This window comes from Microtus oregoni, unplaced genomic scaffold, assembly GCF_018167655.1.
Source record: "Microtus oregoni isolate MIOR12 unplaced genomic scaffold, Mior012 000004F_ref0000308, whole genome shotgun sequence".
Classification (NCBI taxonomy): Eukaryota; Metazoa; Chordata; class Mammalia; order Rodentia; family Cricetidae; genus Microtus; species Microtus oregoni.
In genome coordinates this window covers 45,852,716-45,982,510 of record NW_024543063.1, presented here as the reverse complement: position 1 = coordinate 45,982,510, position 129,795 = coordinate 45,852,716, and the positions used below count along the sequence as shown (strand labels likewise).

Genomic DNA, 129,795 nt, shown 5'->3' with positions numbered 1-129,795 from the left:
CCTTGATATAAAGTTACCTGGAATCATAAATGTTAAATGGGAGACAAAGTTCCAGGCTGGAGCACTAGCTATAGAAAAGCTCAGGGCAAAACAGTGCTCATGGCCTTCCCAGCTGGATGGTTATGTCAAGTCAATAGATATTCAGAAACTCATTTTTTCCCTCTGCATCTAGACGTCACTCTACTAAACTAGACATGAGGAGACCTGGATACCCACACTGCACCACAGTGCTCACCTATGGTCTACATCATTGAACAGCTCTCCTAAGACTTGTTACAGATGTACTCACGTTGAAAATGTGCTACTTGGAGTGCAGGGATCACAAACATGAAGTCTCCCATCATCTCCGTGTACTGTATTTGGAGGGTCTGTGGGTCCTCAGTGTCCCCCATGTACTCTTCCATTATCAGGTCGCCACACTCAGGAGGCAGCATCTACACCAAGAGATCAGGATGAATGAGGTTAGGCATGGTCTCGGTTAGTTGGGCAGCAGTCTTTGCTTTGGGGAGAATGGGACCTTGGCAGAGATAGAGTATAGGGGAAAAGGTTCATTCTCTGAGGTCACTCCACACAGAATCACACACATATGCTGACCTTCGTTAATAGGGATGCTATCTGAGAAGGGCTATTAGGGACGTCTCCATTTGGATAGGACCAGCAGTATCTCACCATTTGTGATGCTGTATTCTTCAAAACAGCCTGCAGGTTCTCCCTTGTTATTTCCTTTATTGTCTGAGCAGAGCCGAACATCTGGGTTGTAGAAAAACCTGTTAAGTGTGGGTTCTGATGGACTTTTTTTTTTCTTTTCTTTTTTCTTTTTTTGGATTTTCGGGACAGGATTTCTCTGTAGCTTTTGGTTCCTGTCCTGGAACTAGCTCTTGTAGACCAGGCTGGCCTCGAACTCACAAAGATCTGCCTGCCTCTGCCTCCCGAGTCCTGGGATTAAAGGCGTGCGCCACCACCACCAGGCTTTCTGATGGACTTCTTTAAAGATGCATTGTGTCCCCACTGTTTAGCATATGGCGCCACCACCACCAGGCTTTCTGATGGACTTCTTTAAAGATGCATTGTGTCCCCACTGTTTAGCATATGAATCACCAATCTCCCAAAGGATTAGAACTGAGACTCACCACGGGGATGACCCAACCATACTCATCATTGTTGACACCAATGATGCTGGGGACAGGACGAAAATCCACAGAAGCTAACAACTCTTGGGGATGCTTGGGTAGGAAAACCCCATCTACCACAGCAGGGATGATCTTGAAGACCTGAGGGGCATTAAAAGTCAATGCTGAAGGTCAATGAAATATGTATATTGATGCTCACTGAGTTACTTCCACCATTTTCATATTTCTTACCGGCCTCAGAGTTCTCAGCTCACTCTGGAAGAAAATCTACATTTAGATTAGCCTATCTTGGTGTTCATATTGTACACAGAACTAAAGAACACCAAGTCTGACAAGATATTCCAAGGCACACAATTCTACTTACCTTGTTAATGACCAGAATCTCTGCCTCACTCTTGCCTCTCAGACAGTGCACTAGGGTCTCTGAGTCCATGGTCTCACATCCAGACAGGCTGGCCACTGTCTGTGAAGGGGAACAAGTGGGGAGAAGAATATTTACAATTTCAATTCAATGCTATTGCCCTAGATACCATACTATAGTGTGTGTTGGGTGTGGATTGTTACAAATATAAATCATTCCCTTTGTCCTATTTTTCAAATTGACAGGCATCAAACAGTATCTTTTCTACCTCAGCATGTTTTGCTCTAGGGTAGTTTTGCTAACCCCAGCCGTTCTTCTGTATATCAGATGTGAGAAAAAGAGCAGGTCTGCCAGTGTTTATATGTGAGCATTAGAGAACCAGGTCTCCTTTCTTCACAGATGCCCCTTATTTGAGACAGGGTGTCCTCTTGTTTTCTGCTCCTAGTTTGAGCTACCCTCTGAACATCCAGGGAATCTCTTGTCTCTGTGTCCCCCACGTGAGCACAGGAACCTTGGAATTACAGACATCCTACTCTCTCCAGCCTTTTGAGGGTTCTGGTTGTTTGAAGTTAGGTCCTCAGGCTTGTACTCCAAACACTTAATAAAGCTACTGAGCTATCTTCCTGAGCATATGCATATTTATTTTTGTCGGTATTGGAAGCTACTTGGAGCAGTTTGCTGGTCAGATAACATGATCACCCAGTATGAAGTGGAGGCAAGTAGAAGCTAACCACTGAGTTTCTCAATAATTACTGGAAGAAATCTATTTTCCATAGCCATTATTTTCCCAATGAGACAGAAGACCAGAGTACCAGAATCTGAAGGCTGAGAAGGCAGACTCAGTCTATGATGGTTGAGAGCACTCACAGTGTAGACCCTCTCATGGGTGTCAGAGATAAGGTCAGAAAGGAGGGCCACTCCACTCTGCATGATGGCTCTGTGGAAGAGTCCTTTGGACATGGGGGACACAACAAGTGAAGACACACTTGCGCCACCTGCTGACTCGCCAAAAATGGTGACAAGGTCAGGGTTGCCTCCAAAGTGGGCGATGTTCTGCTGGACCCAGCGCAGGGCGGCCACTTGGTCCAGGTAGCCCCAGTTGCCTTTGGCATGCTGGTCTCCAGTGCTGAGAAGTGGAAGGACATGGATCATAGGCTTGTCTAGGTTCTTTCCAGCTGCCATTGTCCACCAAATCCTAGTCTTACCTGAAGAATCCTAGGACACCCAGGCGGTATTGGATAGTGACAACCACCACATCCTCAGTGGCTGCCAGCATGGATCCATCATTCATAGAAGCCATGCCTATAACCAGAGCACCACCATGGATCCACACCATCACCTGGAGAAGTCAAGAGAAATGCCATAAAGCCCATAACTATTCCAATTCTGCAAGACTGCTTATTAGAGCATCAACTGCTGGGCCTCTGTGCAGCTACACAAATACATGCAAATCCTCAGGACTTCAGGACCTTAGTCATAGGCAGGTCCTCTTGTAGCCCCATCAGTGTATTTCTAGTGCCCATCCCACCATGTGCCTCAGTTTGAACTAATGGGTCTTTGTGTAGAGCAATGTCGTCATTACTCAGACTCTGCATAGTGGAACAAAGAGGGGAGCCTCCACGGTTGTCTCTCCAGACTAAAAAAGGAAAAGATCAACTCTCACCAACACAACACATAATCCAAAAGTAGACATAGGTAAGCGCAATATTGAGGCTTGAGCACCTAAGTGGTTCTACAGAACTCAGGTTGTGGAATGAGTCCACTTTGATCAAAGAGCTGGAGCCTTTAGCCACTCAATGCTCCTGTTCTGTGTTCCATACCCAGGTTCAGCGGCTTAGTGTGGCTGAGAAGGCATCTTTGACCCAGTAGGTGGAGGCTTTTCAGCAGAGTCCCCACTACAGTGGAGCTCAGGATGCTTTTGTCCCTTCTAATCATCTTGAAAACCATGCCCTCCCCCAAGCTGACCATGTCCGGACACTCACAGGCAGGTTAGAGCCCTCATTGGCATGAGCTGGTGTGTAGATGTTGAGATACAGGCAGTCCTCAGACATAGAGAATGAGGGCAGGGGCAGGTTCATATCCTTAAGGCCCAGTGAATTCATCATTTCAAGGCTTTGCAGACAGCTGATGGAAACAGCAGAGAGATATCCCAAGAGACATATGGTGGTCAGAAGCATATGTGAGCCTGGATGTTTGTCCCCCACCTCCAGCTGCTGCTCTTTATGATGCCCTGATAACACATGTTCCCCCTCTGAGGTCCCTTCCACCAAGGTGATGGCCACATGCTCCAGGAAAGCTGGGGTGGGGTCCTCCAGTTTGGTTGGGTCTGTATGTTGTTTTATTTCTGAGTCTGGTATATAGAGACATCTCAGTGTCTGTATGGAAATGATTGACTGTGTGCAGTGACATTCACTGAAGTTATAAGAATAGAAAAGTGACCTAGACCTTAGCAATGCAAGGCATGCAAGCGTTTCCTCCTCTCTGTTCCTGGTTGTGGATGTGATGTGACCGGATCATGTAATTCAGTGTAACTTCCCCAATATGGTGGATTATACTGCAGAGCCTTTAATAGTAGCTTTCTCCCCTAAGTTGCTTTGTTGGCACTTTATTGCAGCAACAGAAAACAAACTAATATTGCAATACTGGAGTGTGGTACTCTACAGGTACTTGAGGAATCAATGGACAATACTGCCTAAAGGGCAGTAGAAGTCCTTCATCCCATGTTCAGACTCTCGGGGAACTTCTTTTTCCTATGCTGTCTTCAGAGCGAATTAGTTACATATAGTTCTTTGGTCAATGTTGCTTGGCTCTATAGGTTGTCACGGTGGCTCTAGGATTGGGTTAGCAAGTATCCATCATGCTGCACTTCTCAGGACCTGAAGTGTATTCTACTGGATTTGGGGTACTTTCTGCTTAATAGGTCACACAACTCATGCCTCAAGTTCCCTCCCATTGTGGCAGACAACACTGGGCTTTATTGAATCTGTGAACAATTTTATTTTAGTTCTTCTCTACAGTACCTGCATCTAACTCGTAGCTATATTCTGATGCAGGAACAGGTACAGTTGTTCTACTCAGCCTTAGCACATGTGTTAGTAAAATGCATGGCAGACTCCCCACAGTGAGAGAAAACTGCTGTGGACTGAGATGGAGGAAAGACTTCAGCATGGCTCAGGGCTCAGAGCAAATGTTCACCCCCGGGCCAGATGTCCTCTTGGTCCAGAACTTACATGGCTGGATAGGAGGTCCCATCTCTCACACCACTCCAAGGTTCAGGGGCTTCAGGAGGTGCAAAACGCAGCGGTCCTACAGGTGGCTTGGCAAAGGGGATTCTCAGGAATCTGTGGACACCAACTTTAGTGTCACTCACTCGGATGAGGCTGCCTCGGACCTGGCCTGTGTGTGTGCTTCTGATGGGGCTGGTCTCTGAGGAGTCCTGACCTGTGTGGAGAAATGCCATCTGGGTTAGTTGTGTGCAATCAGCTGCCAGCAGATTGTGGGAGTTCCCATCTCACTGTTACCAGGACACAAAAGAAAGGACCTCCTAGTTCAGCTGTGGGGTGTGAGTGTGGGAACTTCCCTATCCCTCAGAGCCAGGAACCTTTCCTATTGCCCTTTGCGCGGGGTCAGAGGATTTCTCTGGCCAAAGAGTTCACACACTCTGAGATATTTGGCCACATGAAATTATGATTATTGTCATTCTTATACAAAGGCCAGTTGTAGCTAAAGTAAGAGTCATACATTGAGGAGGGAAAATCCTTCATCTTGCTTTTCCTTGAACTGTCTATCATTCACCAGAGCTCCTTACACTGAACTGTCTCCTCACTATGGACAGATTTTAGACATCTCTGACCCTCCCTGTGTTAAGCGTTCACAAAATCAGTGTACTTTGGCTAGGGGATTGGGAGACACATGTTTCCCACACTTTAGGCTGTCCTTTCCATCACCCCTTACCCCTGAACCCCTGCTCCCTGGTCTTCCCTCCCTCCCACAAGCTCAACCTCTGATTTTAGTCATTTCCCACTAACGCTTATTAAGTCTCACCCTGTACATGGAGAAGGAAAAGCAGGAGCCCAAGGACCACAGCATTCAACCAGCTGTGAAGTTGAGTCAACGGCATGATCAGCTCTCAGGTCTGAGTCTGTGCTGCTATACAGAACAGCTATATTTCACAAACAGGAAGCAGAATGTGTGGGTCTTTCCTAGGTAAGAATTTAAATCAAAAGGATGTGGGCGGGGACCTTGGTGTGGTGGGGCAAAGTTTTCATTGTTGGAGAACTGATTAGTCAGAGTGACAGAAACAAAAGTCCAGGAGGCAGGGCAAAATCACCCTGCTCTTTCTGTTCCCTCCTTGGCCCTGGAAAGGCACAACATGGATTTTGAAGCTTTTCTGGGACACCAGGAGCCCTGTCCTCGCTCATGGACAGAAAACTGTAACAGGAGAGACAGCGGGTTCCGTGAGTAGGTCCACACTCAAGATGTCACAGAAGAGACAGGCAGATGCAGGAGCTCTGAGTGTGAGCTTCATCCTCAAGACTTTTCTGTGCTTAGAAGTCTCAGTTTACTGAGCCTGGATCCAAGCTCCCTGGTCTCTACAATATTCTTATTGTCTACATGGACACATTCCTGTTAGGTAAGAGTTGATTGATCAAAACACAGAACAGTTCTGGTGCTTTTAAAGTTCCCAGCCCCTATTCACTCCACCCTTGGGATGTGTTTCCTCTAGTGGCAAGCTCCTGCCAAGATCAACTTGGCCGTAACATACCCATTTCACAACTATTTGTAATTATTTGCATCTATTTATTTATTGTGCGTATGTACATATGTGTGTGCATGTGTATAGATTCTCCCAGGCCCTGTCTCACATATGGAGATGAAGGGACAATTTTTGTAAGTCCATACTCTAATCCCACCATATGAAGCCTAAAGTGGACCTAGGATCATAAGGATTGTAGGAATATTCTTTTACTACCTCCTGATCAATATCATGTATAGCCATGTGATAAGCATTTGATTGGGCCTTGCAGGCTCCAACACTGGAGCCAATCTGAGGTCTCATGAACTATGATGAACCTGAGATAAAGGTGTATAAATAGAAGTTTTAGAGTCCCCATGAAACACTAAGATGATATATCAAAGGATGCAGGATCAGGAGCCCATACACAGTCCAGACTGACTTCCTAGAGAAAGTGGCATGGGGGTCAGTGTCAGACAACCTTTAGTGCCACCTGAGAATTGGCTTTGGCTCCAAACTATCTTCATTATTATCTAAATAATAGTCTAGAGCCCCCATAACATGGTGCTGTGGGACTTCTTCCTTGGTGTCTCTGGCTGTTTTCCTGACATATCACAGCTCAGCCCCTGCCTCCTCTAATCAACAGGGCTCCCATGATTCACTGTCGCCCCTCCAATGCACTCTTGTCCTGACTGTGGTCCTAGCCTTTCTTGGCAGGTGTTTCTCCTCTGCAAGTTCACAACCAAAGGAAGAGTTGGATCACAAGGACTGAAAAGTCCCCAGTATCTCCAGTCTCTAGTTGAAGGAACTATATTCCTGATGGATCCTGGGCATCCCTGGGCTTTTAGATCCCAGACATTTTTGTAGCTCAGCTGGGGAAATCCCTGTGTGCTGCTACTCACTGCACCATCATCAGAGGCCCCGTGTTGATGATGACCATGGCCACAGGAAAGATGTGAAATAAAGAAGATGCTAAGACTCTGTTCTGTGGGGGAGGCAGAGAGTGAGTAAGAAGTGCATGAGAGATAGAAAAAAGAAATTAGATAGATAGATAGATAGATAGATAGATAGATAGATAGATAGATAGATGGAGAGAAGAAAGTAGAGGCTCAAGTTCATAAAATTCCTTCAATAAAATGCTACTATATCCCTGTTCAGTGTGACCAGGTTTAAGACACATAAAGCCAAGTGTTGACAAAGACATGGAGCCACTGGCACTATCATAGACGACTGGAGGAGATACAAAATGATGTAGTCATAATAGACGACACTCAGACACGGAGCCACTGGCACTATCATAGGCGACTGGAGGAGATCCATAGTGATGTAGTCATTATAGACAACAGTCAGATAGTCAAACATATTTATCCTGTGATTGAGTGATTCTATTCCCAGGTCTTTAGTTCAAGGAATTAAAACACCAATCACAAGAACTCATACTTCCAAACTTCATAAGAACTTGTTTAAAAGTAGTCAAAATCAGGTTACTCAGGAGTTGATCAACTAGGGATTGTGCAAAATGAGATGTTTGCACATATGGAGAGACACTGTTACCTAAATGAAGCACACTTGAATCTTTTTTTCCTTTTCAATTTTCCTTCTTTCTCTTTCTATATTTTATTTTATTTAAATAAGATTCTTTTTAATTATTTTACATTTCAACCACAGGTTCCCCTCCCTCTCTCCTCCTGCCAACACCCTCACCCCACTTCTGTTCCATTCCCCTTCCTCCTCCATCTCCACTCAGAAAGGGGAGGACAGGCCTCCCCTGGGCTTGTACAAAGCCTGGCACATCAAGTTGTGACAGGACCAAGCTCCTCCCTATGTGTCAAGTCTTGGCAAGATAATCTAGCATGGGAGATAGGTTCCCAAAAGTCAGTTAAACACCAGGGACAGGTCCTGATCTCACTGCAAGGAGCCTTACAAAGAGACCAAGCTACACAACTGTCACACACATATGCAGACACATAGGTCAGTTCCCTGGAGGTTCCCTAAATGTTGATCTAGAACCCTTGAGATCCCTTGAGTTCAGCTCACCTGTCTCTGGGGTTTCTCCTTCATGACCTCCAGGTTCCTAAATCCCCCCTCCTTTTCTTCAGCAAGACTCCCTGAGCTCAGCCCATTACTTGTCAGTAACACACTTGAATCTAAAAGATATTTAACTCAGTAACAGAACGTTTCACATAGGAATCCTTTCCTGAGATAGGATAACCCAGGACTCTGATGAATCTAAATTATATCCAGGATCTGAAATGTACCATCAGAAAGTGACTGCAGAGACCAGGCAATGATTGACAGAGAGGAGCTAAGGGAACCTTCCTCCAGTGAAATGAGACCTGTACTTCCGTGAAAGTAATTGCACACCTCATTTTTTTATGCAAAGTTTACACATCTATGCTGGTAAGAGGACAAATGTAATTGCTTAGAAACCATTTGACTTCAGAGATTTTTAAAAATGGCACAGCTACGGAAATCTAAAGGCCATTTGGTGAGGTGTCCTGTGTACGTCAGCAGAAATGGAGACTCCACAGATGCACATGTGCAGCAGGAGCTCACAAACGCCTCCAGTCCCCAGTGAGAGCACCAGGCAGAGGTCTTCTTGCACTCAGAGGAAGAGATCTTCTCTGCCCAGCTACTGAGCCAAAGCTGAGATAGTTTTGTCTCTCTTCTGCCCCCTGGTGTTTGCAATGTGGAACATACAAATCATCCCATCCATAAATGCTATAGATTTTAGTGTCTCCCCTCCCCACTCTCTGTGCTTTCAGGTCCTGTCTAAGCAGATGTTCTCTCTCTCTCCCTTTCTGGTGACCATCTGGGCTATGGGAGGTGAATGGTCCACATACCCTCTTCCAAGCTCAAAGACACGGAAGCTTCTTTATGTTCCTGGGACAGCCTGGTGAGTCCACTTAACCCTGGTTGGTTTTGTAGCATGACGTGGGGGAAGGTTCCCATGTACTCTGTCACCTAGTGCAGCATCATTTAAAGACCCTTCATGGATGAGGGTGGAGACCATCATAAACATGTAAAACAAGGAAGACTCTCAAATTCTGTGTGTGTGCTGGAAGGGGTGGATCTGGAACCTTTCATTTACAGACAAGAAGGGGGAGAGGGACTAAAGTCTACAGAATCCTCTTCATGGAGACACTACTGCATATGAACATACATACTCAGTGTTGGAAAATCATGGAGCCACTGGTATGCTCACACACACATGGCTGGAGGGGATGCAAAATGGTGTAGTCATATTGAAAGACGGGTTGACCTTTTCTGCAAAAGATAAAGACACCTGTTCTGGGACTCAGCAAATCTCCTACTGTTGCTAAAGCCTGCTTGAATTACCAGGTGTCCCTTCAAGCCTTTCCTTGTCTCTATCTGACCTTGTCCTTTGCTGCTGTGACATCTATTATCAGGTCACCTCAAACCTGCACTCTACAGTGAGAATATTGAGAGTTGGGCCACTAGGACACTCAGCTCATGAACATCATTATTAATCCCATCAGCCTAGTATAACCAAAAAAAAAACCAATCTTTGAATGAGAAAACTAGCCCTCAATGTATAGCACACCCAATGGTACCTTAACTTTGGAATTCATGGTCTCCAAAATTGTAGGCAAATTCCTATTGATTATAAGTCACATAGGTTATGATATATACAAACTCATATATGCATGTTACATGTATGTCTATGCATATATGCAATTGAGATGGAGTTTGTGTATATATTTCTAGATGACCTGAAAATATTGAACTCATAAAATCCACCTGCCTTGGACTTCCAAGTACTCAGGCCACGTGTGTCTGAGATAGACATGAGCTTGCTGTTTACGATGATTTTTGTTATGGACACATAAACTTTCTAAGACACCAGGGCTGTGCCAAGCCACATGTTTTATAAGTTACTTGTATAGACGAGAATACTTAGAGCTTGTTAGCAGATGGACATGGGAATTTGACATCCCATCACCTCTGGTGAGTCAGTTTCCCCAAACATCTGATATTGAATCCAGGATCTTATACATGTAAGGCAAGTGCTCTATCCCTAAACTGTATACCCAGAATGTATATTTTAATCTTTGATAATTTCATACACATACACAGTATATTTAAATCACACTTACTCCCTTACCTTAGGCAGTCTTGATTCTTTCCATGCACAAGGGTGCAGGGAGGTGTCCAGTGAAACCCCTTTTGCTCTTCTGGGTTGGTCATGTCCACAAGCTCCCATCTTTCTGGCAACTCACCTCACAGAGCACCATGTTTTTCCACTGTAGAGTTTGGCAGACCTAAGCTTCAAATCAGCCTCGTGTTTCTGAGATACCCTCTCTCTGATCCACATGGCAGACATCTTTTGTGGCAATTGGTGTGGATTAGGGCAGAGCAGCATCATATACAGATATCAATGGGTTTTGCCTATGTCTTCACAAGGTCAAAGGTTTATTTCCTGTCCTCAGTGTTTGCTGCCTACAAGGTGATGGAGGAAGGTCATTGGCTAATAAAGGAACTGCCTTGGCCCATTTTATTGGTTAGAGGATAGGTGGGAGGAGTAAACAGAACAGAATGCTGGGAGGAAGAGGAAGTGAGGTCAGTCTCGACAGCTCTCCTCTCGGGAGCAGACGCCTGAGAGAGACACCATGCCCCGCTCCCGGGATGAAGCTCCGACCCAGGATGGACATAGGCTAGAATCTTCCCGGTAAGCGCACCTTGGAGTGCTACACACAGATGATTAGAAATGGGCTAAATTAATATGTGAGAATTAGCCTAGAAGAGAATGGTCCAAGCAGTGATTAAATGAATACAGTATGTGTGTTGTTATTTCGGGCATAAGCTAGCCGAGAAGGCGGCTGGGGTGTTGGGGACGCAGCCCCGCCGCCCTTATTACTACAACAAGGAATACCTAGCTGCATGGCTTCTCTAACCATGATGCTCACTGAGTCCACCACTGATGACTAACATTGTTACAGCAACAGACAAAGCATGGTGAAGTGGTCCTACTTGGAGTTTGACACAACCATGATTCTTCATCCTCCAAGAGCAGCTTTCCCAAAAATGACATTTAGTGGAACAAAGTCCTTTCTGTCTGAAGGAAGATGAGCCCAGTCGAGGAAGATGTCAGATTGTGAATAATATGTGAAAACCAAATACATATACCACATTTATCCTCTTTTTGCTTAGAAATAAACTTTCTATGAAGCAGCTAGTTTTCTTTGCATTTTTTGGGTATCCAATGAGTTTATCAGGGTGTGGTGTCCGGGTGAGAGATTGCAAACAAGAGCCACCCCAATCTGAGTCTGACTCAGTCTGACTCAGGAGAGCTGCATCCATAGAGATCTATTGTGGTTTTCACACAGCTCAACAGATCGCAGAGTCTCCTCTCCTTAGGAGTCCACTTCTTTCAGAGTTGTCATTTGAAAGGACAGATGTTTGCATGTTTGAGCACAGAGTTAAAGAGAGGCCCCCAAGGAGAGGACAAGACACCCTCAAGCATGGGTGTTGACTGCTCAAGAGTGAGACATACAATGGATTTTGGAGGCTTCTGGAGTTACATGCTAAGAAACTCTTCTCTTTTGTTGAATAGGATCATGTATAGTTGCTGATGTGCACTGGACAGCAGCCAACCAGGGATGTGGAACTGCAAACAAGGTCTTTCTTGTGAGGTTCCCAGAGCCTTAGAGTATTACACCTGGCAGAGGAGTAAAAGCTGAGCGTGCTTAGGCCTGCAGCACAGTGAAAGCTCTTATAATACTCTACTCTGAAAACATCACTCTACAAAGGAATGTTGTCTTGATGTAGACAATCTTCACGGGCAAACTTATTGTGTTGGAGTTCTTTTTCTCTAGGTTTTCTCTTAGTATATACTGATGATATGAAATAATGGGTTTTATTATGACATTTTCCTACGTGTGAATGAGGAATTTGTTCCTTTCCATTCCCATATTACTCTCTCTTGTCCGATTCTCCTTTCTGCTGAAAACTCGTCTATCTTCTACTTTACTGGGTTTTTTTTAAATCATTATTGATCATCCAAAAATTTAAATTAGAGTAAGCAAGTGGGTGAGAGTTTATTTACAGGAGTATGGGTGGTTTGGGTAGCAATTCCACTGGAAAAAAAAATGTTTCTTCCCTCCCCAGTGTCCATCACTCACGTAGAAATGCTGAGGAAGGGATGGGCCCTCCTTACCCCACGTGTCTTTGTAGCACTTCATTGTGTCCAATATCTCATTGCTTTGATGTATGAACAGATTCTTACCAGAGTTCTGGATTTCATCTGGAGAGCCTCCAATTTCCTCAGCCTCCACAAGAGTGCTGGTTCCTCAGGCATGTGCCTCCACATCCTGCTCACACCTATCTTTTTAAGTAATCCTGGGGATTATGTAGAAGACACTGTCATCTTGATGTCCCTGTATATGAGGCAGCTCTGGGTGCCAGAGAGGTGAATGTGCTACAACTCTGTGCCTTCTTATAAAGTTGTCTGAGGTTCCAAATCCAGATACCCGAAGCAAGGCTGTTCAGAAGAACAGTCACGTATAAGCAGGAGAGACCTTCTTGCCTATAATGCTCAGTGCACATTAACTAGAACCCAGGAAACCGCAGACAAGGGTCTCAGGCTGAGAGAAGTATAGCATCCTTAGAGTGGCTGTGACTGGGGGAGTGGCACAATTGTCTCAGAGTTCACAGGAGAATGTATGGAGATAAGAGACATCAAGGTTTGCACACACACCCTGCCCTGGTACTCTCTTGGCTCAGCTTCTGTGAGGACCTGAAGACCATGTGGCAGGCCTAGACCACATGCTCCTTGCCCTAGAATCCACCTTGTACCTTTGCCCAAGGTCAGACACGTTGATGGATCCTGTCTTCTCATTTCAGCAGGGTGGTTTGAGGCTGGAGGGTTCTAGTTCTGTTTTGGTCCAGGATACTCTCCATAATCTTTCTGGGGCACCTGGGTAATTCTCTGACCTAAGTGGTGAGTCATATGATCCCAATGATGCCATTAATAGTTTCATTGCTACCCTAGGGTCCTCAGCAGCCACAGTCTAGACACAGACACACACAGCAAAGAGAAATGCCCTATCTGTCCCTCTGCTCCTGACCGTCTGCCTGGTCCTCTGAACTCCAGGCCCAGCCCTCATCAGAACCCCTCACACTGTTGTTCCTCGGTGCTGAGTGTCCTCGGGTGTCATTGACCCTGTGTGTGCTATAGGGCTACTGTGTTTGCTTTAGCAGAGGCATTGTCCCTCACTGCTGTCTGTCATTCTCCATAAGCTCCTCCCTCCCTGATCCCTTGCCTCCTCCTGCTGTCAGTCTCTGACTCTGCAAAGGTTGGCAGTTCTGACCCTGTTTCCATCTTCCTCTTTCAGAGTCTTACCCTGAACACACGGGGGGAGAAGCAGAAACCCACAGGCTGTGGTCTTCAGGAAGCCAGGAAGTTTATCCAGCAGCATAGTCAGGTTTGTCAGTGGTTCTCACTCTTCCTAATGCTGTGATTTCTTAAGACCGTTCCTTATGTTGTGGTGACCCCAACCATAAAAATTTTGTGTTGCTACTTCATAAGTGTAATTTCATTACAATTATGAACAATAATGTAAATATCTGATACATGGAACATGGGATATGTGACCCGTCAGAAAGGGTCACTTGACCCCACACACAAAGTGGTCGCTACTGGCAGGTGAGGACCACTCAGCTAGTTCCTGGGCCTGGGTTTGTGCTGCAATGGATGCACTGTGTTTCCCAACAGGAAGCAGTTGTGGGCCTCACCCAGGTAGGAATTTGAACTCAACAAGGTATAGGTGAGAACTCTTTGGGGCAGTGCAAGGCAATGTCCCAGGAGACTGGCACTGAACCCACAGAGGTGAAGAGAGTCTGTGCTTATCCGTCTATCAGGCTGGCAAGACACCTATCTGTTTTGTCTTTTTATTGCACCCCCTTCAGAAGGCACAGCATGGACTCTGAAGTCATTCTGAGTATCAGTGACCCTTATCCCTAACCCCACCCCAAATCAGGGTGACTTCCTTGTCACAGACCCAGCCTGGGGGACAGGTGGGGAGTAGGAAGCAAAAGGCTGCATGGGAGAGTCCGAATCTCTCAGCAGGTGTGTGCAGGGGATCCCACAGATGGAGAAACCACAGAGGGAGAAAGGCAAGGACATTTGCAGTTCATACCTAGGGACTTAGGCCTACAAACACCAACGCACCCCTCATGACTGCATATCTCCCATGGAATTTTTTATGTTGTCTTTTTTGTTTCATTTGTTTCTTTTCCATTTTATTTCATTTGTTGAATTTTAAGCTTCATTTTTTATTTTTTCAATGACATACTCATCATTCAAAAGCATATTGGTTAATCTCGATAAGACTCTGCATGCTCTATAGTTTCTTTTGTTGCGAGTGCAGAGTTTATTCCATTGTAATAAAATAGGAGAAATGTTTTCAGTTTTTCTATATTGGGCAAAATGTTCTTTCTGTCATATATATATGTATATATGTTTCTATCATATATATATATACATGCACACACATATGTGTGTGTGTATGAGTGTGTGTGTGTGAGAGAGAGATAACTTATAGAGTGTTCCAGAAGTGCTGGAAATAATGTGTATCATCTGTAGTGTTTGGATGGACTTTTATGTAGGTAGCTGTTAAGTCAATTTTCTCGCTGATACCATTTTCGTCGTGTTTCTCTGTTTACTTTTATGTGTTTTCCTTAATTGCCTGTCTCTTATTCATCATCTTCCATTCTGTACCCACACTATTGGCAAACTCCCACTGAGATCAAACTAGAGACATTTCTATCCACCTGACAAACATTTTTAGGCCCTGTTGTTTCCCACACTGGGACTCTCTAGGCTCCCAGAGCCTGTGATAAAATGAGATACTGGCCCATGAACAGGGGATTCAGAATCCCAGGGATCCTGCCAGGATACAAAGAGAGTACAGGACAAAGATTCTGCAATAGCTCAGTGTGAACTCCTGGACGAGGGGGTAAGCAACCTCAGACTTTAGGGACACCTAAGGACTGGCTAACCTTGGCTTTTCTGTCCAGCCAAGTCCAGTGCACTCACAGTCCAGAACAGTAGACTTTTCTCGTCAGTGGATTACAGTGTTCTCGTTGACCAGGTACAGAATTGACTTCACCTTCCTCCTCCAGTCATCCAATCAGTAAAGAATTCTATAGATTCAGAGTCTTCAGAGTCTCCATCCAATATGCTCCTACCAGGGAAAGATATTCTCTCTCTCTCTCTCTCTCTCTCTCTCTCTCTCTCTCTCTCTCTCTCCAAACCAAGGAATGGCTGGCCTATGAACAATGCCCAAGTTCAAATTAGTGGAAGTAGTTTCTCTGTGTTACCTGTCCAGCCTGGTGTATCCTCTGATCCCTATATGTAGTGTGACTTGTTGGAGGGTCCCTACATGCTCTGTCACAAGGGCCTTTCAGTGATGGTGGTGCAGACCATAGTGAACATGCTGTTTTGGCTTAGCAAAGTAAATCCAGGCAGTAATTCTGAACAGAGATAAGAAAGAGGTGGCGGAGTTGAAGGAGACATCGTGTAGCTGCTGAAGGAGGAAAATGCAAGAACCAGTAAGCCACAGCTTTGTGGCAATATATATATTTAATAAAAATGGGTTAATTTATATATATATTATATATAAGTATATTATATATATATATTTAATAAAAATGGTTTAATTTAAAATGTAAGCGCTAGTTAGGAATATGCCTAAGTCATTGGCCAGTGATGTAATTATTATAGTCTCTGTGTGATTATTTCAGTCTGGGCATCTGTGAAATGAAAGCACAGTCTCTGCTTACAGTGGACAGAATTGGTCTTATATGGGCCGTGTAAGAAATGTGGCACGAACCTGTTTCCCAGATATTTGGAAACTTTAATTCCTTGGTAAATTCATACATTGTTACAATGTGTTTTATGCAATCCTACATCCCAACACCCTCAAGACCCCCGAAACGTACACAATATTCTCCTTCCAACTTCATTATTTCTTCCTCTACTTTACCCTTCCTCCTCTTCCTTATCTTCCTCCCTTTCTTCTCCTCCACATCCATTTCCTTCTTTTCCTCTTTCTCCCCCTTTATTAACCCACTCACTGAAATTATATTTTTATAATTTTTTGAGTTTCTCTTGTGGAGAGAAAGCATAACTAATCTAGCCCTTCCAAGAGCTTGTTCTATAGCTCAGGCAGGTTTTAACTTGTGAAGAGGCCTAGTACCAGTGGAGTGTGAAAGGAGCTGAGCCTGCTTGGAAGGTTAACAATTCCTGTTGTTATGGAGCATTCATTGAGTGGGTCTAACAAAGATGACCCAGCAGGATAGAATCACAGGCAGAGGATTCATGATGAATGCAGAACAGACTAGTGCAGAGGTTATGTGAGTGTTAGGATCAACCCAGCTCACTCAATAAGTTTTGGGAACCTCAAGGTGACCCCATCGGCAGCCAATGCTACACACCATTCCTCACACAGGGCACTATAGCTCTTTGTGCATGTGCTGAGATTTCCTTAGCTCCTGGATCTTCTGGGGCAGAGTCTTGGTCCAGAACTGCAGTCTTCTGGCCTTCAGGGCTCGGCCCACAGCAGGCTGGATGTCCAGCTGCAAGTACTGCTCATCATGGTCCATCATGGGCCAGTAGGGTAGACCCTCGCTGTTGGGGTTCCTGTGGATATACCAACCAGGAGGGAAGGGTGAGGTCACTCTGATCCAAAGTCTGACCCCCTGATTTGGGTCAAGGCAGTGGAACATTAGGCCAGTGGTTAATGGGGCTGATGGGACAGGTGTCCTGATAAAGGGACACAAGTGTCACCCACTAGTTTCTGTTCCATGTGGGGGAAGACTCCTTGATATGTTTTATATCTAATCTAAGAGGCAAGAAATAAAGAACAGTACCAGAGCACTATGTCTCAGGAACCAGGTCACTGTGAGATGACCAGTAACTGACACCTACAAAGTAGCTATATATATGTGCTATCCAGGAGAGGAATCTATCGTGTGATGGAAGATTCAGGAAAACTAAAGAGACCATCACCCAAAAGGGAGACCTATACAGGGACCCATAAGGGAAGGTTGAGAGAAAGGTGTGTTCTCACCCATGTCTAGCAAAGTTGGCCCAGTACGTCATCATCCTTTCATTCAGTAGCTTCTCCTCCTCAGTGAGGACAACTGAAGTCATGAGAAAAATCTTGAAGTCCGTGAACCAAACATGTTTCCCACAGAATCCCATCTGCTGTCAGACCTAAACTATCAGCTTTCTTACCTCCCTTCTTCACTATACAATAGTCAACATCCATGCAATCCTCTAATGGAATCCCTGCCCAGTGTGCTGTCATCTCTGTCACAGGCTAGACTGGCATGGGTTCCGATTCTAATCCTGGTATCATTTTTTAGTCTACGGTATGATACACATTTGAATTTATTCTCTCCCAGAATCTAGTTTTTCTCAAATGGACAGAGAGCTCAGGAGTCCCTGGGATGTCATCTGTGCCCTCAATCAGCTGAAGGAGAATAAGGAAGACTCACGTTTTATACCAAAGATGAAGGACCCAAAGACAAAAGGAACCTCATCAGAATGGTCAGCCTTCACATAGGGTGGCTTGAAACTCTTGAGGTAGCTGGGTTGATGTTGGAATTCATAGAAGTAGACAGGAGCATGGGAACCTGGAGGTAAGGACAAACAGTGACTTGGCCCATCAACTGGATTATTTTGCTGATTCATATTTATTGACAAGGTACCTTGATATAAAGTTACCTGGAATCATAAATGTGAAAGGGGAGAGCAAGTTCCAGGCTGGAACTCTAGCTATGGAAAAGCTCATGGTAAAACACTGCTCCACAGTGCTCACCCATGGTCTACATCACTGAGCAGCTCTCCTAATCCTTGTTACAGATGTACTCACGTTGAAAATGTGCTACTTGGAGTGCAGGGATCACAAACATGAAGTCTGCCATCATCTCCGTGTACTGTATTTGGAGGGCTTGTGGGTCCTCAGTGTCCCCCATGTACTCTTCCATTATCAGGTCGCCACACTCAGGAGGCAACATCTACACCAAGAGATCAGGATGAATGAGGTTAGGCATGGTCTCAGTTAGTTTGGCAGCAGCATTTGGTATGGGGAGAATGCGGCCTGGTCAGAGAGAGATCATAGGTAAAGAGGTTCATGCTCTGAGGTCACCCCCACCCCACAGAATCACACACATATGCTGACCTTCGTTAATAGGGATGCTATCTGAGAAGGGCTATTAGGGATGTCTCCATTTGGATAGGACCAGCAGTATCTCACCATTTGTGATGCTGTATTCTTCAAAACAGCCTGCAGGTTCTCCCTTGTTATTTCCTTTATTGTCTGAGCAGAGCCGAACATCTGGGTTGTAGAAGACCCTGTTAAGTGTGGGTTCTGATGGACTTTTTTTTTTCTTTTTTCTTTTTTTGGATTTTCGGGACAGGATTTCTCTGTAGCTTTTGGTTCCTGTCCTGGAACTAGCTCTTGTAGACCAGGCTGGCCTCGAACTCACGAAGATCTGCCTGCCTCTGCCTCCCGAGTGCTGGGATTAAAGGCGTGCGCCACCACCACCCGGCTTTCTGATGGACTTCTTTAAAGATGCATTGTGTCCCCACTGTTTAGCATATGAATCACCAATCTCCCAAAGGATTAGAACTGAGACTCACCACGGGGATGACCCAACCATACTCATCATTGTTGACACCAATGATGCTGGGGACAGGACGAAAATCCACAGAAGCTAACAACTCTTGGGGATGCTTGGGTAGGAAAACCCCATCTACCACAGCAGGGATGATCTTGAAGACCTGAGGGGCATTAAAAGTCAATGCTGAAGGTCAATGAAATATGTATATTGATGCTCACTGAGTTACCTCCACCATTTTCATATTTCTTACTGGCCTCAGAGTTCTCAGCTCACTCTGGAAGAAAATCTACACTTGCCTATCTTGGTGTTCATATTGTACACAGAACTAAAGAACACAAAGTCTGACAAGATATTCCAAGGCACACAATTCTACTTACCTTGTTAATGACCAGAATCTCTGCCTCACTCTTGCCTCTCAGACAGTGCACCAGGGTCTCTGAGTCCATGGTCTCACATCCAGACAGGCTGGCCACTGTCTGTGAAGGGGAACAGGTGGGGAGAAGAATATTTACAATTTCAATTCAATGCTATTGCCCTAGATACCATACTATGGTGTGTGTTGGGTGTGGATTGTTACAAATATAAATCATTCCCTTTGTCCTATTCTTCAAAGGTGACAGGCTTCAGACTGTATCCTCTCTACCTCCTCATGTTTTCCCTAAGGGTAGTTTTGCTAACCTCAGCCGTCCTTCTGTATATCATATGTGAGAGAAGGAGTAAGTGTGCTAGTGTTTGTAGGCAAACATTAGAGGACCAGGTCCCCTTTCTTCACAGATGCCCCTTATTTGAGACAGGTTGTCCTCTTGTTTTCTGCTCCTAGTTTGAGCTACCCTCTGAACATCCAGGGAATCTCTTGTTTCTGTGTCCCCCACGTGAGCACAGGAACCTTGGAATTACAGACATCCTACTCTCTCCAGCCTTTTCAGGGTTCTGGTTGTTTGAACTTAGGTCCTCAGGCTTATACTCCAAGCACTTTAAAAATCCACTGAGCTATCTTCCTGAGCGTATGCATATTTATTTTTGTTGGTATTGGAAGCTACTTGGAGCAGTTTGCTGGTCAGATAACATGATCACCCAGTATGAAGTGGAGGCGAGTAGAAACTAACCCCTGAGTTTCTCAATAATTACTGGAATCTCTTTTCCATGGCCATTATTTTCCCCATGAGACAGAAGACCAGAGTACCATAATCTGAAGGCTGAGAAGGCAGTCTCAGTCATTGGTGGTTGAGGGCACTCACAGTGTAGACCCTCTCGTGGGTGTCAGAGATAAGGTCAGGCAGCAGGGCCACTCCACTCTGCATGATGGCTCTGTGGAAGAGTCCTTTGGACATGGGGGACACAACAAGTGAAGACACACTTGTGCCACCTGCTGACACACCAAAAATGGTGACAAGGTCAGGGTTGCCTCCAAAGTGGGCGATGTTCTGCTGGACCCAGTGCAGGGCGGCCACTTGGTCCAGGTAGCCCCAGTTGCCTCTGGCGTGCTGGTCTCCAGTGCTGAGAAGTGGAAGGACATGGATCATAGGCTTGTCTAGGTTCTTTCCAGCTGCCATTGTCCACCAAATCCTAGTCTTACCTGAAGAATCCTAGGACACCCAGGCGGTATTGGATAGTGACAACCACCACATCCTCAGTGGCTGCCAGTATGGATCCATCATTCATAGAAGCCATGCCTATAACCAGAGCACCACCATGGATCCACACCATCACCTGGAGAAGTCAAGAGAGATGCCATAAAGCTCATAACTATTCCAATTTTGCAAGACTGCTTATTAGAGCATCAACTGCTGGGCCTCTGTGCAGCTACACAAATACATGCAAATCCTCGGGACTTCAGGACCTTAGTCATAGGCAGGTCCTCTAGTAGCCCCATCAGTGTATTTCTAGTGCCCATCCCACCATGTGCCTCAGTTTGAACTAATGGGTCTTTGTGTAGAGCAATGTCGTCATTACTCAGACTCTGCATAGTGGAACAAAGAGGGGAGCCTCCACGGTTGTCTCTCCAGACTAAAAAAGGAAAAGATCAACTCTCACCAACACAACACATAATCCAAAAGTATATATAGGTAAGCGCAATATTGAGGCTTGAGCACCTAAGTAGTTCTACAGAACTCAGGTTGTGGAATGAGTCCGCTTTGATCAAAGAGCTGGAGCCTTTAGCCATTCAATGCTCCTGTTCTGTGTTCCATACCCAAGTTCGGCTGCTTAGTGTGGCTGAGAAGGCATCTTTGACCTGGTAGGTAGAGGCTTTTCAGCATAGTCCCCACTACAGTGGAGCTCAGGATGCTTTTATCCCTTCTAATCATCTTGAAAACCATGCCCTCCCCCGAGCTGACCATGTCCGGACACTCACAGGCAGGTTAGAGCCCTCATTGGCATGAGCTGGTGTGTAGATGTTGAGATACAGGCAGTCCTCAGACATAGAGAATGCAGGCAGGGGCAGTTTCATATCCATCAGGCCCTCTGAATTCATCATTTCAAGGTTTTGCAGACAGCTGATGGAAATAGCAGAGAGATATTCCAAGAGACATATGGTGGTCAGAAGCAAATGTGAGCCTGGATCTTTTTTCCCCACCTCCAGCTGCTGCTCTTTGTGATGTCCTAATAACACATGTTCCCCCTCTGAGGTCCCTTCCACCAAGGTGATGGCCACATGCTCCAGGAAAGCTGGGGTAGGGTCCTCCAGTTTGGTTGGGTCTGTATATTTTTTTCTGAGTCTGGTATATAGGGACATCTCAGTGTCTGTATGGAAATGATTGACTGTATGCAGTGACATTCACTGAAGTTATAAGAATAGAAAAGTGACCTAGACCTTAGCAATGCAAGGCATGCAAGTGTTTCCTCCTCTCTGTTCCTGGTTGTGGATGTGATGTGACCGGATCATGTAATTCAGTGTAACTTCCCCAATATGGTGGATTATACTCTAGAGCCTTTAATAGTAGCTATCTCCCCATAGTAGCTTTCTCCAATAAGTTGCTTTGTTGTCACTTTATTGCAGCAACAGAAAACAGACTTAGATGCAATATTGGAGTGTTGCGCTCCACAGGTATTAGAGTGTCGAGTCCATTGTTCCTAAAGGGCAGTGAGAAATCCTTCACCCATGTACAGACTCTCAGGGAACTTCATTTCCATATGCTGTCTTCAGAGGGAATTAGTTACATATATAGTTCCTTGGTCAACCTATAGGTTGTCACAGTGTCTGTGAGGACAGGGTTAGCAAGTATCCATCACACTGTACTGCTCAGAACCTGAAGTGTATTAGTGGATTCAGGGGTTCTCTCTGCTTAATAGGTCACCCAACTCATGCCTCAAGATTCCTCCCATTGTGGCAGAGAACACTGGGCTTAATTTGAAGTTGTAAACAATTTTACTTTTGTTCCTTTCTATAGTACCTGCATCTAACTCTCAATGGTGCCTAGCTCTGACCCAGGAGCTGGTACAGTTGTTCTACACAACCTTAGCACATGTGTTAGAAAAATGCATGGCAAAAAAAGAAAGAAAACTGCATGGTGGACTCCCCACAGTGAGAGAAAACTGCTGTGGACTGAGATGGAGGAAAGACTTCAGCATGACTCAGAGCTCAGAGCAACTGTTCACCCCAGGGCCAGACGTCCTCTGGGTCCAGAACTTACATGGCTGGATAGGAGGTCCCATCTCTCACACCACTCCAAGGTTCAGGGGCTTCAGGGGGTGCAAAACGCAGCGGTCCTACAGGTGGCTTGGCAAAGGGGATTCCCAGGAAGGTGTGGACACCAACTTTAGTGTCACTCACTCGGATGAGGCTGCCTCGGACCTGGCCCGTGTGTGTGTTTCTGATGGGGCTGGCCTCTGAGGAGTCCTGACCTGTTTAGAGAAATGCCATCTGGGTTAGTTGTGTGCAATCAGCTGCCAGCAGATTGTGGGAGTTCCCATCTCACTGCTACCAGGACATGAAAGAAAGGACCTCCTAGTTCAGCTGTGGGGTGTGAGTGTGGGAACTTCCCTATCCCTCAGAATCAGGAACCTTTCTTATTGCCCTTTTCAGGGGGTCAGAGCATTTCTCTGGCCAAAGAGTTCACACACTCTGAGATATTTGGCCACATGAAATTATGATTATTGTCATTCTTATCCAAAAGTCAGCAGTAGCTACAGTAAGAGCCATACTTTGAGGAAGAAAAAATTCCTTCCGCTTACTCTTCCTTGAATTGTCTAGCATTCTCCAGAGCTCCTTACACTGAACTGTCTCCTCACTATGGAGAGATTTTAGACATCTCTGACCCTCAATATCAGTGTGCTTTGGCTAGGACATTGGGAGGCACATGCTTCCCAAACTTTAGTCTCTTCTTTCCATCACCCTCCCCCCCCCCGCACCCCTGCTCATTGACCTTCCCTCCCACGAGCTCAGCCTCTGATTCTGCAGAATTTGGCAGCTCTGATTCTAGTCATTCCCATTGCCAGCTTAGTGAGCCTCACCCTGCACATGGAGGAGGAGAAGCAGGAGCCCAAAGACCGCAGCATTCAGCCAGCTATGAAGCTGGTTCAGTGGCATGATCAGCTCTCAGGCCTGAGTCTCTGCTGTTACAGAGGACGACTAAGTTTCACAAACAGGAAACAGAATCTGTTGGTCTTCCCTAGCTATGAATTTAAATCAAAAGGATATGGGCGGGGACCTTGGTGTGGTGGGGCAAAGTTCTCATTGTTGGAGAACTGATTAGTCAGAGTGACAGGAGCCAATGTCCAGGAGGCAGGGCAAAGTAACCCTGCTCTTTCTGTTCCCTCCTTGGCCCTGGAAAGGCACAGTATTGATTCTGAAGCTCTTCTGGGACTCCAGGAGCCCAGTCCTCACACATTAACAGAAAGATGTAATAGGAGAGACAGAGGGCTTTTGTGAGTAGGTGCACACTCAAGATGTCACAGACAGACAGAGGACTTCAGTGAGTAGGTACACACTCAAAATGTCACAGACAGACAGAGGGCTTCAGTGAGTAGGTACACACTCAAAATGTCACAGACAGACAGAGGGCTTCAGTGAGTAGGTACACACTCAAAATGTCACAGACAGACAGAGGGCTTCAGTGAGTAGGTACACACTCAAAATGTCACAGACAGACAGAGGGCTTCAGTGAGTAGGTACACACTCAAAATGTCACAGACAGACAGAGGGCTTCTTTGAGTAGGTACACACTCAAAATGTCACAGGCAGACAGAGGGCTTCAGTGAGTAGGTACACACTCAAAATGTCACAGACAGACAGAGGGCTTCAGTGAGTAGGTACACACTCAAAATGTCACAGATAGACAGAGGGCTTCTTTGAGTAGGTACACACTCAAGATGTCACAGGAGAGACAGAGGGCTTCTGTGAGTAGGGACACACTTGAGATGTCACAGGAGAGACAGGCAGATGCAGGAGCTCTGAGTGTGACCTTCATCCTCAAGACTCTTCTGTGCTTGGAAGTCTCAGTTTACTGAGCCTGGATCCAGGGTCCCTGATCTCTACAACATTCTTAGTGTCTACATGGACACCTCTCTGTTAGGTCACAGTTGTTTGATCAAAACAGAGTACAAAACTGTACTCTATTCACTCCACCCTTGGGATGTGTCTCCTCTAGTGGCCTGCTCCTGCCGAGATCAACCTCACAGTCATTTTTCCATTTAACAAATATTTTAAATGTGTGCATTTATTTATTTGTTGTGGTCATGTACGTTTGTGTGTGTGTGTGTGTGTGTGTGTGTGTGTGTGTGTGTGTAGATTATCCCAGGCCCTGGCTCGCATGTGGAGATGAAGGGACATTTGCATAAGCCATACTCTAATTCCACCATATGAAGTTCAAAGTGGGAGCTTGGGTTATCAGGATTGGAGTGAAGTTCTCTTACCACCTCCTGACCAATATCATATGTAACCATGTGATAAGCATTGGATTAGGCCTTGCATGTTCCAACACAGGGGTTCAATCTGAGGTCTCATGAGCTATGATGAACCTGAGATAAAAATGTATAAGTAGAAGTCTTAGACTCACAATAAAACACTGGCATGATATATCAAAGGATGCAGGATCAGGAGCCCATAGTCCAGACTGGCTTCCTAGACGAAATGCATGGGGGTCAGTGTCAGACAACCTTTAGTGCCACCTGAGAATTGGCTTTGGCTCCAAATTATCTTCATTATTATCTCTATAATAGTCTAGAGCCCCCATAGCATGGCGCTGTGTGACTTCTTCCTTGGTGTCTCTGTCTGTTTTCCTGTCACATCACAGCTCAGCTGCTGCCTCCTCTAGTCAACAGGGCTCCTTTGATTCACTGTCACCCCTCCAATGCACCCGTCCTGACTGTGCTCCTAGTATTTCTTGGCAGGTGTTCTCTCCACTTCAAGTTCACAACCTAAGGAAGAGCTGGACCATGAGGGCTGAGAAGTCTCCAGTTCCTCCAGTCTCTGGATGAAAGAACTAGATTACCAATGGATCCCGGGCATCCCTGGGCTTTGTGATTCCAGATATTTTTGTAGCTCAGCTGGGGAAATCCCCGTGTGCTCTGCCGCTCACTGCACCACTATTCAGAGGCCTGTGCTGATGATGGCCATGGCCACAGGAAAAATGTCAGATGAAGAAGATACTCAGTTCTATGGAGGGAGGCAGAGAGTGAGTAGGAAGAGCATGAGAGATAAAAAAGAAATAAAATAGATAGATAATAGATAGACAGATAGATAGAGAAGAACTTTAAGTCTCTGAAAAAAGAAATTGAAGAAAATACCAGAAAATGGAAAGATCTCTCATGATCTTGAGATAAAAGCCACAAGTAGCATAAAACTCAAGTCCAAGTGGATCAAAGACCTCAACATAAAGCCAGTCACACTGAACCTTATAGAAGAGAAAGTGGGAAGTACACTTGAATGCATTGGCACAGGAAACCACTAAATATAACCTCAGCAGCACAAACACTGAGAGAAACAATTAATAAATGGGACCTCTGAAACTGAAAATCATCTGTAAAGCAAAGGGCACAATCAACAAGACAAAACGACAGCCTACAGAATGGGAAAGATCTTCACCAACCCCACATTAAACAGAGGTATGATCTCAAAAAATATACAAAGAACTCAAAAAATTGGTCATCAAAAAAACAAATAATCCAATTAAAAAAAATGAAGTACAGACCTAAACAGAGAACTCCCAACAGAGGAATCTAAAATGGCTGAAAGACACTTAGGGAAATGCTCAGCATCCTTAGTCATCAGAGAAATGCAAATCAAAACAACTCTGAGATTTCATCTCATTTCAGAATGACCAAGATCAAAAACACTGATGACAACTTATACTGGAGAGGTTGTGGGGTAAAGGGAACACTTCTGCACTGCTGGTGGGAATGCAAGCTGGTACAACCCTTTTAGATGTCAGTGTGGCAATTTCTCAGAAAATTAGGAAACAACCTTCCTCAAGACCCAATAATACCACTTTTGGGTATATATCCAAAGGATGCTCAGTCATGCCACAAGGACATGTGCTCAGCTATGTTCATAGCAGCATTGTCATAGCCAGAACCTGGAAACAACCTAATTGCCCCTCAACTGAAGAATGGATAAGGAAAATGTGGTACATTTACACAATGGAGTACTACACAGCAGAAAAAATAACAACATCTTGAAATTTTCAGGCCAATGGATGGAGCTAGAAAACATCATTTTGAGCAAGGTAACCCAGACCCAGAAAGACAATTATCACATGTACTCACTCGAAGTGGTTTTTAAACATAAAGCAAAGAAAGCCAGCCTATACATCACAATCCCAGAGAACCTAGACAACAATGAGGACCCTAAGAGAGACATACATGGATCTAATATACATGGAAAGTAGAAAAGGCAAGATCTCCTGAGTAAATTGGGAGCATGGGGACCTTGGGAGAGGGTTGAGGGGAGGGGAGAGGCAGGGAGGGAAGCAGAGTAAAATGTTAAACTCAATACAAATCAATAAAAAAAAATATGACACAGCCATTGAAATTCTAAAGGCCATTTGGTGAGGTGTCCTGTGTACGTCAGCAGAAATGGAGACTCCACAGATGCACATGTGCAGCAGGAGCTCACAAACGCCTCCAGTCCCCAGTGAGAGCACCAGGCAGAGGTCTTCTTGCACTCAGAGGAAGAGATCTTCTCTGCCCAGCTACTGAGCCAAGGCTGAGACAGTCTTGTCTCTCTTCTGCCCCCTGGTGTTTGCAATGTGGAACATACAAATCATCCCATCCATAAATGCTATAGATTTAGTGTCTCCTGTACGCACTCTCTGTGCTTTCAGGCCCTGTCTAGGCTGATGTTCTCTCTCTCCCTTTCTGGAGAACATCTGGGCTGTGGGATCTGAAGGGTCCACCCACCCTCCTCCACTTCTTCCAAGCTCAAAGACATGAAACATGGAAGTAACTTCTTTGTGTTACCTGGACAATCTGGTGAGTCCACTTAACCCTGGTTGGTTTTGTAGCATAACGTGGGGGAAGGTTCCCATGTACTCTGTCACCCAGTGCAGCATCATTCAAAGGCCCTTCATGGATGATGGTGGAGACCGTCATAAACATGTAGAATGAGGAAGACTCTCAAATAATTCTGTGTGTGTGCTGGAAGGGGTGGATCTGGAACCTTTCATTTACAGACAAGAAGGGGGAGAGGGACTAAAGTCTACAGAATCCTCTTCATGGAGACACTACTGCATATGAACATACATACTCAGTGTTGGAAAATCATGGAGCCACTGGTATGCTCACACACACATGGCTGGAGGGGATGCAAAGTGGTGTAGTCATGTTGAAAGACAGGTTGACCTTTTCTGCAAAAGTTAAACACACCTGTGCTGTGACTCAGCAAATCTCCTACTGTTGCTAAAGCCTGCTTGAATTACCAGGTGTCCCTTCAAGCCTTTTCCTGTCTCTATCTGACCTTGTCCTTTGCCGCTGTGACATCTATTATCAGGTCACCTTAAACCTGCACTCTACAGTGAGAATATTGAGAGTTGGGCCACTAGGCGCTCAGGTCACGGGCATCATTATTTGTCCTATCAGCCCAGTGTGACCAAAAAGAGCAATCTTTGGTGAGAAAGCTAGTCGTCAATATATAGCACACCTGATGGTACCTTAACTTTGGAATTCATGGTCTCCAAACTTGGGAGCAAATTCCTATTGGCTATAAGTCACATAGGTTATGATATATACAAATTCATGTATGTATGTTACATGTATCAGTCTATGCATACATGCAATTGAGATGAAGTGTGTGTATCTGTTACCAGCTGACCTGAAACTCTTGAGCTCATAAAATCCACCTGCCTTGGCCTTCTAAGTACCCAGGCTACTTGTGTCTTCCATAGACTTCAGCTTGCTGCTTATGATGATTTTTGTTATGGACAAAAAAACATTTTTTTCATCCAAATATCCATCAGTTATATCTATAAGACACAGTGTGTGGGGGGGAATGGATTTGCTTCTAATTTAAGTTCAGCATCAGGCTTTGTTCTTTGAGACAGGGTCTCACTCTTCTACCCCGCGCTAGCCTTGAATATTGTGATCCCCCTGCCTTAGCTTTGTAAGAGTTGAGACTGCAGATCTGTGCGTCTAGGCTAAGCTTACCATTAGATATTAACAATAAAACCATCCTGTGAGCAGAAATTGCAATCACTTCATCCTATTAGAAAGCCTGCTACTGAGCTTTACTGTCATTTTGCAGTAATTTTCCTGTTTACTATACACAAACATGAAATCTGCCTCAACTGTCTAGTACTTTGCTATACTAAAGTGCCACAACACACACATGCAATTCAGTTTATCAAATAAGACAGAAATAGACAGGCTCCTGGGAGCTTAAAACACAGCTTATGAACTGAATCACATTTTAAGTATATTAGCGAATGTTGATATTTTAAGCAATTCTAGAAGGCCAACACCCTCAACAGCCCGAGAGAATAGAAGAGGGTTTTAGAGGTTAAAGTCTGTGATCACATTTAATTATGACCTTATACCTTGCAAACGGCAGCCTTGGTTATTTTTGAAGAATTACCTCAGAATCACCACCATCTACTTTTGAATCATCTAATTTTTTTTTAAAGAATTTTCTTTAAGTGTACAGTGTTCTGCCTGAGTGTACACCTGCAGGCCAGAAGAGGGCACCAGATCTCATTACATATGGTTGTGAGCCACCATATGGTTGCTGGGAATTAAACTTAGGACTTCTGGAAGAGCAGCCAGTGCTCTGAACCTCTGAGCCATCTCTCCGGCACTCATCTAAATTTTTTAATGTTATCTATAATTCTATAACTTCTTTTTATAACGTGCATGTGTGCATGTGTGTGTGTGCTTATGTGTACTTTTGACCTTAACATGCCCACACAGGGACACACGTGTGCACACACATATTCACAAATTAAATAAACGTAAAACAACACATTTAAAACAAAACTGATCCATTAATGCTTTACCCACAGTTTAACGCTGTTCCGTGAAAAGTAAAAACTCTGAATTTTATTTTATTTGTTTTATATATTGCATGTTGTTGCGCATGGCAGGGATCAATCATGCCCTACCTGGGTGGGGAAAATTCAAGTATAAGTCATTTAGTGAAAATCTGAAGAGGATCTTTTACTCCAGGGAAGTGTGAACCCAATGTGTGATCTCACTTTGTTCCATAGCTTTATTCTGTTTCATTGCTTCAACATTTTTGTTTTGCTTTTTCTTGTTCTTGTAAATTTTTAAGTATACTGTCATGCTAACTGGCTTAAATCTCGTGAAATGAGAGATAAAAGCAAAAGTTTGGCAGTTTACTCATGTAAAGCCAGGTTTTAATTTGTTTAAATTTTTTTGAATTTCTGTAATAAATTTAAAATATGGAAAGAAATGCATCTGCTTTGGTTACAACTCTGGACTCTTAGAGAGTTCACAGTTTTAGTAGGTGACGATTAGTTTACTGGAGAGATTTTCATGTGCGTATGCAGAAGTGATGGATACTTTTGGGAATAACTGTTGCAGCTGAATTAAAAAGGGGCATTTGTGTACATATGAGTTTATACTTTCTGTCGTGTTTCTTTAAATCTGTGTGAGTCCTGGGTGACTAGGCTTGTGATCCCTGTTCCTTCTTGGTGTCACCTACCACTCCTTGGCAGAGCCGAGATGTTGAGCATGTCAGGTTCTCTGTGCCAGTTAATGTCTGTTGCTGCTTGAGCTCAGCCCTGTTTCCATCCCCCTTTCTGTTGTCCTTGTCAACAGCTGCTGCCCAGGACCTACCTGGAGCAGACAGACTAGCAGGTGATCGTCCCAGGTCGCCCTGGCATCTGCACAAAGAAACTGCTCTGAGTGCCCACAGTATGCGAGCACTAGTACCTGCTGTGGGCTCAGCCTCGTGGAAGGGTCTATGATAGATATAGATACGATATGATAGAAAACCTTGCACATGTCGGTCCCTGCTCTGAGAAGCTATACCAGGCATGGCCACTCAGGGTCTCCAACATTGCTCATAGCATTGAACCCAGTGTGTAGGTTAGCCTTATTTTCAGATTACTTGGTCCTCGGGCCCCAAGATGTCCTTCAGGAGCTGTTCTGTATGAGACGCCCACTGCAGCCTCAGGATGAAGTGGGTCTTGTGTCTGGAATAGGGAGCAGGTCCAGGTTGGCTGGAGGTAGTCATAGCTGGAATATTTGAATATAGCTCAGTAAATGCCATCCTGTGAAATGATAGGGAGGCCACAGGACAAGAACCAAGCCTTTCATGGCATCAGCCCTTTGCCACCTGGCCATGGAGTGGGGGCTCCATTGCCATGGGTCTAGTACCCCAACACAGTGCTTACTCCACAGCTGAGGCAGGAAGAGAGAGAGTGCCTGGCCAGGCTGAACTCCACAGTGAGACTGACTGTAGACCACTGCTGAAGAAACAGAAAAACTCTGAGGAACAGCTCCTTGTCGGGAACTCTGCTGCCTGCCTGGGCTGTGGGCCCACGGGGTGAATGGGGCACAAGGCTGAGTGTAGGAAGATAGAACCCACCATCAGCAGTGAGGCGGGAAGGGCACACCCAAGCACGCAGACCTCAGCTTGGTCATGGCTCCACAGCCACTGCCACCATCTTTTGGGAATGCCCACTATCACTGTGGCTACAGTGACCAGGGCAGGGTTAGGGTGTATCCAGCCTGGTTGCTGGAGCAGGATCCCCTGAGTGCATGGCACCTGTGCCTTTTTGCACCCTCTTGTCAGCAGTCTGTGGCCCCAGGTGGGTTTTGGGGGTTTGGGAATTGTATCCCCAGGAGCAGCTGAGCAAGCCACCCAATTCATGTCATAAGCTGAGGCTGGGGATCACTTAAAGGCCCTGTATCTTTTGAGGTTGGTAGAGTTGAATCGTAACAAGGGAACCACCAAGCCGGCTGGAAACCTTTCTTTATTTTTTTATTTATTTTTGTTTTGTTTTGAATGCAGGTTCTCACTATGTAGCTCTGGCTGTTCTGGAACTCACCAGTTAGATCAGGCTGGACTCAGAGGTCCACCTGACTCTGCTTCCCTAGTGCTGGGATTAAAGGCATGTGTCACTACACTCGGCTGGAAACCCTTATTCTAAGTATGATTTTTTTAAAATGGTTTGATAGTGATGTTTATTCTGACTTTTCAGAGTGAATTGCTATAGGTACCAAGTCAGTATCCAGAAGATGAAACAGAAATATGAAGATGTCAAGGCTAGAAGAAGCCTTCCTGCCAGAGCAGCCAGTTCTGGTCAGAAGTTACAGTCTTGCAGGTAGAACCCCCTTTCTGATATGCTGTAGGAAAGAGACATGGGTTTCCAGGGAGGGACAGCTGGTCCTTTATATGAAGGAACGTTAGGTCAGTGTGCCGTCTGTCACTCAGATCCGTGTGCCAATGAACTGAGTGCTGCTGTTGTCGTGGGTCAGTTAGCACTGTAGAGCAAAGCACTCCCCAAGGGACTGTCCCGTTTCTCCAGAGCACTCAGCATTTGGTCACGAGGTCTGACCCAGTGTTCTGATCCCAGTGTGCTGTGGAAACCCAGGTAGCTGTCAGCACAGCGGTAGCCACAGTGGAGGGGTGGAGACAGCTGGAGCGTCTTTGAGCTTGACTATTGGTCTCAGGTGCCAGAGGCAGGACTCAAAGCACTGGGGCCTGTCCAGGATGAGGGAGATGGGGTGCCCCGCTCTGATGGAGGAGGCTCAGGCTGTAGGAGGACTCAGCCCTGTCTTTACCCTCTTTCTGCCCCCAAAGGTGGAGTGTGTCATGAGCGATTCCAGTACCCTGTGCTCCCACCTGGTGCTGGAACGAGGAGTTAACAGTATAGAACTTTCAGGCAGGGTGTTCTGTCGGGGATCCTGTTTCAGACTGGGAGGGACTACACCTGTGGCAGGGGGTCTTCGGGAATGGTTTGTAATGAAATGAGACGAGCTTCCTGTGGTTTCAAATGAGTTTAGAAGCAGAGACTTGTGAATACTACAAGCGACCTATTGGGACAGAAGGCCCTACCCTGGTCTTGTGGAGGAGAACATGACTCCACCGACTGCAGCCTCCAGAATCTCACACAGGACAGATTCTTGCTGCTGTGACTGCCGGGTCTGTGGCACTTTGTCACAGTGGCCATGAGGCGTTTTTAGCAGGATGAAGAGATTCTCAGAAAAGTCAGTGTGGCTGGAGCCATGGGGCATGGGAAGACCACAGGACCAGGCAGCTATGTCAGATGTCACAGCAAGGTCTAGTATCAACCTCACAAAGAACCAGCGCCACAGTAGGAGGCTCAAACACAGCCCCTTTCTCGGGCAAGTGAACCGCCTGAGCAAGCAGGGGCGCTGTGAGCTCCTTGCAAAAGGTACAGGTGGGTCTAAGGAAGGCCGAGGAACAAAGAACAAAGACAGCTCGCTGTGACGACAGCCTGTCACTGAAAGATACAGAGACCCTGTACATGCGTCCGCCCCTGGGAACAAGGGCCACAGGAGCTGAGGCTAGGATAATAAATGCCTGGATACCCCAGGCTGAGTCCACTGGCGTCAGCTTGGCCCCTGGGATGAGCATGCTGCCACACTAGCGACATGGTATATGTATGGCATGTGGTACAGGACTCCACTTGCCATCCTACAGAGTTTAGACACCTGCCGAGGTCACAGACAGCAGAGCCACTTAGCACTTCTGCAAGAAGATGGGGAAAGGGCATTTAGTGGGAAGGTCAGACTGGATTCAGGAGACACCATGATGTCACCAAATCCCAGGACAGGCCACTAAGATCCCATAGTGGCCCATCCCAGGGATCTTCTAAACAGCAACAGGCTCATTTAGGGAAAGGAGAGCGCTATGGGCTTGAGTCCCACAGATTCTTCACCTGCTCGGGACTGCAGGACTCAGGCCCAGTGAGCTGTGGACACAGCTCCTTCCACCTGCTCAGGACTGAAGGACTCGGGCCCAGAGCTGCATCTATCTCAACATCTGTCACGCAGGTTGATTTCAGGAATCTTGGGGGGGGCTGGTTAAAATGTACCTTATTCCCCACCCCCAACAATAACTATAATGTGGAACACCGAGTGACCCCGAATTGTATTTTGTTTTGAGAAAGGTTCTTTTTTGTGGTTTTTCGAGACAGGGTTTCTTTGTAGCTTTGGAGCCTGTCCTGGAACTAGTTCTTGAAGACCAGGCTGGCCTCGACCTCACAGAGATCCACCTGCCTCTGCCTCCCGAGTGCTGGGATTAAAGACGTGCGCCGCTAATGCGCAGCTAGAGAGAGGTTCTTATAGTCACAGCTGGCCTGGAACTAAAAGGGATTTCTCTTGCCTCAGCCTCCTAATTGCTGAGATTACAGGTGTTGTACCACCATGCCTATCTTGAGTGGATGTTGTTAAAGTGTAGACATATTCTTCAATATTATTTAGTGATGTGCAGCACACAATGCCTGTCTGTGCTCTATGCGCTACCATACAGTTCGCGAGCTTCGGGCAAGGGGCTCAAGATTGAAACACACAAAGACACACAAAGACACACAGAGACACACAGAGACATGGATTTTTAGACACTGGTAAGAAGCCCCTTATTCAATAGCTCCATGGAGGCTTATATACCCAACAGTCAGGTGGGCCAACAGGTGAAAACCTCATCCTCTGATCCTCAAGGCCAAAGCAACACGTGCTCGTGAAGCAGAGCTGGTAAACAGCTTTGACACAGTCTTTAGTAACTCAAATCAGAAGGAAAATAAAGATCTCTAGCAGGGAAGAGCAGCTGGATGCCAGGACTCCTAATGGTCCCAACAGTGAGGCCTTTCTTTCATTCAAGGCTTAGAATGATGCTACTCTTGAGAAATAAAATTCAATTCGTTGAATTTATGATCCTCATATTTCTACCACCCAAGTGCTGGGATTACAAGCACGCAGCACCAGGAAAGATTTGTATGGTGCTGGCGATGGATCCCAGGGAAAGGAATCTACCAACTGATTTACAGAACAGCTTCTGCAGTTTTTTCCAATACAAGTCCTCACCATGTAGCTGGCCTGGAACTATTTACACCAACCAGCCTGGCCAAAACTCACCATGATCCACCTGCCTCTGCCTCCTGAGTGTCGGGATTAAAGGTGCACTACCAAATTCCACCCCACCCCCACTTAAGAATTTTAAATATTTTACGTGTATGGTTACTTGCCAGTGCAGTGTCCGCAGAAGCCAGAAAAGTCAGGGATCCCCTTGAACTGGAGTTACAGACAGCTGTTACCTGTCATACAGATGCTGGGATTCTCTGGAAGAGCAGCCAGTGCTCTTAAATGCTGAGCCATTCTCAGCTTCTCTAAAATATCCTAGAAGATTATATTAGAATTTGATTCAATAATATTCCCTTTCTGGGGCGAAGGGGTTTCAAGACAGGGTTTCTCGGCGTAGAACTGGCTGTCCTGGAACTCATGTGTAGAACAGGCTGGCCTTGAACCCACAGAGATGCACCAGCCTCTGCCTTCTGAGTGCAGGAGTGCTATCACTGTCCAGCTATAACATTTCTTTCTCTTTCATTTCATTTAACTTATCCCTTTTTACTGCAAAGGAACTGAGCATCCGGTAGCCATAATAATACTGTAGCAGTAACAGAACATAATAGATGGAAGGGCTTTGAGAACTTACCCAATCACTGTGAATGAACAGTATGAGAATACAGGATGTTCTCCTATAGCTACCCCCGTGACAAAGTATCACGTACTGCAGATGCATCCAGAAGGGTGGAATAATATACTCTTATCACTGTGCCCTGTCCTGTAACAGTTGCACATTTTTGCTCTTCAAAGATGCACATATTCTCACTTACGTAACTATCTTAGCATCAACAATATTTGGGATGAATCCTCATCACAGCTAGCACAGTAAACAATGTAGGTTCTTGGGCCATATTGCCTGCATTTCTCTCAGACCTTTCCTTCTTGGGCAGAACCCAAAGCCTCAAAAAAATGTTATTCTAGCTCTGTAAAACCAGTAGATGACAACTTTACTAAGGTACTGACATCCTAAATGACATATCAAAAGCAGTAATTTTTAACCACTTCAGAGTTCTATCAGTAGAGTACACATTTAAAACAAATGCTATCATATAACCCTCTCAATTCCCATGTAAAAGTCACTACTGTGGTGAGAATTACATTCACGTCAGCATGCCATCCTCAGCAGGGGGTTAAGGCTGAGTTTACTACGTCCTCTGTTTGCCAGCTGCCAAAACATGTGATTGCCCCCAAGAACATTAGCTCTACAGTGCTTCAAGTAGAAAGGGGCATGCAGATTCAGACTCCTGTTGGGGGAAGGCGCTGGAAGCATGAGTGTCCAGAGAGCAGTAGATAGGGCTCTCAACATCTGCTGCACACACATCTGGTTCTTTTCCCTTGACTCTCAGTATTTCAACCAACTCCGCCACTCTTCACAGTTCTAATGCACATCTTCCCTTTGCTCCATCCAGAAGGACCACCTTTTCCTGGTTTATTAAATTTATGATGAAAACTTACCTAAACCATTTCCTGTATAAAATCTAAGGAAAGACTTGTTGATAAGACTGAAATACAAACCAGGTGTTCGTGGCACACGCCTTTAATAATCCCAGCACTCAGGAGGTAGATGGATCTCTGTGAGTTTGAAGCCAGCCTGGTTTACAAAGTGAATTCCAGAACTGCCAGGGCTACACAGAGAAATCCTGTCTCAAAAAAACGAAACAAAACTCAAACACAAAATTATATTTATTTTGAATAATAAAAGCAACACAAAGCGGAACAGTCCATTAAATTTTAAGTATACACAATTTTCAGCAGAAAACTTATGTTTGATAAAATTTAAAAACAACACATCAGAGTTAACAGTATCCCACCAGCAGCTCCTACATAGCTGAGGATAGCTACAAAAGGAGAACACAGAATTGTAAACTTAAGAGCATACAAATTTTTTGAGGGGTGTGTGTGTGTAACTTGATTTTTTTCCTTGATTCTTGACTATGAAGTTTGTATATGACACCTGTTATAAATGTGGGGACCGGACTCTCCCACAAGTCGGAGTTTATTGTACACAAAACTGAGTGGTAAGTAAGCAAATACTACTAGCGACTTGACTGAGACCAAAAAGCAACAGCCAGAAGAGGGGTGGGGTTTTCAATCACCATTAGGAAGCTGAATATGGGATTTTTCAACGAAGTAGAAATCAGAGCTCCCTGGGAGATGGGCTGGTTTGGAACAGTCCATGTTTTAAGCTTTGCCATTAAATCTTATTTCTAGACTCTTCATCTGAAACAACTTCTGCCAAAAGACGAGCTTACTTACTCACCAGGCCTGAAAAGACCTTTGATTTCTGTCACTAGGCTCCTGTCACCAACACAACAGGGGTTGCCTTCCAACAAAGGCTAATCTACTAATATACAGACCAACCTCCTGGTTTAGATTTCCCTATCATAACACAGAGATACTTGCCATGGACCACTCTAGATCCAGTTTCTTTTACTTTATCCTGCTACGTAACACTGCTTGGCTACAAAATCTGAGGCTCGCAGAGCAGCAGTACTGGTCAGTTTCAATGGACACAAGATATTTATATCATCATCCGCCGTTATCTTGTCCGTTATTTCTTTCGGAATTCAATCCTCCGAGCAACATTCTGAGCTCCAAATTTTTTGATCAATGCATTTCTAGTGTCCTCATCATCCTTCTGCAAATCTAAGTCATCTTGCCGGGACCAGATTGGATAACCGTCAGATCTCTGACCCGACTCTAAAAAGGAGGAAGTGGCCTCCAGCTCACCACTGTTTTTCAGGAAGGCCTGTGTAACTGTTGATAGATCCAACTTAAACTTTTCCATTAGTTGCCGGATAATTTTGATGGCAGCTCCCACTTCCTGTGTAGAAACTTTTGGCTCCTCTTCCTCCTCATCTGGCTGTGTTTCGGAATCTTCCTCAGGTGTGGGAGGATCATCATCACACATTGTTATATGTATTTCAAAGTCAGGGCTCTCCCCCACCTATGAAGAATGAGGAAGAAGACCAGGTCGTATTTTCGTAGCCTTGAACTCCTGCAATACGTGTCTTCCCAACCATTCCCTGGCTCCTCACACATCACACAAGCCCCTCCCTTCACTTCCTCCCATATCCTTTTAATCATGCTGACAAGCACACATACATAGACATGGACAATTTATGGAAAGAGGCAAGTTGTGTACAACTATACATACATATTTAACTGATTAAAATATGAAATGTATGCATGTATATGAGAAAGCACGTATAACCTGTATGACATGAGATCATTTTTTAAATGCCGGACTTTGCTTCCAGATGGGTGTGGTGATATATCCCTATAATAAGGATTCCTGGCAGAAGGGAAACCCATAAATTCAGGACAGCTTTGGCTATACAATAAGACAGTGTTCCATGCAGTCCAGGGGGCCCTGAATTTACTATGACCTTTAGCTTTTTCCCCACTCTACTTTTTGAATTAATTGTTAATTTTTTTTTAGGTTATTTTATGTGTATGAGTATTTTGTCTCCATGTATGTATGTGTACCACGTGCATGCTGGTGCCCACAGAAGTCAGAAAAAGGCAATAGATACCTGGGATTGGAGTTAGATGGTAATGAGCTGCAGTATGGGTGCTGGGAACCAAACCCGGGTCCTCTACACGAGCAACAGGTGCTCTTAACCTCTCAGCCAACTCTCCACTCCACCTTTAACTTCTGTCTCCCTCCTTTGGCTCCCAAGTGTTGTAATTATAGGCATGTCCCAGCAAGTTCATTGAGATAGGGTGTCTTTTTTTTTTCAATTTGAGACAAGGTAGCCCAGGGTAGCTTCAGAGATAACATAGCCAAGGGTGAATAATAACTACTTTCTTTTTTTGTTTGCTTGGTTGCTTTGCTTTTTTCCAAGACAGGATCTCACTATGTAGGTTGTCCTGGCACTCACTATATAGACCAGACTAGCCTGGAACTCACAGAGATTCACGCGCCACTATGCCTGGTTCCATAACCACTTTCTTTTGTGTTAATAAGCTAGATCAATTCAGGCCCAATAAGATACTGGGCTAAAGGTTAAAGCACCTGCCATTAAGCCTGACACCTGAGTTGTCTCTGAAAGCTAAATGGTAGAAGAGGGCAGGCTTTTTATCTAACAAATAAAATTGTAGATGGGCGGTGGTGGCGCTCGCCTTTAATCCCAGCACTCGGGAGGCAGAGGCAGGCGGATCTCTGTGAGTTCGAGGCCAGCCTGGTCTACAGAGCTAGTTCCAAGACAGCTAGGGCTGTTATACAGAGAAATTCTGTCTCAAAAATAAATAAATAAATAAAATTGTAATACATTTTTAAGTGTTTTTAAAAAGTTAACTCAAAAAAAATAAAAAAAATAAAATAAAAAGTTAACTCACAATATTTTTATTCTTAGAGATAAATTATATTTATCTAAATATAATTTGGATAAAAAAAATTAGTCGCCATAATTATTTTACAGCACCTGCCTTTCTCAAAAGCTATTATTGTGGGACTCCAATAGTGTATTCCAAGACAGACTGAGTATATAAAAGAACAGAAAATATCTCCAAAGAGTCAGGCAGTGTTAGCGTACACCTTTAATCCCAGGACTCGGGAGACAGAGGCAGGTGACTCTCTGAATTTGAGACCAGACTGGACTACAAAGTGAATTTCAGGACAGCCAGGGCTACACAGAGAAACCCTGTCTCGAAAAACAAAACAAAATTTAAAAAAAAATTTCCAAACCACACAGAAACCTAAATGGTTAAACAAAATTACCAGTTTTTTTGAAAGTTAGATTTATTCTCCTGAGAAGCATAAGAACATTCTAAAGCAGTCAAATAAACTGTCGTTAACTTTGAAAAGCACAGTGAAATCAAAGTGTTTAAAGCAGGTAGTTTACACTGCTAAGATACAACCATTCTTGGGCGGACATCTTTAATCTCAGAAGAGGCAAGCAGATCTCTGTCAGTTCAAGGTCAGCCTGGTCTACCTGGATTCCAAGCCTTCCACAGCTACATAGTGAGACCCCGTCTCAAAGCCAAACAAAAGAAAAAAATAATCATCCCTATTCTGTGCAATTTTTCCTCTGTCACTTACACTATCCTGCCAAACACTAAAAGCTTTGTGAAGCCTAAAGCCAGATCACATCTAGTTTCTCTCCTCTTTTATCTTGAACTTCTTTCTCTTACTTAGCCTCGGGTAAAGGGGGAGAAATGAGTAAACTGAGCTGACGTACCACAGCTTCTTCAAACTCCTGACTGGCGTCCTCATCATCATTCTCCTTGGTCTCTCCCTTCACACACTCCTCTTCAGGCAAGTCTGGCGTTCTCTTGTTCTGAGGCTCTAGGAAGGAATAGCAGATCAGCAGGGCTCATCTGTACAGACCACCTCTACCGGTTCTGTGCATGCAGGTCGGCAGGGCTCATCTGCACAGACCACCTCTACCGGTTCTGTGCATGCAGGTCGGCAGGGCTCGTCTGCACAGACCACCTCTACCGGTTCTGTGCATGCAGGTCGGCAGGGCTCGTCTGCACAGACCACCTCTACCGGTTCTGTGCATGCAGGTCGGCAGGGCTTGTCTGCACAGACCATCTCGACCAGTTTTGTGCATGCAGAGCGTTTTCCTTTAGAAAATACCTGGTTCTTATTTGGCACAAAGAGCATAAGATACGCATTTCCAATAATTCTCACACTTATTTCCAAAATAAACCCACAATCCCAACACTCAGAAGACTGATGCAGGAAGATTTGGGCTACCACTTGCACTATAAAAAGTGAGTTCTAAGCCAAATAAAATAATGAACGCTCTGTCTCCTTCTCCTCTCACGGCCTGGTTCAGTCTGGTCTCTTCCAGATGCCTCTGGACGTACTCTCCCTCGTATCTACAGTAAACCCTCTCCTTCATACCTGCAGTCATCATGTCCAGCAAAGAGAGAACCTGGGAGCCCAGAGGCCAAGAGGCTGGCATAGCTAAACCGGCTGGGTTACACAGGACTCAGAGAAGCTGGGGGAAGGGTAGCCCAGTGGGCTGGAGAGGCTGAGGGCAGGAGGCCGGGGCTAGGGAGGTTTTAAAATTGTCTGACATTTGTCTCATAATCCAGTAAATGGGGAAGAAGAGTGTAAGTGACAACAGTGACCACGAACTATAAACACACAACACAGTGAAACTGGATGATGAGCACGTGCAGTGTAGCTCATCAGACTACTCCACATGTATGAATGTTTGTATTTCTCTATAGCAAACTGTGTTTAACATGCACAAGGTCCTGACTGACGACAAGAAGAGAAAGACGGGAAACCCATGTTGCACTGACATACCGGAATAAAAAGCAACATCCAGTCAATGGAAAGAAAAAGTGAGTGAGACGAAAAATTAAAATCAGAGAGCAGGGCATAAGAGAAAATAGTCCACTTTCACCCGGACCTCAACAAAGAAGGGGTTGAGCTATGCCAGTGGCGCCAAAAACGGCCACTGATGGACAGGCTGCCCAGCCCCCAGATTCCCGGAGGTGAAAGCCTCACCACCGCTATCCGCGGCCTCGGGGTCCTGCTCCGCCTTCCGCTTGAGCTTCTGGGAGGATGGGCTGACGGGGGCGTCCCCCAGCAGGTACTTGTGCTCCTGGCCCCGCAGGTGCTTGAGGTAGCGGTCCTTGAGCGACTGCCAGGAGTGCTGCGTGAGCGCACTCTTTTCCATCGCTTTCCACAAGGCGTTGCCTGTGACCGAGTTGGGCGAGCGGGCATTTTCTTTCACGTAGGTCAGGATGGCCACGTCGTCCGCATGCGTGTAGGCGATGCGCCCGGTCAGAGGCTGAGGCTCCAGCTCCGCGGAGCCCTCGGTGGAAGCCCCGGGCTTTGTGTCTGGAGCCTGCTCGCTCAGTCCCAGCCTGTATGCCTCCAGCTCCAGTCTCTCGTTGCGCTCCACACAGTCTAGGATGTACTGCGTGGAGATGAAGTCGCCCGAGGCCTCGGCCAGCGCCTCCCCGGGCTGGGCCAGCAGCACGGCCCCGGGCTCCTGCACCCGGCACACGGTGCCGCCACCGTGCAGGATGAGCGTCGACAGCCGGCGCTTGGCCGGGCTGGGCCGCACGTAAAACGACATAGCGCTCCCGTCTCCCCTCACGAACAGAGTGGAGGAGTGAGTGGGCCCATTGGGGTCTTTACCAAGATCCATCGCCTCCGCCATACTTGTCTTCCCGTTATAAGAGAGCTAGGAGATTGACACTCCCGCGGCGGAGTCCACCATTGCGCCTGCGCCGCGACAGCCCAGCCGAGGGCCGGCCCTCTTCCCCGGAAGAGGCGGGGCTTCGGGTCTTGACCTGGAAGTTGCAGCTCTACGCTAGTCATTTCTTTTTTTTTTTTTCTTTAGGTCGGGCTGGTGGGAAGATGGCCACGCTGCAGGATAGTGAAGTAAAAGTGGATGGCGAGCCGAAACTAAGCAAGAAGTAAGTGTCGCTGAAAGTCGTTAGTGTCTCTGTCGCTGTGGTCCGATGGGAAGTACCTGGAGGCTTCCTCCCAAGGCGACTGAGCCAGGGGCCTCTCTGCCCTCTCCGGTAGGTGAGCACATGTTAGGATGGAGGTGCGGCGCCCTGGAAACTACAGCCCCCGGAACGCCCTGGGGTCGGCTGTCCTGGCTGGTGGGTTCCCTGGTCCTGACTGTAGGGACGACCGTGCGGAGGGGAAGCCAGCGCAGATACTGGGAGGTGACAAGAAAGAAAAGTGAAACTTATTTCCCCTGTCTTTTAAGAAATGCTTTTTTAAATTGAACCACTCCCCCAGTGAATAGATTGGAAAATGGCTAAATGTCTTAACTTTTCAGAGAAGAACCTGTTGGATCGGGTGTTCGGTTCACGCGGGTCCGTGGAGGAAGCGGGGTCAATCTAGGATGGTTTTTTATTTTTAGCCTTTGCGGCCCCAGAGAAGTCAGCTTCTAGTGAACTGACTGACTGTAACTTCTCAAAAAGGCTTTTTTATTGTTATACAATTACATGATAGCAACTCAGTTTCCGCATACCGAACGCTCTTATCTGAAGTTTCCCAGAGAGACAAACGCCAAAGCAATTCCCATTCCCGGGACATATGTTTTCCGTGCCCTCCCACAACCACGGTTTGCATATTTGAACCTTTTAGGAAGCACTCAGATGAGCTAACGTTCCGGAATCAAGCCAGCTGCTAAGCTCTGTGGGCTTTTCTGTTAACAAGAACCTTAAACTTTTTTCTTGGCTTATCCAAGGTCCTTCTGCATCTTATATGTAAAAGGGGGTTCATTCTCAAATTGTTGCGCACCTACCCATGTGTGCCACTCAAAGGATCTGAGACTAGTGAGCAAGTGGTCTTGTTCAGCGGGATGCACCAGGCTCCCCTTTGCGCTGCTGTTTGTGTCCTTGTAAACCACGCCAGATCTGAGTGTAGGTGGATATGAAAGTTAGATTAACCTCCCTTTAACTGGCTGTTATAGAGTCTAAAGACTATACTTGCTCTAATCCAGGGTTCCTTATATGAACCACAGAACATGAGCAACAACTTGACTCTTCATAGGACCTGGAAGAGCTACACAGTGCCCTCCAGAAATGTAGGAAATAGTAGTTTACATAGTTTGTGCACCAGCAATCAATCCTCTTGTTGAGCCCTAGGGAAATTCTAGAGATATTCTACATAAGAACTGATTTTTCCTTTTGTGTCTAGGCTTCTGCTTTGTGTATATTAGAAGGACTAGAAGGATTTTAAGAGTAATATTTAGCCGGGTGGTGGATGGTGGTGGTGGCGGCAGCAGAGCAGCCTTTAATCAATCCCAGCACTCCCTGCCATTAATCCCAGCCCCTCGGGTGGCGGAGATCTCAGTGAGTTCAAGGCCAGCCTGCTCTACAAGAGCTAGTTCCAGGACAGGCACCAAAAACTACAGAGAAATTCTGTCTCAAAAAAAATTTAAAAAAAAAGAGTAATGTTTAAATTTATGGGTTGCTAACTCCCTAATAGGTTGTCAAGAGTGAGTTGATGGATTCCTTAAAGGAAGCTGGGTGGAGTTTATTAAATCATAGTTGACATTTTGAGTAATCAATGAAAGTAGCTCAATTTTTGAGCAAATTAAGAAAGTCTCACAACTCTTTTTTTTTTAAACTTATAGACCAGGCTGGCCTCAAACTCACAAAGATCCGCCTGCCTCTACCTCCTGAGTGTTGGGATTAAAGGCGTGCGCCTCCACTGTCAGCCTCACAGGTCCTTTCAAATGACTTTCTTTGCTCTTTTGAGCACTTTGACCTGTTAAACACCATACTGGCACTATACAAACTGTCTAATCTCAGTATTAATCTTCCTAGAGAAATATTAATGTCCACTTTTCAGATTTACAAACTGTGGTCCTAGGTGATTTTTTTATGTAAAAATGTGTGCTATTAGGGGCTGGGAGGGTGACTTAATGGTAAGATGCTGGCTTCCATGCAGGCTCTAATAATAAAAGTATATGTTCCTCGTGTGCCTTCAAGCACTGGTCTGAAGTGACACCTATGTCAAGTCTGTGATCCTCAATTGTCTAGAATAAATCAGGTGGTTTTTGTTTGTTTTGGGGGGTTGTCTGTTTTGTTTTTTGAGACAGGTTTTTTTTTTTCCTGTATATCCCTGGGTATCCTAGAACTCACTGTGTAGAACAGGTTGGCCTCAAACACAGAGATCTGCCTGCCTCTGACACTACCACCTGGCAAAATAAACCAGTTTTGATGTATGTTCTTGGATTATCATGTGCTAAAATAAGTTTTTTTGTGATTAACATCCCCTTCTTTTTCCTTAATTGTTCTTGAAATTTCTTGGTCTGAAATCTTTACTGAGGACCATTTTATGCCTGATACTGTCCTCAAAGTTTAAAACTAATGGGCTATCTCAAATCACTCATTCTCAAATGAAATATTTCTCTCCAAATGATTTAAACAAGTAGCGTGTGGTCCAGGTAGATCTCATGCCATCTAGTATTAATGATACGTAAACGTGGTGTTGTCTGAGGACCTAGCCTTTCTTTCCTCTTTGTTCCTAAAACTCTACACTGGTCTCTTCTATGACTTGGAGATGCTTTTGTGCAGCTGGTGCTTTTGTGGTTGTTTTATTTTCTGGGATGGGCTTTCATCATATTAGCCAGGCTGTTCTCAACCTTAGGCTCAAATGATCCTTCTTGTCAACCTGCTGGGACTGTCTAAAATTAGATGTTTTCATCATCAACCAGTAGCCAGTATTCCACACTGAGAGGAGAAACCACACTTCAGACCCCCACCTTTGCTTTCTATACTTTAGGATGTTGTGAGCATTTTTGTATGTAAGCTATTGATTGGCTTGCATTTGAGTTCTTAATCCAAGATAGAAGCTTTTTGGTTTCCATAGTCAGGACTGAGAACGCTGCAGATGGTATTCAGGAGGGACTGAAGTTCAGAGGGACACTTGGACGTTAGTAGAAATCATGGCTCCCCTCCTCAGAAGTGCGGGTCGTGTGGCTGTGTACTGTTTGTCCCCTCTGACTACACATCTCTGTTTCCTGCTAGGTGGTGGTAATCATTAGTTCCAGGGTGCGCTACCATGTTGATGCAAGCTGCTGTCAGGCTTGTTAGGGGGTCCCTGCGCCAAACCTCATGGGCAGAATGGGGTCGGAGGGACCTTCGACTGGGTCAACTTGCTCCTTTCACAACGCTCCGCAAGGACAAGCCACTTTCTGATAAAAGAAGGTTGGTGCTGTTACCTTCTTTATTGCTCTGGGAGCAGAGCCTTTCCTTCAGTGTCTGTTAGCTATCTAAGTCTTGGACAGGTTAAGAAAGCAGATCTCTATTACCCAAGTCAAGAATCCCTCCTAACTTTATAAGTTCAGAGTCCTCTCCTTGCAGTCCTTTCTCTTTTCTTTTTCATTTTTACTACTTTGACTATTTTTTGTTTATTGAGCCATGGTTTTATTATACAGACCAGGCTGTCCTTAAACTCACTATAATGAAAGTTGGCCTTAAACTAAAGGTCTTCTTTCATTTCCCACTACAGGATTATAGGCATATGCTACTTTACCACCTGGCTCCAAGGTTGGTTTTTTTTGTTTTGGTTTTTGGTTTTTTTTTTTCCCCTGAGACAGGGATTCTCTGTAGCTTTGGGGACTGACATGGAACTACCCAGCAAGCTTTTTTGTTTGTTTGTTTTGTTTTGAATTCACTAAATTCATATTGAAAAATGATACCGCAGCAAAAAACAATGGTGCATATCTATGTAATCCCAGAACTCAGGAGGCCAAGGGAGGAGAGTTGTAGGTTCAAGTCCAGCCTGAACAATTTAGCAGTCCCATTTCAAAATAAAAAAGGAGCTTGGAGATGTACAGTATTAGACCTTTTGCCTAGCACACTTGGAGCACTGGGTTAAACCTCCAGTACTACAAAACAAACACAAGAAAGTGAAGGGTATATTTTAAAGCCAGAGGCTGGGCAGTGTTCTACACACCTTTAATCCCAGCACTTAGGAGGCAGAGGCAGGTGGATCTCTGAGTTCAAAACCAGCTGGTCTACAGAGTTCCAGGACAGCCAAAGCTGATACACAGAGAAACTGTGTCTAAAAAACAAAATAAAAGCCAGATAGTATGCTAGCATGATTGACATGAATGATCGATGAATTCTCTTTGACTAATGAAGATATTCTTGAGTATCCAAATAAGTTTATTTTTCCTGGATTTAGATAGCAAGTTCAGATCATAAGGGTTACAGAGTTTCCCCCATTGTTTTGGTTTTTGAGTTTTACATAACATGTATGAAGTTTGGGTAATGAGAGACTCAATCAGAAATACATCCAAATCTGTCTAGTTTCGGCCCTGGAGGCAGAATGTTGTGTAGTAAAAGATACCCCAAATTCACTTTTGAGTGCTACTAAACTCTGGGATTCGGTCGTTTCTTTTTAATATCTCAGTCCATACAACTGGTGGTCTTATTTCCATTTTCTACATGATGCGTCATTTGCCATTCAAGTGGTTTAGTGTTTTAGAATTTAGCGTGAGGCAGTTTGACTACAAACATGGTACAGCATTCACTGTATTATGCTGTGTGGTGTTCTACTCTGGTGTTAAAGTCGGAGCAGTTTTATTGTTTTGTTTTGAGCTGGGTCTCGGGCTGGCCTCAGATTCACTAGCTGCAGATGACTTGTGATCTCCTGCCTCCACCTTCCAATACTGGGGTTCCAGGTGTGCAGCATCACATCTGCCGTGCTAGGGATCAACCCAAGGCTTTGTGCAGGCTGCACAAGCACTTCTTCAACTGAGCCATATCCCAGCCTCCAGACCAGTCTGACAGCTTTTCTGAGGGAGACATCTGAGGACCAGCTCTCTCCACAGCCTAACTCCTCTGGGAGAGCCTGTCCTGACTGGGTTGTCACAGCCTTGTTTAGTGCTGTAGGTACTTCGTCTTCTTCCTGGGGAACCTCTGTTCCAGTACTAAACATAAGCTGGTACATGTGTCCTCTTCGCCCTTGTGCATCTTGGGTCTGCTGGGTTTCTGATGCCAAGCGGAGGCTAGAAATGACCTGTTACATCTTTGTTCAAAGCTTAAGTTTTCTTTTTTGTCTTGTTCACTAACAGGTTAGTGACTAACAGGTTACTGTTGGGGAGTGGGATTATTTAGGGGTGTGAAACCCAACAGGACCGTTTTCCACAGGCTCTTCATACTTTTGAAGGGTGGCAATGAGCTTCTTCTGGGGGAGGGTTTTTCAGGCAGGCAGCTTTCACATTGGGTGTCGTCATCTTCCCAACAGTGAACTAAAGAGACGCCTGAAAGCTGAGAAGAAAGTGGCAGAGAAAGAGGCCAAGCAGAAAGAACTCAGTGAGAAGCAGCTGAGCCAGGCTGCTGCCGCCACCAACCATACTGTTGACAATGGCGTGGGTGCTGAGGAGGAGACTGTGGATCCAAACGTGAGTTCCCCTGGGTCACTGCTATGAATGGACACAGGAAAACTTCTGAGAGGCCAAATGACTGACAAGACAAATAAGAACTAGAACCACTGCCAATGGATTGGGGAGGGCAGTGTCCACCTTTTTTAGTTAAAGGCATGGGCCCTGAATTTTTAAAATTAAGTCCAAATAATTTGGAGAGACCAATACTCCTGAGTAGCTACTTAATCTTCCTTGGAAGTAGCCGAGCCTGTAGCAACATCAGAGGAGGTATCTTCCCTCAAGATAGACTAGAGCTTATGTTGGCAAACACGTTCCACCTGCCACATCTACGCTCCGCTCTCCCACTTCATGCGCCCTTCCTGGTTTTGTGCATAACCACAGCCGTGCCCATTTGTAACACTCTAAGGCTAATTTTTTACTATTAACAGTAGAGTTAGGGGACTAGAGGGGTGGCTCAGTGGTTAAGAGCTCTGGCTACTCTTCCAGAGGACCTGAATTCAATTCCCAGCACTCACATGGAATTCACATCTGTCTGTAACTCCAGTAAATGAGCAGCTGGAGAGATGGCTCCTTGGTTTTGAGTGTACACTGCTGTCCCAGAGGACATAGTCGGGATGCTCACCACCATCTATTGTTCCATTCAACTACAGAGGATTCCACTTCCTCCTTTGCCTCCATGGGCAGTTGCATGCATATGCACATACCCCGACATAAACACACATACATAAACATGATTAAAAATAAATCTTGTAGGAGGCTGGAGAGATGGCTCAGCTGTTAAGAAAACTGGCATCTTCTTAAAAAAAAAAAAAAAAAGATTGCCAACCCTGTGGTAATCCATATCTGTACCATGCGATTCCCTGAGCCTGTCTGAGGGAAGAGTCTAACGTGTGGCCAGAAGAGTTAGTTAAGAGGCGACTCCACCATGCAAATGCAGTCCCTTTTATAGTTTAGACGAACTCCACTTTTTTTCATTCTGTTGAATCTTGTATTTTGAATTCTTTGTGTGGCTCTACATATTTTTCATACAAATATTGTTCTATAGGCAGTCCTGTTTCAAGTATGCAAAGGGCTCCGTTAGTGTTATGACTGTACCCCGTGCAGGCTCCTGTGTCCTCTTAGTCCTCAGATGGTGCTGCTGATTTAGGAGATGGAGCCTACTGGAGGAGGTGGTCACTGGTGATGGGTCTTAGTGGGTTATGGCTGAGCCCCATTCATCCCGGCCTGCTTGTCTGTCTTGCCTGATCTATCGAGATGAAGCTGTCTATAAGTCTTTGATGGTCTGAACAAGCTTCTCCAGCTGCCATGCCATCTCTGCCTAACAATATCCTCTTAAACTAGAATAGCTCTTCCTTCCTCCTCCAAGTTGTTCGGTAAGGTATCCTGCACAGGGACAAGAAAAGTCACAATACAGCGCTCTGCAAGAGACACCACAATCTGACGCGTTCTGTTTCTGAGGACTGGCTCTATTTTTTTTTTTAACAGCAATACTACAAGATCCGTAGTCAAGCAGTCCAGCAGCTGAAGGTCAGTGGGGAGGACCCGTACCCACACAAGTTCCATGTGGACATCTCCCTGACTCAGTTCATCCAAGAGTACAGTCACCTGCAGCCCGGGGACCACCTGACTGACACCACCTTAAAAGTAGCAGGTAGGAAGGTCCCCGACAGTTCCCTTGCTGTTCTCATCCCACGGCAGGCAGACTTCTTTGCCAATACAAAGGAGGTCTTGGTTTTGTTTTGTTTTATTTTTTGGGTTTGTTGTTGTTGTTGTTTTTATTGTCTTATTATGTATGCAGTATTCTTCTGTCTGCATTGAATTCAGGTCCTCATGCTTGTCATCTAAGCTTTCTGTCTCTTTAGCTTCTGATATTAAGTTTTGGTTTTTGAAACGGGGTCTCATGTAGCTCAGGCTAGTTTTGAACTCCTGACAAGTGTGGGGATTACAGGTGTCACCACCATACCCACCAAAGCTTTTTTTGATGTTATATGAATGTGCTTTTAGACAGGATTTTCAAATTGTTTAGTTTTTAGATTTATTTTATGGTTATGAATGTTTTGCCTGCATGTATGTGTGTGCACCGTGGTTAATTTACCTCATTGTGTGGTAACAATTATGTAAATAGGAGAACAGTTGAAGGATTTGATCAAGAGAATAGTGAAATTGTAACTGTTCTCCAATTAGGTTAGTTGTTAGTGGGAGGGCAAGGTTAGCTAGGCTTGCTATAATCCATCAGGCAGCTGTTAGTGGAGATACTGTTTGTGCATGCCTGGTGCCTGCAGAGGTCAGAAGAGGGAGTCAGTTCACCTGGAATTGGAGCTACAGATGGTTGTAAACCACCGTGTGGGTGCTGGGAACCAAGCCCAGGGCCTCTGGAAGAGCACAGGTATTCTGAATGTTGATCCCCTCTCCAGCATCCTCCCTGTATTCACCCCCTTTTTAGTTCACAGATTTTTCTTGGATATAATTTTTGGGTTGTTTGTGGGTTTTGGGGTTTTTTGTTGTTGTTGTTGTTGGGTTGTTTTTTGTTTGTTTGTTTGTTTTGCTTCTTGCTTTGGATTTCTTTTAAGACTCTTATTTGAAGATGGTGGGTTGTCAGTTCTTTAAAATAATTGTGATTATTAGATCCCTTTTTTCATGTGTGTGAGAATGCAGCAGTGCTCATGGAGTTGGAGAATACGTTTCTGGAGTCTATTCTCCTTCCCTCTTCTGAGACAGGGCCTCTCTTGTTTCTTTCACGGCACTGTGTACTCCAAGCTGGCCCACAGGCTTCTGTCAGGCAGCGGCTGCTGCTGCTTCTTCCTCTTCCTCTCCTTCTCCTCCTCCTCCTTTCTACCTCTGCTGCCTCCCATTGGGCCACTAAATCCTGCTTTTTTATGTGAGAACCTGGGATCATATCACCATCTTTGTCTAATAAAATTCATATCACTGCCTTAGCATGCTGAGGTATTTCCCCAGCCCACCTAATGTTTCTTTGTTGCTTAATTTTTATTTATTTATTTTGTATACAATGTTCTGTCTGCATGTATGCCTGCCTGCCAGAAGAGGGCACCAGATCTCATAGATGGCTGTGAGCCACCTTATGGTTGCTGGGAATTGAACTCAGGACCTCTGGAAGAGCAGCCAATGCTCTTAACCTCTGAGCCATTTCCCCAGCCCCTGTTGCTTAATTTTCATGTGAAATTCATCCTAGATTTGTTTGTTTCTTTTTGAGGCAAGGTCTCCTGTAACTCAGGTTGGTGTTGAACTTACTAAGTAGTCTGAGATGACCTTGAACTCCTGACCCTGTTGCCACTACCTAGGGTTATACAGGCAAATGGCACCACACGTGGTTTATGTGTGCTGGGGGCTGAATTAAACTTTGTGGTTGGAAGGTAAACACTCTACCCTCAGAGCTATATACCCAGTCCTCATTTTCTGGTATGTTTAAAGGAAGATTGGTTTCATTCCCAACTTCACTGTACTCTCTGGTTTCTGTGAAGTGTTTGTGAACATAGTAGCTGGTTACAATTCTGGAATTTCCTAGGTTTTTTCCTCTTCCTTGCTTTATAGTGCCCTGTCTGGTCTCGTCCTGGAAAGGAACCTGCATGTTGAGCTTAGAGAGATTTTTCATCCCTTCTAGGTCTTCTTGATGCATCCCTCACTTGTATGGGAACAGGTGCATCCTCTCCCAGTCTCTGCTGCCGTCCTCTACCTAATCCAAAGTGTTCACATTCTTCAGTGGACACTGGCCTTTCGGTCGTGCTTCAGTTCTCGGATCATCAGATGCCCATTCCTTGCCCACTGATTTTTTTCCCCTATATGAAAGTGTTGCCATTGCTTATATTATAAGATTTTAGGAATATCTTCTTCTATAACTTTATATAACTTGGGGTTTTGTTTTTTGTTTTGTTTTGTTGGGGGGGGCGTGGTCTCACTACTCAGTCCTGCCTCTATCTCCCAAGCGCTAGGACTAAAGGAGTGTGCTGCTGTGCCTGGCCTTTCCCCACATAAACTTTTATTAATAGGTTTGACTTAGCCTATCCAATCATACATTTATTTGTTTGTTGTTTATGGTTTACCAAGGCAGAATTTCTCTGTGTAACAGCTCTAGCTGTTCTAGAACTCACTCTGTAACCCAGACTGACCATGAACTCACAGAGATCCACCTGCCTCTGCCTCATGAGTGCTGGGATTAAAGGCGTGCGCCACCACTGCCCGGTTTTAATATTTATGTAAAGATTGAGAAAAATCCCAACCCTGTCTTGTCACTACCGCTGCCATCATCCAGGAATCCACTGACCCTCTTGTTAAAGTGAGTTCTTCCTCTGCAGCCTTGACTGTTTAATGAAAATCACTGACCTCGGGCCACGCTCAGATTGTTGTGGTTTGTGTTGCCCAGAGAGCTTAAAGGGTTTCTCATTCTGTCAGTGTATTTTCTATTTTTTTTCTAGGTCGGATTCATGCCAAGAGAGCCTCTGGGGGAAAGCTCATCTTCTATGATCTTCGAGGAGAGGGGGTCAAGTTACAAGTCATGGCCAACTCCAGGTACATAGAAATAGTCAGTTAAAGATCCAGGGTCATAGCCCAGAGTAACAGAGGGCTGGTTGAAGACACAGCTAGTGTGATCCTCCTTTCCCATTGCTGTTAGAGTTAGGGTAGCACTGAGTGGAACATGGTTGGGTACAGTGGCGTTGACAGTGAAAAGGCCTAGAGATGAGTGACTGGTCTTACAGGACAGCAAGCATAATAAGGATCCAGCAGTTGTCCCTGAAGCAGGGGCTCCCTCTTGCTGGGCTCATGGAAGCTGTTGGTGAAGGTTTCCTGAGTAAGCCAGTAGTCTCCATTAATTTGAAGAACTGTACATTCAGTTACTTTTCCTTCCATTCAGGAATTATAAATCAGAGGAAGAATTTGTTCGTATCAATAACAAACTGCGCCGGGGAGATATAATTGGAGTTCAGGGGAATCCTGGGAAAACCAAGAAGGGTGAGCTGAGCATCATCCCCTCTGAAATCACACTCTTGTCCCCCTGCTTACACATGCTGCCTCATCTTCACTTTGGCCTCAAAGACAAGGTAAGTTGTGGAGCTGTCGGAGCTGGCCCCTAGGATGCATGCCATCACATAGACTGTCTTCTGACTGCTGCCTCTGCTCTAGGAGACAAGGTATCGCCAGAGATACTTGGACTTGATACTGAACGACTTTGTGAGGCAGAAATTTATCGTCCGCTCTAAGATCATCACATATATAAGAAGTTTCTTGGATGAGCTGGGATTCCTCGAGGTGACCAAGGGCAGAGGGTTTTACCTGGAATGGTGCTTTCCTTGCTCTGCTTGTCTCACTGTCGACAGCATATCCTCCATGTCCTGCATGCCTAAGGAAACACCCCCTTGTCGAGTACCTTTGTTCCATCTTGTTTAGTGCTCATAACAATGGTCTTTAGAGGCCAGCTATGATGACACACACCCTTAATCCAAGCACTTAGGAGGCATAAGCAGGCAGATTTCTGTGAGTTCAGGGCCATCCAGGGATACATAGATTTGTCTCAGCCCAATTCCTGACCCCCTAAAATTCTTTAGAGGCTAGGCATGGTAGTGTGTCCACCTTTAATTCTAGCATGGGAGCCAGAGGCAGGCTCATCTCTGTGAGTTCAAGTCCGGCCTGGTATACATCGTGACTTCCAGGCCAGCCAGGGCTACATAGTATGAAAAATGCAAGTGCATGTAATATACAGATTCAGGTAAGAAATAAATAAGTACAAACAGAACTGAAATCACTCTGCTTTTTCACCTGACTTACTTACTTTCCTAAATTAGAATTTGATATATGCCCTCCCTCACTGTTTACTGTGTGTGTGCACATATATGCACACACATAGATTATATGCATATGTAGAACGAATAATAAAAACCCAGAGACAGATATTGGGGTTCAGGCTGAAGATCAGAAAAGCAAAACAGGCTTGGTCTCTCTGTTTCTGCGTTGATCTTGTGTAGCCTGGGGTGGCCTTGAACTCAGAGAGATCCACCGGCCTCTGTCTCCCAAATCCTGATACTATTGCATGACCTCTGCTGCCCTTTTTTTTTTTTTTTTTAGCATTCTGGGGTCACATGGATATTTTGTTTTTGTCATTCTGAGGTGTGTGTATTGTGTATGCACTATGCACGTGTGCATGCATCTAAGTGCAGAGTATAGAGGAGGATGCGGTGTCCTCTATAATCCTTGGCCTATTTTTTTGTTTTTGTTTTTTAATTGTATTGTATGTGTGTGAGTGCCAGGGCCTTTCAGTACCTTTGGAGGCCAGAGGATTGGGATCCCCATAGAGTGCGGTTACAGCTGGTTGTGAGCTACCTGATTTGGGTCCTCAGCAAGAGCTGCCTGCTGCCAGAAGAGGGCACCAGATCTCATTACAGATAGTTGTGAGCCACCATGTGGGTGCTGGGAATTGAACTCAGGACCTCTGGAAGAGCGCCTCCAGTGCTCTTAACCTCTGAGCTATCTTTCCAGTCTCCCCGATGCCCTCCCCCACTGTTTCTTAAAGAACGTATTTGTTTCCTGTATTAATAATTTGGATTATTTCTGGTTCTCTTTTGTAATATTTTAGTGAATATCATACATGTGGGCTAATACTTTTTAACTTGGATTTTTCTTTTAATTTATTTATTTGCTGGCCCTGAACTCAATGAGATCTGACTGCTTCTGCCTTCTAAGTACTAGGATTAAAGGCAAGTGCCACCATACCTGGCTTATGTTTGAATTTCTAAACATAGAATAAAAGTTAAAAGATTTAAGTAGTAAATACTGTAACTGTCTTAGGTAACATTCTGTCGCTGTGAGGAGACACTATGGCCAAGGCAACTTAGAAACTATTTACTTGGTGGCTTGCTTACAGTTTCAGGGGGGAGGTCCAATATCATGGCAGGAAGCTGACAGCAGACAGGCAGACTGACTGGGCTGAGAATTTACACCCTGGTCTACAATTGCAGGTAGACAGACAGAAAGACAGACACTGGGCCTGGTATAGACTTCTGAAACCACAAAACCCACGCTCAGTGACACATTTTCTCCAACAAGGCCACACCTACTCCAACAGGGCTACAACTCAATCCTTCCCAAACAGTCCCACCTACCGGGACCAAGCATTTAAATATATGAGGCTGTGGGAGCCATTCTCATTCAGACGGCCACAGTAAATTAAACCTGAAAGTTGCAGCATCCACTTAGACGTCTGTTTCAACTTGTCAGCATTTACAGTCCTGCTGTGTTGTTTTCCTTGTTGTTTTCATTTGTTTTGTTATTTGTTGTGTTTTTTCAAGACCGGGTTTCTCTGTGGAGCCCTGGCTGTCCTGCCCTGGCTGTCCTCTGGAACTAGCTCTATAGACCAGGCTGACCTCCAAGCACAGAGATCCACCTGCTCCCGACTCCTGGGTACTGCAATTAAAGGCGCGCTCCACAACTGCCCAGCATAAGTACTGTGTTATTAATATAGATAGAGATGCAGTTCTAAAATGTCTAACGATGTATTCTTCATCAAGCACTTATATAACAAAGTTTTACTTTTGGTATATGACAGGCCTAGGCTATGTTACATGCAAAGAATGAACTATCCTCAAAGCCTTCAGTTATCTGAGAACTGTTTCTTTCTGTCTGTTTTAGATTGAAACTCCCATGATGAACGTCATTCCAGGGGGAGCTGTGGCCAAGCCTTTCATCACGTATCACAATGAGCTGGACATGAACTTGTATATGAGAATTGCTCCAGAACTCTACCATAAGGTAGTCAATAATCACACACCCATTTCCTTCAAATTGCAGGAGGCCAGGAGAATCACTGGCTAGCCTAGTACAATCAGAAATAAGGAACATCAAAGATAGAACATCCAGGATAGTGTTCTAGTTCTTCAGGTTTGTTGGTAGTGATTCTTGTAGAGTTTCCTTGTAAACAGCCGAGGATTGAAGGCATTAATACAAGTGTATACATGGTCTCCTTCAGTTCTAAAAGCTTTAACTTCAGCCTCCCTTGGATTATATCTAATTTTAGTCTTGTTTGTTTTGTTTTGGTTTTCTTCTTCAAAAACTTTACTACTGGCAAGGCATGGTGGCAAACAGCTTTAATGCCAGCACTTGGGAGGCAGAGGCAGGCAGATGTGAGTTTGAAGCCAGTCTGGTCTACATAGTGAATTCTAGGCCAGCCAAGACTAATCAGTGAGACCGTATGTCAGAAAAATATATATCTATATACACACACCCACCCTGCTGGACCAGGTTCTCTTCCTCCTCCCTCCCACTGGTCCCCGCAGTCACTAATAAATAATCACTCAGGGGCTCAGTATTAATCATAGTTGATTAACCGATTACTCAAGCTTCTACTGGCTAGCTCTACATATAAGTTAAGCCATTTCTAATAACCTGTATATTGCCTCGTGCCCCATGTCATACTGGTGATGCTCTGGCATCTTACTCTTCCGGAAACTGCTGGTATCCCCCCTGACTCCACCTTTTTTCTCCCTGTATCTGTGCTTGGGTTTATCGCCTAGCTCTATTCTGCCCTGCCATAGGCCAAATCAACTTCTTTATTAACCGGTGACAGTAAAACTTAACAGCACACAGATGGGTTATCCCACAGCACCAGTCCTTCTAAGTTTAGTCTTTCATAAAAGAACTTTGTTTATTTTAACTTCTTTCTAGAAATTAAAAATAATTTGGGACTGGAGAGAGAGCTCAGCAGTTAAGAGCACTGGCTGCTCTTCCAGAGGTCCTGAATTCAATTCCCAACAACCACATGGTGCCTCACAACCATCTATAATGAAATCTGGTGCCCTCTTCTGGCCTGCAGGCATAGCACTGTATAGATAATAAATAAATAAATCTTTAAACCATAAATAAATAGCTGGACAATAGTGGCACACACCTTTAATCCCAGCACTCAGGGAGGCAGAGACAGGTGGATTTCTATGAGTTGAGAGCAGCTTGGTCTACAGAGTGAGTTCCAAGGCAGCCAGAATACATAGAGAAACCCTGCCTCAAAAAAAAAAAAACTAAATAAATAAATAAATACAGTATAAAATACAAACATTGTCATCCAAGATTCTTAGTTGTAGACATTTAAAGCAAGACCAAACTTACCTGTGTTAGGAAGCCACAGTTACCTTAACAGTCAGCCATGAACTTTTGTCACAGGGAACACCGCCTCCTACTGGGCACAAGTGACTGAACTAGGATCTCTGCAGCCTATCTGAAAGATGGCCACCTGTGGTCCCCTTCACCAGAGTGAATTCTGTGTACTACCTACACCTTCCTTTCGAAGCTTCTATCACATGTCATTAGTGTGTCTGGTAGGTGGAGCAGGGTCACTTACCTGTAACCCAACCCAGAAGAGGCTTTGGAGCAACTCAGATCATCAAATTGGAAATAACAAAGACATGGGAAGAGACTTGGGAGTCCTGCACCACCAAGTAAAACCAAAATGATGTCTGCTACAGGAGTCTAAAGACAGCAGGGTGCTGTTTGGAGTGAGAGCATACCTACACTGTGAAAACCAGTTAGGGCACAGGAGCTTACAGCGCTGTTAGCACATGACTATGGCCCTGTGTTTTTGGTAGATGCTGGTGGTTGGTGGCATTGACCGGGTTTATGAAATCGGGCGCCAATTCCGGAATGAAGGGATCGATTTGACTCACAATCCTGAGTTCACCACCTGTGAGTTCTACATGGCCTATGCAGACTATCACGACCTCATGGAGATCACGGAGAAGATGCTGTCAGGTGAGTCCTACTGTCCACAGATCAGGTCTGAGAGATTGACTTGCTGCTTTCAGAAGAGAGTGTCCCGTTCTCATTCCTGAGATGTTTGCTTTTTCTCCCAGGGATGGTGAAAAGCATTACAGGCAGTTACAAGATCACCTACCATCCAGACGGGCCAGAAGGCCAAGCCTATGAGATTGACTTCACCCCACCCTTCCGAAGAATCAGCATGGTAGAAGAGCTTGAGAGAGCCCTGGGTGTAAAGCTACCAGAAACCAGCCTCTTTGAAACTGAAGGTAAACTACTATACTCCTTCCTGTCAGAGCTAAAATGTCTCATTTTGTATTTATAGAAACTTTTCCAAGACCACAGTGATGTTCCCTGTCCTAACTTGTACATTTCTGTCACAGAAACTCGAAAAATTCTTGATGATATTTGTGTTGCAAAAGCTGTTGAATGCCCCCCACCTCGGACCACAGCCAGACTCCTGGATAAGGTGAGACACCACTTTTGTGCTCATCCAGTGCTGACCAGCATCTTGAGCCCTAGGAAGTGGGTCCCACTGAGGAAAATGCTTTCCTTCAGCTTCACAGGAAAACCTTACAGAGGAACAGGCAGATTAACAAACTTTGAACTGGGTTGGGAAATGGACCTCGGTGAAGAACTCACCTAGCAAGTCAAGGCCTGGGAAGGGGTGGTTCAGTCCCAAGCCCCATGAAATATAAGCAAAAAGAAACTTTCAACTATAATATGCTCTGTGCCAAATAGTTCGTGTATATTTTCTTAGTTAATACTGTGTCCTCTGAAAAGACTGTAAGATGAGCTCCTGGGGTGGGACCGTCAGTGGTATTCAGAAGCCATGTCTAGTTCTGCTTTGTTTTCTCACCAAGCTTGTTGGAGAGTTCCTTGAAGTGACGTGCATCAATCCAACATTCATCTGCGATCACCCACAGATTATGAGCCCTCTGGCCAAATGGTAAGATGCAGTTTGTTGCTACATTAAAAACCCTTCAAGTAAGGCTGTCCCTGTGCAGAGGAGCATTTAGTTAGCACACATCAGGACTCTTACGTTCCGTCTTCAGTACTGCTTTTCACCAAAGCAGGTTAATGGTGTGAAGTGACAGTTTTGATGTTCTGCATTAACTTAGTGGTTTTTCTGTGCCATGTATTGATGCAGAAACTTGGGTGGGAATTCTGCCAGGGCCTCTTTGTGTGATTTCTCTGTCAATAGTCCTGCTTTTGTCTGCATGGTGGTAGGGTTCCTGTAAAAACCCTAACGGGTTCTGTAAAAAATCCCGAGCTGTACTGTACTCGAGCTGGAAACTTAGCTGGAGACTTAAAAACAGACAGAGAGAGAGCGGACACAGGTCATCCTTGATATAAAAATACCAATGGCCCCTTTACTGTGCGTAGGGGCAGCTTATATAGAGCTTAGCCACGTCCAGCTCTCGGGATCTTTCAGCTGCAGGCGAGGTCTCAGGCTCAGTTCACTCCAGCAGTCAAAGGATCTGAGAAAGTCAAGAGGCCAGGGATCTATAGCTCCCAACAGGTTCCCAAGGCAGGCATTCCAAAAGAACAAGCCTCAACAAGCAGACATGCTAGACTTTTGCTGATACCTCCTTGACCAAAGCAGGTGGACAGCCTAGAGGATGAGAGCAAAGAGAAGGGCATGAAGTCAGTCAACTCCGTGCTTGTGAATATAACTGAATCTTCTGGTCTCTCACTGCTCTGGTTCCAGTGACTGGTGCTGAGCATCAATGAGGCTTCAGGTCTCAATTTTTGAGCCAGGTACATTCTGAGAATCCAGAATAGTCATCCTCTGTGGTCTATGTTCCCAGGCACCGCTCCAAAGAGGGTCTAACTGAGCGCTTTGAGCTGTTTGTCATGAAGAAGGAAATCTGCAATGCCTACACTGAGCTGAATGATCCCATGCGGCAGCGGCAGCTGTTTGAGGAACAGGCCAAAGTAAGGAAGGAGAGCAATGACATTATTTCACCGCTGAGTTCACTCACCAGGAAGAACTGGCCTTAATCCTGTCTATGGACACTTTCTTGGCATTTTAACCAAAGCTAAAAAGGCTTTTTAATTTTTTTATTTTGTTTTATGTATATGGGTATTTTTCAAGCATGTGTATTAGTATACCACGTGCTTACAGAGATCAAGGAGGGCAGAAAAAGGGAATTGGATCCTCCGGAACTGGAATTACCAGTGGTTGTGAGCCACCGTGTGGGTGTTGGGGATTGAACCTGGGTCCTCTGGAAGAGCATCTCTTTTTTTTTTTTTTTTTTTTTTTTTCTTTTTGATTTTTTCGAGACAGGGTTTCTCCGTAGCTTTTGGTTCCTGGAACTAGCTCTTGTAGACCAGGCGGCCTCGAACTCACAGAGATCCGCCTGCCTCTGCCTCCCGAGTGCTGGGATTAAAGGCGTGCGCCACCACCGCCCGGCTGGAAGAGCATCTCTTAACCACTGAGCTGTTTCTCCAGCTCATAAAGAGGCTTTTGTAGGAGGAAGTCGCATTTAAAGTAGAGCTCTTCGTTTTTGAGACACTATCTGGACGCTAAGGCCACCCTTGAATTCCTTGATCCTCTTGTCTCTACCTCTAAGGGCTGGGATTAGAGTGACTCTACCACACCCAGCTGAGACTCGGGGCTTTGATCTTACAATGCATAAAATGAATTTAAGATCACCTCTATTTATTTAGCAAAAATACACTTTTTCTTAGACTATACCTCTTTTTTGCAATGGTGTGGTGATTTGGGTTTTTTTGTTTTTTGTTTTGTTTTTTGTTTTTTTTTTTTGTTTTTTGGAAACAGTTTCTCTATGAAGTCCTGGCTGTCCTGGAACTCTATCTATAGACCAAGCTGGTTTTAAAACTCAGAACAGTCCCCCTGCCTCTGCCTCCCAAGTGCTGGGACTAAAGGTGTGCGCCATCTGACATAAACTGCGCCTTTATTGAGGTGGTTTGAGGATGAGCAGCACATAAAGATCTGAGGACAGCAGTGCCAACGCTGCCTTTACTTTACTGCCTCTGGCTCTTTAGTGTCATCTGTGGTAGCTGAGAATCCCAAATCCCAAGCAGAAGAACATTTTTGTTCAGAGAAATTTGCCTACATTCTGAGACCAAAAAAGGAAATTTTAATTGTTGTATTCTATTTGATAAAATAATGAAGGATACCTGCTCTCCCTCCATCCCACCTCTGCCACCATTGGATTTTTGAGACACGATCTCAGTGTTTAGCCCTGACTGGCCTGGAATTAGTTTTGTAAACCAGACCAGCCTCCAGCTCTTATCAGTCCTCCTGCCTCGGCCTTCCAAGTGCTGAAACTACAGCTATGTATAATCACATTCAACTTAAAATGGGGCTTTCATCTCTGAGGTAGGTTTCATCAGGCCTAACCTCCAGGTCTCTGGGAGAAATAGCTAAATCCTAGAGTTACTGGGAAGCCATTTTCTAGCAAGTCTTGAATGTCAAGAACATCTTTGGTACTTTCGAAAGTTTTAATGTGTAGGTGGGTGCTAAGATGACCTAGAATGACAGCTCTCAACCTGTGGGTCGCAACCTCTTTGGGGGTCACATATCAGATATTTACATTGTAATTCATAACAGCAGCAAAATTACAGTTATGAAGTAGCAATGAGAATAATCTTATGGTTGGGGGTCACCACAACTCGAGGAACTGTATTAAAGGGCCTCAGCATCGGGGAGGTTGAGAGCCACTGAGCTAGAAGATTATTACATCTAACTCCGTTTATCTAGGCCAAGGCTGCTGGTGATGATGAAGCCATGTTCATAGATGAGAACTTCTGTACTGCCCTGGAGTATGGGCTGCCCCCAACAGCCGGCTGGGGCATGGGCATCGATCGGGTCACCATGTTTCTCACAGATTCCAACAATATCAAGGTACGCACAAACTTCTCAGTACATGCTTCCCTGAACGCCACTGCACTGGAGACATCAGGGAGGTTCTAGAAATAAAGGACTGCTGAAGTTCATGCCCCTGCACAGTGGAAGACTAAAGGGCATCTGACCTTCCAGGATTGTGGTTTTTCCTGCTTGAGACAGGAAGGATACTAAGTTTGCTTCTTCTTTAATAGCCAGGGAAATGCTAAGTCCTCTCAATTATATTGCCTCATGTTAGTCAATTCTGTAAGGTGTGTAAACTTTTTATTTTTTATTGTATTTTATAGAGAAGGAAATCCATGTTACTCGTTTTTTGTTCCTGTTTTTGAGACAGGGTCTCAGGTACTAGGCTCATCTACGTTCAGTCACGTGGCTCGATACCTCATCTCTCAATACTGCCCATCCTGCTTCCTCTCTCTGCCTGGAAGTCCTGCCTATACCTCCTGCCTTGCTATTAGCTTTTTATTACACCAACCACAGCAATACGCTTTGTAGTTTGCAGTGTCCTTGAACTCCTGATATGCCCGCCTCTACCACCAAAATTGATTATATTGATGTATGCCTAGAAGAAAGTTCACTTTTTAAAAATAAATTTAAAAAATTTATACATATGACTGTTTTGCACCACAAACATACTTTGTGCCAGCAGAGGCCAATTGTCAAATCCCCTAAAACAAGTTACACATGACTGTATGCTACCATGTAGCTGCTCAGAACCAAATCTGGGTCCTCTCTAAGACCAGCAAGTGCTCTTAACTGCTGGGCCATCTCTCTAGCTGAAACTCAGTTTTACTAGAAAACCTGTGTTGATTCATTCTTTTGACATGAAGGTTTTGTGCACGTGTTTTGGCTAAGGTGTGCAGATCTATAGATATGGCTGGTTTGGTTATTGACAACAGAGACAAAAGCAATGATAGGATAACTGTAAAAACATTCATGGGGGGGCTGGAGAGATGGCTCAGTGGTTAAGAGCACCGGCTGCTCTTCCAGAGGTCATGAGTTCAATTCCCAGCAACCACATGGTGGCTCACAACCATCTGTAATGAGATCTGGTGCCCTCTTCTAGTGTGTGGGCATACATGGAGGCAGAATGTTGTATACACAATAAATAAATTAATTAAAAAAAACCCATCAATATAAAAAAAAAACCATTCATGGGGCCTTTTCTTTTGTCTTTTTGAGACAGGGTTCTGGAACTCAGTCTGTAGACCAGGCTGCCCTCAAACTCAGACATCCGCCTGCCTCGGCCTGTGCTGTGGTTAAACACTTGTGCCACTAAACCAAGGTCATGGTGCTTCTTAATTCCAAAGTATGTTTTTCTCTTCTATAGGAAGTGCTTCTGTTTCCTGCCATGAAGCCTGAAGACAAGAAGGAGACTGCAGCAGCCACTGAGACCCTAGAAAACACAGCTGGTCCCTCTGTCTAGAGGATAAATGCGACTCCGGCTTCTCTGCACTTCAGCAGAAGGTCTGCTCTCAGAGTTCATGTGTGTTGCCGTCCAACCACCAGGAGAGAGAAGAATTAAAGAATTTCTTTTTATTGCTTGTTACCAAATAAACCATTTCTCTCTTTATCTATGTAATGTTACATTTTTCCCCCCAGACTGCTGGTCTAATGAATGTTTAGAATTCTGTCATTGTAAATTTGTTTTCTTTGTTTGGTTTTAGTTTTTCGGGACAGCATTTCTCTGTGTGAGAACTCTAGCTGTTGTGGAACTCGCTTTGTAGACCAGGTTGACTACAAACTCATAAAGATCCACCTGTCTCTGCCTCCTAAGTGCAGGGATTAAAGGCATTCACCACCACCTGGCTTGTATTTTTTTTTTAAGACTTATTTTTAGTTGTGTGTGTGTGTGTGTACTGTAGTACAGGTGCCCTCTGAGGCCAAGTGATGGATCAAAATGTGATCTTTACTCCTGAGCCAACTTTCCAATTTTTATTAATGTCAGTTCAATACTAGGCATTGTTCTGAACTATTGGAAACACAGCAGTGAACAAAAATCAATCATTACTTCCATGGAAATTACTCTTTTTTTTCAATACTTTATTATGTATACAGTGTTCTACCTGTATGCAGGCCAGAAGAGGGCACCAGATCTCATTACAGATGGTTGTGATTGCTGGGAATTGAACTCAGGACCTCTGGAAGGGCAAAGCAGTCAGTGCTCTTAACTGCTGAGCCATCTCTCCAGCCCCAGAAATTACTTTTTAGGGCTTAAGTGGAAAATTGAGAGAGAATCAGACAAGATAAAGTCCATGTCCTTTTTTGGTGGAGGCACACACTAAGAAAAACACCAAGCAGGGTAAGAGGACTGCGGGGCTATTTTACATAGAATAGACAAGGAGTGGGAGACATGGCCCAGTGGTTGCAAGTGACTTCCGTTCTTGAAGAGACCCTGGACCCACGTTAGGCAGCATTCAATCTGTAATCCAGTTCCCCATGCCCTTTTCTAGCAAACTTGGGTATTTGCATGCCCGTGTGGGCCTAAACTGACACACGAGCACATAAGTCTTAAAATACATGCGTGTATGTACAGGGATCTGTTACCCGTGCAGAGAAATGTATGAGGAGCCATGTCATCCAAGTCCATAATAGTCATGCAGGATTTGTTATGAGCGACGTAGGAAACTGCCAGTGTGTCTGATCATAGTCCTGTTCAAAATTCAGAGAGGTAAGTCGGTTTTGAAACCTTACCTCTAGCCGGACGGTGGTGGCACACACCTTTAATCTCAGCACTTGGACGGCAGAGGCAGGCGGATCTCTGAGTTCCAGGGCAGCCTGGTCTATAAGAGCTAGTTCCAGGCCTGGATCCAAAGCTACAAAGAAATTCTGTCTCAAGAAACCAAAAAAGCAACAACAAAAACTGCACAGGCAGGGCTTGGCTATAGAACTGAGCCTACTTGGCTCCTTTCCCACTCAAGGACTACAAAGACCATCATGCTTCACGAGCGGAGCTTGAGCGAAGCCGCCTTTAACACGTCACTTCCGTTGCGCAACCAGGTTCTGCGGCGGTAAACCGGTTCGTGTGGAGGGCGTGAAGTGTGGATAACAGTGTCTTAGGATCTCCAGATTGGCGTCCAGTTCTCGGGGCCAGGTCTACACAGCCGGCTTTGTGTGGAAGAGCACGTGTCCTCTGCTCCCACGGAGTGGTCTCACGGTCCTGCTAGGCGCTCCCACCCCGGGGTAGGAAGGGTGGGGGGGGGAAAGTGGGTTTTTCAGCTTTGCGACTGTTACTTGTGGTCAAAGAAATGCCTATTTGAGTTCCTTCGAACGAAGGAATTCTTCGAAGTCTATAAATAGGGGTTGTAGACAAGAATTACAGCGGACCCAAAATATCGAAACATCCCACAACCGCGTGGTCGGCTGCCTGAATTGACGTGATGTAGTTTGTGCTATGTATCTCTAGTTTAATTGCAAGTTGATGGCAGGTGTCTAACCTTCATAAAATAAACTATTCTATGCTGCCTTCTTGGAACGAACAGGATTCTAGAATCTTTGATGCTTATGTTCCTAGAAACAGAAGCAGGTGGATTTCTGTGAGTTCGAGGCCAGCCTGGTCTACAGAAAAAGTTCCAGGACAACAAAGGTTACACAGAGGAAATTCTTTCTCGAACTCTTCCCCCGCACCCCCCAAAAAAGCAAGATTTCTCTGCGTTAGACTTTAACTATCTCTGTCAATCTCTGCCTGAATAATCATTACCGTTTACTGCAAAAATGGGCAAGCAACTTGGAAGTTGTAGAGATATTTTGCAGAAACATTACATCTGAGCTCAGAAAAAAACTATTCTGTTGTTTATAATACAGATGCTCTGCGGTGTCTAGCCATCGTATGAGCTCATCTGAGAAGCTTTTCATATGATCAGATGAAGTCAAGATATGACCAGTGAGCACTAACAGAGCCAAGAGTGGGGGGCTTTCTGCATACTGTCTCAGGGCTCTTTCAGATATGATCTGCTCATATTTGTTAGTTTGTGTATAAATGGCTTTATGTGCCCGTTAGAATTCTTCTCTCCCCCCACCAACTCAAATGACCCAGATCACCAAATGTTGTATTTTGTAATGTTAATTACAGTCAGCATTGTTAAAGACATTTATTTTATAAGTATTTATAAAATATGTTAGATACTAGCCAGGTCGTGGTGGCACACACCTTCAATCCCATCACTCCGGGGGCAGAGGTAGGCGGATCTCTGTGAGTTTGAGATCACCCTGGTCTACAGAGTTAGTTCCAGGACAGTTAGGGCTGTTACACAGAGAAACCCCTATCTTGAAAAACCAAAAAGAAAAAAATGTTCGGTACTATTATTCATGCTTTTTTCAGGGTTTTGTTTTTGTTTTTCAAGACAAGGCTTCTCTTTAGAGCATTAGTTGCCCTGGAAGACCAGGCTGGCCTAGAGACATCCTCCTGTCTCTGCCTCCTGAGTGGCTTAAAGGCATGCACCGCCACAGGCCAAATACTATCCATGTTTTAACAGATGTGAAAACTAAAATGATCTACCCAGTAATGACACAGTTGCTCTGTGGTGGAGCTGGAATTGAAACCTAGAAAGTACGACTCCATGCCCATACCCTAAATACAGCTGCTGTGAAGACGTGCTGTGAGAGACTGAAAATTTGCTAGCGTGAGGTAGATTGGGGGAAAGAACATCTGTCCAGAAAAAACAAAACAAAACTTTGCTTTGGTTTTGTTGTTGTTGTTTGGTTTTTTTCAAGGCAGAGTTTCTCTGTAGCTTTGGAACCTGTCACTCTGTAGACCAGGCTGGCCTTGAACTCACAGGGATCCACCTGCCTCTGCGCATGCCTTTAATGCCAGCACTTTAATGAGGCAGAGTGTTGGGATTAAAGGCTTGTGCCATCACTGCCCAGTCCAGAAAGTAAGTTTGTAGGGTGACGATCTGTCCAAAGCAGGCTGAAATTTGAAAGGACAGTGTAAAACATAGCAAATCCAGATTCATAACTTGCTTTAATCTTTTTTTTTTTTTCTTTTTTTGGGTTTTTCGAGACAGGGTTTCTCTGTGGTTCTGGAGCCTGTTCTGGAACTAGCTCTTGTAGACCAGGCTGGTCTCGAACTCACAGAGTGTCCACCTGCCTCTGCCTCCCAAGTGCTGGGATTAAAGGCGTGCGCCACCACCGCCCGGCTCCAACTTGCTTTAATCTTGTGGGAGTTGTAGCTCTCTCTTGTTTATTAAAGATGGGAAGGAAGGGAGATGAGTAGAAAAAGCGGGCCTTAGCTGAAGTACCGGAGTGAGGCGCTCTGGCTTACACTGGTTTTCCTTTCTATTCTGATAGACTGGGCTTCTATCAGGGCCTCAGCTCCAGCTATGTGGACAGCAGATGAGATTGCTCAGCTGTGCTACGCACACTATAATGTCAGATTGCCCAAGCAGGGGAAACCTGAGCCAAACCGTGAATGGACTTTGTTGGCAGCTGTCGTGAAGATACAGTCTCCTGCTGGCCAAACTTGTGACACCACTGATAAGGAGGTGCAAGGTGAGACCTTTTCTCTCTGTCAGCCACCGTAGACAGCTCTGACAGTGCCAGGCTGGATGTAAACTATAGTGTTAGGTGTTTCCCCACGGCTTCCACCAGGTGGCGAAGTACTCCTGGTGCTGGCGGGGGAAACTACAGTCCTGATGGAGTCCGCTGGGAATCCTCTGGTGAAAGGAGAAATGTGGACTTACTAACCTGAATACTAGGAAGCATTCAGCCCCCGAGAGTTCACTTGATGACTTTCTTTTTCTCCTTTCAGTGACAAAGGAAGTTGTCTCAATGGGAACAGGGACGAAATGTATAGGCCAGACCAAGATGAGGAAGAACGGTAAGCAACAAACAGTGATGCTGTACTGCAGGTGTCCATGCTGACCTTTAGTCCCCTTGTCAAGGACACGGGAACACACTGGTTCCAGGACAGCCAAGGCTACCAAAAGAAACCCTGTCTCAACAAAAAAGTGTCAGAGTTGGTAGTACATGTCTTTAAGCCCAGCATTTGGGAGACAGAGACTGGTGGATTTCTCTGGAGTTGTAGTGAGCCCCAGGCCAGCCAGAGCTACATGGTGAGACTCTGTGTGTTACCAATGCAGAAACTAAGTTTGAGTCTCAGGACCCACATGGGAGAGGGAGAAAACTGACTGCTTTGAATTGTCCTCCGACCTCTGTCTAAGAGCATACTGTGCACACATCATGGTACATATATACAAAATGAATAAATGAAGATGTATTAAGATATCTGTAGAAGGGCTGGAGAGATGGCTCAGAGGTTAAGAGCACTGCCTGCTCTTCCAAAGGTCCTGAGTTCAATTCCCAGCAACCACATGGTGGCTCACAACCATCTGTAATGGGGTCTGGTGCCCTCTTCTGGCCTGCAGGGATACACACAGACAGAATATTGTATACATAATAAATAAATTTAAAAAAAAAAAAGATATCTGTAGAAAAATTGAAGGAATCTGGGGGAGGAATCTCAGGAGCAGTGCCCTTGCCTAGCTGCAGAAGCACTAGATTCAATCCCCAAGCACTTAAAAAATTTGTTTCTATAAATCTCAACTAGAGGTTGTTATGGAATATTACTTAAAGATGTGTTGCATATTTATGCCTATTGTTTAGTGATGCAAAGACGTGTTGCATTCTTTTATATTGCATTTGTTTAACTCTGTGAAGCTGTGTTATTTTGCCTGTCTGAAACACCTGATTGAGCTAAAAAAAAAGAACTGAACAGTCAATAGCTAAGCAGAAGAAAGAATAGATGGGGCTGTCAGGAGGAGAAAAAGAGAAGGTTGAGGAGCGAGGAAAGAAGGAAAAGAAAAGCCGGGCGGTGGTGGCGCACGCCTTTAATCCCAGCACTCGGGAGGCAGAGGCAGGCGGATCTCTGTGAGTTCGAGACCAGCCTGGTCTACAAGAGCTAGTTCCAGGACAGGTTCCAAAACCACAGAGAAACCCTGTCTCGAAAAACCAAAAAAAAAAAAAAAAAAAGGAAAAGAAAAGGACACCAGACTAGAGGCCAGCCACTCAGCTACACAGCAAGCCGAGGAGTAAGAAGTAAAGAAAGGTATATAGAATAGAGAAAGATAAAAGCCCAGAGGTGAAAAGTAGATGACTAGAAACAAACCAAACTAAGGCCAGGCATTCATAAGTAAGAATACATCTCCCTGTGTCATTATTTGGGAGCTGGGTGACAGGACCCCCAAAGAGTCAAAAGAGTACAAAGCAACAACTTTGTACAGTGTTTCTTTGTTTTGCTTGGCTTATTTGTTTGTTTGTTTTATTTGTCTGGTATCTTGAGATAGGATCTCAATATGTAGCCCAGGCTTATCCAGAACTTGCTGTTGTTCAGACTGGCCTCAAACTCATGGTTATCCTGCCTAAATCAGGTATTACAAGCACCACCGTGGACCTAGCAACCGATGGCAAGTTTGTACCCAATGCACCCTTGGCATTGTCTAGAAGTATTTTTGGTCATTACCACATAGGGTAGGGTATTCTTGGCACCCTATAGGTAAAGAATCCTGTACAGCCTATATATTTTTGTTTGTTTGAGACAGGGTCTTCTCTATATGGCCCTGGTGTGTGTATGTATGAGAGACAGGGTCTCTCTATGTAGCTCTGGCTGACCTAGAACTCACTCTGTAGACCGTGTTGGCCTTGAATTCACAGAGATCCACCAACCTGTGCCTCCCAAGTGCTGGGATAAGGGTACTGCTGTATTCTGCCAGGCTCGCTCTCCAGATCCCAGTCTTCATTTCCTCCATATCTCCTGTCTTTGCCACACAGGAGACATCCTCAATGACAGCCATGCTGAGATCATAGCCAGAAGGAGTTTCCAGAGGTAAAGCTATATTCCCCAAAAAGTCTTGGTTGAACATGTCTGGTGGTGGGGTTTGCGTGTCTAATAAGCTTGAAGCTAATGTAGATTGTGTCACTCTGAACAACCAGAGTTCAGATTAGTGCTTCTCAGACTTGAGTGTGCCTCAGTAATACCTAAGTTTCTTGCCAGGCATGGTGGTGCACGCCTTTAATCCCAGCACTAGGGAGGTAGATTCAAGAGGATCTCTGTGAGTTCAAGGCCAACCTGGTCTATAAAGCTAGCTCCAGGACAACCAGGGCTTTTACACAGAGAAACCTTGTCTTGAAAACAAAACAAACAAAACCCCCAGGTTTCTGGGGCCACGGTATAAACTTAGTAATGAAGCTCTTCTAGTAAGTACATCAGGCCTTTGAGTTCAAACCCAGCACAGGGATGGGAGTGGACAAGGTGGCTGGACCTACCTCCTGAGATCTGATTTCAGTGGATCCAGGGCGAAGCCTGAGGTCTTCCTGACCTTTACAAAGGACTCATTATCATTCTCATAAAGCCAGGTCACTGCCAGTCTCATTGTTCGCCTGTAATGCTTCCTGTGATCACCCAGCCAGAGAGCTCTCTTCACTACAGACATGTTTATTCCTTTCCCTCCATTTAACTAATTTTATAGTGCTGGGAGTCAAGCCAAGGACGTTACATATGCTAGGCCCTCAGTGTGCATGTAAAGTATCCTGAGCTACATCACCAGCCTAACCGTTCACTCTGATCTTGCAACCCTCAGATACCTTCTCCATCAGCTCCATTTGGCAGCCGTCCTGAAAGAGGATAGTATCTTTGTGCCAGGAACTCAAAGAGGACTGTGGAAGCTCAGACCTGACCTGTCTTTTGTGTTTTTCTCTAGCCACACACCCTGTAAGTATAGTCGAGCCTTATCTCCAAAATACTTCTGGCTGGCCAGGAGTTTGTGGCACACACCTTTAATCCCAGCACTCGGAAGGCAGAGGTAGAACTCTGAGTTCGAGGCCAGCCTAATCTACAGAGTGAGTTCCAAAACACTGAGAAACCCTGTCTCAATAAACAAAACAAAGCACAAAAAACTTCTGGCTGAATATAGCTGCAAGTAATGGTAGTGATTATTTATATACATGATCACATCTACTGGGGGAAGCAGAAGGGAAACAGGGAGGTGTGGCGTCTCACTCTGTCAGTTCTCAGAGTTGAGACTGGGCAGCTTCAGCTCAACCCACAGAATACAGCATAATTACTGGGACCCAAGAGCCCCGAGTTATATGACAGTAACTCATCGGAAAGCCCACTTCATTCATTCATCTAGGACTGTGTGCACATGCCACTGTGGATCTGGCGGTCAGAGGTCAGAGGGCAACTCGTAGTTAGTCTCAGCTTCCACTAGGTGGGGTCCAAAGGTAGAACTCATCAGACTTGGCAGTAGCGCCTTTGCCTACAGCCAGCTCACTGGCCTGTGCGACAGGTGTTTGCTAAATTCTCCTGGCTGGGCTTGAACTTAATATGTAGGCCCCTGTTAGTCTTGCACTTTAGCAAACTTCCTGCCTCAGTCTCCCAAGTGCTGGCAATGCAGGCACGCTCCACACACACAAGGTTTTTGTCTTTTTAAGATAGTATTGCTGTTAGTCCATCTTGTCTTGAACTCCCCAGGTTACAGGAGTGTGCCACCACGGCTGTCGTGAGCAGGTGTTCTCTATTCCTCACTCTGTAGGGCATAGCAAGTCTACAGCAGTGAGGAGGGGCTGGGGAGAGCTCATTGGTACTGTGTCTGCTTAGTATATCCGGGGTATATCCAGGGTGTCGGCCTGCTAACGAACTCCACACACCAGCGGGCCGGGGGTGCCGACCTCTTAGTGTGAGTAAAGACCGGGAGGGTCGCGCTCATGAGTGAGAGGCAGACAATTGAGAGAGTTGGGAGGACAGTTGCTTAGACTCCATGATTGTGAAGGAGGAGGAGGCAAGGGTGGCTTCTGGGTTTCTCCTCAGAGCCCTGGAGGAAGGATGACAACTGTGGGAGAAGTGGGAGAAAGAATAGCTGTGGCGTAGGTGGGGGCTCTGTGACTTGTGGTAATTGGTTTTTGTTTTTAAAGATCTTAAATGAGAAGTGGCAGCCTCTGTTAATCGTAAAAGCTCTGGAAATTGTTTTTCTGGGAAAAGAAATCTTCAGTCCCCTTCGCTCGTGAGTAATCTCTTACCATGTGGTGCCGTCCACCCCACCCGTGGTTTATCTGTAGGAAGGACGCGCACTGCCTAGACATGTGACTCTCGCTCCCCTGACATTTACTTCTCGTTGCTAATTAGGAGTTTGGTGTCTCGGTTAGCTACTTTAGACTCTCACTTTCGTGTTTTGTTAGAGTGAGTCAGCCCCTTGTATCCAGGCGTTCTGTCGCGATCACATCTCTGAGCTTACAGAGTAGGAGGTGGACCCAGTGAATTCTCCAACGTTGCTGTCACCTTGTAAGGTCTCTGGAAGTCAGCCAGGCAGCCTCTCCTGTGGCATTTCTCCTTTCCCACTCTCTGGTTATAAAGAATACAAGTATATTCTTCCCACACTGAAAAAGCAACACACATTGGGTTGGTATTTGAAGAAATAGCTCCCTTCTCAAGGGAGCGCTGTGCTTTCCCCTGACCTCAGGTTTTCATTGGTTCCCCAACGACACAGAATAGATTAGACATCTGTAAACCAGCAAAGGAAAAACATTAGAGGTTTTGGAAACACTGGTGTTTACTGGCCTTTGCAGTTTATTGTGGGTTTCTACTGTGGGATATACATCATAAAAATCCCTAAGATGAGGATATTTTGAATAATGTTTGTCAAATTTACTCAGCCATGAAATAAGCCACTATTGTTTTCTTAGGCATCTTACAGGATACCAGTCCACAAAATGCCCTCAGGAAACTTTTCTCATCGTAGGAGAGGTGGCTCAATGTTTAAGGACACTTACTGTTCTTCTAGAGTACATGAGTTCAATTCCCAGCACCCATGCTGGGCAACTCAAAACTGCCTGTTAGTCCCATTTCATGGGATCCAAGACCTTCTTCTGGTCCTTGTAGGGACTTGCACGCATGTGACTCTGAGACAAATACACATACTTTTTTAAAGTCTTTTTTTTTTTTTTTAAAGACTTCCCTTAAAATTGTAGTTCTTAGATGAGAATACTTTCACTTTCACTCCAGCTCCCATGCTTTGGGTTACGTGTATGTACAACCTGACTGGGTCTAGAAACACCTTTGATCGTCAGACTCGGGGACTATTAGCATCTAATGTATAGAGGCTGACATAGCGGCTGTCATACAGGACACATATAATGTATAGAGGCTGTCATACAGGATCACCTCCATGGCACATAACTACCTGCCTCACAGTTTCATTAGACCCAGGCATGTGACACACTTGTGATCCCAGAACTCAGAAGGCAGAAACAGGAGGTCAGGAATTTGAGGCCCTTCTCAGATAGTAGGGGGTTTGAAGCTAGTCTGAGTTACAGGTGGTCTTGTCTCAAAAGAGAAAACAAAAATTTCTCGAATGTGGAGACTAAGAAGCCCTGCTTTAAACTGGTGTTCCTAAAACTTTTTGTGATATAAATTACTTAGACCTTTGTTGAAATATTCAGTTTTCCATAATTCTCTCATCAAGAAGTTTTCTAGGGGAGAGGTTTCATCAAGACCTCAGCAGGGCTTTTTTTGCTTTTGTTTTGTTTTTTTCTGAGACAGGGGTTCTCTGTGTAGTGTTGGCTGTCCTGGAACTCACTCTGTAGACCAGGCTGGCCTCAAACTCATAGAGATCCACCTGACTCTGCCTCCTGAGTGTTGGGATTAAAGGTGTGTGCCACCACCTCCTGGCTGACCTCAGTGATTTTTATTAGAACTTTAGCACATGTACTGGGTTTTGTTTGTTTGTAGATGTGTATCTAGCTATTTTTTTTTGTGGGGGGGGGGTTTCGAGACAGGGTTTCTCTGTGGCTTTGGAGCCTGTCCTGGAACTAGCTCTGTAGACCAAGCTGGTCTCGAACTCACAGAGATCCGCCTGCCTCTGCTTCCCGAGTGCTGGGATTAAAGGTGTGCGCCACCATCACCCGGTTTATCTAGCTAATTTTTTATGTGAGTTTCTGTGACAGCAGAGACCAGGAGTATCAGATCCCCTGGTACTGGAATTGTAGGACATTACAAACCCCCTGATGCGGGTGCTGGGAACTGAACGTAAACCCATGGAAGAACGGCAGTGCTCTTAATCGCTAGTTTAGCACTGAAGAAAGAAGCGTGTCTGTAGCAGTCTCGTGTATAAAGTGCTTTCCATACAAGCATTCAGCCTGAGTTTGAATTCTTAGAACCCACGCAAAGCCAGACACACTAGCACATATCTGTAATCTTAGCACTCTATGACAAAATGGATTGCTGGCTTATGCATCAGGGAACAAGATCCCATGTCCCACAAAGAGGAAGGTGAGTACCAACATCTGCGGCTGTCCTTTGTTCCCTTCCCATGTGCCACGGCGTGTGCATGCCTGCGTGTGGTATGCAGCTTTTGGTTTTCTATTTATTTGTTTCTTTTTCAGTGGTGGTCGCAGTCAAGCCTGGGCTTTACACTCAAACCTATGCTTTGCCCCTGAGCGCATCACCTGTCTGCCTCGTTATTCATCTCAGTTCAGCAGGGAAAACAAATTGACCTCGGTTGGAGGCCATAAATCTCTAACTTGAGCTTGCATCAAATGACCTACTCAGCTTATTAAAACAGACTTCTGGGCCCCACCCTCAGAGTGTCTGATTCAGCATGTCCATTAGATCCCAATAATTTGCTGCGCACACACACACACACACACACGCACGCACGCACGCACGCACGCACTAACACACACAGTGTTGAGGACTGACCTCAGGTTCTCCTACAATCACTAGGCAATCAATACCACTGAGTTATCTCTCCAGCCTTACAATTTGCGTGTCTAATTCCTAAGGTACATTAATGCCACTGGTTGGGGAGGCTCATTCTGAGAATTACTGGTTAAAGGTTTCCTCTCATGTAGGTGGGGACGCCTCCATCATCCCAATGCTTGAGTCTGAAGAACAACCTTGCTGTCCTGTCGTCAGAAATTGGGCCAACAACTCATCTGTAGAAAGGAGTGAGAATCTAGAGGATTCCAAAAATAAAAGGAATTGTGAGGACCCTGACAGTCCTGTAGCCAAGAAGGTGAAGCTTGGAACTCCTGCCAGGGCGCTCTCCGGCTGCGTGGCTCACCATGGAATGCCGGGAAGTGGCAAACTCAAACCAGATGTCAGCAGCTCTAATCTCACCACGGAGGAACTCGCTGCTGCCGATGGAATAGCTCCAGGTAGTTTCAAAGTGGTGGATGTGTATAGAACAGGAGCCAAGTGTGTTCCTGGAGAGACTGGAGACTTGAAAGAGCCAGGCGCTGCCTACCACCAGGTGGGGCTGCTCCGAGTGAAGCCAGGCAGGGGCGACAGGACATGCTCCATGTCCTGCAGTGACAAGATGGCAAGGTGGAGCGTCCTCGGATGCCAAGGCGCACTGCTAATGCACTTCCTGGAAAAGCCCATCTACCTGTCTGCTGTGGTCATTGGGAAGTGCCCGTACAGCCAGGAGGCCATGAGGAGGGCCTTGACTGGCAGGTGAGGCTGTGGGACGGTAGGAGTACAGAGAACCAGGAGAGTCTCCCCTGTGGACTCAGCTGGTGCACATCTTGGCGGTTTTTTTTTTCTTTTTTTTTTTTTTTTGATTTTTCGAGACAGGGTTTCTCTGTAGCTTTTGGTTCCTGTCCTGGAACTAGCTCTTGTAGACCAGGCTGGCCTCAAACTCACAGAGATCCACCTGCCTCTGCCTCCTGAGTGCTGGGATTAAAGGCGTGTGCCACCACCGCCCGGCTTTGGCGTTTTTTCTTAAATAATTAAGAAAGTATAAATCTTAGGTTTGTATATACAGTAACTTGAAAAGGAAACCAAAAATGCTCTGCAGTTGAAAATTAAGTGATTTCTTTTGTTAAAAATAGTATTGATGAATATTTAATGGAGAAAGATGTTTATGATGTTTCAAGAGCAGTTTAGAAGATGGAGTGAGCCCTGTCTTGGTCTTAAAATATGTATGCGTACAGAAAGCTGTAGGAGGCTTTATAGCAATAGTTATCTCTGAGTCATGGTGTTGTGGGCTGTTTTTCCTCTTTGATAATGCTGTACATTATCATTTTTCTACTATGTCTTCTACAGTAAGCAGAATAATTGCCAGGACTGGGGAATGTATCTCAGTTGGAAGAGTTCTTACCTAATGTGAATGAAACCCTAGGTTGAATCTCAGCACTACATAAGACTGGCCGTGAAGGCATAGACTTCTAATCTTAGCATTTGGGAGGATGAACCAGGAAGATCAGAAGTTCAAGGTTACCCTTAGCTACTTGGGGAGTTTGAAGCCAGCTTTGGCTGAATGAATCAGTCTCAAAAAAACAAAGGAAGAACGGGGCTGGAGAGATGGCTCAGAGGTTAAGAGCATTGCCTGCTCTTCCAAAGGTCCTGAGTTCAATTCCCAGCAACCACATGGTGGCTCACAACCATCTGTAATGAGGTCTGTAATGAGGTCTGGTGCCCTCTGCTGGCCTGCAGGCATACACACAGACAGAATATTGTATACGTAATAAATAAATATTTGCCGGGCAATGGTGGCACACACCTTTAATCCCAGCACTCGGGAGGCAGAGGCAGGCGGATCTCTGTGAGTTCGAGACCTCTGTGAGTGAGTACCCAGCCTGGTCTACAGAGCTAGTTCCAGCCAGGACAGGCTCCAAAGCCACAGAGAAACCCTGTCTTGAAAAACCAAAAAATAAATAAATAATCCATGTAAATTTGAGACCAACCTGATCTGCGTAATGAGTTCCAGGACAGCCAGGGTTACGTGAAGAAACCTTATCTCTAAAAAGCAAAACAAAATAAACAAACAAATATTAGTTTTAACCTGGCCTTGGTGGCACACACCTTTAAGCCCAGTATTTGAGAGACTGAGGAGGGCAGATCCCTGTGAGTTCAAGGCCAGCCTGATCTACAGAGCAAGTCAAGACAAGCTCCAAAGCTACACAGAGAAACCCTGTCTGAAAAAAACAAAAAATAAAACAAACAAAAATATTAGTTTTAATCCTGGTACTCAGAAAGCTAAAAAGGGGAATCTGAGTTCAAGGCCAATCTAGGCTTCATAGCAGGATTCTAAATCTTGGCAAAATAAACAAAGACCCTGATCCAAAAAAAAAAAAAGATAAACAAGGATGGCTACACACGCGACCACGCTGGTGTGCACTCTAGTGAGTGAGGGTCAGGGAGGCATCATGGGAACACAGGCCTGGGAAGCAGATTCCAAAAATGGCAACCAGACAGAAGCTCGTGTTGGCACTCCTCAGCGTGCACCCAAGAGAAGTGAAAATGCCCATTCCCACTACGACATCCACACAGACGCTTATGGCGGCGTGCTAGGAATCATCCCCAAAGAAGCAGCCCAAATGCTTACCAGTGGGTATGTGAGTAAGAAAGAGTAGTCTCTGGGCATGGCGGCACAGGTCCTTATCCTCAACACTCAAGACTCAGAGCTTCGAGGCCAGCCTGGTATACAAAGTGTGTTCCAAGACAGCCAGGACTGTTACACAGAGAAACCTTGTATTGAAAAGCAAAAACAAGAAAAAAATAAGAGATCCAGTCTCAAAAAAAAAAAAAAAAAAAAAAAAAAAAAGACTAGCATGGAGTGAACCATTAAAATACCACACTAAGTGAAATAAGCCATGCATGTTTGATTCTGTTGATGTGAAATAGCCACAAAAGGCAAGTGCTTAGACATCCGTGGTAGGTTGGTGGAGATCCCTGGTAGGCTGGTGGAGATGCCTGGTAGGCTGGTGGAGATCCCTGGTAGGCTGGTGGGGATCCGTGGTAGGCTGGTGGGGATCCCTGGTAGGCTGGTGGAGATCCCTGGTAGGCTGGTGGTTACCAGGGGCTGGAGAAGGGCATGGAGAGTCATGGAGGATGCTAATGGTTATAAAGTTTCTGAGATTTGAAATTCCTACCTGTGCACTGGATTTGCATCATATGAGCACCTAGCTTGTTCAGAAGAGGCTGGGAAACCAACTTCTCGTATTGGATGATTTTAGTTTGGGGTATGCTTGAAGGATTTCTTAGGAAGTCTGTGTAAACAAAGCAAAGACTAAGTTCTCAAGTGAACAATGAAGGTTGAGATCTCTGACACCGCAGACGAGTATTGACTCAGATTTTAGTTATGCCTTCAGATATTTTCCAAGCCATAGAGTTCCTGGCTGGGGTTGGGAATATAACTCAGTTGGTAAACTGTTTGCTTGCGGGCATAAGGCTGTCTGTTTGATCCCCAGCACCCCACAAGGCAGGGTGGGTTATAGGGTATACCTGTAGCCCCAACATTCAGGAGGTAGAGGCAGGGGGATTAGAATTTCAAGGTCATCCTCCACTGCATTTCGGGTTCCGGCTAACTGTGATCCTGTCTCAGATAAATAAGTAATAGAATCCAAAGGTTCCTCCTGTGTGGTGTCTGGTATTTTTCACTCCCCACTTCAGTAAGTAAACATGTAGATTCACTCAGCTCCAAGGGCCTCTGTGTCTCCTACGGCTTTGGGGATGATGAGCAAATCTGAGTCTTCTGGTACCTCTGAGCTGAATGTGTTTCCCTCATTTTTAGGTGTCAGGATATTGTGGCTTTACCCAGAGGCTTTGGAGTTCCTGAACTGAGAATAGAGCAGTCAAGTTTACTGTTTGAACAGAGCCGCTGTGCAGTACAAGCTCAGAGAGCTGACAGACCAGGCCGGCTCGTTCCTTGTGGGGCAGGTAAGGGATCCAGGTTGGCTGACCCTGGAGTAAGTTCTCGGACAGATTGGCCTAGGAGGACGGTGGTAACTCCAGTCTGTTCCTTGTAAGACACCCACATATGGTTAGGTGTACACCCTGTGAGATCCTGGCCAGGTTAGTTATCCTGTCTTGACCTTCATTATTTTCAGATTAGAAGAATTGCTTGTCATGGCTATTATGAGAATTAAGAAATTGTATTTAAGCTGTGTGGCGGTGGTGCACACCTTTAATCCCAGCATTCAGGAAGCAGAAACAGGTGGATCTCTGTAAATTCGAGGCCAGCCTCATCTACAGAGAGAGTTCCAGGACAGGCTTCAAAGTTAAAGAGAAACCCTGTCTCAAAAACCACCCCCCAAAATTATATTTATACATTTATTTTGTGTCTAGCATATAATAAATTTTCAATGAAATTGTAAACTAGGAGCTTAGCAGGTAAAGGCAAATTTGCCAACAAACCTGGTAACTCGAGTTTGATGCCTGGAATTCACATAGTGGAAGTAAAGAACCCAGCTCCCCTTCTGTTGTCCTCTGACTTCACATACGCACCGGGACATACATAGGCCTCTCCCAATAAATAAGTATAATAAAACATTAGATTGTAAGCTATAATAATGAACCACTGGGCATTGGTGGTACATGTCTTTAGCTCCAACACTCGGGAGGCAGGGGCAGGTGAATCTCTGAGTTCGAGGCCAGTCGGTCTACAGAGTCAATTCCAGGTTAGTCAGGGCTACATAGAGAAATGCTGTCTCGGAGAAAAAAAAAATCATGAACCATTTGATGTCATTGAACCCTGAGGTACCAAGCATCTGACCTAACTTGTTTTTAATGTCATATCCAGCTTTCATGGTGCTGTAGAGTCAGAGAAATATTTTTGTGAATATTGTAACATTCATGGGAAAGAAACAGGTTTTTATGTTTTGACCCCAGCTCTCCCAGATACTCCCAACGTGTCACCCTCACACTTTCGTGTATGTTTATGTGTTTGCTCTCTCTCTCTCTTTCTCTCGCGCTCTCTCGCTTTGGTTTGGGGTTTTGTTGTTGGTGGTGGTGGTATCTTTTTGTAGCCTACTGAGCATAATCAGTGCCGTCTGTTGAAATGTTGACTCATCTTAATGGATCTTTTGCGGGTAACCATAGCTACAGCTGGCTCCTGAGTGCAGCAACCATCAGATGTCCAGGACATTTCACAGTGCTCCTCCCCGTCCTCCAGCTCTCCCATTCGTCCTCCCTCTTCTGTGATGTTCCCTGAGCCTTGGGGTGGGGATCGATACAGCTGTCCCGTTGAGGAATGAGCACTCAGTAGATACTGACTCTCAACACTGTGGCCAGTTATGAGTCTGTATTAAATGCTGCCCATTGCAGAGAGGAAATTCTCTGGCCAAGATTGAGGGCAGCACTGAGCTATGAGTAGAAACTGATTTAATCCCAGGATTCCTCCCTTCACAGCTATCAGCTGGAGTGCTGTTCCTGAGCATCCTTTAGATGTGACTGCCAACGGTTTTCCACAGGGAACAACCAAGAAAGAAATTGGAAGCCCTTGGGCCAGGTACAGCATACTGGGGCTAGGGAGAGGGTATCTATGAACTCCCTCCCTCCTTATCCAGTTCCTTTCCCCTAGCCCTTGGAAACTCCTCATTTGCTTCATTTTCTTCCTTTTCTGGATACTCGGAGTAAATGAAACCATTTACTGTGTGGTCCTCTGTGTCTACTCCATGCACATAGCAGGCTCCACAGTTCTCTTGTGTAGTGGGGATTGCTATTTCCTTCATGGGTGGCTAAGTAGTATCTGCTGTGTAGCTGTGCCTTATTTGCTTATCCTCTCATCAGAGATGTTTTACTCTGGGCAGCTGTGACTAGTGCTGGTGTGAACAACTGGGTGCCTATTTTTGTGTAATTTTTCTTAGGAATGTTCATAGGAATGGAATTCTGGGTCATGAGGAACCACAGGATAGCTTTTTATGGAAAGTGGAATGAGTGAACTATTCTCTTTTCTTTCTTTCAAGACAGGGTTTCTGTGTGTGACTTTGTAGCCTGTCCCTGTCCTGGAACTCACTCTGTAGACCAGCTGGCCTTCGCCTGCCTCTGCCTCCTGAGTGATGGAATTAAAGGCATGCGCCACCACCGCCTGCCATGTAAACTACTTTGTTAGCAGCTCTGCCATGAACGGGTCCCCAGGAGCAACAGCTGCCTTGCACCCTCTCTGACACTTGTAACTGTCAGGTGTGAAGTGCACTCTCCTTGTTTCACCCTGTATTTCCCCAACGTTCTGTGCTTACTGGCCAGTGATGTGTCTTCCTTGGAAAAGTATTTGTTCTCATTCCATGCCCATTTTATAATTGGTTTGTCTTTATTTTTAATTTTTAAATCACTTTTATGTATTAGGTCAAAAGACATTTTGTAGGATTCAGTTCTCTGCTTCTACCATGTGGGTCTCTAGGACCAAACTCAGGCCTGTATGGACCAGGCTTTGCCTTGAACTCACAGAAATCCAATTCACCTAGGTGTGTGTCACCATACCCAGCTCTTTTCACTCTTCTTTTAATGATTTTATTCATTCTATTTATGTGTATAGGTGTTTCTCCTGAATGTATGTCTGTGCACCATGTGTGTACAGGGTCCACAGAAACCAGAAAAGGGTGTCAGAGTCTATGGAACTAGAGTTACAGACAGTTGTGAATTGTCATATGCAGGCTGGGAATTGAACCTGAATCCTTTGGAAGATCAGCCAGTGTTTGTTGTGAGGAGCTGCGGGCTGCATTCCCACCTGGCTTCTGCACAACTAACTTTATACCCGAAATAACAACACACAAATTGTATTCTTTTAAAACCTGCCTGGCCTATTAGTTTCAGCCTCTTATTGGCTAATTCTCATATCTTGCTTTAACCCATATTTAGTAATCTGTGTAGCACCATGAGGTGGTGGCTTACCGGGGAAAGATCTTAACCTGCATCCATCTCGGAGAGGAGAGCTATGGCATCTGCCTGACTCGGCTTTCTTTCTTCCACAATTCTGTTCTGTCTTCCCCACCTACCTATGGTCTGACCTATCAGGCCAAGCAGTTTTCTTTATTAATTAACCTATGAAAGCAGTAGATAGATAGAAACCCTCCTACATCAAGTGTTCTTAACCACTAAGCCGTTTCTCCAGCTCCCTTTTTTTACTTTTGATGAAGCCCTTTAAAGCTCAAAATTTTTTCATTTTAATGAAGTCAAATTTATGTACTTTTTTCTTGCTTGGTTGTACTTTTGATATCTAAGGAATCTTATGTTACTCAGAGTTACAAAAATATATCAATGTTTTTGTTTTGTTTTATTTTCAGCCATCTTTTGTACATTAGGAGACCCGCAGTGTGCCTGAGAGCAGGATGTGTGAGCAGAGCAGGCCATGAGAGATCGGGCCTGCGGGTCTCCTGCTGCAGTCTGGCTCGGGCTCCTCACCAGCCCCGCTCAGCTTCTTGTGGCTTCCATTTGCTGCTTTGCTCAGTGGGGGAAGTGTTATTCTTTGCTTAGAGTCTTTAAAAGCCTGGATCAATTCCTAATACTTCTCAATCAAACAGATCATTTCTCTGTAGATTCCTGTGGTGCTGTTCTGCAGCCTGACACAGCATGACAGTATTCCCTGTGTGACCTGGAGTACCTCACATTCTAACCCTAGCTATGTCTCCAATTGTCCATGTGACTTGGGGGCAAGACCAGCTACTCTCTGGGCTGGAATGCAGTATACTTTTGCTTGTACAATGAGGGTTCTTGGATAGACGGTGTCTTAGTCAACTGTTCTACTTCTGTGGCAAAGCACCGTGACCAAGACAATTTATAGAAAGAAACATTTAATGTGGCTTACAGTTTCAGAGGGTGAGTCCCTGACCATCATAGTGGGGAGTGTGACAGCAGGAAGGCTGAGAGCTTACATCCTTACATGTAAGTAGGAGGCAGAGAGAGAAAGACAGGGAGAGACTGTGAATATGAATTAGAAGGCAGACTCTGCAGGGCAGCAGAGGCTTGGGGATTGGAGGGGCCCATAGTTAGTCCTGGCACTGTTTCTCCCAGGTACACCTGAGCAAATCACTCAACTTCTCCGAGCCTATTTGCCAACTGTAAAGCAAGGTTAACCAATTGAGAACTGAGTAAGGCAGATACAGTTTGAAATGGCATCCTGCTAAAATTGATTTCCCTTTTAACCATCTAAAGATCTTTGTAACATTATTGTATGCAGGAATTAGAGCTCACTTTATACTAGACCGTCAGCTGCTGAGAGAAGCAGGCTCCTCACTACTCATCCCTTAGTGGCTGCATTGTAAGACCACCACTGGGAAACTCTGGGGATCTCATGGCGATATAGGAGATGCAAGAAGGGTGTGTTTACAAAGAATGGGATAATAACTGATATTGTTTACAAACAATGGAATAATAACAGGAAGGGTGTGTTTACAAACAATGGAATAATAACAGGAAGGGTATGTTTACAAACAATGGGATAATAGCAGGAAGGGTGTGTTTACAAACAATGGGATAAATACAGGAAGAGTATGTTTACAAACAATGAGATAATAACAGGAAAGATGTGTTTACAAACAATGGGAGAACAACAGGGAGGATTGTTTACAAATAATGGGATAATAACAGGAAGAATTGTTTACAAACAATGGGGTAACAATAGGAAGGATTGTTTATAAACAATGGGATAATAACAGGAATCAAAAGATGCTCATTTTAGCCAGGCGATGGTGGCGCACGCCTTTAATCCCAGCACTCGGGAGGCAGAGGCAGGCAGGTCTCTGTGAGTTCGAGGCCAGCCTGGTCTACAAGAGCTAGTTCCAGGACAGGCTTCAAAGTTACAGAGAAACCCTGTCTTGAAAAACCAAAAAGAAAAAAGAAGCTTGATTTTTCACTCTGCCTCATAGAGGACCTCTACAAGACCAGTCTCAGCAACAGCACCTTTCCCACTGAGCCATCTCACCAACCTAAGGAAGAGATTTTTTTTTTTTTTTTTTTTTTGGTTCAGGCTGGCCTTGAATTCAGAAGTCTGCCTGCCTCTACCTCTCAGAGTGCTAGGCTTAAAAAAATGTACCACGATATCCAACTAGATATTTTTTTTAAATATTTATTTATTTATTAAGTATACAATATTCTGTCTGCATATATGCCTGCAGGCCAGAAGAGGGCACCGGATCTCATTACAGATGGTTGTGAGCTACCATGTGGTTGCTGGGAATTGAACTCAGGACCTTTGGAAGAGCAGACAATGCTCTTAACCGCTGAGCCATCTTGCCAGCCCCCCAACTAGGTATTTTTAAAATAGTGTTTTTATTAATTCTTTGAGACTCTCATACGATATATTTTGATCAGATTAAAATCTGATCCAGATTTTCCCAGATGAAAGATTTTTATTTGTTTTTTTGGTTTTTTTTTGTTTGTTTGTTTGTTTTTCGAGACAGGGTTTCTCTGTGGCTTTGGTTCCTGTCCTGGAACTAGCTCTTGTAGACCAGGCTGTTCTCGAACTCACAGAGATCCGCCTGCCTCTGCCTCCCGAGTGCTGGGATTAAAGGCGTGCGCCACGATGAAAGATTTTTAAAAAGAAATCTAAAATAAACAAAAGAAAATATAATCTATGACTGGAGAGATGGCTCAGAGGTTAAGAGCATTGACTGCTCTTCCAAATGTCCTGAGTTCAATTCCCAGCAATGACATGGTAACTCACAACAATCCATAATGAGATCTGGTGCCCCCTTCTGGCCTGCAGGCATACATGCAGGCAGAACAGTGTATATACATAGTAAATAAATAAATCTTAAAAAGAAAAAAGAAATATAATCTAAAAGTTCCTATGCTTTCTTTTCTAGTAATCAGCAATGTTAGCCAGCTCACAAGGAGGAGCTTAATATCTTAGTATGTGGTCCTCTCTACTAAAAGGACCCCGAGATCTCTTGGAAAGCAGCAGCTAACAGCAGCCACCTAGAAGATTCTTACGATCCTCAGATAATTCAGTAATTTTAACTGGGTATGGCTCTCCCTGATAGCGACATTACTCATGTGGTTACTGTTTCTGCTGTGGAATGAGACTTAAGAAAAGGCTTTCTTTGCTGGGCTATGGTGGCTCAAGCCTTTAATCTCAACACTCAGGAGACAGAGGCAGGTGGATCTCTGAGTTCAAGGCCAGGCTGATCTACAGAGTGAGTTTCAGGACAGCCAGGGCTACATAGTGAAACTCTGTCTCAAAAAAAAAAAAAAAGAAAAGAAGAAAAAGAAAAAAGTCTTCACTGGAACAAGTTCCCAAACAGAGAAGAGGTTTATCGCCATCTACCCTATCCAAACCATGTACATGGTAGCTATCACTCAACCACTGAGCTAGTCTCCCGGACTCTGATTTGCTTTATAGGCATAACTCTTTTTTTGGAGTGGGGAGGGAGCTGATGATAGAGCTCAGGCAGGTTTTGGCCTGGATCCTGCCCCATCCCCTGAGTGCCGAAATATTTACTATTACTAATGAGATGACTTAAGTGGAAAACATTCAGAGTTCCTCTCTGTCCTCCAGGGAGCAGACTATTGAGAACCTTTACAGATGTGTTCCCACGAGGCCGTTAGACTCTCCCTCTGCACCAGCCTTGGCATTGTGCTACCATGCTGGATCCCAGGAGGCCTCCTTCCAGTGAATGGGGCGACATGGTGAGCCTTTTGTGGATCTGTTCTGCAGGCATGAGCATGACATGGCAGAGGTCTCTTGTTCTTGTGAAAAAGTGTTCCAGTATACTTCATTAATACTCAGTAAACCAAGCTTAGTAGTACATGCTCTTAGTCCCAACACTCAGGAGGCAGAAACAGACAAATATTTTTCAGACTGAAGGCTTGACTAATTATTTTATTAGTAAATGCATAGAGCCAAATAATAAAGTCATATTTACAATAAAATTACTAGATACATGAAAACTCAACATTTTTGGTGCCTCTGGTGCCAGCCTTTGGGTATGTTCTCTCTAATGTCTAACAGGTGACTTTGTTCTTGAATATTAATTTTCTGAGTGGTGATGAATTAACGTGGACTTGACTAACACCATTACATGAACATGTACCAGTAGTTAGTTATATAACTTGTTTCGGTCCCAGGAGATTGTCTCAGCTCAGGGTCTCAGTGGAAGTTTCAGCTGTTGGTGTAGATTCTGCCAAGCCGCTTTATTCTGGTGGGAGAAATAAATTTTTTGAGCTCCAACAGGTTTGGGATACATCTTTCTAGTGCATCTGCAGTTGCCCAGCACTCAGTTATGTAGAAAAGCCTCCTGTTTCCAGTACCAACTTCCTGCCAGACAAACTCACTTTGTATTCTTTGTGGCAGTGTTACGGATTTATGGAAATCCACATGCTTCAAGTGGGATTGTTTGGAGTGGGGGTCAAATAGGTTTTCTCTGTGTAGTTCTGGCTGTCCTAGAACTCACTCTACAGACCAGGCTGACCTCTGCCTCCCAAGTTCTGGAAGTAAAGGTGTGGGCCACCACTGACCAGCCAAGTGAGATGTGTGTGTCAAATCCAGGAACTACATATACAGTTACATACACACAGGCAGACACACGTACACACACACACACACACACACACACACACTCACTCCCCTATTCTCTTCTCTTTGGTTGTTTTGTTTATCCCTGTAACAGAACCATACTCTTTATGCTTTTTTAGACAGAGTGTCTCCCTCTCCCACCCCTCCTCTCCCCCTGCCCTAGATTGTCCTTGAATGCAGGGTCCTGCTCAGCCTACCAAGTTCTGAAACTGTGTGTACTCGGCCACTCAGCTCTAGCTTTAAATAAGATGGTATCTGTCCTAGAGAGTCCCCATGGCATGTCCTTCAAGAGTGCCTTGTGTTGGCCATTCTTGGATTTTATATCTGAAGACCATTTTGAGAAAAATAAATATATTTCAGCATTGTCTTTCAGACCAGAAACATGGAAGGCAACTGCTAACACTCCCGCTAACCATGCGGGTGCATAGGAATACGTACTGGGTATAGCACTGTCAGCTCAGCAGTTTGTCACCCCAGATTTGATGCAGGTTTGAGTACCCAGTTATTTAGGCCTTTTTTGTTTTTTCTTTTCTTTTTTTTTTTTTTGGTTTTTCGAGACAGGGTTTCTCTGTGGTTTTGGAGCCTGTCCTGGAACTAGCTCTTGTAGACCAGGCTGGTCTCGAACTCACAGAGATCCGCCTGCCTCTGCCTCCCGAGTGCTGGGATTAAAGGCGTGCGCCACCACCGCCCGGCTGCCTTTTTTGTTTTTTGTTTTTCAAGACAGGGTTTCTCTGTGTAGCCCTAGCTGTCCTGGAACTTGCTCTGTAGACCACGCTGGCCTCAAACTCAAGAGATCCCCCTACCTCTGCATCCTAAGCACTGGGATTCAAGGCACATACTCCCATCACCTGGCTATTTAGGACTTCTTAAAGTTTTTTATTACATTTGTTTATTCTTGTGCCAGTGAACGTGTGTACTGATTAACCACTCAGGCCACAGTCTGTGTTAAGGTCAGAGGTCAGCTTTTAAAGCTGGTTCTCTCCTACCACGTGGAGCAAACTCGTTGTCGTGACTTCATCCACTGAGCCATCACACCAACCCAAAACTTAGTTCTCTTTTATTTTCTGTGTGCTTTGAGTGTTTTTCCTGAATGTGTGTTTACCACATAAGTACAGTGCCCACAGATGCCGCTGACACTGGAGTTACAGACAGCTGGGTGGTTACAGACCTGTGGGCGCTGGGAACTGAACCCATGTCCTCAGGAAGAGTAGTAGCACATACTCCTAACCACTGATCCATCTTTCCAGTCCAAGGCTTATTTTTTATTTCTAATTATTTATAATGTGTGTTTCTGTTCGTGAGTATGTACACGAGTGCAGGTGCCTGCAGAGGCCAGAAGAGGATGGCCGGTCCCCTGGAGCTGGAGTAACAAGGCAGTTGTGAGGCAGCTAGCGTGATTGCTGAGAACCAAACTCAGGTCCTCTGCAAGAGTAACAAGTGCTCCTAACCACCGAGCCATCTACCTAGCCACAATTTTTTCTGTTTTCCTTTTTTTTCCCTAACAGCTCTTGTAGGCCAGGCAGGTCTCCAACTCACCGAGATCCGCCTGCCTCTGCCTCCCGAGTGCTGGGATTAAAGGCGTGCGCCACCACCGCCCGGCTGCTTATATATATCTTTGACATCCCCGTTAGATTTATTCTATGAAAGTACATTAGTTATCTGTTGATGTTTAACAAATCATTACAGCTTTAAATAACTATATATTTATACGTTTAGTATACTTTTAAATTACTATAGACTTATACTTTTAAATAACCTTATACTTCAGAGTTTCTGCTGGTTTGGAATAAAAAATGAATTTAATATCCAATTGTGCCTTGGGATTTGAGAGGTCAATAGTTATGTCATCTGGGGTCACAGTCCCCTGAAAACTTGATTGGGGTGAGAGGATTTAATTATAAAAATGCTCAGTTGTGTGGCTAACAGGTCAGTGTTGCTTGCCAGTGCTCACATCACAGCTCTCTAGAGAGGCAGGGTGTGGTGACCCATGCCTAGAATCTTAACACTTGGGAAATTGAGGCAAGAGGCTCGTGATTCAAGATCACCCTGGGAAATATAGCAAGATGTTCTGTTGGGGAGGGAGAGGAAGACAGAGGGCGACTGAGGGTTCCGTTCACGTCTGTCTACATTTCTCCTTGGTGGCTACGGAGGGGTGGGATCTGGCACCTTCACACCTGTGATGAGCCTAGTGTGTGGTACCTAGTTATTAGTCAGTGATGTTCATTTTCTTTTTCTGAACAGATCCCGAATCAGCAAGGTGGAACTCTTTAGATCATTCCAGAAGCTGCTGAGTAGCATTGCAGAAGACAAGCGCCCAGACTCTGTCAGGTGACACTGTCTACCCTCTGTCCTGTCTATAAAGCCTTCTGCTCTGGTTCTGGCTTGCGCACGGTGCGTTGTCTGGAGGTGACCTCCATTCAGCAAGCCAGTGGGTGCTTACAGTTTACCAGAGAGAATGGGAGGGAGCGTGTAGCTTTGTGTCAGCATCCTGCCTGAGGTCTAGGGCAGAGCCTGTTCTGGAGGAAACACAGCAGGGTAAGAGGAAGGTTTCGGTTCAGTTCTGCTTCCTTACACATTTATTTACTTATTTTGTGCTAGGAGCTCACTGCCCAGGTTGGCCTGAAACAAACTCACTATGCAGGGCAGCTGAAGCTCATGCTCACAGCAGCTCTCCTGCCTCAGCCTCTAAATGCTAGGCTTACAGGCCTGGTGCTTTGTTGTAGGGATAAGTCCCGCCCCTTAGGGGGTGTGTTCGCCTTGGGCTAAAGTTTACCTATAAATCTGACGAGCTTACTCGCAGCGCTCACTTCTGCTTTCCTGGTCTCCGCAGGAAAGGTGGCTATATCTCCATTAAAGCTATATATATATATATATATATATATATATATATATATATATATTTATACAATCTGTCTGCATTCGTTTATGCCGATACATTTTATCATTTGACTGATTGGCTGGCTTTATGATGCTGGAAATGAGACCCAGGGCCTGTTAGGAAGCTACACCTGTGTTCTTTTCTTTTTTTTTTTTAAATATTTTTATGGTTTATTTAACTTTATTTTATGTGCATTGATGTGAAGGTGTCAGATCCCCTGGAACTAGATCTTCAGACAGTTGTGAGCTGCCATGTGGGTGCTGGGAATTGAACCTGGTCCTCTGGAAGAGTAGTCAGTGCTCTTAACAACTGAGCCATCATCTCTCCAGCCCCCTTCTTTTCCTTTTTTTTTTTTTTATAAGATTCATTTATTTATTTTGTATATAGTGTTGGCATCAGCTCTCATATAGATGGTTGTGAGCCACCATGTGGTTGCTGGGAATTGAACTCAGGACCTCTGGAAGAGCAGTCAGTGCTCTTAACCTCTGAGCCATCTCTCCAGCCCTACACCTGTTTTCTAGGGGTACAGACGGGATTCAAATACAGCTTGAAATTATCAAGTTCATGGATCCCGCCTCTTTACTATCAAAAAACTTGATCAAAATAAAACTTAAGTCAGTATTTATTGTAAGAAACACTGTCTCTATATAGATTTAGGAGCTAGACTAGAGGAATTCTTAGTGGCCCTGCTTCACAGGCTTCATGCTGAAGGCAGGCAGGATGGTGAGATGGAAGGTAGGGTCTTGTATAACCCAGACTAGCCTCAACCTTGCTATATAGCCAAAACTGACCTTAAACTTTCTGATGCCTCCCAAGTGCTGGGATCACAAGTATGCCACCACGCGTGGTTGGCTCAGTTCTGAGGATCAAACCAGGGGTTCCTGTACACTAAGCCACCTCCCAAGCCCACAGTGAAGAGCTGGATTCAGAACTGAAGGTGATCGAAGGCAAGGGCAGGGGCTGCTGTAACTGGCTCAGGAGAACTCTGGTTGGCACTAAACTTAGAGACCCAGGGCAGAAATCAAGGCCTCATCAAGAGGAGGGACTCGGGTCTCTGACTGACATTTTAGTCCTAGTCTTTATCCAAAGAAACCCTTGTAAGAATTATTGTAGGGTTTTTTTTGTTGTTGTTTTTTTTTTTACTCTTTTGGCTTTTTGGGGGCCCACCACCCAGCTCCCAAAAAAGTATAGAGAGGCTTATTCTTTCTTATGAATGCACGAATGCCTGGCCTTAGCTTGGCTTATTTCTAGCCAGCTTTTCTTAACTTATCCTGTCTCCCTTTTACCTCTGGGCTTTTTTAGATGTATCTATTCAATATACCTTTCCTTACTTCTTATTCTGTGGCTGGCTGTATAGCTGGTTGGCTGGCCCCTGATTTCTTCCCTCCTTTTCTACTTTTCTCCTCCTATTTATTCTCTCTGCCTGGCAGCCCTGCCTGTCCTTCTCCTGCCTAGCTATTGGCTGTTCAGCTCTTTATTGGACCAATCAGGTGTTTTAGACAGGCAAAACTTTATAGGGTTAAACACATGCAACATAAAAGAGTGCAACACATCTTCGCATCATTAAACAAATGTTCCACAACATCAACAAATGTAGCACATCTTAAAACAATATTCCACAACCCACTGCAGCTATTGAGAGTGCTGGCCAGGTTTCAGCAGTCAGAGAGGCTAAAGGTCACATCATGTTGTAGGAAGGTGTGGATGTTTACTTTATCAGAGAAACAGTCAAGAAGGTTCTTAAGTCAGGGCTGGAGTAGACGGCTCAGTGATAGGAGGAGGCTGTCTAGCATACATGAAAACTTGTATGATGCTCAACACCACAAAGAAAACTTATCTGATTGTACAAGAGCCACACAAAACTAGTGTTCTGTGATTCTAACCTGCTTTACCATGAATTCCCCACCGAGGGAACAGAGTGCTCCCTCTGCTCCTGCTCTGCTGTTTGAGTGTGTCCAGTTGCTCTAAGGGCAGGCGCTCCAGTGAGAACCCTGCTTGATGACATGTGTGCATTAGGATGCAGAAGCTGGACAGCTATCAGGAGTACAAGGAGGCTGCAGCTGCCTACCAGGAAGCCTGGAGTGCGCTCAGGAGGAAACAGCCCTTTGCATCCTGGATCAGAAACCCACCTGAATACCACCAATTTAAATGAGCTCCTGCTGCCATCAGGACCCTTCCTGTTGACCTTCATGCTGCGCAAACCTCTGCTTTTCTGGTGCTTAAGTCAGAGAAGAAAGAAACGCCTTCTCCCAGAGTGCTGCACCTCAGTGTCAGTAAAGATGGAACCTATACCTCATCAATCTGTACTTGCTTGGAGTAGCTCCTTGCTAAAATAGCCTCTTGCCGGGTGGTGATGGTTCAGCCTTTAATCCCAGCACGTGGGAGGCAGAGGCAGGCGGAGCGGATCCCAGTGAGTTTGAGTCCATTCTGGTCTACAGAGCTAGTTCCAGGACTGGCTCCAAAGCTACAGAAAAACCCTGTCTCAAAAAAACCAATCAAGCAATAAATAAATAGATAAGCAAACCTCTCAGTAATGACCTTGATTGCTTTTAACTGGTTCTCTAAAACACAACGTCAGTTTGGGACGTGGCGCTTTCTACGGTAACCTGCAGCAGCTGTGGTTTACGCCATCTTCACTGACTCAGCAATTGTCCACTAGGCTGAAACTATTAAGATGTCCAGGAACTTTGCAGCTTCTCCTGGAGTAGGGACCATGTAGTTCATATTTCCAGCTTCCTCAGCAATCAGACGTGGCTGAAGTTAGTTCTTCTATCAGGCTTAACACAGGACTAGCCTTGGAAAGGTCTATTCTCAGACCTGCCGAGAAAGGTTTTTTGTTTGTTTAGGTGTTTGTAGCCTACACCATCCTGGACTTTCAGTCCTGCACCAGCCTTCCAAGTGCCAGGATGATAGGCAGAAGCCACTACCGTAAGTAGCCCAAAATATTCTCATTCTCTCCTTCCCTTCCTCTCTCCCTCTCCTTCCCGCCTTCTCTTCTTGAGGCAGGACCCCTCCGTAGCCTTCTCTTCTTGAGACAGGACCCCTCTGTAGCCCAGGCTGACCTTAAACTCACACGCGGCCAAGGATGACCTTGAACTCTGATCTTCCTGCCTCTACCTCCAACTGTAACACCAACTTTGCTTCCAGGGTTCTCTGATCCGTGTTGTGTTGTGAGGGTCCCTAGAATCTCTTAACTGAGTAGTCGCCGTCATTTCCTGCCACAGAGAGACAGCCAGCTGAGAGTGAAGGCAGCTGGTGGGGACCGCATGGTGACCATTGGCGCTTGGCCAAGTCCCAGCTTTTCGTCTTTGCAGACCACACGTCTCCAGCACCTTTTTACTTTCATTTTCCGTAAGTCTCACTCTTAATGCCTTTCCCTTTGGGGAAATTTGCGCAGGCTTTGGTAAAGGATAAAATGAATACAATGGTGACCTCTCTAAACAAAATAATTCTTTGGAAAAAATCCCCACCACAGTGGAACCAGGAATTCCATTGTGCTCTCCTGATTACATCAAATACAACAAAGTTAGACAGTTTAGAGCCTGAGGTCATTAAGGGCAAGAATGACAATAAATAAATACAGAGAAATCAGAATGGGACGGAGTAAGACGTCAGAACCTCCCTTTTGGGAGCCTTCTGGGGGAAACTGGCCCATGTGGTAAGATTAAGAAACTGTAAAACGCCTGTGCTTGTAGAAATCTTTTTCCCAAGGTCAGGCATTTGGATAAGGGTCCCCATTCCCTGGGGGCATGTGGAAAGTTCCTGCTTGATAAAGCATTCTTATCTCTAACAAGAGGGCAGAGGGCAGGGCATGGTGGGCCCTTCCTTAGGGTGCCAGCATGCCTATTGTCAAAGTCAATGCTGGATTCCTCAAGCCACAACCCTTCTCACATGCCCCTCATCTCCCTTCAGTCCACTGTGCAACTGTAAGGTATAAAAGGTGTATTTTTTTTTCAATTAGATTCACCTCAGACCTTAATCAGGTCTCACACCATCATGTCCCTTCCCCCTCCATGCCCCTTTCTCCCCCCCCCCACCCCCCAACACATCCAAATTAGGCTCTGGAGGGAAAATTTCACTCACTGTTAATGCTTTTTCTCCAGCCTTCCTAAGTTACCTAATGTTATAACTGTGTGTGTGTAAGTGTCCCTTTCTTCAGAACTGTTAGAACGTATTATGATTCAGACACACAGTGTACGTGTTCACATAGTTTGTAATGATCTGTTCTGGCCACGCCCACTCCCTCCCCTGTCCTCTGATGCAGGCTGATCTTCAGCTTCCAGCCTGAGTCCCTTTTCTGCCTCTCCCCACTTCTCCCCTCCCCCCTTCTGTCTCTCCTTCCCTCCCTCTCTCTCTGCTCTTCTCCCCTTCTCCCTTCCCTTCCAAAAACCCACTTAATAAATATCCAACTGCACTCTGCATGGCATGCCTATCCATGTCTCTCTTGCCCGCTGCCCTCTGTCTCCCTGCCCTGAACCAGGCACTGCTCGGGGACCTGCAGCTGTCCCTGCCTAAGACTGGCTGCTCTCGGGACTCCCTGCCCACTGCCTGTGGCTGCCCAGGATCCTGCAGCATTTTTATTAATCCATTACATAGTTCTGCTCAAAGATGGGGTTAAATGCCATCTTTTATTGAGTGGATCACGGCCAGGACGGGGTTAAATGCCGTTTTACTGAGTGGATCATGGCCAGGACAGGGTTAAATGCCTTGTTTATTGAGTGCACCATCGCCAAGCATGAGCTCACTGTCTGAGGAAATGAAGCTGCTGTGGAGAAAACGACCTGCTCTGGCCGCCAGTGCCTGGCTGGAGAAGTGCAGGACCTGTTTGATTTGCTTGTGTCTGTGCCACTGGAAAGTCGTCCCCACCCAGACCTTGACATTTTTGGCCTAAAGGCAAAGTTCCAAAGCCAGAGTTCCCAGTTTCTAAACAGCAGCTCTCTTCTGGCTAGTTTTCAGTCATCACTTGCCTCACATATTGGTGAGAAAGCCAGAGCTGCTGGGAGCCTCACAGGAGCACAAAGGTCAGTGAAGTAGGAACTGGCTCCAAATAGAAACAAGGGGCATGTGTGCATTTGTGCGTGCGCATATGTTCCACTTTATGGGCTCAAGTAAAACGTCCCATAGGGCCTAAGCCAGTTAGCCAGGAGTGGCTAGATTAGAAAGAACCTGGGAGACCTCATCTTGGCCACACCACCCTGAATGTCCCTGATCTCAAAGCCAGGGAGGCAATTACCTTGAAGAAAGTACCCTTGTCTTCTGAATGAAGAGTTTATTGTATTCCTCATTTTGAGGAATTGTAATTGGCCTTGACTTCCTGTACCCATGAATCCCTTTAAAACTAACTATAAAACAAAAAACTGGGCAGTGGGTGGCATCTGCCTTTAATCCCAGCAGATTAAAATTGGAGGTCAGATCTCTGAGTTGAAGGCCAGCCCGTTTAGCAAGCTAGTTCCAGAACATTAAAGACTACACAGAGAAACCCTGTCTCAATAAACGAAATCAAAAAACTGGAAGTAAAACTAATTGTATCTGTGATCATAATCAGGCCAGGCTGTTTCCCTCTGTCGCTGTCCAAGTAGATCTGAAACCATCTTTTCAGTGGTTCTGTAGTCCAAAGGAGAGGGGGTGTTAGTCAGAGGTATTTCAGCTGTAAGTAAACCTTTGAATTCAGTGTCAGAGGGTAGGGGACACTGTTAACATGTGCAAGTCACTGGCACTGTAAAAAAAAAAAAAAAAAAAAAAAACTAGCCTCAAAAGAAATGGAAAGGCATGTAAATCAGAGTGGTCATGCCCAGTGTGAGGATTTGAAGGAAAGAGACTCAACAGACCTCTAGAGGGTAGAAGTCGTCTGTGTTGTCCAGTTGGTTGGTTGGTAGCTTTCTGAGCGAGGTCCAGGCTTGCCTTGAACTCCTGATGTTCCCAGCCCAGTTTTCAAAATGCTCTTACAGATGTGTGCTACCATGCCTGGCTGTTGGTCTGGGTTTAAACTGCGGTGTTAAATACAGGAATACAGGTCTTGTGGAAGCTTACTGAGGTCTGTGCGCTTTATAAAATGTAAATATACCTTGATTAGAATGTGAAAGAAACAAGTCCTAACTAGTTACTTGAGATAGCAGAATAAAATTGAGTATGGCCATTGGAGCAATTATGTCATAGTGCCACCTCTGCCCCAACTTCCAGTTGTACGTAGGGAAGGTGTTTATTGGGCTTTTTCAAGTGTAAGGTAGGATTTCTCATTTTAAAAAATTGTGTAAGTATATACGTGGTGCTAGGAGTCAGACTCAGCATCTTGCACATGGCTAAGTAAGTATTCTCTCTACTCTGAGCTATTCCCCCAGCCCCATAAAAACAAAAACATCTCTTAATTAGGTGGAGTGTGGTAGCATGTACCTTTGATCCAGGCATGAAAAACAGAGGTAGACAGGTAGGCCAGCCTGGTCTACATAGTGAGACCCTGTCTCAAAACCAAACAAAAAGTAAATTAGACCTCTTAATTGGATATATAAAATGTAATAATCTGTCCTGTCCCTTTAAGAGACAAGCACCGCCCACTCCCTCCCCCATCGCTGAGACAGGCAGATCTTCCTTCCTGCTTGCAGCCTGAGTCCCTTCCTTTTCCTTCTCCCTCTCAAAGAGGCAGTTTCTGTCTCTCTCTTCTCTTTCTCTCTCTTTGCTCTTCTCCTTACATTCCATAAGCCACTAAATAAATACCCAGCCTCACTCTGCATGGTGTGCCTATCCATGTCTGTCTTTCACCCGCCTTGTGTCTCCCTGCCCGGGACCAGCCACCTTCGGAGACCTGCGGTGTGGTCTCATGGCGTGCCCATCTGTCTGTCTTTCCTTATGGCCTGCTGCAGCCACTCGGGGAACTGTGCCATCCCTGCCTGGGACTGGATTCTGCAGCATTTTTATTTAATCCATCTCATAAAGCATGGGACATTTTTTCAGTCTATTGATGCTGTGGCATGCATATGGCCTCAGTTATATTAGTGACAGGGGACAGGTACCTGAGGGGTGGGGGGGAACTTTTGCATTAATCTAGCAACTGTGGGCTCAGAGTTTGGATTTGGTGTTTTGCCCCTATCCAGATGAACCAGCAAGGGTTAAGAATCAACATTTCAAACCAAATCTGTTTGGCACTGCTTTTAGGTGACCGAGTATGGCAGTGTCTCTGCAGGAGAAAAGGCAGAGGCAGAAAATCACTCCAAGCAGGAACCCAAATTGCCAAACATTGGTCTCAGTGCATGTTCCCTGAAATTGGTCCCATTCCAAAGGGAAGAGCTCACAATGGAAACAGTAACGGCCCTTTGCTCAGGCGGCCAAGAGAATGAAAAGCACATTGAAACCCAGCCTCTCCAGGGAGAGGCAGTGGGCCCCTCAGCAACAACACCAACCTGACAATGGAGCAGGACCATAGAGCCCATTCCCAGCAGTTTTCAGTTCAACAACAGCTTCTCTGTGAAGCCCTCTGGGGACACTGTGAGCAACTCCACTTCAAACAGTAGGTGCACGCTGGATCTGATAGCCGTTTGTGCTGATTAGGTTCGTTAAGAAAGAAAATGTGCTCCTGGTGCCTTAGGACACTGCTCCTTCCAATATTTACCCTTCCTCCTATACAGTGTTTCAACAACTTTCTGATTTTGGTTTTGCCTCTTATGGGCTATTTTGGCCTCTGGGGAATGATTTTCCCAGAGGTATTTTCCTGCAGTAATAATGTTGTTCAACCAACCCAGTTCCACCAGGAATGTTCCTCTGTATTAGCATATAGCATAGTAACTGCCGCACTGAGAGACTGGCAGCCGTGGGCAAAGGGAGTGTGAGGGAATGACGGGACAGACTGGACTGGCTCCAAAAGAGATCTGCGAGGAACATTTATATTACCTTCAAATCTACTTGAAAGTCCAGCTCTGCTTTGCTCTGTGTGTCTGTCTCCTTCCCAGTTCTTATGCTGAAATCCTGATTCCCAAACCTGGTGGTGGTGGCACACCCAGCACTCAGAAGGCAGAGGCAGGCAGATCTCTGTGAGTTCAAGGCCAGCCTGGTCTACAAGAGCGAGTTCCAGGAAGGCAGGACAGGCTCCAAAGCTAAGACAAAGAAACCCTGGGAGGGGGGGGGATCAAAACTCATATTAAAGAAAGTGGAATGTACTCCATGTCCAAAGCAGAGCCATTTTGTTCCAACTAACTATATGCTGGATCCTAAGACACGTGCATTTCTGTGTGCATACAACACAGGCTCAGCTCTCCAGCTCAGAAGCAGCTGTATCCAATCTGCTGTCTAGACTGGTCCAGCATTCACCGACAAACCTAATGCTCCCCCTCGGTGGGAGCCTACAGGATAAATCTGGTCGCGGAGGCAGGTACACGCGTGCTGGCAGACTGCTTGGCCCACGGCTGCTTCCCTCCAGGACCTGCTGATGATGACAGGAACTTGACTCGGTGGCTCTGCCTCCATGCCACCCACAGGGATTGTTGTTGTTTTGTCTTGTCAGCTGGCTTCTTACTCCCTGAGAAATAAAGATGCAAAGGGGAATTCGCTGCACTTTTTTAAATCTTTCTACAGTGCAGTCCTATGTAGTCCTTTGAGACGAGAGCATTCCCATTGACTTCTCCCAGATGCTGCTGGGAAGAAATCCTCAGAAGGAAGCAGGGGAGAGGGAGAGAAAGGCAGGCTTGTGAGGAGAGCTCTGCGGCGGAGGTACAAGAGTCTCCTCATGATACTCCTTAACTCGAGGGAAGAGGGAGGTGACTGTGAGGGAAGCTGGTACCCAGCCTGAGAGAAGGACACAGGAACCTTGGAGTTCAGCGAAGGACTGGGGTTAGCAAGTGGCACATACAGGAAGGAGCATTTTTGAGAGGAGGCATTTGAGGTAGAGGACACCATATGTAAGGACAGAGATGAGGACAGAGCATGGCCAGACTGGCAGAGCGAAGAGAGCTTGGGAGGTCGCTGACCATGCATTTGGTTGGGGCACAGTGAGGAGGATGTCATGTCCTACAGGGAGAATGGTTTTAACCTGACAACTCAGCACTTTGTAGACTTAGGGAAAGGTCACGGGGTAGAAATTACATCTAGAGAGCTCACTGTCCTCTGTAATAAAGATATGGACTTGAGAACAGGGATGATAGCCAGGAGGCCATGCTTTCTTTGGGGGGTGGGGTACAGCAGTAGTTGGAAGACAACTAGTGAGGCACAGACAGTGGTGTCTCGAGGGAAAGGACAAGTTTACTGAGAAAGACTCCAGGTAAACACAGCAGAGGTGCTTGTGAAAGACCTGGACAAATCCAGACCCCCCTAGCAGGAAAAAATAGAGCCAAAAATCTAAGCAGGAAGAGAAGAATCAGAAATCTAGGATTAGCTGGTTTAGTTTCAGGAATTAGCTGAAAATAAAGTTAGATTGTAATCTTGAGAATAATCTTTTTTTAAAAAAATATTTATTTATTTATTTATTTATTTATTATGTATACAATATTCTTTCTGCGTGTATGCCTAAAGGCCAGAAGAGGGCACCAGACCTCATAACAGATGGTTGTGAGCCACCACGTGGTTGCTGGGAATTGAACTCAGGACCTTTGGAAGAGCAGGCAATGCTCTTAACAGCTGAGCTATCTCTCCAGCCCTCTTGAGAATAATCTTGAGAAACAGGGAGTTGCCCCCTTGTGATCATCATTGGTATTGGTATTTTGGGGATTTTCTGTGATGCCCTCCCTACCCCTTTCGGATTACTAGACTGTGGTTTCTTCCTTTAAAAACCCCTTCTCCCAGTTATTCGGGGTCGAACTCCTTCCCTGCATGGGTTATTAGTCTCGGCCCCAGTGCACTGGTTCTTGACGGTGTCTCATCAGTTACTGGGGTGGGGGGTATCCCGAGACTTGAGTGAGAGTCTCCCTGCACCGGGGTCTTTCATTTGCACATAAGTATTAATTACAGTAGCACTCACAGTAGCAGAGTTATGAAAACAACCTGTGTCCATTTTTTTCAGCCACACAATGATATGTTCTCTGTATTAGCTCCTTCAAAGTCAAAAAATTTAAAGAAAACACAATAATATACATAATCCAGACTCTCTGCGTATTCCATCTTTACATGGCTTGTTTTTACTATATTACTTTATCTACAAGTTTAATATTATCTTTACTCCCTTAATCTATGGCTGTCTGTACTCTTTTATATTACATTTACTGTCTCTTTACTTTTTCTTCTGTCTCCCAAACCCGTGTACATTTTTTAAACTCACTGTGATTTGTTTAGAGCTCTCTTATGTTTGAATCTCCTATTGTGCATCTGAAATCATTTTCTGCCCAGGAGCACTTCTTAAAACGCTATGCTGAGGAGTGACTAGGGCCAAGGCTACCTTAGGAAACTGCTGTTTTGAAACCATGCAGATTTTTTTTTTTGCTACCGCTGATTCAGGAAAACCTCTCTTAAAGGAGTTGCAGCATGCTGCCAGCAAGCAGAGCCTATCCAAAAGAAGAAAATGTGGGTAAACTTTGTTTTTTAGTATCTAGAATTCCTTTTCAAGCCCTCTCGGGTTTTATGTGGATTTAGCTAGCACACATTGGAGTGCCAGTTTGTTGTATTGGCCCAACACAGTTTCTTTATTCATTAACCAATAAAAGCAACACATACACAGAAAGACTACCTACACCACATAATAAATAATTTTCTCTAGAAGATCACATGCATATGTGCAGATGACAAAGTAGAAACAAAAATGTCTGGGAAAACAGAGTAACAGGGGAGGGTGGCAGAGAATAGGGGAAGACAGGCTCCAAATACTTTATATGCTTGCAGAATAAAATGGCCTTATTTAACCCAATGAAATAAAAAATTAAAGTATCAGAGTTTATGGCCCCAGCCCATAAAGTGCTTGCCACACAGCATGAAGACCTGAGTTCAACCCCAGAATCCATGTAAAAAAAAGCCAGGCAGGCACAGCAACCTAGGTATGATTGTATGCACCAGTTAGTGCACAGTGAGGTGGCATACACAGGAAGGCCCCTGAGGCCCACTGGCCAATCAGCAGAGTCTAACCCAGGTAGATAGCCCCTAAGAAACAGCACCCAAAGTTGACTCCTGGCTTCTATAAGCATATGCACACAAACCCACACATGTGCCCCTGCATGCACACACCCCAAACCAAAGCACGCCAAGGCATGGCACCAAAGGTGTTGCAGGTGAGCAGATCTTCAGGCACGTACCCCAACACCCAGCTTCCATGCTGTCCATTGTAAATATGGTCAGTTCTCTTGGGTTCTACTCTGTACCACACTGCACCACTGGCTTTTGTTCTGTTTTGTTCTCAAGAGCCCAGACTGGCCTCATATTCAAACTGCTCTCAGCCTCTGAGTTACTTGATTACAGCGTTCCTAATTAATATTACTAATGATGCTGTCATGTGTCTACTAAAACTGGTCTCAACTTCTTTTTCTTACATTCCTTGTTACCCTTGGCCTTTGATGGGATTTTCACTGCAGTGGTATTAATGATTCATGGTCTGGAGGTGGCGTGCATCTTCGCATGCTCAGATGTGCACTGCTGTATCCTGTAGGTCTGTTCTCGCTCACTTCCTGCAATAGTACTCTTCGCTCTTTCTCTCCCTGAAGGTCTTGGGAGTCTATGTTAAACTTATTCCCACCTCTCTTCTCCTGTCCTCTAACTGGCTATAACTGGTGCATGAAAACATCAGAATTTGTAACTGTGGGCTGGCTCTATCATAGAGTGACTGCCTAGGAAGCAAATGTGAGGTCCTGGGTTTGCTGCCAGCACCACTCAGAACTGAGCTTCTGCTTAGCAATCATGCTACACTTTGTTCCAATTTTCACAGCTTCTTTTGATATTTAAGATATTAAAAAGTAGGCCAGGCAGTAGTGGTGCACACCTTTAATCCCAGCACTCAGGAGGCAGAAACAGGTGGATCTCAGTGAGTTTGAAGCCAGCCTGGACTACAGAGTGAGTTCCAGGACAGCCAAGACAGTTACAAAGAGAAACCCTGTCTCAAAAAACAAACAAAAAATGATAACAATTATAAAGTTAAAAAAAAGCCAGTCGGGCCGGGCGGTGGTGGCGCATGCCTTTAATCCCAGCACTTGGGAGGCAGAGGCAGGCAGATCTCTGTGAGTTTGAGGCCAGCCTGGTCTACAAGAGCTAGTTCCAGGACAGGCTCCAAAGCTACAGAGAAACCCTGTCTCGAAAAAAAAAGTTTTTTAAAAAAAGACATAGAAAAGTAGCTAGGTGGTAGGCAGTGCATGCCTTTAAACCTAGCACTTGGGAGCAGAGGCAGGAGGATCTCAGTGAGTTCGAGGCCAGCCTGGTCTACAAAGTGAGTTCCAGGACAGCCAAGACTGTTACACAGAGAAACCTTGTCTTGAAAAACAAAAGATATAAAAAAGCAGTTGTGGTCTGAATACAATTAAGGTTTACTCTTTAGTAACATTTTATTTTTGTATTTACTGGATAAAATGAATGTTTCCCAGACTTTTTTGCATTGGTGTGGTGAGGAGGGTTTTTCTAGCTTTTTTGTATGGGCTACTGAGGCAAGTTCTGCACTGGATCTGAAGCCTTTTTTTCCTGTCCTAGTCTCCTAAGTAGCTGGAATTATTATAGGCCCAAGTCATTAGACAGGGCCCAGATTTTTTCTAATTATTGTTTTGTGTGGGGGGTGTTTTGCCTGTCTGCGCACTATCTGTCTCCGTGCAGTGGCCAGGAGAGTTGGAGCCTCTAGAACAGGAGTTAGATAATTGTGAGCCACCATGTGGGTGCTGGAAACCAAGCCCAGGTCCTCTTAACTGCTGAGCCATCTCTCCTCCCCCTAGATCTTACTTTTATATTTTATGTGTACTGGGGGGAGGGTGTGTGCACATGTGACTACAAGTGCCCTTGCAGGCCAGAAAAGGGCGCTGGCTCCCCTAAGGATAGTTACAAGCAGTTGTGAGCTGCCCTATGTGGGTACTAGGAGCCAAGCCTGGGTCCTCTGCCACTGAAATACCTCTCCAACTCAAATGGTGGGTTTTTTTTTTTTTTTTATTTTTCGAGACAGGGTTTCTCCGTAGCTTTTGGTTCCTGTCCTGGAACTAGCTCTTGTAGACCAGGCTGGCCTCGAACTCACAGAGATCCGCCTGCCTCTGCCTCCCGAGTGCTGGGATTAAAGGCGTGCGCCACCACCGCCCGGCTCAAATGGTGGGTTTTGAAGCTGATATTCTCTCTGCTGTTTCAACACTTTCTTTAAAGATTCATTTTTACTTTTAGTTATGTGTACATGTGTGTGCATATAAGTGCAGGTGGCTGGAGAGTTCAGAGGTGTGAGAAGCAGGAGTTAAGACAGTTGTGAGCCATGCCATGTGTGCTAGGAACCAAACTTGGGTCCTCTGCAAAATTAGTAAACTCTCTTAACAGCTGAGCCATCTTTCCAGACCACTCCAATGGAGTCAACCATCACACTGACAACCTTGCTTCTTGTAAGCTCAGACAGGATGAGATGATCCTCTATTCATATTGTGCCCCAGTGTCCAAGCACATTATAATCTTGTACTGTCCGCATGGTCAAGCCAAGTTCACTACTGCACAGGGTGGCTGTTAGGGATAGCCATGGCTAGGGATGCAGTTGAACTGAAGAGGGCTTACCTAATGTGCAAGCCCTCGGCTCCATCCCCAGTAAGTTACAAAACCAGGTGTGATGGGGTGTACTTATAATCCCAGCACTCAGGAGGGACAAAAAGATCAGAATTCAAGGTCATCCTTGGCTAGTTAGAAAGTTGGAGACCAACCTGGGATATATGAGGCTTCCTTTAAAAACTGACAGTCACCTTCAGTGACTTGCCTTGAGACTTTTCTCACTATTCTTCTTAGGTGCATTTGTGGGTTTGTGGTTACAGACAGAAATAGATCAAAACGCCTGTGGAAAGCTAACTTCTGTTTGTCCTGTTCTGTTCCAAACAGGACAGGGACTCACCATTCCTGTCTACCTGTCCCTTGCAGGGCTGTTTGTGGCCCAAGGTCAGAGTCCATCAAGAGACTTTCGTTTTGAGAAATGGTCTGTTGCTCCCATTGGCCTCAGTGCTTCTTCTGCCTCAGCCTCCCAAGAATCTGGGTTGACAAGCGGTGCCTTGCCTAGCTCCTCCAAGGACCATTTTTGTCCCATTAGGTCCCTCTGTGTAGCTCTGCCTATCTCTGTCTCCAGGATTAACATGTGTGCCCCCCACACCCAGTCACAGGACTTTTGTTTGTACTAGAAGTGTTTGCAGGGCAGTAGGGGCACACACCTTTAATCCCAGCACTTCTATTCCAGGGAGGCAGAGGCAGGCAGAACACTGAGTTCCAAAGTTAGTTTGGTCTACAGAGCAAGTTCCAGGACAGCCAGGGCTGCACAGAAAAACTGTCTCAAAAACAAACAAGTGTTCTTTCCTCACTAGAGACGCTTAGCTGATGGAAGCATCTTTGCCATCCATCACATGCAAACAATCTGCCTGAGAATGAAATCAACACACAGGAAAACAAAGCCACAGCCAGTGAACCATCCTAAACTAGCTCAAACCATGCCTTTCTATGGCTTAGGCCAGTCTCAGTGCAGTTGACCACAAATAAGACTCCTCTGTAACAACTAGCTTGCTATCTTCCTGTCATCAAAGGCCAGTTTTTACTTGCTTCTAGTTTGAAACTACCAGCAAAGACAAACGCACATTTTATTTGGCCAGGAAAGTAAGTCGGAGGCTGTGGGAGTTGCAGCAGGTGACAACTAGTGTTCAGATGTCAACCCACCAGAGGAGTGCTTCTCTGGTAGAGAAGAATCTTATTCGGGCAAGGCTTGCAGGACCACTGACTCCGGAAACTGTTATCCTGTCTGTAATTTCTGGTTTTTGGTTTTTTCGAGATAGGGTTTCGCTGCAACTTTGGAAACTGTCCTGGACTCACTCTTGTAGACCGGGCTGGACTCAAACTCACAGGCTGGCCTCTGCCTCCCAAGTGCTGGGATTAAAGGTGTGCATCACCCGCTTCCTGTCTGTAGTTTCACATGTGCAAAAACAGCTATGGTGTCTCCCCAATACCTGCATTGTAGTGTGTAACCTCATGTGATGTGTATGTGTTATCTCATGATTGCGTCTCAATGTTATGGGCACACATATCTGTGGGTAGTCAGGAAGATGACTTCTCACTAAGCTGTATAATTTTGATGTATAGAAAATATACTAGAATATGCTTTATAACTATATATATTTTCTAGTCCTATAAGGACTAGAAAACACTTAAAAGCCTGCTGTTTCTTTTACTCAGACTAACTCAAGAAAACAATTTCTCCCCATCTAAGACAAGCTACACATAATTAGCTCATTTTTTACCTTGGAGCATGTTCAAACTAGATTGAATGCTTCTGTAAAAGGATCGTAAAAGTTAAAAACTTTACACAAGGTCAGAGTTGCAGACGTCTAACCAAGGTTATTAACACAAATCAACCTAAAAAGTCATGCCCCCAGCCATTGGTCAGTCTTACTCCAGAAACATTGAAACCTTGCTTTACTATGGTAAATGCCACTGTCCTTATTGTTACCCATGGAATTTGCTTTGACCAATGAGATGTAATTCTTGTAGCTTTTTCCTTACTGCCTCAAGTCACCTGTAAAAAAATGTATTTAAGGGGCTGGAGAGATGGCTCAGCGGTTAAGAACACTGACTGTTCTTCCAGAGGTCCTGAGTTCAATTCCCAGCAACCACATGGTAGCTCACAACCGTCTGTAATGAGATCTGGTGCCCTCTTCTGGGGTGCAGGTATGCACACAGGCAGAACACTGTATACATAATAAATAAATAAATCTTTAAAAAAATGTATTTAAGCTAGGTGAACAAAGAACCAAGGAAGAAGTGGAATGAAACAGATAATTAGAAATGATTTAGGATAAGCCGGGAGGTGGTAGCACACGCCTTTAATCCCAGCACTCGGGAGGCAGAGGCAGGCGGGTCTGTGAGTTCGAGGCCAGCCTGGTCTACAGAGCTAGTTCCAGGACAGGCTCCAAAAACCACAGAGAAACCCTGTCTCGAAAAAACAAAAACAAACAAATAAACAGAAATGATTTAGGATAGAGAGAATTGGAACTAAAGAGAATCAGAGTCAATTAGACAAGAGAATAATAGCTGCAGAATAATAAAGAGAATGACCCTCAGATTGTGTGTGAAGTTATTACAGAAATCTTTCAATCCTCGCTCCTAAGAAGTCTCTGAGTCACCCTGGGTAGTAGCTTGGGAACTGGACTTTCAGGCCACTAAAGAAAATCTACAAGTTAGTTGTGACAGAAATGTTTTTTATAATTCCAATTGAGAAACTCATCAATGGAGAGCTGTGTCAACCTGCTTATATATTCTGATTAAGAGAAAACAAAAAATCATGATAGGTGTGGTGGTACATATCTTTAGTACCAACACTCAGAGGACCAGCCAGGGCTGCAAACTGAGACAACACACAACAAAAAGGAGAAGCTGGAGAGCCGGCTCAGCAGCTGCAAGCACTGCCTCCAAAGGACCTGCACTTAGTTCCCGGCAGCTCACCACCAGTTATGACTCCAGTTCTTACTCCACATCTCATACCCTCTGGCCACCACAGGTACCAGACACACACATGGTACACTCACATGCATCAAATAAAATAAAAATTTAAAGTTTATGATTATTATTTTAACTACATGTCCTTACATCACTGAGTGATACTTTGTTTCCTTTTCTGTTTTTGTTTTCAAAACATAAAGTCTCACTATGTAGCTCTGGCTATCCTGGAACTATGTATACCAAGCTGGCTTTGAACTCTGAAATTCATCTGCCTCTGCCTCCCAGGTGCTGGGACTAAGGTGAGCACCATTACTCCTAGCTGGTGTCCTTATTTTGATGATTAATATAAGGTTACAGCCACCAACATAGTCCTTTTGCGGAAGATTTAGATATGAAGCCATGTTCTCAAAGTTGCATTTGTGACAAGCATACACACCTGCGCTAATTTGGGAGAAAACTATGAAACTCAGTCAGGAGAAATCTAATCTTAATTTAAGAGCCTAGAAAGAAGTACCTTAAAGAACACAGGTACAAGCCAGGCTTGGTGGTGCATGCCTTTGATCCCAGCACTCAGGAGACAGAGGCAGGTGGATCTGGCCCCATAATGAGCTCCAAGAGGTTTGACCTATCTCAAACAAAAGAGCACAAGTACATATAAAGTTGTATACATGTCAGGTTGATAACTATAAAGTCAAACCCTGTCTCAAACAAAACAAAAAATGCAATGTATAAATATATGTTTTATTTTATGTAAACAAAAAATGTATATACATGGTGGTTAAGAGAACTCACTGGCTGCTTTTCAAAAGGATCCAGGTTCAATTCCTAGCACCCACATGGCAGCTCACAAATGTCTGTAACTCCAGTTCCAGTGGATCTGACACACCCTCACACAGACATACATGCAGGCAAAACACAATAATAAATCTTTTTAAAAATGTATATGCATATATTCATACTTAATTATGCTACTAAAATAAATACTGGGAAAAAAGCCCATACAAGTCAATTTTCCATAAGCAGCAGAGATCTGAAAACAGTAGTATAAGTTTTATAGTATACCTTTTTACATAGCCCTGGTATCTGAACCTTATGACTATATTATCCACTGAAAAAAAATTATCCCTTTTATGATACCAGCCACCACTTCCCTCCTAGGTTAGACTGCCATGGCCTATAAGCCCTTCTCCAGGCCTGACAAATAGGAACCATTTCTCTCACTCATCCAAAAGAAGGTGAATAAGGACATGGTCACACTGTAATGCCTTTATAAGAGGAAGTTTTATTGTTAATTATTTACCTTAATAGTCTCAGAAAGAAGAACAGATTAGCTTAATCCAACATGATTTGCAGTTGGCAAAATCTAGTGAAGCAAGTGTATTCTGATTGCTAAGGATTTCATTTGGGGGCTTTTAATACTTAGCCACCTAACACTTGGAACATAATCCAGAACAATGAATGCATCACCCCTCCTTTTCACTTTAATGCCACACCTACCTCCCTTCATTATGGAAATATCTTCATTAAATATGATTCCCAGAGGACAGGTCCCTTGAAGCATATAGCCATGAGGTCAATGAATAAAAAGAAAACTGAAAATAAAACTCTGTATGATAATTTACTAATCTAAAGAAACAAAACTTTCCAATATATTAAGAAATAAATCCAGTTACAAATGCACTAGTAGGTCTATGTGAAGAGGCTCTGGTAGAGTAACTGAAAACAGCCAGTTATTTACAAGATACACAAGCAGGAACGGTGCACCTAGCCCAGCACTGGCCCTCAGAAGCCAAAAGTGTTCTCTCCGCTGTAGGCCACATACAAGAATCCATCTTCATCTTTTTCCTTCTCGTAAAGCTGTCCCATAGTTAGGCTTGAAAGAGAAAAAAAGAAAAAGAAATCATTGAGAATTGAGTCCAGGTATCGAGTGGAAAAATTAGGCCTAAGGATGAAGAGCTTTGTGGTTGGTGGTTAGGAGGTAAAAATAATTCAAGCACCTGCTGTGACCTGCAGTCTGTTCTAGAGAAAGAACAGAGCATGAAAAAAATGAAGATGGGGCTGGAGGGTGGCTCAGTGGTACAGCCCGTACAGCAAGCACAATCCTGGGTTCAATCTCCAGCACCACAAAGTGGGAGATCACAACAAATCAGGATGCAGGTACAGCAGCAGGCACGCGCCTAACATTCCCTATCATTCTGAAGTCCTTCAAGAAGCCAACGCCTTGCAAAGGCCTCTGATGACTTAAATGATGACAATGATAGGCAAAATAAGCAAAACCAACAGCAAAAGAACTATCCCCGGAAGTAAGAACATGTTGGGTTCTCTTCGTCAGGGTATTTATTTGAATGTTTATAATTTAGACTCAGTGTCGAAGATACAGGTGGATACTTATTATGAACACACCCAGACCACAAACCCCAGAGATCTATACAACACTATGAGCAAAATGATCCTTGTGCACAATGCTCAAAGTTTCCACTGTATTTGGGATCCAAAGAAACCTTCCCTAGGCCAAGGATGTACTTCAGTGATAGAGTGTTTGTCCAGCAGGGGTGAAGTCCTGGACTGGATCCCCACTACTGCAAAAGAATAAAATGCAACAAAAGATTACTGAAGCTTTCCAAAAGCCTCCAAAAATAAGATTCCTTAAACTAAACATGTAGGTGGAAAATCAGCCTTCCCTATGCTGTGAAACAGACTGCAGTGGAGAACTAATCTAGTTCTCTGCCAGGAAACTGAGCTGTCTCAATGAGAGTAGTAACACCCACTGCAACCTCAAGCAAGCTCTGATCACGTGACCATACTGATGGAGTATAATCAGAAGTGGTGGGTCAACCAGAACCAGCAGTGAGATGCTGATCCAAGAACAAGTCCTGGTTACAAGGATTGTTTAGATCTGGACACAGCAGGGTGTGGCTTAGCTGGTAGAGAGCTCGCATAGCATACCCACAGCGTAGGTTCAACCTCCCACACTGCATAAAGCCTAGGTATGGTGGCTAAGACTTAGAAACCCAGCACTGAGGACAGGATGATCAGATTCAAGGTCACTCTTAGCTATATATCAAATTCTAGGCAGCCTGGCTATATAAAATCCTGTCTCAAAAACAAATAAGTATATAGCCAACCAAGAAGCAATGGGAAAATGAGGAAGGGATCCAGTACCTCAATTTTGTGAAGCAATGATTCCTCCTTTGCTGCTGGTGTCTGAGACCAATATGTAAACATGGGACACAGGCCACATTTATCACGGGGCAGTTTCTGCTTTCCCATTTCACTTCCTGCCCCATTTGCATGTTTTGTGTGGATGGCTGTGTGGGTAGATTATTAATAACGTGGGGGATGAGTATGAATAAGAAAAAGCCTGTCGCCAGGTGATGGTGGTGCAGGTGTTTAATCCCAGCACTCAGTTGGCTGAGGTAGGAGGATCTCTGAGTCTGAGGCCAGTTTGGTCTACAAGAGCTAGTTCCAGGACAGGCACCAAAACTACAGAGAAACCTTGTCTCGGAAAGAAAGAAAAAAAAAAAGGCTGTCATCTTCTGCAATCACAACAGTTCTCCATGTGAGGCTCTCCATTTGGAACTGTGAAATAACTCTCTAGATTGGCTGGAGAGATGGCTCAGCAGTTAAGAGTACCTATTGCTCTTAGAGAAGACCCAGGTTCTGTTCTCAGCACCCACATGGCAGCTCACAACCATTTAACTCCAGAAGGGAATCTGACCTCCATGGGCAGTAGACACCGGTGCAAATATATATGTGTATGTGTGTATATACACATGTATATACACACATGCAGATAAAACTCTCCTGTATTTAAATAAATCTAAAAAACCAAACAAAAAGAAAAAAAGCAGACTTCTCTGAACAGCACTGCTGAACCAAACTCCTGTAGGAACACCCTATATGGCTGCTTCTTTTTTTTTTTTTTTTTTTTTTGGTTTTTCGAGACAGGGTTTCTCTGTGGTTTTGGAGCCTGTCCTGGAACTAGCTCTTGTAGACCAGGCTGGTCTCGAACTCACAAAGATCCGCCTGCCTCTGCCTCCCAAGTGCTAGGATTAAAGGCGTGCGCCACCACCGCCCGGCATGGCTGCTTCTAAAACAAATCAGGATCTCTATTCAGCACCTGAAACGTGCCATCTGAACTGAGATGCGCTAAGTGTGAAAAGACAAGATTGCAGAAATAAAACAAGTCTGGTTACATGTTAAAATGATAAAATTTTCCATTTACCCTTAAAGAAATGGTTAGTTTCACCTATTTTTTTTTTTTTTTTTTTGAGATAAGGCGCATTATGTAGTCTTGACTGTCCTGAAATGCCACTTGTAGACCAGGACAGTCTTGAACTCAGAGATCCTCCTAGGTACCGGGGATCAAAGGTGTGAGACACCACACCCAGCGATATCACCCATTTTTAACTTGTTGAGTGTTAAGGAGCTACTAGTATTTAAAACCCACAAGAGGTCTGCATGCATTTCCACTGGTAAGTCAGGGTATAGAAGGAAGCTGGTCGTGAGAGCTCCTACTCTGTTGACTTTCATCCTGGGCTGCTTCAGGATCTCCAGAGAGCTTTACCAGCATCTCCACGAACAAAATGAAGTCAGATTTCTTATGGTGTAACCCAAGCATTTTTTTAAATTAGCATACACAGTAACAGGTCTCCTTGAGGCAGTCTCATAAATACTTAACATTTTGGTCGATTCTATCCTCCTTCTCCCTGGGTCTCCATCCCCACTGCCTCCTTCTGCCCATATTACCTCCACTACTTGCTTTACTCAAAGCCTGGCTCATGATCTCTCTATCTCAATAGTCCCTCTCTAGTTTTCACATGCATACTTTTTTCTTTTGGGAGGGTGGATGGGAGTCACGACAGGGTTTCCCTTTGTAGTCCTGGCTGTCCAGGAACTTGCTCCATAGACCAGGCTGGCCTCGAACTCACAAAGGTCCACCTGCCTCTGCCTCCTGAGTGCTAGGACTTTAAGGCACACACCATCACTGTCTGGCTCCAGGAATGATTTAAAATGCTGAAGGTCTGTGTGTGGCCATATTAAGAACAAAGGCATCTGTCTTCTGGGGGTGTAGAGAGTTCTCTTCTGATTAAGAAGTGAGGTTATGGGGCTGGAGAGATGGCTCAGTGGTTAAGAGCACTGACTGCTCTTCCAGAGGACCCGGGTTCGATTCCCAGCACCCACATGGCAGCTCACAACTGTCTGAAAATGTAGTTCCACGAGATCTGACACCTTCACACCAACGAACATAATAAAGTTAAATAAATAAAAATAAAAAAAAAAAAAAAAGAAGTGAGGTTATGAGTCAAAAATGAGCGAAAAGCCAGCAGGTAGCAGGACTCGGCTATACAGCTGAGCCTCCAAACTGAAAACACTGCTACAGTACACAGGCCTGTCCTTGGTCCAGGTCAAGGCGCCCTTGAAGAAGCCTGTTCTCACATCTCTCCACTGTCATTACCAAATGGGTGTAATGGCAGAAGCTTATAGTGCTCAGCTCAGCACTTCCTTGGTTCCACTTTCCCAGCGTGTTAGAAGTACTAATACAACAATTCTGAACCCCACTGCTCAACTACAAACACCAAAGAGCTTCATGAACCACTCCTCGGTCTACTCAGACTCCACAGCTGTTCACAGTGAACCATGAGCAGCACTGGAACAGCTGTTGTCTAGGCCCAGAATGGCCTGGGACTCAGTCCTGACCTCTAACGGGGTAGAGGCCGTGGGTACATGGCTTGTGTTCCACTGCTTCTCTTTGCTTTTTAAAAATTTACTTTAAAAAAAATTTTACTTTTGTGTGTGTGTGTTTTTCTTGCATGTATATCTGTGTATGGAAGTGCCTGATGATAACAGAAGACAGAAGGCAACCCTGGAACTGAAGTTCCCAACAGGTAAGAGCCGAGAAGCTGCTCTTCAGCACTAAAGCCATCTCCCCAGCAGCTCGGCTCCGCTGTCTTTGTTTGTTTGTTTGTTTGTTTTGGGAAACCAGGATTTTTCTGTAGCTTTGGTGCCAATCCTGGAACTCACTCTGTAGACCAGGCTGGCCTTGAACTCAGAGTGCTGGGATTACCGGCGTGCACCACCACTGCCCGACCAGTTCCACCGTCTTAAGTAAACACTGAGTTCATTAATTTGTTTAACAGTGCCCAAGTAGCTATAGAGGTTGACAGTAAAAATCTTACCTATCCTAACACTCTAAGCTCTTTTCTAAATATATACATATAGTAACTTTTTATTCTCACAACAAACCTGAAGTAGTACTATTGCAACCCATAATCCAAAGGAATAAAACTAATTCATGGAGAAACAAATAATTTACCCACAAAACCAGAAAACATTCTTCTCTCCAACCTGTACCGCCTCCAAGTGAACACACAGGTAGGCTTGTCCCAGTGACCTAGCATTAGATTGTACCTTTGGCAAGATCTTCCTGAGAACAATGCTTCTCACACATATACTAACAGACATTCCACTGAAAGTTTACTCAAATGAAGCACAGGCAGGCATATGTCAGTTTAGGACATGCTCTACAAACCTCAGGGCAGATGAGCTTCCCTCCTAAAACCAAGGCCTTAGCACCAGATCTGAGCAGGCCCTGTCAGCAGGTCAGGAGTCCTAAAGCAGAGGCAGTTCTAACATAGCTGACAGGCAAGCTGCCCAACCTGTAAACAGTCAGACCACAATTCCGAGGCTCCCTACCTAAGCTGCTGGGAGGTTTCTGTAGAAGATGCCCACAGTCTTTAGTGCCGTAGTGTCCAGTACTATATGAAGGCACCTAGAAAGAATTTTCTGAGGGGCACTGCCGCCTGCTGACCTCTTGGTTCTGACTAGTAAAGAACGGCAGAGCATGGAGTCAATCTATGGTGAGTCAGTGCTGAGTAAGTGAACCGCAGCTGCTCCGTAGAGGCTGCTCCCAGGCCTCCATCCGGATCACAGATCCAGGCAAAGTTATTTCTCCTAGGCAGGAACTGACCAAGGGTAAAGTCAAGTCCTAGTAAGAACCAGGTCCCAGATTAGCTATGAGAACCCAAGGCAAACATTCACTTTCTGCTTCTCGATAGCCCTTTGCACTGGGGGGGAGGCTGACCTAGGGCTCACGTGGGCGCCCAACCCCAGTGGAATTGCCTTCAACTCTCAACCAAAGGCAGGGCATAGAGGTACTGAGTCATAACTGGGCTGGAGTGATGAACACCTGGTCAGCCATCTGCTGCACAGCTCCTGTGCTTCCCTGTCTCTCCGCACAGTGGCGGGAGGTCGGAGACAATGACCACACCGCTGAGGAACCAGAAAGGCACTGATTGTCAAAACAGAGCTGACTACTCCTTCCCATCAGATGTCCCTCTTGCACAATCTTCTGCCATTACTAAAGCACACCTTTTCTTTAAAACAAAAAATTGTCATTGGACAACCCACAGGACTCATTTCTCTCCTTTTATCATGTGGGTTCCAGAGATCAAACTCAGTGCATCAAGCTTGGTGGCAAGCACCTTTACCAGCTGAGCTATCTTCACCAGACCAATAGCCATTTCTGAAAGAAGTACTTACCCAGAAATGATCAAAATTGTTTTAGTTTAAGTACACTTCTCTACAAAAGATGGGCTGTAAAACATCTCACAATCCTTTTGAGACCTCTTTCAGACAGAGAGGAAACCAGCCAACCACCAACCTCCAGGGCACCGGTTCCTCCAGGCCAAACTGTCAACATGTTGGAAGTATTAATTCAACATTCTTATTTGTTTTTTTTGACACAGTGTGTAGCCTTGGCTGTCCTGGAATTTACTATGTAGGTCAAGCTGGCTTTGAACTCAGCTATCTGCCTGCCTGTCTCAGGTGCTGGGGTTAAAAATGCACAGCACCACACCCAGATTTCTGCTTCTGTATTAAACAGGGTACTAAGAATATTCTCCTCAGCTGGGCAGTAGTGGCAAAAGAGCCTTGAATCCAGCACTCAGGAGGCAGAGGCAGGCAGATCTCTGTGAATTCAAGGTCAACCTGGTCTACAAGAGCTAGTTCCAGGAGAGGCCCCAAAGCTAAAAAGAAACCTTGTCTTGAAAAAAAAAAAAAACATTCTTGTCTGTGCTCTAAACAAAGAACAAAGACTATTACCAGACTTGGGTTTCCCTCTACTACCATGACTGGGAAAGTTTTATACCAATGTCTTTCTAGTTCTGTCTACAGCAAAGGGGTAGTTCCTCTTCTGTGTTGAACCTGATTCTTTTGTTTGTTTTTTGAGACAGGGTTTCTCTGTGCAGCCCCAACTGTCCTGAAACTCACTCTGTGGACCAGGCTGGCCTTGAACTCACAGAGATCTGCCTACCACTTCCTCCCAGGTACTGGGATTAAAGGTGTGCACCACCATTTCCCGGCTGAGCCAGATTCTTGATATAAGCACATAGGCAGAGAATTCAACTTTCTAATGCTACAAGAAAAAGGCAGTTGAGGCCTGATGTGGAGGCAGAGGCAGGTGGATGTCTGAATTCAAAGTCAGCCTGGTCTACACAGTGAGTTCTAGTACAAAAAAAGCTGTGCAGAGAGACCTTGTCTCAAGCAAAACAAACAAAAAACCCAGGAAAGAAAAAGGCAGCTAAGACCCAGATCCCACCGCCTTTTCTTTTTCTTTTTTTTTTTTTAAAAAGAGAAACTCAAAAAAGAAGGAAATAAAACTCTTAGGGGCTTGCCTCTGTGCACACCCAGCACAGCACAGGGAAAGCTGGAACTCCCTCTGCAAGCTGCAGGCCCCGGAAGAAGGTTAAAGGAGGCTCCAGGTTTCTGTAAGGAGTCTGGAAAAAGCTGAAAAGAGTCTGCTAAATTGACTTTGAGGAAACAGTGAAGCTGAGTCAGCACCAGCTTTAGGAAAGAGACCCTGGTGCTCTGGTAAGTAGGTATTTACATCTGCATGGGTCTGATGATGTCACATGCCTCTTGTTTTTAAACAAATTGGGTTTTGGTTTTGATTTCTGTTGGAGACAGGGTCTTACTGTATGTATTCCCTCAAGCAGCCTCCTCCTGCCAGCAGCTGGACTGTATATCATCCCAAACTTGACAACAAATACATTTTGGGGTTTTGTTTGTTTGTTGTTTTGTTTCAAGAGAAGGTATCTCTGTGCAACCATCCTGGCTGTCCTGGAACTCACTCTGTAGACCAGGTTGGTCGTGACCTCAGAGTTCTGCTGCCTCTGCCTCCCAGAGTGCTGTGATAAAAGGGCTGGCCACTGCCCCTAGCCAGCTCTAAATCCTTTTTATTGTTTAAAAGGGGATAGTCTCTCTGGCTAACCTGGAATTCACTGTGTAAACAAGGCTGTCCTTAAACTCAAGAGATCAACCTGTATATGCCACCACCACCCATCAATAAATATATTTTTACATTTTATTTATTTGTTTGTTTGTTTGTTTGTTTATTATGTATACAATATTCTGTCTGTGTGTATGTCTGCAGGCCAGAAGAGGGCACCAGACCTCATTACAGATGGTTGTGAGCCACCATGTGGAATTGAACTCAGGACCTTTGGAAGAGCAGGCAATGCTCTTAACCTCTGAGCCATCTCTCCAGCTCCAAAGGCAGTTTTTTTTTTTTTTTTTGTTTTTCGAGACAGGGTTTCTCTGTGGTTTTGGAGCCTGTCCTGGAACTAGCTCTTGTAAACCAGGCTGGTCTCAACTCAGAGATCCGCCTGCCTCTGCCTCTCGAGTGCTGGGATTAAAGGCGTGCGCCACCACCGCCCGGCTGCACTTTTACATTTTTAATAAAACTCCCAAATGAATACAAATTGGCCTGCAGTTAAGTGTAGGGCAAGAAGTCATTAACTTGGACCTTAAGCACTAAGGGCCTTGGTGTTCTCTTTATCCTGAAGAGTCAGGGTTTGACGTGTGGACTTCCACTCACTCAGTCCTAAAGTCCTAACTCTGCTCAAATATAATCTGCTTTAGGGTAGAGTATTACCAGACTAGAAAAGGCAAATGGGATAAATGAAAGCTTGTTTACTGTTCAGAAAGCACTTGGAGAGAAAATGGCTCTGAAGCAGCCTCTGATGCATGAGAACCACTTTCCACTTTCAACTCAATTTATACTTCAGGGACAACAGGGAGGAAACGGGTAATGAGATCTATCAGCTATTGTAATGGCTAGATGCTATGAAGCCATCAGAGAAACCTTAATGTCAGACAGTAGTAACGGGAAGGAGCTGAGATGTGGCTAAGCAGTATGGAGCATATGCCATCAAGACAAGGAACTGGACCACCACCACTCAGACGGTACCAGAGCATCAGCACTAAGGAAAACAAACCCAGTGCCATCGATCCTACTCTGACTTCCCCCCAGTAAGCCACCGTCTCCAGGCAGGAGAAAAGAAATCACCAAGGTGCTGTACTCAAAGCTCCTCTATTACCTGAAGGGGAGTCAAGAGGGACCCCACAGAAGTCTGGCTTCCTCCCTTGGTAAAGAGCACACCTGACAACACACTACCCAAAAGCCTGTGAAGGAAGGCTAGGTAAGAGGGTCTCATGAATGATAAGACCTTCAGAGCTATAGGTATTAACAGACCAGTAGCACCCAGTGGGTAGGCACTGGCCTTTCTCCTATCTATCTCTTCAGGCAAATACTGGCTTTAGAGAAGCTTCCTGTGTTCTTCTCTACTGCCTCTCACCAGACACCACAAATAGGTGGTAGAGATAAGTAAAGAAGGAATCAGACCTAGAGAACAATAGCCAGAGCTTTTCACCTCTGATGGGTCTAAAATTTGGCTTAGGCCTCTTCTGGCACTAACTTTCTTTTCCTCCTTCTTTCCTTCCTCCCTTCCACCTTCTTTTCTTTCTTTCTGAGACAGAAAACCTCACTGCAGGCCTCAGTTCTACTTATTTATGGTTCAAGCCCAGGAAAGTTCTGAACTGTTTTTAAGAATTTCTGAGGAGGGCTGGAGAGACAGCTCAGTGGTTAAGAGCACTGACTGCTCTTTTTTTTTTTTTTTTTTTTCGTTTTTCGAGACAGGGTTTCTCTGTGGTTTTGGAGCCTGTCCTGGAACTAGCTCTTGTAGACCAGGCTGGTCACGAACTCAGAGAGATCCGCCTGCCTCTGCCTCCCAAGTGCTGGGATTAAAGGCGTGCGCCACCACTGCCCGGCCTGACTGCTCTTCCAAAGGTCCTGAGTTCAATTCCCAGCAACCACATGGTGGCTCACAACCATCTGAAATGAGGTCTGGTGCCCTCTTCTGGCCTGCAGGCATACACACAAACAGAATATTATATACATAATAAGTAAATAAATAAATATTAAAAAAAAAAAAGAATTTCTGAGGAGGGCTGGAGAGATGGCTCAAAGGTTAAGAGCATTGACTGCTCTTCCAGAGGTTCTGAGTTCAATTCTCAGCAACTTCATGGTGGCTCACAACCATCTGTAATGAGATCTGGTGCCCTCTTCTGGCCTGCAGGCATAGAGACTGAACACTGTGTACATAATAAATAAATAAACAAACCTTTAAAAAAAAAAGAATTTCTGAGGAATGCCGGGCGGTGGTGGCGCACGCCTTTAATCCCAGCACTCGGGAGGCAGAGGCGGGCGGATCTCCGTGAGGCCAGCCTGTTCTACAAGAGCTAGTTCCAGGACAGGCTCCATAGCTACAGAGAAACCCTGTCTCAAAAAAAAAAAAAAAAAAAAAAGAATTTCCAAGGATAATTTATTTAGGGTATAAGATATGTTTGTGCGCCAGGCGATGGTGGCGCAAGCCTTTAATCCCAGCACTCGGGAGGCAGAGACAGGCGGATCTCTGTGAGTTCGAGACCAGCCTGGTCTACAGAGGGAGTTCCAGGACAGGCTCCAAAGCCACAGAGAAACCCTGTCTCGAAAAACCAAAAAAAAAAAAAAAAAAAAAAAAAAGATATGTTTGTGCATATGTAGAGGCCAGGGGCCAACACTGGGTATCTTAGTCAGTTTCTGAGGGCTACAACAGGTGCATTTTCAAGTCCAGACCTGGCGGCTAGGCAGATGACTCAGTAAAGTGCTTGCTGTGTAAGCATGAAGACCTGAGTATAGATCAGTTGAGTTCCAGGTTCAGGGGGAGTCTGTCTCACAATAGATGCTGGACCTTACAACCTCAGTGCCAATAATAGAAGAGGAGAATCAACTCCAAAGTTGTCCTCACTTCCATACATGCACTGTGCCACCTGCATGCATATGTACACACAATTTTTAAGAAGTGAATAAAAAGAAAAACAAGCATTAGTCTATAAAAGTAAATAAACAGGGTGGAGAAACAATTGAGGAAGACACCCAGTGCTGACCTCTGGCTTACACACACAGAGATCCATACATATTACATAAACTCCAGATTCTCTGTTTTAAGAGAGTGCATACATAATTGTGCCCTATGGTTTTTTTTTTTCCCTGAAGCTACTGATACACAAATTAAGAGTTTCAATTGGGGCCAGTGGTGGTGGCACACACTTTTAATCCCAAGGAGGCAGAGACAGGCAACTCCCTGAATTTGAAACCAGTGTGGTCTAGAAAGTGAATTCTGGGACAATCAAGACTACACACAGAAACCTGTCTCAAAGAAAACAAAGAACTGCAGTCAGAACTCTTAAGCTTTTATACCTCTCAAGGTTTGGGTTTTATAAGCAGCAAATGGATTACTAGGCCAGAGTCCCATCACAGCCCTCTCACCTGGACTGTGGGACTGTCTTGTCCACAAACAGGAAGATCGCCTTCTCAGAAGGAAGCTGAATCCTTTTCCTGATGATCCACATGAACTGAGCCACGGTGATGTCAGAAGGAACCAAGTACTTCCTTTTGTCAATGTCAACAATCTGAGAGCCTGAGACTTTTTCCACGATCACCTAGAAAAGTGAAGAGATGTCAGCAGGGGAGGTTGTACTTCAGCAAAAGAGGAGCGCATGCCTGCCATGCACATAGGCCTGACTTGATTCCCAGCGCTGTAAACAGATGAGAGGAGAAGGAGGGGGTGGGAAAAGGCACAGAAGTGCACATAAGCACAGGACCGAACTACCTAACATACGGCTCTGCCCTTACAGTATGATGAACACAGTGTGGGAAAATGCACAGCGCAAGTCGATGCACCTGTGTCTTAGGAAGCCACACTCTGGGAGGTCCAGAACTGATCAAAATATTATCTTTAGGGCCGGGCGATGGTGGCTCACGCCTTTAATCCCAGCACTTGGGAGGCAGAGGCAGGCGGATCTCTGTGAGTTCGAGACCAGCCTGGTCTACAGAGCTAGTTCCAGGACAGGCTCCAAAGCCACAGGGAAACCCTGTCTTGAAAAACCAAACCAAAAAAAAAAAATATTATCTTTAAAGGGTCAGTTGCATCTCTCATCTCTGATCTCAGCATCTATAAGAGAAACACAGCTACAAAACTTTCTAACTGACCAACAAAGAGATACTCCTGTCTCTGCCCCCCGAGCACTAGGATTAAAGGTGCACACACCACCTCCACCATCTAACTTTCTAACATTTTATCTAGGCAGATGAAATAGTATCTGGCCAGAGTTTCACCTGTAGTCTCTTTAAGCCGGGATCCCTGAACAGATCCACACTCCTAGAGAATTAAGATCCCAAGCAACAGTGGAAAGAAGAATGGACAAACTAATGGCAATGCTCTACATACCCAGCCACCCAGGAGCCAAGGTTTTCTTCAGGTCTGTTGCTTCTCTTTAAACAGGCTAACATCTGCCCTCCTAATTCTTTCCTCAAAGGAACTGTTTACAAGCAAAGAGCTACAACAATAAGACTTTATGTACTTCAAAAATCAATAATGACATCAGAAACCATCTCCCCAACTATGGCAGCAATATAGCATATACTTATTATTGACTAAAGACAAAGGTGGCACTTCAGATTTATTGGTCAAGCAAGGATGGCACAACCATGGTGAAAAGAAACTACAAGTTAATGGCTCAAAGTTAAAGACAAATGCCCTGAGGCTATGGTACCCTATCCAAGACCAAGTGACAGTCTCCGTCCCCCACCATTCCCCAAAGTGGAAATGACCTGTTGCCCTGTCCTAGAACATGGTTCCTTACATAATTGGCGAGGGAGCCTAGAGGCTGCAAGCAGCTTGCTGCCCTAGATCGGAAGATTCAGCACTGATGCCCCTGAACAGCACCAGCCTCTTGCGCCCCAGGCTTGGGCCGGCCCCAGCCCAGCCGGTCCAATCTCTGGCTCTACTTTGAGACCTTAACTTATCAACTGTTGCATGGCCCAGCGCACCCGCCCGACACCACTCCAAGACTTTAAGGGTGACAGAAGGGTGCGAGGACAAGGAGTCCACACTCACCGGAACCCGGTCGGGGTACTTTGCTCTGATCTTCGCGGATTCCACGCATCTGTGTTCTGCGAGAGAAGTACACCGGACTGATTGTCGCGCCTGTCCGCCTGCCGTCCCCAGTTCCCGGAACCCCATCTTCCTGTCCGCCCTTCGCCGCCCGCAGCCTGTGTGCGGACGCCCCGATCCTCGCCCCCGGGTCCCTGGCCGCGGCCCCCCTCACGGATTTCCAGCAAGATCCGCGGAGGGCTACAGGGGTCCGAGGGAGGCGCCCAGGCTGGCGGGGCCTTGGCGACCTAGCTGACCGGCAGGGTGGCGCGAGTGGGGGAGGGGCCGCGACCCGGAGCCCGGCCAGGCCGACCGCGCTTACCCAGAGAGTGATCCTCCTTAAACATCCACTTCATGGCGGCGGGAGACGACGGGGCCGGCTCTCTGAGCCGCGGACGTCGGAGAAGAGACCACAACAACAACGGAGGCGGCGACGGCAGCGACGACTACTCGGCAGGCGGGACTTCCGGCCGTCGGAGCCTGGCAACCACCCGGGGCGGGGCTTCCGGCGCGCCCGGTAAATGCACCAGGGGCTTGAACTTACGTGAGGGGCGGAGCCTAGAAGGAGACTCCCTAGGGGCTCTCCTGTGATTGGCGGCTGACGTAGGTGGCTGAGCAGTCTGTGAGCGACTGGAATGGGGTCTGGGAATTGTGCGTGACGGACGGGTTTTGGCACATAGCTTAGAACGCTTAAAAAGGCGCTGGTAGGGGAAATGTGAAGCTTTGGAAAGATATGATTATTAATGTTTGGTCTGGTGACAAGGCGAGAAGCTGAGTATGGAGGGATAACCAGTTCTAAGCACTGTGTAGCGATGCATACTGGTGACAACCTAGAGTTCTAGCTTAGGCGTTTCCGCACCTAAAATTTGATTTAAACAAATTTCATGTCCCTCGACTCGTGACTACATACTTAAACATTCATAAACATTTATGAGCAAGTATCACAGATACGCATTTAGTCAACGGAATAACCCCGACCAAAGAGATCCTTTATCGGAAGCTGTCAGAGGCTAAGTGTGCCTGGCAAGCGGAGTGTTCCCCTGGTCGTGAGACAGCCGAGGGCGTGGAGCGGGCCGTGGGAGTGGCTCGGCAATCACAGCCTGAGCCGCTGGTGTCACCTGCTTAGCCTTAAGCCTTGAGGTTCACCCTTAGCTGAGTCGCAGGAGTCATAGGAGCGGCCCGCTCTGGGTCACCATCTGTTTATGCACCGGTGACCATGTAACACGAATATGCAGTTAATTGGGCACTTGAACACGTGCTTGTGATTCTGCTGCATCTGTCAAGCCTGTGTCTGATGCTGTCATCCGTCATTTCCTACAGTTGAAATTCCTGACGGATGCTATGACTGCAGCTTCATTCTGAAAGTATTTTGTTGCTTTACATTGGAGTCAGGGATGAGACAGCCCAACAAGAAAAGGTGCTTGCTGCCAAGCCCGAGAACATGAGTTCAAACCCTTGAACGCAAGTGGTGGAAGAAGAGCAGCTACTTCCAAAGGCTATCCTCTGGCCTCAATGTGTGCACCGTGGCATGCCTCTGTACACACACACACCCAAATGCATGAAAAATATATATTTTTAAAATAAATATATAAATATAATTTGAAAAATCTCAATATTACACTTGGGCATCGATGTGGCACACAGGAATTCTGTTCTGGAAACCGGGAGAAATCCATGAGCCCCCACCCATGCTGTGGCAAAGTTTGTGTTCTCATGGGAAAAGACAAAAAACTAAATGACAGGTGATATTTAGAAAAATAAAGCGCGGATGACTAGGGCATGGTGTGCTGGTGGGATGGAATGATTATTAGACAAATTGCCATACGCTAGGAACACAAAGGGCCCCCTGTGGCTAGAACTAAATAATCTGCTGGGAGGCAGATCAGAAAGACCTGGAACAAATTGCGTGGTGCCTTGAATTGCATGCAGACAGCTTTGGCTTTTACCATAATGTGATGAGAAGTGAGGTTTTTAGGAAGATCTATAATATATCCACAGTTTTTTCTTCTTCTTTCTTTTTCTTTTTTTATCTTTTTCTTTCTTTTTTTTTTTTTTTTTTTTTTTGGTTTTTCAAGATGACTCAGCAGGTTAAAAAGATTTGCTGCCTAGACTGAGTACCTGAGTTTTGTTCCTAGGACCCACGTGGTGAAGGGTGTCTCTATGCAACAGCCCTACCTGTTCTAGAGCTAACTCTGTAGACCTGCCTGCCTCTGCCTTTCAAGTGTTGGGACTAAAGGCGTGCACCACCACTGCCCAGTTTTTCCCCCCCCCAAGATAAGTTTTTTTCTCTTTGTAGTCCTTGCTGTCCTGGAACTTGCACTGAAGACCAAGGTGGCCTGTGGCCTCAAACTCAGAAATCCTCCTGCCTCTACCTCCTGAGTACCTGAACTAAAGACAGTTGCCACCATGCCTGGCTCATTCAGACTTTTTTAAATGATCAGCCTAACCTGGGGATGTAGTTCAGTAATGGAGCATGTGCATGCCTGGATTTAATCTCCAGCACAAGAAAGAAAAAGAGACAAAAGAGATCACTGGGCTGGGGATTTCGCTCAGTTGGTACAGAACTTTGAATTGAAGCCTTGAGTTTAATCCCAAGAGCTGGGTAGCGGTGCACAACTGTAATCTCTCTCTTTTAGTTTGTTTGGCTTTGTTGTCTTGTTTGTGTTTTGTTTGTTTTTTGAGGCAGGGTTTCTCTGGGCAACAGTCCTGGACTGTTCTTAGAACTCCCTTTGTTGATCACATTGGTCTTGAACTCGCAGAGATTCGCCTACTTTTGTCCTAGGAATTAAAGGCGTGCACCTCCACACCCTGTTCACCTTAAATCTCATTACCCAGGAGTTAGAGGAAGGAGAGTCAGAAATCCAAGGTCATCCTCAGCTGCTTTGGAAACCAGTCTGGGCTAGAGAAGTGCAGGTGAGATGACTCAGCAGTAAAAAGATTTGCTGCCAAGACTGAGTACCTGGGGGCTGGAGAGATGGCTTAGTGCTTAAGAGCATTGCCTGCTCTTCCAAAGGTCCTGAGTTCAATTCCCAGCAACCACATGGTGGCTCACAACCATCTGTATTGAGATCTGGTGCCCTTTCCTGGCCTGCAAGGATATACACAGACAGAATATTGTATACATAATAAATAAATAAATAAATAAATATTTAAAAAAAAAAAAAAGACTGAGTACCTGAGTTTGGTTCCTAGGACCCATGTCGTGAAGGAAAAGAACTGTTCTGGCAAATCTCAAGGTCCAAATCAGGAGCAGAAGGAGACGGAGCATGAGCAAGGAACTCAGGACCATGAGGGGTGCACCCACACACTAAGACAATGGGGATGTTCTATTGGGATCTCACCAAGGCCAGCTGGCCTAGGTCTGAAAAAGCATAGGATAAATCCGGACTAGCTGAACATAGCGGACAATGAGGAATACTGAGAATTCAAGAACAATTGCAGTGGGTTTTTGATCCTACTGCACGTACTGGCTTGGTGGGAGCCTAGGCAGTTTGGATGCTCACCTTACCACCTTACGAGACCTGGATAGAGGTGGGCAGTCCTTGGGCTTCCCACAGGTCAGGGAACCCTGATTGCTCTTCGAGCAGATGAGGGAGGGGGACTTGATCGGGGGAGGGGGTGGGAAATGGGAAGCGGTTGCGGGGACGAGGCAGAAATCCTTAATAAATAAATAAATTTAAAAAAAAAAAAAGAACTGTTCTGGCAGAGGTGGGCGGATCTCTGTGAGTTCAAGGCCAGACTGGTGTGCACAGTGAATTCCAGGACAGTCAGAACCACACAGAGAAACCCTGTCTGGAAAACCAATAAATAAACAAATAGATTTAAAAAAGAAAAAAGAGGGCTTAAGGGGCTGGAATTTAGTTCAGTAGTAACTGTACTTTCCTACCATATACAAAGTCCCTAGTTCAAATCTTCAACACTACAGAAAGGGAGTGAGCGAGGAATAGAAATCAGACTTAAACCTTCCGCTTCAGACTTAAACCTTCCGCTTCTCTTTATTTCTTTTTTTTTTTTTTTTTTTTTTTTTTTTTTTTTTTTTGGTTTTTTGAGACAGCGTTTCTCTGTGGTTTTGGAGCCTGTCCTGGAACTAGCTCTGTAGACCAGGCTGGTCTCGAACTCACAGAGATCCGCCCGCCTCTGCCTCCCAAGTGCTGGGATTAAAGGCGTGCGCCACCACCGCCCGGCTTCCGCTTCTCTTTATAAATCGGGTCACTCTGTCCTAGTCCAAGATACACACACACACACACACACACACACACACACACATTACTTAAAAGGGTGTGGAGCTATGTACACTTCTCAGGGAGGAAGAGTCAGTGTTCTTCAACCCATAGGCATGTCCTCACAGTTATGATGACCATCGATGTCTTTTTGTCTTATTTGCTCACTTGATATCTGTTTTTCAGTTCATCCTTCTAATTGGCTTCTCTAATCTGCCATGGTACGCATCCCTGGGTTGGTCAGGGTGTTTAGCTTTCTTGAACATTCCAAGGGCACTAGATACCTTCTGGAGAGAGGTAGAGAATTGAGGAGGAGAGGTGGGAGGAGTTGTAGGAAAATAACAGATGCAGGAACACATCAGTAGACCCACAAGACAGGCAAGGATGTCTCCTGTAGCCCAGGAAAACCTTGAACTCAGCATGTAATCAAGACTGGCCTCGAATTCCTAAGTATGTAGTATATACTCACACGCATGTGGGTGCACATGCCCATGGGATGGTCAGAGTAGGACACTGAAGGCAGCAGGAAAAGGCCCCTTGTCCTAAGTGCTGTCCTTTGACTTCAGACTCCTTTTACCTGTAGGGTGAAACAAAGTTCAAGTTTCCAAGCCCTAGGGGAGTTGGGAACTTTCCAATAGCTGACCTACTGAATCCTTAAACAATAGAAATAATCTATTATGACCCTTAGTTCTCCAAAACATTATGGCTGTTCCTAACAACCGAAAGAACAAATGAATCTGATTGGTTGGACTGAAAAACTTACATTCGATATCTGTTGACATGATGGAACACACAAAGAAAGCCCCTAATCCCTGACTCCTGATTGGTGAAAAATGTAACGTTAACTTGACCACAAATGTTTATGCTTATAAATCCCACTTCTGCCCCTGCTTGGGACTGTCAGGAAAAGCAAGGCTCCCGAATCTTTGTCCTTCGGCCCTGATTGATCAGCAACTCCACATAAGTAGTGATTTATTAAAATCACTCGTAACCCATAAGCATTGTCTCTCTTATTTTTCTTTCTTTCTTTCTTTTTTTTTTTTTTTTGATACAGGGTTTCTCTGTAGCTTTGGAGCCTGTCCTGGAACTAGCTCTTGTAGACCAGGCTGGCCTCGAACTCACAGAGATCTACCTGTCTCTGCCTCCTGAGTGCTGGGTTGAAAGGCATGTGCCACCACTGCCTGGAGTCTCTCTCCTTTCTTGCAGTGCACAACAGTCTAGGCATAACAATATTAGGGATCCTTCCCTTCACTTTGTTCCCTTTGACAGGTTTTCTCATTGAATCTGGAGTTAAGCTAGCAGCCATCAAGCCCAGCCACCCTGAGGTTACAGGCACACATATCCTGACCTGGCTCTTTTTTTTTTAATACTTATTTATTTATTATGTATGCAGTATTCTTTCTGTGTGTGTGCCTGAAGGCCAGAAAAGGGCACCAGACCTCATTACAGATGGTTGTGAGCCACCATGTGGTTGCTGGGAATTGAACTCAGGACCTTTGAAAGAGCAGGCAATGCTCTTAACCACTGAGCCATCTCTCCAGCCCCCCCTGACCTGGCTCTTTACGTAGGTGCTGGGTTTAGAACTGGGGTCCTTGCTGGGGAGGGGTGGCGCACGCCTTTAATCCCAGTACTCGGGAGGCAGAGGCAGGCAGATCTCTTTGAGTTTGAGAGCAGCTGATCTACAAGAGATAGGTCCAGGAGAGGCCCCCAAAGCTACAGAGAAACCCTGTCTTGAAAAACCAAGAAAAAAAAAAAAAGAACTGGGGTCCTCCTCATGTTTGTGCTATGATCCAACCAAGTTTAGAATGAGATAGTCTTATATAGTCCAGGCTGGTCTTAAGCTTGCTGTTTAGCCAAGATTGATTGGCCTTAAATTGATCTTATTTTAGCCTTCCAAGCACTAGGTTTCCAGGCATCACTAGGAGTGAGTCTGGCATGAGCCGCTATTCCCATCTAAAATATGCAGTTTGACTTCATTGTCTTTTGAGACAAACTGCAGGAACAGGGGGACATTCTGGTAACAGACACTGAAAAGCCAGTGTTCAATCATGAAAATGTGAAAATACCATGGCATACACAAAACTATAGCACGTAATATTTGAGCCAGGCATGTTAATGCACGCCTTCAATCCCAGCACTCAGGAGGCAGAGGCAGGTAGTAGATCTGTGAGTTCGAGGCCAGCTTGATCTTTAAGCATAATTTTCTGTCCTGAGAACGAGCTCCCAAATAACCACACACAGACTTATTATTAGTTATAAATGCTTGGCTGATAACTTAGGCTTGTTTCGAAATAACTCTTATAATTTAAATTAACTATTTTTTATTAATTTACTTGCTGCCACGTGGCTCATGGCTTGTTACCTCATCTATCTTGTACACGTCCTGCTTCCTCTGCTTCTGGCTAGTGACGCTGCCCTTCTTCATTCCAGTACTCTCTCCCTGTCTGCTAGTGCCACCTAACTTCTTCCTGCCTAGCTATTGGCCATTTTTGAGACACGTTGCCTGTCTCTGTGTAGCTCTGGCTGTCCTGGAACTCACTCTGTAGACCAGGCTGATCTCCTACCTCTGCCTCGTGTGCTGGAATTAAAGGTGTGTGTCACCACCATCCCGCTATTTAGCTCTACTTTTTCTTTTTTTAAAAATTGATATTTAGGGCTGGAGAGATGGCTCAGCAGCTAAGAACATTGCCTGCCCTTCCAAAGGTCCTGAGTTCAATTCCCAGCAACCACATGGTGGCTCACAACCATCTGTAATGAGGTCTGGTGCCCTCTTCTGGCCTGCAGGCATGCATGTAGACAGAATATTTTATACATAATAAATAAATAAATATTTTTTTAAAAATTGATATTTATGGAGCTCTACATTTTTCTCTGTTCCCCTCCCCCCCTTCAATCCTCTCCCAAGATCCCCACGCTCCCAATTTATTCACGAGATCTTGTCTTTTTGTACTTTCTACTTCCCACATAGATTAGATCTATGTAAGTCTCTCTTAGTGTCCTCATTGCTATCTAAGTTCTCTGGGATTGTGATTTGTAGACTGGCTTTCTTTGCTTTATGTTTAAAAACTGCCTACGAGTGAATATATATGATAATTGTCTTTCTGTGTCTGGGTTACCTCACTCAAAATAATGTTTTCTAGTTTCATCCATTTTCCTGCAAAATTCAAGCTGTCATTACCTTTTTTTTTCTGTTGTGTGGTATTCCATTGTGTAAATGTACCACATTTTCCTTATCCTTTTTTTTTTTTTTTTTTTTTTTTTTGGTTTTTCGAGACAGGGTTTCTCTGTGGCTTTGGAGCCTGTCCTGGAACTAGCTCTGTAGACCAGGCTGGTCTCAAACTCACAGAGATCCGCCTGCCTCTGCCTCCAGAGTGCTGGGATTAAAGGCGTGCACCACCATCGCCCGGCTCCTTATCCATTTTTTGATCGAGGGGCATTTAGAACACAAGTCCAGGTTCTGGCTATGACAAACAAATCTGCTATGAACATAGTTGAGCACACATCTTTGTGGCACGATTGAGCATCCTTTGGATATATACCCACAAGTGGTATTACTGGGTCTTTTTTTAAAATATTTATTTTATTTATTTATTATGTATACAATATTCTGTCTGTGTGTATGCCTGAAGGCCAGAAGAGGGCACCAGACCTCTTTACAGATGGTTGTAAGCCACCATGTGGTTGCCGGGAATTGAACTCAGGACCTTTGGAAGAGCAGGCAATGCTCTTGATCACTGAGCCATCTCTCCAGCCCCGGTATTACTGGGTCTTGAGGAAGGTTGTTTCCTAATTTTCTGAGAAATCACCACACTGACACCCAGAGAGGTTGTACCAGCTTGCATTCCCACCAGCAATGCAGAAGTGTTCCCTTTTCCCCACAACCTCTCCAGCATAAGTTGTCATCAGTGTTTTTGATTTTGGCCATTCTTTCTTTCTTTTTTTTTTCTTTTCTTTTTTTTTTTTTTGGCTTTTCGAGACAGGGTTTCTCTGTGGTTTTGGAGCCTGTCCTGGAATTAGCTCTTGTAGACCAGACTGGTCTCGAACTTACAGAGATCCGCCTACCTCTGCCTCCCAAGTGCGACTTTGGCCATTCTGACAGGTGTAAGATCGAATCTCAGAGTTGTTTTGATTTATATTTCTCTGATGACTAAGGATGTTGAACATTTCCTTAAGTGTCTTTCAGCCATTTTAGATTCCTCTGTTTAGGTCTGTACTCCATTTTTTATTGGATTATGTGATCTTTTGGTGTCCAATTTCTTGAGTTCTTTGTATATTTTGGAGATCAGACCTCTGCCTGATGTAGTGTTAGTGAAGATTTTTCCCATTCTGTAGGCTGCCATTTTGTTGACCATTTCCATTGCTTTACAGAAGCTTTTCAGTTTTAGGAGGTCCCATTTATTAATTGTTTCTCTCAGTGTCTGTGCTGCTGGGGTTATATTTAGGAAGTGGTTCCCTGTGCCAATGTGTTCAAGTGTACTTCCTACTTTCTCTTCTATAAGGTTTAGTATGGCTGTCTTTATGTTGAGGTCTTTGATCAATTTGGACTTGAGTTTTGTACATGGTGATAGATATGGGTCTATTTTCATTTTTCTACATGTTGATATTTAGTTATGCCAGCACCACTTTTCCATTTGATATTTTTTGCTTCTTTATTAAAGATCAGGTGTTCGAAGATGTGTGGATTGATATCTGGGTCTTCTAATCGGTTCCATTGGTCCTCCTGACTGTTCTTATGCCAGTACCAGGCTGTTTTCAGTACTGTAGCTCTGTAGTAGAGTTTGAAGTCAGGGATTGTGATGCTCCATATCTTTTATTTTTACTATTTATTTAATTAATCTTCTGTTTTTTTAGTACAAGTTTTCTCTGTGTAGCCCTGACTGTCCTCGAACTCTCTCTGTAGAAGAGGTTGGCCTTTAATTCAGAGATCTGCCTGCCTCTGCCTCCCAAAAGCTGCTATTAAAAACAAGTACCTGCTGGAAGGTGGTGGCACAGGCCTTTGGAGGCAGAGGCAGGCAGATCTCTGTAGTTCAAGACCAGTCTGGTCTACAAGAGCTCGTTCCAGGACAGGCCCCAAAAGCTACCGAGAATCCTGTCTCAAAAAAAAAATTAAATAAATAAAAATATTTTTTTTTAAAAAAATCATGTGCCACCACTGCTGACCCCCTTTTAATTTTATGTATATGGGTGTTTGACTGCATGTATGTCCATGTACCATATGTATGCAGTGCCCACAGAGGTTGTTGGATCCCCTGTGACAGGAGTTACAGATAAGCCACCATGTGGGTGCTGATAATCAAACCTAGAAACTTTGGAAGGGCCACCATTATCTCCAGCTCCTTATTTCATTTTATTACGTTTATTTGGTTATTTATTTGTGTATGTATGCAGATGAGCACCATGATACACATATGAAGGTCAGAGGACAACCTTTCCAGAATTAAGATATATTATTGGTGGGGCTGGAGAGATGACCCAGTGGCCAAGTGCACTGACTGCTCATGGATAGAACCTGGAGGAAGGAGAATTGAAGGCCAGCCCAGGCTATGCAGTAAAACCCTTCTTCAAAACAAACAAAACTCTGACGGAGTTGGGGTGCAAGGTGCAAGAGTTGGTGCAAACCTTTAATCCCAGCACTTGGGAGGCAGAGACATTCGGTTGGTTCTCTGTGAGTTCCAGGCCAACCTGTTCTACAGAGAGAGAGTTCCAGGACAGTCAGGGCTACACAGAAAAACCAGGTCTTGAAAAGTGGAAAAAATAAATAAATAAGCCAGGCAGAGGCAGGCCTGGTCTACAAGAGCTAGTTCCAGGATAGGCTCCAAAGCCACAGAGAAACCCTGTCTCAAAAAACCAAAACAGAGCCGGGCAGTGGTGGCGCACGCCTTTAATCCCAGCACTCGGGAGGCAGAGGGACCAGCCTGGTCTACAAGAGCTAGTTCCAGGACAGGCTCCAAAACCACAGAGAAACCCTGTCTCGAAAAACCAAAAAAAAAAACCAAAAAACAAAAAACAAAAAAACACAAAAAACAAACAAACAAAACAAAAAACCAACTTTCTTCCACGTTGAAATATTGGTGGGAGCTGGCGAGGTGGCTCAGTGGTTAAGAGCACTGTTTTTCCAAAGGACCTGAGTTCAATTCCCAGCACCCACATGTCAGTTCACAAATGTCTGTGACTCCAAGATCTGACACCCTCACACAGATACACATGCAGGCAAAACACCAACGCGCATTTATAAAAAGAAATTAGTAAGTATTCACATAATCGATCAGCAAATGCTAACTTTGCAGAATATGCTACCAACACTTATTATACCTAATTACGCACATCAGAAGAACCCATGTAGTTAATTACCTCTAACATCTGAACAACCATGGGATTCGTGTCTGTTTTCCGATTTTCCTGCTGTGTGGTATGGTAGAAACAGAACTCAATTTGAAGGCAAAAGTACCTGGCTGGCTACAGGGCTTTCGCCTTGTTATGTGAATGACTGGACTTCAGTATGAACATTGGAGCTTTTGTATTGAGACAAAGTCTGGTGTATCCCAGGCTGGCCTCCAACTCACAATGTAGCCAAAGATGATCTCGGACTTCTGTTCCTCCAGCCTCCATCCTACGGGGTGCAGGTATTACAGATGTGGACCACTGTGCCGGGTTTAATGAAGTGTTGGGGATGAATTTCAGGGCTTTCTGCAGGTAGGCTAGCCCTCTGCCAACTAAGCAACATCCACCGTCCACATGTTGTGCGTTAACAGATGACCCGTGGGGAGAAGTTTACCAAGTTAACTTCTATGCACTTCTGGTT

The 129,795-nt window shown here is 45.0% G+C and overlaps 6 protein-coding genes across 12 annotated transcripts in view; 2 read left to right on the top strand and 4 right to left on the bottom strand.

Annotated features, from left to right (window-relative positions):
• LOC121447118 (acylcarnitine hydrolase-like) overlaps positions 1 to 5,664 on the bottom strand; it is a 7,066-nt gene extending 1,402 nt beyond the window's left edge. The window contains exons 1-9 of the mRNA XM_041650174.1: positions 5,536 to 5,664; positions 4,722 to 4,932; positions 3,474 to 3,615; positions 2,697 to 2,830; positions 2,359 to 2,617; positions 1,495 to 1,593; positions 1,131 to 1,271; positions 670 to 750; positions 290 to 434 (exon numbers count right to left, since the gene is read on the bottom strand). Coding sequence (XP_041506108.1) covers positions 290 to 434; positions 670 to 750; positions 1,131 to 1,271; positions 1,495 to 1,593; positions 2,359 to 2,617; positions 2,697 to 2,830; positions 3,474 to 3,615; positions 4,722 to 4,932; positions 5,536 to 5,611 — 1,288 coding nt within the window. The 5' untranslated portion in view covers positions 5,612 to 5,664. The remainder of the gene's footprint in view (positions 1 to 289; positions 435 to 669; positions 751 to 1,130; positions 1,272 to 1,494; positions 1,594 to 2,358; positions 2,618 to 2,696; positions 2,831 to 3,473; positions 3,616 to 4,721; positions 4,933 to 5,535) is intronic.
• Positions 5,665 to 16,087: 10,423 nt separating this feature from the next.
• LOC121447115 (acylcarnitine hydrolase-like) lies at positions 16,088 to 23,474 on the bottom strand. The gene is made up of 12 exons (XM_041650170.1): positions 23,330 to 23,474; positions 22,510 to 22,720; positions 21,231 to 21,372; positions 20,454 to 20,587; positions 20,116 to 20,374; positions 19,255 to 19,353; positions 18,897 to 19,037; positions 18,511 to 18,591; positions 18,127 to 18,271; positions 17,750 to 17,887; positions 17,320 to 17,392; positions 16,088 to 16,889 (listed from the first exon to the last, which is right to left on the bottom strand). The coding sequence occupies exons 1-12, from the start codon at positions 23,403 to 23,405 to the stop codon at positions 16,703 to 16,705; spliced, it is 1,686 nt and encodes a 561-aa protein (XP_041506104.1). The 5' UTR covers positions 23,406 to 23,474; the 3' UTR covers positions 16,088 to 16,702.
• Positions 23,475 to 36,025: 12,551 nt separating this feature from the next.
• LOC121447046 (TERF2 interacting protein) lies at positions 36,026 to 41,587 on the bottom strand. Its single transcript, XM_041650056.1, has 3 exons — positions 40,830 to 41,587; positions 39,544 to 39,650; positions 36,026 to 37,307 (listed from the first exon to the last, which is right to left on the bottom strand). The coding sequence occupies exons 1-3, from the start codon at positions 41,488 to 41,490 to the stop codon at positions 36,912 to 36,914; spliced, it is 1,164 nt and encodes a 387-aa protein (XP_041505990.1). The 5' UTR covers positions 41,491 to 41,587; the 3' UTR covers positions 36,026 to 36,911.
• Positions 41,588 to 41,593: 6 nt separating this feature from the next.
• Positions 41,594 to 62,393, top strand: Kars1 (lysyl-tRNA synthetase 1). Of its 2 annotated transcripts, XM_041650054.1 has the most exons (15): positions 41,616 to 41,749; positions 44,828 to 45,007; positions 47,055 to 47,211; positions 48,679 to 48,844; positions 51,627 to 51,720; positions 52,064 to 52,250; positions 52,333 to 52,458; positions 54,832 to 54,951; positions 56,778 to 56,940; positions 57,042 to 57,215; positions 57,330 to 57,415; positions 57,810 to 57,895; positions 58,758 to 58,884; positions 60,677 to 60,820; positions 62,151 to 62,393. In XM_041650054.1, the coding sequence occupies exons 2-15, from the start codon at positions 44,862 to 44,864 to the stop codon at positions 62,244 to 62,246; spliced, it is 1,872 nt and encodes a 623-aa protein (XP_041505988.1). In that variant the 5' UTR covers positions 41,616 to 41,749; positions 44,828 to 44,861; the 3' UTR covers positions 62,247 to 62,393. The 2 variants fall into 2 exon arrangements, with proteins under 2 accessions (XP_041505989.1, XP_041505988.1); XM_041650055.1 differs by lacking the exon at positions 44,828 to 45,007 and having other exon boundaries at positions 41,594 to 41,749.
• Positions 62,394 to 63,820: 1,427 nt separating this feature from the next.
• On the top strand, positions 63,821 to 90,444 carry Adat1 (adenosine deaminase tRNA specific 1). Of its 6 annotated transcripts, none has more exons than XM_041649432.1 (10): positions 63,821 to 64,003; positions 66,110 to 66,310; positions 66,570 to 66,638; positions 68,588 to 68,642; positions 69,397 to 69,527; positions 73,664 to 74,267; positions 77,329 to 77,474; positions 78,945 to 79,044; positions 87,289 to 87,375; positions 89,942 to 90,444. In XM_041649432.1, exons 2-10 carry the CDS (start codon positions 66,142 to 66,144, stop codon positions 90,075 to 90,077), a joined length of 1,497 nt encoding a protein of 498 aa, XP_041505366.1. In that variant the 5' UTR covers positions 63,821 to 64,003; positions 66,110 to 66,141; the 3' UTR covers positions 90,078 to 90,444. The 6 variants fall into 6 exon arrangements, with proteins under 6 accessions (XP_041505366.1, XP_041505367.1, XP_041505370.1 ...); XM_041649433.1 differs by lacking the exon at positions 89,942 to 90,444 and adding an exon at positions 84,031 to 84,161; XM_041649436.1 differs by lacking the exon at positions 78,945 to 79,044 and having other exon boundaries at positions 89,942 to 90,072.
• A 15,276-nt stretch (positions 90,445 to 105,720) lies between these two features.
• Positions 105,721 to 119,256, bottom strand: Gabarapl2 (GABA type A receptor associated protein like 2). The gene is made up of 4 exons (XM_041651012.1): positions 119,096 to 119,256; positions 118,738 to 118,793; positions 117,108 to 117,280; positions 105,721 to 106,331 (listed from the first exon to the last, which is right to left on the bottom strand). Exons 1-4 carry the CDS (start codon positions 119,127 to 119,129, stop codon positions 106,241 to 106,243), a joined length of 354 nt encoding a protein of 117 aa, XP_041506946.1. The 5' UTR covers positions 119,130 to 119,256; the 3' UTR covers positions 105,721 to 106,240.
• Between the last annotated feature and the right edge of the window lie 10,539 nt (positions 119,257 to 129,795).

Excerpts from the sequence above, each read along its gene's own strand:
- Gabarapl2 (XM_041651012.1), bottom strand. The coding sequence starts at position 119,129 with ATGAAGTGGATGTTTAAGGAGGATCACTCTCTGG. Across the intron at positions 118,794-119,095 it reads TAAGGAGGATCACTCTCTGG|AACACAGATGCGTGGAATCC; the intron begins GTAAGCGCGGTC and ends CTTCTCTCGCAG. Across the intron at positions 117,281-118,737 it reads AGTACCCCGACCGGGTTCCG|GTGATCGTGGAAAAAGTCTC; the intron begins GTGAGTGTGGAC and ends TCACTTTTCTAG.
- LOC121447046 (XM_041650056.1), bottom strand. The coding sequence starts at position 41,490 with ATGGCGGAGGCGATGGATCTTGGTAAAGACCCCAATGGGCCCACTCAC. Across the intron at positions 39,651-40,829 it reads CGAGGCCGCGGATAGCGGTG|AGCCTCAGAACAAGAGAACG; the intron begins GTGAGGCTTTCA and ends ATTCCTTCCTAG. Across the intron at positions 37,308-39,543 it reads AGGAGTTTGAAGAAGCTGTG|GTGGGGGAGAGCCCTGACTT; the intron begins GTACGTCAGCTC and ends CATTCTTCATAG.
- Adat1 (XM_041649432.1), top strand. The coding sequence starts at position 66,142 with ATGTGGACAGCAGATGAGATTGCTCAGCTGTGCTACGCACACTATAAT. Across the intron at positions 66,311-66,569 it reads CACTGATAAGGAGGTGCAAG|TGACAAAGGAAGTTGTCTCA; the intron begins GTGAGACCTTTT and ends TTCTCCTTTCAG. Across the intron at positions 79,045-87,288 it reads ATTGGAAGCCCTTGGGCCAG|ATCCCGAATCAGCAAGGTGG; the intron begins GTACAGCATACT and ends TTTTCTGAACAG.
- LOC121447115 (XM_041650170.1), bottom strand. The coding sequence starts at position 23,405 with ATGCCACTGAACCAGCTTCATAGCTGGCTGAATGCTGCGGTCTTTGGG. Across the intron at positions 19,354-20,115 it reads CCCACGAGAGGGTCTACACT|ACAGTGGCCAGCCTGTCTGG; the intron begins GTGAGTGCCCTC and ends TCCCCTTCACAG. Across the intron at positions 17,888-18,126 it reads CCAAGTAGCACATTTTCAAC|GTTCCCATGCTCCTGTCTAC; the intron begins GTGAGTACATCT and ends CCTTACCTCCAG.
- Kars1 (XM_041650054.1), top strand. The coding sequence starts at position 44,862 with ATGTTGATGCAAGCTGCTGTCAGGCTTGTTAGGGGGTCCCTGCGCCAA. Across the intron at positions 54,952-56,777 it reads CTCCAGAACTCTACCATAAG|ATGCTGGTGGTTGGTGGCAT; the intron begins GTAGTCAATAAT and ends TGTTTTTGGTAG. Across the intron at positions 57,216-57,329 it reads CAGCCTCTTTGAAACTGAAG|AAACTCGAAAAATTCTTGAT; the intron begins GTAAACTACTAT and ends TTTCTGTCACAG.